This window comes from Drosophila nasuta, chromosome 3, assembly GCF_023558535.2.
Source record: "Drosophila nasuta strain 15112-1781.00 chromosome 3, ASM2355853v1, whole genome shotgun sequence".
Classification (NCBI taxonomy): Eukaryota; Metazoa; Arthropoda; class Insecta; order Diptera; family Drosophilidae; genus Drosophila; species Drosophila nasuta.
In genome coordinates, this window is record NC_083457.1 from 36,077,330 (window position 1) to 36,192,322 (window position 114,993).

General features: G+C 34.6%; 12 protein-coding genes and 9 non-coding genes across 26 annotated transcripts; 8 read left to right on the forward strand and 13 right to left on the reverse strand.

The window, feature by feature from the left end:
- The first annotated feature begins 6,488 nt into the window (after window positions 1-6,488).
- Window positions 6,489-6,571, forward strand: Trnal-cag (transfer RNA leucine (anticodon CAG)). Its single transcript has one exon. It is a non-coding gene; the product is annotated as a tRNA-Leu (tRNA).
- A 1,864-nt stretch (window positions 6,572-8,435) lies between these two features.
- Window positions 8,436-8,507, reverse strand: Trnae-cuc (transfer RNA glutamic acid (anticodon CUC)). Its single transcript has one exon. It is a non-coding gene; the product is annotated as a tRNA-Glu (tRNA).
- A 472-nt stretch (window positions 8,508-8,979) lies between these two features.
- On the reverse strand, window positions 8,980-9,051 carry Trnae-cuc (transfer RNA glutamic acid (anticodon CUC)). Its single transcript has one exon. It is a non-coding gene; the product is annotated as a tRNA-Glu (tRNA).
- Window positions 9,052-9,445: 394 nt separating this feature from the next.
- Trnae-cuc (transfer RNA glutamic acid (anticodon CUC)) lies at window positions 9,446-9,517 on the reverse strand. The gene has a single exon. It is a non-coding gene; the product is annotated as a tRNA-Glu (tRNA).
- A 2,958-nt stretch (window positions 9,518-12,475) lies between these two features.
- On the reverse strand, window positions 12,476-12,547 carry Trnae-cuc (transfer RNA glutamic acid (anticodon CUC)). The gene has a single exon. It is a non-coding gene; the product is annotated as a tRNA-Glu (tRNA).
- Window positions 12,548-12,992: 445 nt separating this feature from the next.
- Trnae-cuc (transfer RNA glutamic acid (anticodon CUC)) lies at window positions 12,993-13,064 on the reverse strand. Its single transcript has one exon. It is a non-coding gene; the product is annotated as a tRNA-Glu (tRNA).
- Window positions 13,065-13,291: 227 nt separating this feature from the next.
- On the reverse strand, window positions 13,292-13,363 carry Trnae-cuc (transfer RNA glutamic acid (anticodon CUC)). Its single transcript has one exon. It is a non-coding gene; the product is annotated as a tRNA-Glu (tRNA).
- Window positions 13,364-14,355: 992 nt separating this feature from the next.
- Window positions 14,356-14,427, reverse strand: Trnae-cuc (transfer RNA glutamic acid (anticodon CUC)). Its single transcript has one exon. It is a non-coding gene; the product is annotated as a tRNA-Glu (tRNA).
- Window positions 14,428-23,897: 9,470 nt separating this feature from the next.
- LOC132792885 (uncharacterized) lies at window positions 23,898-25,185 on the reverse strand. The gene has a single exon (XM_060802410.1). The coding sequence runs from the start codon at window positions 24,899-24,901 to the stop codon at window positions 23,981-23,983; it is 921 nt and encodes a 306-aa protein (XP_060658393.1). The 5' UTR covers window positions 24,902-25,185; the 3' UTR covers window positions 23,898-23,980.
- A 796-nt stretch (window positions 25,186-25,981) lies between these two features.
- Window positions 25,982-27,426, reverse strand: LOC132793032 (uncharacterized). Of its 2 annotated transcripts, none has more exons than XM_060802625.1 (3): window positions 27,186-27,422; window positions 26,960-27,136; window positions 25,982-26,905 (listed from the first exon to the last, which is right to left on the reverse strand). In XM_060802625.1, the coding sequence occupies exons 1-3, from the start codon at window positions 27,324-27,326 to the stop codon at window positions 26,261-26,263; spliced, it is 963 nt and encodes a 320-aa protein (XP_060658608.1). In that variant the 5' UTR covers window positions 27,327-27,422; the 3' UTR covers window positions 25,982-26,260. The 2 variants fall into 2 exon arrangements, with proteins under 2 accessions (XP_060658608.1, XP_060658609.1); XM_060802626.1 differs by having other exon boundaries at window positions 26,816-26,901; window positions 27,186-27,426.
- Window positions 27,427-30,251: 2,825 nt separating this feature from the next.
- Trnas-aga (transfer RNA serine (anticodon AGA)) lies at window positions 30,252-30,333 on the reverse strand. The gene has a single exon. It is a non-coding gene; the product is annotated as a tRNA-Ser (tRNA).
- Window positions 30,334-46,804: 16,471 nt separating this feature from the next.
- LOC132792594 (nematocyst expressed protein 3-like) lies at window positions 46,805-47,564 on the forward strand. Its single transcript, XM_060802022.1, has one exon. It carries the CDS (start codon window positions 46,836-46,838, stop codon window positions 47,358-47,360), a length of 525 nt encoding a protein of 174 aa, XP_060658005.1. The 5' UTR covers window positions 46,805-46,835; the 3' UTR covers window positions 47,361-47,564.
- A 3,845-nt stretch (window positions 47,565-51,409) lies between these two features.
- LOC132791135 (single-pass membrane and coiled-coil domain-containing protein 4 homolog) lies at window positions 51,410-52,112 on the forward strand. Its single transcript, XM_060799945.1, has 3 exons — window positions 51,410-51,656; window positions 51,726-51,857; window positions 51,917-52,112. Exons 2-3 carry the CDS (start codon window positions 51,729-51,731, stop codon window positions 51,962-51,964), a joined length of 177 nt encoding a protein of 58 aa, XP_060655928.1. The 5' UTR covers window positions 51,410-51,656; window positions 51,726-51,728; the 3' UTR covers window positions 51,965-52,112.
- Window positions 52,113-52,387: 275 nt separating this feature from the next.
- On the forward strand, window positions 52,388-54,286 carry LOC132791134 (uncharacterized). Of its 2 annotated transcripts, none has more exons than XM_060799944.1 (4): window positions 52,388-52,829; window positions 53,670-53,723; window positions 53,783-53,862; window positions 54,119-54,286. In XM_060799944.1, exons 1-4 carry the CDS (start codon window positions 52,815-52,817, stop codon window positions 54,180-54,182), a joined length of 213 nt encoding a protein of 70 aa, XP_060655927.1. In that variant the 5' UTR covers window positions 52,388-52,814; the 3' UTR covers window positions 54,183-54,286. The 2 variants fall into 2 exon arrangements, with proteins under 2 accessions (XP_060655927.1, XP_060655926.1); XM_060799943.1 differs by lacking the exon at window positions 52,388-52,829 and adding an exon at window positions 53,363-53,603.
- LOC132791133 (ER membrane protein complex subunit 4) lies at window positions 54,171-55,071 on the reverse strand. Its single transcript, XM_060799942.1, has 3 exons — window positions 54,899-55,071; window positions 54,695-54,824; window positions 54,171-54,614 (listed from the first exon to the last, which is right to left on the reverse strand). Exons 1-3 carry the CDS (start codon window positions 54,952-54,954, stop codon window positions 54,300-54,302), a joined length of 501 nt encoding a protein of 166 aa, XP_060655925.1. The 5' UTR covers window positions 54,955-55,071; the 3' UTR covers window positions 54,171-54,299.
- A 327-nt stretch (window positions 55,072-55,398) lies between these two features.
- On the reverse strand, window positions 55,399-59,750 carry LOC132793686 (ADP-ribosylation factor 1). Of its 2 annotated transcripts, none has more exons than XM_060803721.1 (5): window positions 59,621-59,750; window positions 57,138-57,468; window positions 56,964-57,073; window positions 56,636-56,761; window positions 55,399-56,363 (listed from the first exon to the last, which is right to left on the reverse strand). In XM_060803721.1, the coding sequence occupies exons 2-5, from the start codon at window positions 57,283-57,285 to the stop codon at window positions 56,199-56,201; spliced, it is 549 nt and encodes a 182-aa protein (XP_060659704.1). In that variant the 5' UTR covers window positions 57,286-57,468; window positions 59,621-59,750; the 3' UTR covers window positions 55,399-56,198. The 2 variants fall into 2 exon arrangements, with proteins under 2 accessions (XP_060659704.1, XP_060659703.1); XM_060803720.1 differs by lacking the exon at window positions 59,621-59,750 and adding an exon at window positions 59,115-59,223.
- LOC132793685 (tRNA (cytosine(72)-C(5))-methyltransferase NSUN6) lies at window positions 59,725-62,048 on the forward strand. The gene is made up of 2 exons (XM_060803719.1): window positions 59,725-60,426; window positions 60,566-62,048. The coding sequence occupies exons 1-2, from the start codon at window positions 60,358-60,360 to the stop codon at window positions 61,820-61,822; spliced, it is 1,326 nt and encodes a 441-aa protein (XP_060659702.1). The 5' UTR covers window positions 59,725-60,357; the 3' UTR covers window positions 61,823-62,048.
- A 165-nt stretch (window positions 62,049-62,213) lies between these two features.
- Window positions 62,214-67,498, reverse strand: LOC132793683 (alpha-protein kinase 1). The gene is made up of 6 exons (XM_060803717.1): window positions 67,359-67,498; window positions 66,541-66,621; window positions 66,039-66,479; window positions 64,991-65,979; window positions 63,317-64,613; window positions 62,214-63,247 (listed from the first exon to the last, which is right to left on the reverse strand). Exons 2-6 carry the CDS (start codon window positions 66,596-66,598, stop codon window positions 63,150-63,152), a joined length of 2,883 nt encoding a protein of 960 aa, XP_060659700.1. The 5' UTR covers window positions 66,599-66,621; window positions 67,359-67,498; the 3' UTR covers window positions 62,214-63,149.
- A 414-nt stretch (window positions 67,499-67,912) lies between these two features.
- On the forward strand, window positions 67,913-69,691 carry LOC132793684 (general transcription factor IIH subunit 2). Its single transcript, XM_060803718.1, has 3 exons — window positions 67,913-68,199; window positions 68,266-68,607; window positions 68,657-69,691. The coding sequence occupies exons 1-3, from the start codon at window positions 68,135-68,137 to the stop codon at window positions 69,573-69,575; spliced, it is 1,326 nt and encodes a 441-aa protein (XP_060659701.1). The 5' UTR covers window positions 67,913-68,134; the 3' UTR covers window positions 69,576-69,691.
- Window positions 69,692-76,955: 7,264 nt separating this feature from the next.
- LOC132790734 (cationic amino acid transporter 3) lies at window positions 76,956-93,618 on the forward strand. Of its 3 annotated transcripts, none has more exons than XM_060799382.1 (3): window positions 76,956-77,219; window positions 90,763-91,380; window positions 91,446-93,618. In XM_060799382.1, exons 2-3 carry the CDS (start codon window positions 90,765-90,767, stop codon window positions 92,720-92,722), a joined length of 1,893 nt encoding a protein of 630 aa, XP_060655365.1. In that variant the 5' UTR covers window positions 76,956-77,219; window positions 90,763-90,764; the 3' UTR covers window positions 92,723-93,618. The 3 variants fall into 3 exon arrangements, with proteins under 3 accessions (XP_060655365.1, XP_060655364.1, XP_060655366.1); XM_060799381.1 differs by lacking the exon at window positions 76,956-77,219 and adding an exon at window positions 86,060-86,224; XM_060799383.1 differs by lacking the exon at window positions 76,956-77,219 and adding an exon at window positions 90,570-90,646.
- Window positions 93,619-98,547: 4,929 nt separating this feature from the next.
- LOC132788208 (uncharacterized) lies at window positions 98,548-108,088 on the forward strand. Its single transcript, XM_060795540.1, is given in 4 exon segments — window positions 98,548-98,676; window positions 107,213-107,308; window positions 107,310-107,743; window positions 107,745-108,088. Coding segments are annotated over 4 exon segments (774 nt in total). The 3' UTR covers window positions 107,860-108,088.
- The last annotated feature ends 6,905 nt before the right edge of the window (window positions 108,089-114,993 follow it).

The following is a 114,993-nucleotide window of genomic DNA, read 5'->3' on the forward strand; positions in this document are numbered from 1 at the left end:
AAAATAAAAGATTACAGTTGAGTTTCGATTTTATATCATAGAACTATTTAATAAAAAGATATATGTTTGAAAAAAAATATATATAACATTTCTAATATAAAATATATAATATTAATTAGGGCTAGGGAGAAAAGATTAAAAAATCTGTAATTTAAAAGCAATTTTTATAAATTAAAAATTATAAATTGTATAAATAATAAATTTTCAAGCAAAATACAACGTTAAAAATCAATTTAATAGAGACATAATTATTGTGTCTAAATACTATAAATACTATAAATGTTATGCCAAAATAACATAAAAAAGTTTCCTGTACTTATATGAAATAAAAATAAAAAATATAATAATTGAATTACTATTCGAAGTTAAGAGAAAAGATTTTGAAACAATTGTATACAGTTAACAACATTCGAATACAACAACAGTCATCTTAAACTCTTTCTTTCTTGAGTTAAAAATAATCTATGTATATCTAGATTATTAAAACGAACATACATAATTATACTTTAATTCTTTTTTACTTTTGTTGCCCTTGCACAACATGATGTAGATTTCAAATATCATACATTTTGTATTTTATTTTGTTTAATAATTATAAAATTAAGCTTGATAAGCTATAGTTAAATTGAAATATCTCCGGAACTTCAAAATTTGTTGTTTCATTACTAAAATGCCATTTAAATTAACAGCATTTTTTTTAATTTAAAAATTAGAAATAATTATTTTTATTCAATACAAAGTAAAACTAAATTTCGACACATTAGTTTGATATAGAAATATAGTTAGATGAACTACGCTTAAGCACGACTCTAATGAAATTCTCAACGGTGATTTTATTTGATTTATTTTTTTTTGTGTTAGATTTGATGCGAAAAGAACCGAACAAATTTTTGTTTGTTTCGTACGCGAGTGCGGAGTTTTCTAAACTAATTTTGTTAATCAGTTGGCGCGTAGTTAAAGCCAACAAAAAAAGGGCTAAAAGCGCAAAAAAAAAAACCCAAACAAGCAAACCAAACCAAACCACAAAATAGCTGGCAACAGCGACGACGTCGACGTCAGCGTAATAGAGAAATAGAGTGAGAATTCAATAGAGAGTTCGGCTTCGGCTTTATATTTTTTTTTGGGGTAGGCTGGGAGCTATGCGCGATGGGTTTAGCTACAGTAATTAGGGGTGGCACACACACACACATAATATCACATACACACACTCTTACACATGCATATACTAACGCGAGTTAGGAGAACTGATAATGTATTAGATTGCGCATACGACGCGTATACGTAATTCAGTTTTTTTTTCTGCTTTATTCACCACTCACTTTATTTGCACATGGATGTTGTTCGTTTTAGTTGCTTTCGATTTGGAATTTTTTTTTTTTCTGAGGGGTTTGTCCGAAAAAACGTTGCCGTGTGTTTTGGGCCAAAGTTGCAATGCGATACTAAATTAGGTGAAAATAAAACTTATGCGACTAAACCGAAAATTTTGAATGTGTGTTGCTGTTGACAAAGCATTTTCGAAACTGATTTTTGCATAACGCGTCGCTGCAACAAATGCAAAAACGCCAAACAGCAGCAACAACAACATCATCAACAACAACACGCAATATATCCGGGTGAAAAAAACTCATTATGAATTGCGTTTGGTTGGACGTCGACGCTGCGGCAGCAAAAAACCGCACAAGTGGGTGGACAGCAGCCAAACATCCAGAAGGGTTGTCAAGAGGGTGACGGGGAAGGGGGAGCGGGAGGAGGACGACATCGGCTGTCAATAATTAGCAGCCCTATTAATGCAGCGCACCCAAAACAGCAAAAAAAAAAAATGGAAAAATTGTATTCTCATTGCTGTAATTTTCACGCACACGCAGCGCGTGTCGATTGAAAATTCATTTCGTTTTTTTTTTTATTTTTTTCTTCTGCTGCTGTTGTTCTTGTTGTTGTTGCATGTTAATTTATTCGATTATTTTGTTGTTGCAGCAGCATCATCAACATAATCAGTAGACGTCGCAGCAGCGTTTGGCGACTGCAACTGCAACTGCATCAGCGCATTAATGCTCCACTTGCCACTTGCCACTTGCCACCTTTCGGCCATGCTGCGCGCATGCCTCCCATGCGTTGCAACAACACGGCAACGGCAACAACTCTTTTTTAAATTCTTTTTTAGATGCGTTTCCACAGCAAATAACAACAAAAAATTGCATTCATTTTGTGTAGCATTTTTTTGTGTGCTCGCATTTCATTCACACCCGAGACGAGATGCTTGATGACGTTTTAAAATGATTCTAGGATATTTAACCGCATTTAAAATGGGGTCTGAATTATTATGATTTACTTAATAACATGGATTTTTAAAAACTATTGTCAACACAGAGAAATAAATATGAGAGGAGCAATAACATTAATTGAAAATCAAAGTAATTGTAAATATTATAAATGTATTTATAAGATTAGTTAATAATAAAATAAATAAATAAATAAATAAAAGAAAACATTTATTTCTAATAATAGCATTATTTTATATTTATTTCATCTAATAATTAATTAATTCTTATTTTTCAATACAAAATCATATTTATTGTCAGTATTTAATTGTATTTATAAGATTATTTAGCAATAAATTGTATCAGCATTTTCTAATGTAAATGAAAGTTTCTCTTGAAATAAATAATTATATTTTTTAGCACATCTCAAAAAATTTATTTTATTAGCATATCTAGCGATTTTCATTATAATAAAATCACAAAGAATATAAGTAATTTTTAAAAACAATAACACAAATTATTTCTCTTTTCTTAATTGGTTTAATATTTTACAGAATTTAATAAGAAACTTTCTAAAAAAGATATACTAAATTCTTAACAAATTCCAAACTCAATATGGAATATATTATAAATAAAACTTAAATTCAAATACTACAACAATACATTTTATACTATAAATAACTTTAGTATTTAATACTAGATTAAATATTATACTACAACAATGCTCTCTTTACTATAACAAAGTGCAGTATTTAAAACTAGATTTAATATTATATTATGTTTAGTATTTAATGTTGGATTGAATATTATATTACAACAATGCTCTCTTTACTATAACAAAGTGTAGTATTTAAAACTGGATTTAATATGAATTTAAAATTTATAATACAACAATACTCTTTATACCATAAATAGGTTGGTTTGAATATGATCAAATCGAAAAAAATGAATTAATTGAAAGATATAAACTTCCTTTCAATTTATCTTTTATCAAATATTAATATTCTTGGTATTCCGATTCTCTTTAGTATTAAACAGAGCTCGTGGTATTGTAAATGATTTCAAAGCATAGCTCGCTTAACATCGCATATTTCATCTGAGCCTTGCGTAAAAAAGAAATTATAATACAATTTATTATTATATTTTTTTCGCCTTTGCTACTGTTTATTGTTGTTGTTGCATGCCCCAAACGCCGTGGCAACCAACCAAATTGCAACCCACACTGAGCTGCCACCCCAACGTGCAACACACAGCAACACAGCTTCAGAATCCGCATCAGCATCAGCATCAGAACGCCTTTTTGTGGGCGGGCCAACCGCACGCACGCAATGACATTTTTGTTGTTATTGTGCTTTTATTGTAAATTATTTATTTATTTATTTTTTGTGTATCCTCCGTCATCATCATCGCCGTCCTCATCCTCATCCTTCGGCTCCTCTTTCACTTTGTGGCTGCGTTTTTTATTCGATTTTATTGTCATTTTGCGTATGCCATTCCACTGAATTTCCATATAAAGTAGTATATACAGTATACTAAATATACAGCATTTTTGAATGCCATTGCATTGGGCGTATTATTATGCAAAGTGCATTTTTTTCGCGATACGTACTTCAAAAATACCATGCATAAACAGGATCAAGTATTTTTTTCGTTTAAATCTCAAATTAAGAATAAATTATACGATTTAGAGCGGAAGATTTTTGGAGTGTGGATTTTAGACTCGTTTTTTCATTTCAACAATTCTTAAGAAAATCGTATTATATGGTTTAAGAATTCAATTTTGTTTCAGAAATATTCTAAAATTTAATAAAATGTTACTCTTTAGTAATATTTATTGAATTTAATATACAGACTTAGGTTTTTGGTATAAAGTAAATACTGAACTGTAGTATAATTTTAGAATTTCATTTTTTACTTTTTTTGTTTAAGAAATATTCTAAATTTAATAAAATGGTACTTTTTAGTAATATTTATTGACTTTAATATCCAGACTTAGGTTTTTGGTATAAAGTAAATACTGAATTTTAGTATAATTTTAGAATTTTATTTTCTTTACTTTTTTTTGTTCAAGAAATAGTTTAAGATTTATTTAAGTGGTTCTTTTTAGAAATATTCATCGAATTAAATATCCAAACTTAGGTTTTTTGGTATAAAGTATATACTGAAAATTAGTAATGTAGTTTTGTTGTACTTCTCAATTTTGAATTTATACTTATCCTTACTAAGATTCATTCAAAATATAAACTAAACATAAATATAAGTCTGTAATTTCATTGTTTTTTTTTTATAAAAAGTCATAGAATTTTAACAAGGATTAATAAAATTTTGTTTAAAAGTGAGTTTTACAACTTGTTTAATTGTCTCGTTTTTCATCGTTTTTTAAAGGGTATAAACTTTTGTATTATAAGCAATATGTCATGATAGTTATAAAGCCCCCTTCCTTGCGCATAATTGATAACTAAAAGGACTCTATATAATTTATATAAATTGCCTTCAATAGCAACAACATAAATTTGCACATACGTGTCTGAGTTTTAATTGCATAATGTATAATTAAATAGCCATGGAGACTGAGAGCAAAGTGTGAGTAATGCGCGTAAAATAATGTAAATTATTGTCAATTGTATTAAACCAAAAAACAAACGATATAAAAAACGTATCACATGTATATAATTCATTGTTTTTATCCAATCATTGTAAAAATTGTAATTATTTTTAATTAACGATGCATGGACGACAAACATGGCGACGTTACATGAATCGTGAATACTAATATTATCGTATTATAAAAGACGACTTTCATTGGCTAATTGCACATTGGAAAAATTGGAAAATGTCAAACGATTGGCTACCAACATTTGCCATTGTTTACAATCTCTAATATACATAGTTGTAGCCTGATCACGATAATTCTATGCAATTATTTATGTGTTTCATTACAACTTGGGTTCAATTGTTAATCCCCAATGCTCCCATCACGCTTAAAGCCAAATTAACCCCTAATAAGTACAGTTTTTTACAGTCTACGCTGAACACTTCGTTGGTTTGGGATACGCACAAATTTTCAGCTCCCAAATACCCCAAAAAAAACAAAACTGAAAGCCCAAAAGACCATGTACAATATATTGACGTAACATAACATCAGCTGCAATTATACATGGTATATAAGGCCCAGCATATAAGTCCTACATGAATATATATGTATATATATGGGTTGACATTAAAATACATTTTTGGTCATCGTTTTTATTTTGCCATTTTTCGCATTTTTGCTTAATTTTTAGCAAGCGCTGTTGCTCTACAAATTGAGGCATATTAGTGGCGATAGAGATTTGGTCTTTTAGTATTATTTATTTGTTATAGTATTTTGTATAGTATAAAAACTGCAAAATATCTATCTCATTTTGACTCTGTAAATTTCTTAAAATTAAGATAATGACACCTAATTTTATAAATATTTCCCTTCCATTTCATCATTTTATATCTTATTGACATTTCTTGAGTCTGTACATTTTAAATACTACTGCATTATTTTAGTATTTTTATACTTTTCTTAGAACGAAAGTTTAATGTTATTTCTTGGGACTATACATTTGTTAGTAGTTTTTTACTTTACTTATTACTAAGTTTGAGATTAATCTATTTTCAACATAACTTTCTCTGATTAATTTTAATCAAACCTCTCGTAGCGCATAAAAAATTCGTTGCTAGTCTCATTCTTTACATATTTGACGACCCCGTCGCTTCTCTGAACTCAAAGCCGCTGCTGATTAACCATGCCCCCGATTGATGCCACCGTTGTTGCAGCAAGCTACTGCTGCAACATGCAGCCACCCAACAAATTTGCGCATGTGAAACAATTTTTTTTTTACACTTTTGTGCATGTCGCATATGCTGGACTGTTGTTAAACAAGCACTGCATGTGCATACAGACACATGCAACATGCAACATGCATATACATATGTAAATATCGCTGGCAAAGGGTGTAGCATAAATTGCCTATCATGGGGATTCATGGCTGAGAAATGCGCGCAAAGTATAATAGAAAATTATTGTAAGAGTGTAAAGTAATTCAATGTAAATTAAACTGATCCTCAATTAGCATACGATCGACAATATGTAATTTAATTCAATTAATTTAGTTCTACCTAATCATTATATTTCTTACTTTTCTCTATTTTCTTTTATCTTGTTGCCTTGTACAGTCTTTATCTAACATGCGTTCACATGTCAGGATGGCCGAGTGGTCTAAGGCGCTGCGTTCAGGTCGCAGTCTACTCTGTAGGCGTGGGTTCGAATCCCACTTCTGACAAGAATTTTTTTTCAACTTTTTTAATTTTTCTGAAGATACAAATTTGAAAATAACATAGGTATAAAGCAATTTTATATAGAAAACAAATTATATAATACTTATAATGTATACATACGTATACTTTTAATACATATAATCACTTTTCTACATTTCTAAAAAATTGTTTCTAATGGAAAACTACAAAAGAAAAAGAAATGAAACTTATTAAACCGATATTTATAAATTTACGAATTTTCTATTTTAAGTAAATGTTGATCTATTTTATAATTCATCTTTTTGTTGTTAGAGATTATATCAGAACTATATATAAATAATTGATATGCAAAATTTTTCATATTATTGCCTTCAAAAACAAACAGAAAAGTTTTTAAAAAATACTATATTTCATCCAGAATTTATAAGCCTATGCTATTAAATGCCAATTATGAAATTACTATATTAACTCTACTTATAGATATTGTATATCTATAATATCCCTGTGCAGCGCTTAACGCCTATCTTTTTTTGGGGAATGTTAATAAATGCAACAACACAGCACACAACAACAGCACCATACAAGCTCTTATATACCTGTATATGTATTTGCATTGTTGCCATTTACACAGAGAAAAAATCATCAGTAAAATAAAGGCAAATGAAACCCAATTGATTTTCATACAAAAAGAATTTTGGAATGTTTTTATTTGGAGGTAAAAAATTGCAACCCTTAAAAACTTTTCGCGACTCGCGTTCACATATGCGAATTTTTTTGTCGGGCTTTTGCAATCTATTTTTGGTTTTTTGGTTCTTTGTTTTTGTTTTGTTTTCCATTTGGCTGTCGAGTGGGGTTTATTTTTAATGATGCGAATTCGATGTACGAAATTTTTCATTAATACAAGCCTAGGTTTATTTATTTATTCTATTTGTATTTTTTGCTGCGATGCTGCGTTGCTGCGGGGGTGTTTGACAGAGATGGAATACACAGATAGAGCGGGACAGACAAAGAAAGAGAGAGAGAGAGAGATTGTCGTCCAGTGCAATAAAACGCATCAAACGGGGAGGCAGGGGACAGAGGCAGACGCACATGGTTGGAGTGCGGTGTTCAATGGACATGAACATGGACATGGACCATGGGCTTTAAGTGCGTTATATACAGCATACAAGTAAATGAATGATGATGGAGAATCCCTCGGTCAGTTCAGAATATATGTATATATATGTGCTATAAATGTATATACATGGAGGAACTCTCTGATGGGGCGGCTGTTTATGCAATGCGGTTTATTTTCCCAACCCAAAACCTGAACAAATACACCGTAAAGGAGAAAGAGAAGAGGAAAAGTTATTTTTGCATTGCTTTCATTTAATTTGCCCAACGCTCGACAATTTTTGTGCGTGTTGTTTGCATTTCTTGTGCTCCTTTCAGCTATAATTGAATATTATATTCAATTATAGGTTCGTTAGGAACTGGCCACCAGTGCCTACCTAGAGAATGCAGCTACCTAGCTGACCTCCCGCTCTCCTTTCTCTTGAACTCAATCAGACTGTAGCAAAAACTGAAGCCAATCGAATTTACGACTACTTGCACATGGTGCATTCAATTCGGCTGCAGCTAGAGCTAATGGATAATATGAGGTCCCAGTAATTGGATTATTGGCAACTGAATAGCTCACAGATGCCACTGACAGGTTTCAATGGGTCTGCATTACAGTTAAATCAATTACTCAGCTAATTGACTACCTGCTGACTGAAGTTTAACTCAGAAATTGGCCATTGCCTCTCATTTAACTCGAACATAATGAACAGAAATAGTAAAAATAATGTTGACTAATGTGCACAGTATTTTAAAATGTTAGTACTAAAAATAAAAAAAATTCACTTGATGTTCCCATACCGGGAATTGAACCCGGGCCTCCCGGGTGAGAGCCGGGTATCCTAACCACTAGACAATATGGGAGGTGAAATATCGAAATATCGATATGAAATATCGAAAATGAAATATCTATAAATATAATGTCAAAATATTTAAAAAATCAGAAAATATTGAAAAACAAATTGTAAATTTTATCGAAAGATCTCTTTCAAATTTTAGAATCCTGAACAAAACTTTTAAAAAGTCTTTAACCATTAGATGGGTTAGATTGTAGATTGAATGCCAAAAAGGAATGAATTAAAAAAATCTAGATAAAAAAACTGAAAAAAATTAATATAATTGTATCTTTAATTATAATGAAACAACAATAATTGATAAACGATCGAAAGCTTTAAAAAAGTGAAGAATCTTAAAAATAACTTATAACAAAAAAATTTGGGGCTAGGTAAAAATAAATCTAGAAACGGGTTTTCCAAAAAAATTTAAAATCCTAAGAATAACTTTTAATATAACAGTGTGAGAAATACAATAGGCAAAAAATAAACCTAGTATCGGTTTCCCATACCGGGAATTGAACCCGGGCCTCCCGGGTGAGAGCCGGGTATCCTAACCACTAGACAATATGGGAGATGAAATATCTGAAGAAATTGATAAAAAAAAAAATTTGAAAAATAATAGTATCTATAAATATAATGTAAAAATATTTAAAAAATCAGAAAATATTGAAAAACAAATTGTAAATTTTATCGAAAGATCTCTTTCAAATTTTAGAATCCTGAACAAAACTTTTAAAAACTTTTTAACCACTAGACAATATGGGAGATTGAATGCCAAAAAGGAATGGATTACAAAATCTAAAAAATAAAACTGATAAAAATTAATACAATTGTATCTTTAAATATAATGAAACAACAATAATTGATAAACGATCGAAAGTTTCTCCAAAATAAAAGTGGAGAATCCTAAAAATAACTTACTATGAACAGTGCAAAAAATAGGAAAAAATAAACCCGGAAACGGTTTTCCCATACCGAGAATTGAACCCGGGCCTCCCGGGTGAGAGCCGGGTATCCTAACCACTAGACAATATGGGATAGATGTTGCCACGTTGTCATTCTGCGGTTCATAACCCAAACCCAAGATCCGTTAACACTTATCTATCGTCAAAAATATATATGAACATGGCCGTAAATTGTTTGTGTGGATGTGGATGGATGCGAACAAGGTCTGATTGAATTAAATCACTTAAAATGCAAGTGCATTCTCTTTCAATATTGTGAGCTAAGCCTGATGAGAGCGAAGGATGAAGGTGGATGCTACTGGGCCTGCACGATATGCGATAAGGTCTGCGCCTTATATACACATGCGTAAACAGGATATATACACACACACACACACAAGGAATCACTCAACTATGTGTAAGTATAGTATATAGTAATATATGTATATACAAGCTGAAAAAAACACGCATCAACAATGGCAACATGAAGTGCATTTCAAATTTGTTGTTGCTATCGATTTTTATGGTGCCAAACAGAGATGACAATAGCCAGCACATGCTGCACTCAGGTGGCAGGCAAGTGCGACAGAGAGAGGCACAACACATGCTTTACTATATATAAACTGTAAATATAAAAAATGCAAATGCGCCCGAGCCGAGTCGCAAGGGGACAATCAGGCGGTAAAGAACAGCGGGCAGAGGAAGGCAGGAAGGCGGCAGCAGAATGCAAGGATGCAGCCGCAGCCACAGCAGCACCAACAGCATCCACAGCTGCCCCCCTCCCCTTCCACGCCCACATACGGCCACAATGCCCGAAAAATGCAACAGACTGAAGGCGCAGCCGAAAAACCCGAATGCAGCCCAAAAAAAGGGTTGGACTACACTCAGAGAAATCTTCTAACAATATAGCTGCTTTCAAAAGGCACCAAAGTTTGATGAGGAACTTAAGTATTTACATTCATTGAAAATGAGAATATGAAATTTGTCAATAATATTCAAAATTAGAAACTATTAATAAACCATTATCCACATCGCTTAACGCTGAAAATCTTAGTAAAGAAACAAAAATTTTCAAAATTATTTTTTATTATATTTTCTTCAAGAAAAACCAAGATTTTACAAAGTATAAATATTTGTATTATATTATTCTTCATTTGAGAAACATTAATTTAACTCTGCATATGTACTTATAATGTAGTATTAGACCTATTATTATAAGGACAAATGAAACAAGCGTATAATAGTTATTTATTATATGAATAACAGAATAATGAATTATTTTTCAAATTTATTTTTATGTACATAGTCAGTTGATTTGTATACTTATATGATAAATATTACAATTATTCCCATTGAATTATAATCTAAACTGAAACTATTTAGAAAATAAGTAAAATGGATTAACTGACTATGTATATATATACACAGAAATAATTTTGAATCATTTTGAAATACTAATCTTAAATAAAATTATTTAAAAAATTATAAAAAAAAATGTAAATTAGTAAATGTGGTAGATAACTATTTTATAATTGTTAGATATTTTAATAAATTTCATACAATAAAGATTGAATCATAAAAAGTATTTTAAATTATACACTTAATATTATAGCCTTAATTTATGAATAAGCTAGTAATAAAATGTATTAAACTTATTTTGGAATTTGATGCGCTAAAATAATGTTCAACTTCATCCAGCTTTTTCTCAGTGTATTCCTTTTTTTATACTTAAAAACTTACCACAGCTTCCCGTTCAACCCTAGTGTAATGGCAGGCAGCGGCCTTCTGCTACAGCGTTCAAAGGGCAGGAAGGAGGTGCCTTTTGCATGTCCTTGTCCAGCAGCAGCAGCAGCAGCAACAGCAGAATCAGAAGCAGCAGCAGCAGGAGGGGCAGCTGGCTCACCTAATGAAGCTGGGAGCCGCCGCTTGTCAATTGCAGGTGGTGACGTTGCTGCAAATGGTGGCAAGGTGGCAAGCTGGAGCAATGTGGAGCAGGATGGGGATGCATCAGGTGTGGAACTGGCCATGTTCGATGTTGTCAGCAATTCAACCGCACAGGGACGATTGCCAATTTTAATGCATGTTATAGTCAGGAGTCAGAGGCAATATCCGCCATGCAGCGCCAAACGACAAAGCCTTTTGCATTTTTAAATAAAATTGCCTAGCAAATTTTTGAGTGGTTCGAGTTTTGGGTTGCCGTTGAGTTTCCGAAATGAATGCGCATTTCATAAATGAAGTTTGCGGTTTGTTTCGCCACAAATGCAACGACGCATTCAAAAAGGGAGGAAAACAAAAAATATCCTGACGGAAATGAAAAGATTTCAATGAGCATATGTTGGGTGCAGAAATCAAAGCGAACATAATTCATTCAGTATTCCGATTTAAGGGTGCACATTCAATCTTAAGTAACATTAGATTATCAAATGATAAATGATTGCATTTTGAGTGGCAACTGGGCTTCTCTCATTTAGCATATTTCCTGTTGCCATTCGAGACATTCCGCCGGTCAAAAGCCATCAAAAATCAAATGTATAGTTTGTCTGTCTGTCTGTCAACGGAACCAGTTGCCTGGTAGACGTCGCACTCCCCTCGTCTGTCACATTGCTTGCTGCTCATTCGCTGGAAATGGTATATCATTCATCAGCTAGAGCCAGAGTTGACAGCCCAATGCAGCAGCATTCATACAGTTCACAAATAAATACAGTAGACTCACACATAGACTCGAGTATGCAAGCACATTCGTATAACTGAATGAGGAAACAGTCTCCTCTCTCGTATAATATTCGAAATGGACATTGATGCATTGTTATGATACAAGTGGATAATGGCAATGCTTTATGGCGGGTGAAAATATTTTAAATATTGCTTAGGAGAAAGACAGACAACACGAATATAATTTAATTGTATTATTGTAAATTGAATAAAAATGTAATCAAGATGAATAATATTTTGTACAACATTACCAATTCGAAAATCAAACATCTATATAAGAAACCAGAAATCACATTCTTAAAAGATTGCAAAAAGGAAACTAGTCAAATGTCGACTCGTTTTCCCATACCGGGAATTGAACCCGGGCCTCCCGGGTGAGAGCCGGGTATCCTAACCACTAGACAATATGGGATAGTTATCTTCAAAGGAAACTTCTACGAAATTTTAGAAAAAATTTGACAAAATATGTATCTTTTATTAGAGGAAGAATTGGAAATATTTTAAAATTAGAGACGCAATTTTGTTTTTAATTTAAAGTAATATTTCTTATACTATTATCAGAAATATGTGATCAGTTAGTTCACATAGTAACTTAATTCATCTAGCAATAATTCAAATATTACTAAGCTACTTCGAAATATAAACTTGTTATTAAAGGAGTTACCACGAAAGCAAAAAATTAAGTAAATCAATTTTGTTCACAATTTTTCAACCTAGCGGAACAGAGATTTGATCTATATCAGGAATATGAATATATATACATATATATATTATAATCGCACAATACATATTTATCTTATCGCAGCAGACTCTTTAAGAACTATACGCAACTTGACAAAATAAAACCTCAAATCGGTTTCCCATACCGGGAATTGAACCCGGGCCTCCCGGGTGAGAGCCGGGTATCCTAACCACTAGACAATATGGGATAGATGTTAATCGCTAAAACTACAACAGAATTTAAAACTAATTAAATAAAGGATGTTTCTTAAAATAAAACTTAAAAGTAAGACTTTTCCGACAATTTCATTTGGTTTTAAGAATACTATGCGCTTGCATCATTGTCAGCAGTCTATTTTTATATCAGAAATATCTAAATCTGAAAATAAAACTTCAAATATATCTAAAAACTAAAAAAAATAAACCTCAGTTTGGTTTCCCATACCGGGAATTGAACCCGGGCCTCCCGGGTGAGAGCCGGGTATCCTAACCACTAGACAATATGGGATGGTTGAAAACATAGAGCGCAAAACTAAACTTACACTAAAGGCAAACACAAAATAAATATCTATAAATAGATATTCCGTGATTATGCGGGCTCTTTTGCTCGCACAGTCAATGCATTGAATAATTGAGAAACAAGCACACAAAAGAAAACAAACAAAAGTCGCCGTTGTCCACAGCGAGCAGCAAACAGAAGCAGCAACAACAACAGCATGACTTTGGGCTATGAATAAAAGAACGAGAGAGCAAGATTGACAAAGAGAGCTGCTGTTGTGAGGGCTTTAAGAGTAGAACGGGTATTTATTTTGTTGCATGCTTCGGCAAAGGATTCTTATTGTATTTTGTACAGTATTCACGTATGCACAATATATATAAAATATTGAAATTTAGCCTACGGAATTATACGAATGAATGTGAAACAATAAAAACCAAGGCACCCGCCATATGCAATGTAAATTTCAACTGCTCAACCACAACAGCATCAGCAACAACAACAGCAACAGTCAGCTTGTGTGGGCGATGTTTGGGGGGAATTGTGGTGGACTGCATGTGGAATCTGGACTGCGTTCTTTTAGGGGGGGATGATGGCTTGAATGTGGCTGCATAAAGTAAAGTGCGGCACTCGACATATTGAAGCATATTAATTAAAAACATTTTCATTTATTAAAAGAGCAAGAGCCAGCCTCCAGCAACAGCTACAACAAAGAGGTAGCAACAAACAAAAGGGAAGGGTTCGCAAAATAAATATGTTTGGCAAACTGGCAAAACTGGCTGTGGATGCAACTGGCAATAGGCTGGACTTTAAATGAAAATATGCAAAATTTAAAAAGTAGCTTGGGAGACACATATACTTATTTTATAACTGAACTAAGAACAGCTAAAAACTTATCTATACTTGCTAGAAATACTTTTTAATAATAAAGATTGTGCAGTGCAAAAACAGAAAATATGACTAAAATGTATAATCAAAATTTTAAAAAAGTAAATCCTAACGATTTCCCATACCGGGAATTGAACCCGGGCCTCCCGGGTGAGAGCCGGGTATCCTAACCACTAGACAATATGGGATGGATGAAATCATGCAATTTAAAACATGGTTTGAAACCAAATATAAGATTAAAGACTTTAATTGGAATTTCTATAACTAGAAAACAACGAAAATAATATAAAAATTTCAATTTTAAATGGATTCTCTTGAATTCTTAAAAAAAAATATACAAATCTTCAAAAGTATATTTTTCCTCTTTAAGAATGTTCCCTACATGAAGCACCTGCAATATATTGCGATCATTTTATACTGATAATAATGTGAAAACTGTGTTGGACAAGTGCCTTTTCAATATCCATAGTTAAAGTATTAAATGACTTTCTCACTATGCAATTAGAAGCGATACCCGTAAACCAAAAACGTTGGAGAATGTTATTCAAAATTATAGTAGACGTCGTAATATAGAACCTAGAGTTATCTAGGCTATTTGCAAACTACAACTATTGCTCAAAGCTAGCACAAATAATCCATGCGTAGACCTATCATTTGGAGTGTATGAGATAGAGCGTGAGACATAGAGAGGGAGAAACTTTTGGAGCCCAGAGCAGCAGCAGTAAAGCGTACAATGGCTTTCAGTCGATGGAGAATGGAGAGATGCTTCTCTTACATAGCACGATCAACAATTTGTCCCTAGTTAATTTTCATTGAATTTCAGCCGCAAGCTGAAGACGGGTTGCATTTTTATCTGGGAGACTGCATCGCTGCCTGCTAACAAATTACCCAACGTTGGCCATAATCGTAAGGCATACGAAGAGGCGACTGGAGACTGTAGACTATAGACTGTAGAGTGTAGACTGCTGACTGGAGACTGGAACACTGTAGACTACCGATTGGGAGACAGTGCAAAGTGGGACGTAACAAATATATGTAGTACCATAACATAAATTTAAATGATAATAGCGAAAACATACATTGCCAGATACTTTGTTGCTAATTGCAGCTGAGGACGACTTTTTGCTCTAATTGAAATACAACACAGCAAGCTCAAGAGAGGGCCAGGCCATGCAAGCAGCAGCTATCAGCGGGGAGTATTCGATACTTGAACTTGTTTCTCTTTTGGCGCTGCGCTAACTAGACGCCATTTATCATTCCGAACTGGGAAAACTCGATTTTCTACAGCCTCGTCGCGTTTGCAATGTGCGGTCCGCTCTTTAACTTTATTTCTTCACAGCGAAAATTAATTTTAATTATCAAAAGATTTCGCTGAAGCCCCCTTCAAACTTCTCTCACTCTCTCTCTATATCTGCTCTGCAATCAATATTAATATTTGTGACAGTTTCAGTTCCGTATCGAATTAATCTCAGTAGTTCTACATTATTTGTCAGGTCTTTTTTGTATCAAATTCGTATTTTAATTTCTTCGCTCAATGATGAGGCATCTAAGGTCGGAGCTCTACAGAGCTCATTTCAATCCGAGGAATGCAACCGTAACTCTTGATTCCACGGCTGCATTTATAGAGCAAATCGAAAGACGTTCCGCATTTCTGAAGCAACAGTTTTGCATTTTCAACGAAAAGATGTCCGCTCTGCAACAATCGATAAATCGCAATTACTGTGAAAATATGAACGAATTGAAATCGCGTTCAAATGCTGCAATCACGATGTCAACAAAGCAGGCTCGGCTCTGGAAGAAGCGATTGTCCTTGCTGCTCCTTAAGGATAGCGAAATGCGTCAAACATAGTGTGTATATCATAACAGAGTTTAGAGAAGACGCAGTGTACAGTTAGGTTTTATCTATACTCCATAGACAGTATAATTAGCTAGGTTTTTAAGCTTGGTCCTATTCTTGAAGTTTAAAGTGCATTAAACATTAAGATTGGGTCCAATTTTATAGATGTTCAGCTAGGCGTATTAACCACAACTATTCGAATAAATTTGCAGTTAATAAATCATTTTTTAATGCATAATTTTTTATTGAAATGGAATTAATATTTTTTAATTTAATTTTGGATTTATTTCTGATTACTTACCTTACAAGTTTTTGCTTGAATCATCTTATTACATAATGTATAATATTTTAATACTTCAAGAAAACTGATATCTCTATTAAGTTTGTAACGTCTTAGTATTTTATGTGTTATATTCAATACGTTAAGAAAACTGAGATCTCTATAAAATAAAGTCTTCCTATAAAAATTATTAAATGATACTTTTATAAAATGTTGCCTGTCATTTCTTTAAATTTTAATTATTAATAAGCAAACGGAAACCTTTATATACATTATGTATAATATTTTAATACGTTAAGAAAACTGATATTTCTATGAAATATGTATACTATCAGTAATTATTTTTTTAATTTTGCGTATCATTTCTTTAAATTTTAATGATTAACACCTAAATTTTTATTTTATTTCATATTTCTATATTTGTGTGGTAAGAAAACGCAAACCTTTATAAAAGTTATATATATGATTCATATTGAAAACGATTCTTCTCTTGTAAAATGAAATTATTTATTTTTATTTTGAGGCTATTAGAAAACGGAAACCTTTATAAAAGACATTAAGCCTCTGGTAAATTTCATAATTTATTTCGAGACTATTAAGCTTGGAAATCAGCGAAAAATGTGGGTTGATTTTGAGTTTGTATTAGGAGTAGATATCTTTATTAGAATTCCTAGAAAAAGTTAAGCTTTGAAGTTCTGGGGCACGTGTGTAACTCTTTAAAGTTGAACACTATATCTATACTGGAAGTTAGCTTCCCTTCCGCTTGTTTTCTCCACTTGTTCTCTCTCCATTTGCCTTGTTTATGTTTCCACGCGACAGCAATGTGACGTTGCCCTTGACCGTGGCATAAAGATGCGACTGCTGCGCTTTGACATTGAGGCAAGGCCAGGGTTGGGTGGAGTTCGACAGAGGGTTGTGGGGTGTGGTGAGGTTTGGTTTGCTTCGTTTAGAAAATGGCAACAGGAATGTGCGCAACAAAACAGAAATGCCAAGAAATAAGACAAACATAAAGGCAAGCACACACACACACACACACACACACTGATACACACACACACAAACGCAGCGAGATGTAAATGACGCTGACGCTGCCAACTCGTTGACTTTGTCGCCGCCAACAACAAATACAGCGACAACATCGACGACGACAACAACAACGACGACGATGATGATGATGACGACCCATATCCACACATATTAGAGACTGTTCCCTGGCAAGCAATAAAGTGGCGTCTCTGTCTGGCCAGAGTGTGAAAAGAGTGGAGCAGACGGGGGGCGAGGGGAAGCACCTTCGATGCCACTTAGCATGCAACAATGTGCAAAGACTTTTGGCTCACAATTATCAAGGCAGTAGTGCGACTCATAGAAGACTCTGACTCTGACTCTCCGCTATCCTTCACCCCCTTCCTTCCTCTGGGCCACCCCCTCTTCCTGGTCACGTCGTAGTCGCTTTTGTGGCCCACTTGGAAATCACTTGCGCTTTTTTATGCATTCATCAAAATGAAAACAATACGAGCGCAAACTCATAAAAAGAATCCCAAGTCTGAAAAGCATGACTAAAACTGCAAACTTGGGTATTTTTAATACGACTTATAGATACCCTGTTAGTAGGTGTTATTCAAAAGTATTCGCAAGATATTAATGAAGGGAAAATTTGCATTCTAGATTAACTAAAGTATTACATTTACATTTCTTAAGTGAAAATTAAATTGCAAAAACAATTTTAGTATTAAAACAAAAATTAAAATATAGAATTAAAAATACATGAAATAAATATAAATATAAACATTAATAATGAAAAAAAATCAAAATTAAAATCCTATTTATTTCTATCACTATTTTACATAGCAAAAGTATAATATAACAATGTGTACTTTTGATACGTAAGATTAAAGAATAGCTAAGCAATCAAGAAATTTTTGTTTTTACAGAAAATTAAAAAAATAACTGAAATTTTTTAAATAAAAATCATAATTCTTTTTTAAATGAAACCAATCCTAAGGAAAAGTTTCTTTAATAAATTGTTTTCTTAAATAATCTAATTATCTAAGATCTATTAAATTGTTATTACATTATATACTTTGAAATTATTAACATCAATCGTCAACAACAGATTCAAATTTGATAGATATTTTTCCTGCGCTAATCATCAACATTTTCCATTACTTCTACGATAGGGTATGCAAAAAATAAAAACAGAATACGCTGGAGTTTGTGCTTGGATTGTGGAAGGCGGGCTCGGCTTGGAAGGAAAGGGGCTTGGTTTATTTTTTTTTCTGTTGCCTGTGCTTTTGTCTGCAGTTGGAAGCAGCCGGGCAAAAGGCAAAACCACAAAACTAAACACGAACTGAATGCAAAATTCGCAACCATGCGTCATTAAACCTCAAGTGGCTGAGGGGCAATGGAGTGGAATGGGAAGGAAGGAGAGCCAGAGAGGAAGAGAGGAAGGCAGCTAAGAGGAATTGCTGCCGTTTCGGGGCACGCTTCGCCGAACGGTCATTAAGTGAGTCAGTCAGTTGGCAGTTCGAACTTCGAAGTTGCGACTGTGAATTGACCAGTTGCCAATGAAAACAAGAGAGAGAGAGAGAGAAAGAAGGAGACGGAGCCAGATAAAGAGAAGGAGACTAGCTTCAGCATTTACGCCTACGCAGACAACGTATTAAACTTTTTTTTTTCCTTTGGTACGGCACCTCGTGTAGAAGAAGAAGAGAAGTGGGAGAGCATGACTTGTAAGAGAGGATGGAGGCCGGCAAGGGGCAATTTAGGCAGGCCTAACGTCTGCGCTCGTTAAAAACAATCAACTTACAGAATGGGGTAGAGCGAGAGGGAGAACATGTGACCAGCCTCTGGTCGTTAAGCAGTAGCTGTGAAGGCGACGCTTAGTCATTAAAATCTATCTCTATATTGCACACTTAAAAACAGCTGTGTGTGTGTTTGTGTGTGTGGAAATGTTGAAGAGTCTGTAAACAGTCCTTGGGTCTGGGGCAACTCAGATACAAGCGGTAGATCCATGCAATGATGATAGTCAAGCCTTGTTACGGCTTAAATTAAGACTGTTTTTTTTTAATAGTTGAACTTTGTGGCACCTAACGAACAAGCTAGGAAATACCGAATTCCTAAGCTACAGGTAAATCTGTCTACACTTTTTGAAGATAGAAGAAGGTCTAAGACTAAAAACTAGTCTTTTCTTAAGCGTGAGATATGGAACACTATAAGAATAATATTGATAACGACATAGAATAGGAAAGCTCAACTATTCTTTGATTAATATTAAAATGTGTTCCTTTACTATGATTAGGATCCTAATTTTTAATTTTTATACTTTTAAGCTTAACTTATAATGATACAATACACATAGTTAATAAGTTGTTGTTTAATATTAAACAAGAAATACATTCTAAATTTGAGATTATTTCAAAATTGCATCTGAATCACAAGTGGCGTATACGAAATATACTTACTGTACTCAGCCGGATATTAATCTAATCAACTAATCGTAAGTCTCTTTGGCTTCAGCAGTTGCTCTTAGAGAGCTTTAAGAACTTAAGACGAGTAACTATGTTTTGCTGTTGCCATTTTTGATTTGCTTTGGCTGCTTTACTTTGCAGCGCATTAAACTTTCAATCAAGCTTTGCTCTCTTTGGCCTCTCAATGCACAAATCCCTAATAAAAGCTTTTAGCTGTCGCTTTGCTCATGATTTTTTTTTCCTCTTTTTTTGCTGTAGTTGTTGCTGCTGCTTATTTGTGTTTGTAAATGCAAAGCGCAAGAAGCAGAGTAAAACGAAATATCCTTGAGCGTGATCATCAATCTTCTTTTTGTGCTGTTGTCATTTTTTTTGCTGCTGCGCCTTTTAATACCCTGTAATTTAAAAAACAAAATGAGGGTAGCATAATTCAAAATACCTCTTCTTCTACATATTAATAATGCAAGAAATTAGACTACTTATATTACAAATTTAATATTGCCCTCTTCTAAATTGCAAAAAATAAAAATAACTAAATAATTTATTAAACTGATTAAAATATCTCCAAATTAGCGAACAGGGTATTGCAATTTCGCGTTGTTCTATTAGCTACATTCTTACTTGTTTTGTATGTCACTCACTCACCATACACACACACACATACTATAGTAGTTTTTTTCCAGGCATTTTTATTGCTTTTGTGCCAAACGGCAGACGCCGCATTGCCAACTCCCCCACAGGCGGCTGCCCAAGCATTGCAACAACAAAAGCTCTGCCAACTGCAGTTAGTCGTTGCCGTTGTCGTCGTTGTTGCTGTGTGGTGTTGTTATTGTTGTTGCTTTGCTCGTTTTTTGTGGATTTCACTTTTTTAGTCATTTCCATTTATTTTATTTGCAATTTTGACTTGAACTTTTTTAGCTTCCCACACTGCACACTTCCTTCCCCCTGGCAACCAATGCAGTCCACCGCTACCTTCAGCAAACGAGACATAAGAGCGAGCGAGGCGAAGAGCGCGTTTCATTTGTTGTTTTATTTATTTGTAGTGGAGTGTATGTGTTTGTGTGTTTGTTTGTGTATGTTGGCGATGCAATGACCTCGAACTTCGTTTGCTGTGCATCTTTGAATTGTTGTTTTTTTATTTTTGCATTTGGTTGCTGGGCTATTTATTGGCTTTTGGCTGCGGCTTCGTCCGTTTCGTTTAGTTGGTCAGTTAAAATGCCTCAGCGAGTAGGTGGAACGTGGTGGATGTTGTGTGGATTGTGGGGCAAAGGTGGCGCACAAAGTGTAACTAAGTTTTTATCTCTTACACTTTTCTGCCTCATTGGAAAGTTCAATTGACATGACTTAAGGTGCGAACTGTTGGCGTCGCTCTCTTTTTTTTCCCCTGCTCTTTAATAAAAGTTTGACACAAAACTTTGGCTGGACCCAGTTATATGTGTGTGTGTACAACTACTGCAATTGCACTGTGCGTGCGCCAGAGCGAGACGAAGATTGTGGGCAGCGGGTGTGCAAGTCAAAAGAATATTTGGATTGTACTTTTGGCAGCTGTCCGCCGCCACAGAGAGACTGTGAGAGAGAAGGAGAGAGTGGTCTGAGTACTGGCGATAAAAATAGACTAAACGAACGGTCAAATTATGCTAGCAAGTTTTGCATTTTGTAAAGTTTTCGCAGTGCAAATTTGCAAACTTCCAACTTATAACTTATTTTATGGTATTAAGTTCTTACAGTGCAATGCACTGCACCGCACTGTACACTCTTCATCTCGCTCTAGCCCACTTTTTATCATTGCCAAAAACTAAATCGCATGCGGCGTTTCATTTTTTGTTTTCTTCTTTTGGTTGCCCACACAAGAAATCAATAAAACGCTACTGCTCAACACACACGCATACAGTGACAAATACAAGCTGGCATTACAACTACTACAAATGCAACTAGATACACACAGACGCAGACAGATTTACTCAACCCTTTACACCGACAGCAATAAAAACTGCAATAATATTTGTCAGTATGCATGTGAGTGTGTGTGCAAAAAAGAAACTCCACTGACGCAGCAGCCGCTGCTCCAAACGAATTGACTCTCTTTTGCGCTCGCTCTCCCATTTACACACACACACACGAGCAAACGTCCCCCAGCTGCACTCGTAAAGCGCTCTCCAACTGGTTCGCTCGCGTGCAGTCGCTGCGCTTCTGCCGCCGCGTCGTAGACGTCGACGGCGACGTCGTCGTCAGCTGCGACGGCATTCTGCGGCTGCTCTCGAAATCTAAATTTCAAGTTCGTCTCCTGCAATTTATCAGAGAGTTTTGCTGCGTTTTGCACTTTTTGGCCCAACTTCGGATTTGGTTAGCCCTCTTCATAACAGCACTTCAAAACAACTCAGCCACCGCCACCACCGACGCCGCCGCCCTCGTTTTGGCCAGCTTCGCAGTCGGTTAATTTCTGCATCTATGCTGTGGGCTCGCTTTTATGGGCAAGCGCAGAGCAGAGAATTAAAAAACGAGCGCGCGTCGCACGTCGCAACCTTCCAAAAACTCACAACTCTCGTTCTGGTTGAAAATGAAACCGGATTTCTTTTTGATTTTGTTGTTTGTGCCCTCTCGGTATTTTTGTATTCCCACCAAACCCATCAGATAAAGGGGTATTATAGCTTAGTGCTAACTGGCAATTTAAAGCTCACATCTGTCTGACCGTCTGATTAAATACCTAGAACTCAGACACTTCGAAGCTTTGGCAAAGTATTCAATCTTTCAGGAATTCATAAGAGCTCTGTAACGGGTATCTTAAAGTCGAGCACTGCCTACTTTACCTTTTTCTCCATTTTTTAGAAGTTTGTCTTGAGCCTTTTTGCCTCTTTTTCATATTTGACTGAGTTTTTGGAATGCAGTTTTATTGTATTTCACCTTATTTCAGTTTATTTTGTTCTTTGTTGCGATTTGCTTTTAAGAGTAGTTCTTTTAATTTTATTTTTTTTGTTTGGTCTGCACTCGCAGGCTTGATTCACAGAGTTTTCGTGTAGTATTTTTGCATATCCACGTAGTAGACGGGTCTTGTTTCTTTTTGTTTTCTCATTCGAAAATAAAAGAAAAGCACTTTTTAGTATAACTTTGTTTTGGTTTTTGAAATGAAACTGGTTTTCCTCTCCGCTTCGCAAGAGATTTCTTGAATGGTTCAGACAAAACAGCTGAATGGCGGCTATTTCTGGATTACTATCTAAGGGCGTTACTTTGTTCTGTTCTGTTTCGTTTGTCCTTTTGCTACGATTATCTCGGTTTAGCGTAAACGCGCCTTAAGGAATCAGATATGAATGAAAAAGCTTTTTCTATCTTTTTGTTTCCTTGTTGCTTTCATCTTTGATGCGGCCAAGCGATTTAACTGCTTGCTAACTTTATCTCTGGTTGGCCCTTTCTTTATTGGCTTTGCTACTTACTCCTCAGGGGTCCTGGAGGGTTTGTCCCCTCCTTGCAGCCTAGGGATTTTCACTTTACTCAGCTGCATTTCCTCTTAAAATGCACTTGAAGAATAACAAAAGTACAAGATACAGTTAGGAGCTTTGTAAAAAAAAGAAATAACTAAATATTTGGCTTGCATAAAGAGGAATAATTTTGATTAACTTGGGAATTGAAAGCTTATTTACAACTCAAGTACAGCGGATCATATTTAACAATATTCTTGCGACTAAAAAATTTAGTCAAGCTCAATTTATTATTATTTTTTGTTTATATTTCTTTACTGTACATCTTGACTTAACCTTAACCTTAACCTTTATATTAACCTTTATAAATTTTCTTCATTATTCAATATGCCATATGAAACACGATAAATAAATCTTTTCTATATTTTCCTATTATGGAACATGACTTGTCTTCCAACACATCCCAATTGTCAATGCTCATCCCTAAGAATTTATTTCTATAAAATTCTTAAATCCTTATTCTAGCCTCAAGCCTAAAGATTCTTTATGTTTAAGTATTTAGTAATAGTTTACAATAATCTCGACTTTAATAAAGTCAATTAGCCAATATTTTTTTTGTAAATTTTTGTATTATACACCAAGACTTTTTTTTTTTGTATGATTTCAAACGCAATCAATATTTTTAATTTAATTCTAAAGGAAGATCTGTATTATCATTTAATATTATTTAGTTTGTTGTCCCGTAATTTATTTTTCGTTGAACACCAAAGACATTGAAGCATGTTGCTGTTTATCTTTTAGCTGATCCTGCCTTGACCGCGATCCTGAGATGCGGTTGATGTCGACGCTAAAGAGCTGGAAATTAACGTCCAACTTGCGCACATTCAGAGTGACAATGATGCAATAGAGAAGCAGGAAGAGATGCTTGGCACGCAGCACATAAGAGGCGCCCATGTTACTAGGAAAGAGAGGAGCATCCCAAGCACAGTCGTAGAGAAAGTATGCTCCATCATTAGCACTATAGCCAAAAGCGAGATAATGCTGCTGGCACTCGAGGATACCCAGCTGGAAACGTGTGAAGAAATAATTGAGGGACTCAAAGAGTCCCATATTCCGAGAACTGGGTGAATTGTAAAGCTGTCCAAAGCAGTCTAGCTGACCATGAACCATGAAACGAATGTCCAGGAACTCGCAGTCCAGCGAGAGATCAGACAACTTCAAATATGAGCCATTAAATCTGCGCTGCTTAAGACTCTCCCTGTAGTATTTATCCCCATTGAGTACAATGGCATCGAGTAACTTGGGCGTCCAATCCTTGAGGTCACGAAATGCGCTCGCTGCACAACAAGCGACCACACAACAAGCCAAAGTCTGACGACCCCTCGACTGTGCCTCAAAGCAGTTGGCACTCGGGTGAAGGCCACCCCAAAGGGACCAGAGATGCTCACTGATCTCCACATCATAATTATACCACTTGCTCTCCGTCCTCAACTGTCTGATGACTCCCTCCATGTTCCGGCTGAGTCTCCGACTCCAGATCGGCAACCCAGCTGGCGGATTCAGCCAGATTCGTGTCTCGCATCGCGCTGCCAAAGGTGAATTGCGATGCACTTCCCTTAAAATACCTGCGATAATGCTCGATGCTCCGCTGCTTTGTTTGTGAAGCATCCTTTTGCACCTTTGGATACTCCTGCAGCAGAATGAACTTGCGCCTCACGGGTTGCTGCAGCGGATTTCGCTCGGTACAGTAGGCACTCGGTAACAGTTCACGCACGAAGTTGGGCGTGTATCGCGAAGACATTGCAAAGGCGGTTTTGCATTACAGAATTTTGACAAATTTCACATGGGACAAAAAAAAGGGTACGGTAAAAATTCAAATAACTGCAGAGACTAAAAATGGACTACTAAATTTAAAAAAATAAATATATTTTTAACTATTGTGTACTTAAAAATAATTTCTGAGTTTAAACATATAGGCTACTAAGAAAATAATTGTCAACTAGAAAAATAAAAGATATCTATAACTATTATAAATTTGCAAATATTATATAAATCAGAGAAATCTTCCATGAGCACAAAATCTATTCCAATTTTTTGCTCAGACACTATTGTTTTTTTAGTCATATTTATTTTTGAAATCATAAAAATTATACGTAAAATAAAAATGTAATATTCACTTACCATCCAATCCCATCATGAATGCATTTTTACAAAATATTTAAAAATTACTCATCTGCTGAATAGTACATAAATTTTGCATTCATTTATTTATTGTAATAATATTTATGCTTCTCTTTTTGGTATTTTAAAGAAAAACATAATATTAATACATCTAATTAAATAATATCCTTTCTGATAAATACTTAGTATCCATTCCAAAAACCAACGAATACTATTTAAGGAATCCTTAATCCAAAAATGAATGAATTTTCAATAAATATTTAAAAATTACTGTTCTACTTTGTATTCCAATAATCTCGCATTTATTCATTTAAAGTACAAATTCATATTTTGATTTACATTTCATTACTTATAAAGAAAAGAATTATAAAGAATTATATGCATGTTTTCCAAAACTAAGAAATTACAGAAAATTCTCTTCTGCTACATAAACTTTCATTACGATCCAATTCCATACTATTCAAGGAATCATTAAAAAAATACTTTTCTTTTTCGTAGTGCTCCATTAATATCCCATTCAAAGCCTCAACTCCCATCTTCAGAAAAAATCGCAAAGCATTTACCACATAATTTGAAATACTTGAGAATTTATTAAATAACGTTTATCGGCCATCAGTTGACAGACGATGAGACAGACACACAAATTTTGACTTGGCCACACCTTTATGGCTTTCTCAATTTCCGAGTTTGCCGTATGCAAAAAGTATTCGATATCATAACGAGGTAGCAGGGCAACAATCACAGTAATTGTGGTCCTTCGACCAAGTAAAATTACCAACTTGAAGATTTCATTTTGGAACAGCGACGAGGTGAAGAGAGAAGAGCGAAGAAGCCTACAATTTTAGCTCATTTATTGTGCACACCTCGTTTCAAAAGTTGAGAGCGAGACGCGTGAATTTCCATCTCGATTTGAGAGAGTCTCTGTCCGATTTGTTTATGCATTGATTGAAGTGTCATCATCTCTTTAAATGTCTTCTCCCTATTGATTAGCGTTCGATTATATTTTATGTAGAATTCTTGCATTTTCAAATCTAAACTGTTGATCTTGCAGGTTTCATTTTTCTTCAGAGTTTTGGAGTCTTGTCCAAACTTATTCAATGGATTCTCTCCTACATCATCTACTGCATATTCTTCATCAGAACAGATAAAACTATGCTGCTTCATATAGTAACGATGTATTTTTAGCAAATTTTTGCGAAAGTCCGTCCAATTTATATTGCCGGAATTGTTGTCCAAAGACTTGTTAAATTGTTGAATATAGCTAAGAATCTTTGGCATATCAAACGAGCCATTTTCTAAAGTATTCTTTTTATTTTCCCAGCTTAATTTTAAGCCCTTTTCTATGCGCAAATTATTTATGTCAGGCGATCTATAAATGGGACTCGATTGGTTTGCGAAATTCTCTACTGAATGTTCTACCATTTTTTCTGGAGGCATATAATCTCTTTTTATGAACGCTCCTTGATTTTCAGTATACTTTCGTATGCCTTTCTGAAAGGTTAAAAATATATATCTTATAATAATAATATTGAATTTCAGACCTACCTCGATCAGCAAGCCTTTTGTCTGAGCGTAGTTTGGATCTAATCTTAACTGTTCAGCGAATTCATTGATCGTTTGCAGTACCAATTCTTCCCTTCTTCTGCAGATATTCTGCTGACTATCCCCGATAACCTCAGTCATTTTTGGCTTATGGTAAGAAGTACTTTTTCTAATACCCCGCTGTAAATACATTTTAGTTTGAATAACTTCACATATATTAATCTTTTACCTCTGAAAGTATGCCTTTTTGCTGAACTTTCTTTGAACTGGAGATCTGTTCCATCGGCTCTTCTTCCCTGCACTGTTCTATATATTCTATTATATCACCGATATTTCTTGCATCTATAAAGGTGTGCTTCTGTTTATCCATAGTATAATAAAATGTATTACTATTTAGGTTTCAAATTGATTTTTTACTTGAATTTTATCTATTTTTTGTTTGATTAGATTGACGTGACTGACAGAAAATTTAGGGAATACATGAAAGACTTAAAATTATATGAAAATATTATTTTGTGGGCATGAAAATTAGTAAAAGTATTAGGAATATTTTTAATATTAATCGAATAGGAATAATCAGGGATGAAAAATAATAAATGTGGTTAAATTAGGACTTTAAGTTTAGGTTCTTTTTCAGCTTGCTTTGTTAATATGGATACTCTGTATATTATAGTATTATAGTATTTTCAGAAATTCGTTCACATTTAAAAGAGAATCAATTTTAACGAAAATAATAAAACAATGGTAATTTCTTCTATTGTATTCAGTATTTTTATAAAACAAAACTTTAAAAAAAAAAAACCTTTTTTTTTAAATCTAATTACAATCCCTATAGTTACTCAAAAATACTTGTTTATTTCAAAACTCTCAATCTTAATCTGAATTATTGTGTAACGAAAAAATAAAACAATGTTCATTACTTTTATTGTATTCAGTATTTTCATAAAACAAAATTTACTTTGGTTTTTTTTTTAAATCTCAATTTTTTTTTAAATTTTTTTTCGAAACTCTGCTCAATCTTTATCTGATTGTTAGATGACTGCAAACTTTTTGTATCATTTATCGGGGATACGAGAAGGTTCCGCTACAACTGTGATGGGGAGTGGTAAAAAAAAAATCAAAAAGAGAAGAGTTCGCCTCATAAGAAAAAGTGCCGCAAGCGAGTATGAATATCAATACAAGAATGAGTGTGTGTGTATTTGAGTGTGAGTGTGCGAATGGTACTGACACCAGTAAATGAGTGAAGAGTAAATGAAGTTCGCGTTGCAGCAACGCATTAGCGAAACCGATAATTTAAGGCATCGTAAACACGTCGTAAATTTTGCACAGGCAAATTTAGGCTTTAATTTTCTATAAAAGACAACGTCTTGCTTTCGTCTCGGTTGGGGCATTCCACAAAGTGCCTACCGCCCCCTTTCCCCTCTTTCCACTCTTTCTCTTCTGTCTCTCTCTCTCTCTTTCCCTACTCTGCATGCAACTGCAGCACGTAATTACAGCCCATTAATTTTTGTGTGTTGCTGTTTTTGCTGCTGCTGCTGTTGCCGCTTCTTTTGCTGCTGCCTCTTTCACTTGGCGCATGCATGATAAGTGCCACTTGCCCGGCCCACAGACTCCGCAAAGAACTCGGTAGCAGGCCAGACCCGAGATCTGCCCCTTGCCTCCTCCTCCTCTCTTCTTTTATTTCCCATTTCTTGGCTGCAACTCCATCTCCAACTCCAACTTCAGCTGCAGTTCCAACTCTTGGCTCTTTGTCGAGGTGTAACCTATATTTTTCTGTTATTTTTAATTAGAGCCTTTGTCTGCGTTCTCTGTTGTCTACTGTCTGCTGCTGCCTACCACCGTTGATTATTGTGCAGCATGTGGCAACTGCGTGAATTACACACACGTTGCGGCCCCAAATTGAGGCAGCATTGGCATTCCAGCTAGTAATTACATAACTCGCAGCTGGAACTCTGCTTCAGCTCTCTAGCTCTGGAGATTCTCCTCTATCCGTGTCTCGTGATGGGTTAATCAATTTATTTAAATGCTTAATGCTAAATGCTAATGAGCCTAATTGCATAGTATCCTGCGATTGTTATCCTCACACAACTGATGGCAGCTTAAATGCCAGCGATTCTCAGTTCTCAGTTTCTCAATGGAATGTTACAGCTATAAACAAATTAACTGAACAATTTTAGTGAGACGTCGCCTATGTCTCTAGCTCTAAGTGTGCGATTGCGTAATTATACTCTTCTCGGCAGATATACTTAGCAGTAAAATTACTTTTAAGCACATTGTTAACCAAGTGAAAAATGCGTTTGAAATACGGATCTCTCTAACACATTACATTTTAATGCAAGATCTATTAGATATGCTTAAGACATTTGGGCTTGAATTTAGAATGCTTTCTTGATGGTACACTGAGAAAAAAGACCGAGTTCTAAATTCAATAACATTCGTCCTAAAAATTCTGTTCTTGAAATAAAACCACTTAAAGAACAAAAGTAAGAATATTAGTCTAAAAAATGAAATGCTGAGCGAATTAATGAAAAATATTTAGTAAGTAAAGTGATCAACATATAACTGACTAACTGAGAGCGCTAATTAAATCTGAAAATAACAAAATAATAAATAATAAGATTTTTGGTCTTAAAAGTATAAGATTTCTTCTTCTTATTAATAGAAATTGGGGTTTATATCGTATGAAATTTTCTTGACATCAAGATGTGTTTTCTAACATTAAAATTTTCATGTTCTTGACGCACTGCTGAGATAAATATTCTTAGTATTTAGACCTAAATCTTGATTTTGGAAATTTGCTTTGTGTGTAATAAACTCATCTAAATTAAAAGTCTATTTGACATTAATTGAAATATGTTTGAAATTTAAAAAATTAAAAAAAATTTTAAAATAACAATAATTCCATCTTTAATCTTAAATCTTGATTTGGAAATTTGCTTTGTGTGTAATAAACTCATCTAAATTAAAAGTCTATTTGACATTAATTGAAATATGTTTGAAATTTAAAAAATTAAAAAAATTTTAAAATAACAATAATTCCATCTTTAATCTTACTAACAAACGGAATCATACAAAGTTATTATCAAAGTAATCAATCGCGATTTATGGAGCTCTTTACATTAAACACGCATGTCATAATTACTCATAATTATAATCATAAATTTCTCATTATAGTTCTTTGAAATGTTAGTTCCATACATTCGCATAGTAAGCTTATAAATTTTATATAAATTTGAGAAAAATCATAACTCGTCATGTGTTATATACAAAATTTAAAAAAAAAGTGAACTCTTATCGCAGCCGGTAGGATTCGAACCTACGCTCCCAGAGGGAATCTGATTTCTAGTCAGACGCCTTAACCGCTCGGCCACGACTGCTTGTTGGATGACAGCGGCACTTTAACCCAGTTGAACTGTAGAAAGAGAAACAAGCAAAATGATCGCGACGAAGCGACGAAGTGAGTGCTATAAATAGCATACGAAATTTAAAGTGGGTCACAATTGGCATTGAAATAACAAACGATAAACATAATCAAAGAAATATTCGTGTGGTGAAATAACAAGAGAAAGAGAGAGAGAGAGAGAGAGTGTGTGAGTGGGGGAGAGAATGGTGTTATATATGAATAAAAAAAGAAAAAGAGTCTGGAAAATGTTGGTGCAGAGCCAATCGGCTGCAAATCAAGGCGTCAATTAAGAGGAGAAACGCTGCCGGCCGAAGACAGCAACAAAAAGGTGGAGCCAATGCAGCAGCCACAACAGCAACAACAACGATTCACTATCAGCCACGCTCCGACTGTGATCTCGCCGAGACCGAAAGATCGAAGACCCGCGGCACTCTCTCTCTCTCTTTCTCTCTCTCTCTCTGGCTGTCGTCTCTTCATTGGCACCTGCATTTTATTTTTATTTCTTTTTATTATTATCTGACGGCGGCAAATTCGCTTTTGAAGTCGTTCAGTCAACCAAACCGCCTCCTAAGTCGCCTGCTCCTGCTGCTGCTGTTGCTGTTGCTTCAACTGCTGCCTATCCCAAGATATTGATAAAGTGTTAACGGTCTGAATTGATGGCCAGACAGCAGCAACAACAACAACAACAGCAACAGCAGCAGCCACAAGAGTCTCTCTCAGCATTTGTCGCCAATTTGATGGAGCTGCATTTCAACAGTTGTCATCGGTCACTCGAGGACCAACACAGGCTTTGATAAATCGCTGCTCGACTTGTGATCAATTGCCCGATAACCCTCCAAGTGTTGTCCGCTTTAGACAGATGATTATAATAAGACAGCAGCAGACATAGACGCAATCTGAGGAGCTCTTCGTTAGCCTGAGATTACCATCAGCTGAGCTTATGTTATAACTACTTATCTCAATTCTGCAGGAAATTGTTTAGTCTCTTATCTAACTCTATTTAATGAATGCCTTTAAGTACTTTAGCAACTAAAGATACTGCAACTATTAATAATCTTTGAAGTAAATATATTTAATGAATAAAAACTGGCCTCAGTATGTCAAAGATTTATTTCTATTAAATATAGCATGCTAAGTTTTTAACAATAATTATAATAATTATATATTTGCATGCTTATTAAGTTCAATTTCTAATAATTTCTTTGAAATTAATAATAATAGTAATAATTTTCTTGAAGCTATGGAATATTTAAAGCTAAACTCTTTTATAATTTAATGAATTGGAGAAAGAAATTCAAATTCATAAGTCACATTATTCATTTCCCATAAAAATTGTATTTTATATTAACAAAATTACACTTAATATTTCGAGATTTTTCTCTTTATTCTTTTCATTCTATATAAATATTATTGATCTTAAGGTTTGCTTATTATTTACAAATAAGGAAAGAACTTTATCAAGTCGATTAAATTATGTGTTTTATAAAAACGAAATATATTACTATAAATATAAATTTAAACTAGACACCAAATAATATCTGCGACTCTATAAAATATGAACAATTTCTGACAGTTTTTTTTAATGTACTAATGGTTCTTCTTAATATTAGTTAGCTTTTATTATAGTTATAAATTAATACAATTGATACTTAGATAATGTATTTATTATGTAGACAATAAATCCTAATGAAATCTATTAAAAAACGTTAATGATTCAGCTTAATCTTGAAGCGAGCTATTGCTAATTGGTTTGTCTGCAGCTTCCTTGATGAAGAAAGCAAAGTTCAAATCGTTAACCGTTAGTGGCAAGTGGCAAGTGGCAAGTGGCCAAAGGCATGCGGCCTGTGGCATGTGGCAGCATGAGGCAGCAAACGAACAATGATGTGGCAGAGGACCTAACCCAAATACCAACGCATTGTCGAGGCTAATGAGCTGACCACTTAATCGCCAACGCCAGAGCAGTTGAAAAGTACTCGACTCCAACTCCAACTCCAACTCTGAATCCGACTCCGAGTGCAACTTGAAGATGCAGAGGCAGAGAGAGAAACTTGAGAGATGCATTCCTGCAATTCATTGTCCATAACAAAAGTGTGCGCAACTTTAATTTAGCAACGCTATAAATCAAATCCGCAAAGCTAAATGAAGTAGTTACATGAGACTGAAGAGGGAGAGAGGGGAGAGGAGAGATGATAAAGCTAAGTAAGGGGAGGAGGGAAGGAGGAGGAGTCGCTGTTGGTAGCCGCCATTCATCATCATCGGCAGCGGGAATTCAATTCACGCCTGGACCCCAGGAATTCCTTTGACACACGCTGATCAGCTGCAGCAGGAAATCAGACAGAGACAGAGACAGAGAAAGAGAGGGAGATAATGAGAGAGAGAGAGAGAGGGAAGCATAGCTGTCTATGAATTGCATGAGGCGATAATTAGCGCGCAATTGTCGTCGTCATGATCATCATCATCGTCTTCTCACCTAGACTCGACTCTGCTCCATTCTCCACTCCCCATTCTCAAGCCCTTCCCCTTCCCCTCCCATCTCTCATGCTCTTTGCGCGGCCTTTTTGCTCAGTCTGCTTTGTATCCAGTTGAACGTGACGAGCACTTCAATTGCAGTCAATCAATGACGCAGCTCAAAACGTGGCCTCTTGATCACCAGCGATCACCTGCCTCTGACGCCTCATCTTTCCTTCCTTCTTGCTCTATTCTCGCCTAGAACTTCGACTGACAGACTGTAGACAATTGTTGGCTGATTATAGGCGCGCCCAATTCTGATTACTCGCATATTTAATGCCTTGATTTTCGCTAACAAATCCGCTTCAAGCGCATTGCAATTGCAATCGCCGTCTTAAAGGAAGTTAGCCAGCAGACTTAAAGCTTCTGAGCGGAAGATTTGGTGTTGGAAAGTTGATTTTTTAAAGGGTCGAAGAACTTTTTGTACACACTATAGAGTAGAATTAAAGATTAGTATTTAATTTAAAAATGTTTGAAGTTTATTATTGTAGCTTATAAGTTAACTAATCTCGAATCACTCTGAACTTAACTATTAAGATTACAATAAAATATTATAAGCCCTTAATTCAAAATATGAAAAGGCTGGAAAACTAACAATTAATAAATTATTATAATAACAGCTTTAACAATCGAAGATCTAATTTTCAAGAAAATGTATGCTATGAGCTGCTAAGCTCCTTAAAGCTAAAGATTCTTTAAGTCATCAAACATATAACATAACATAGAACAGACACTTAAATAAATCTATATTGAAATTCTATTATACTAAAAAAAAACAGACTTATTCTATTAGCCCACTTAAGTCCTTACAATTAATTGACATAAACCCAACGCTAAAGCTTTTCAAAGCTCCTTAAAGCCATCAACACAAAGCTTCCAAATCATTTCCATTCATAGTCATAAAGCTCTTTAAAGATAACACAAAAAAACTTGACCGTCTAGGTATACAATTCAAATTTATTTAAGCATCTTAAAGCCAACAAACAGAAAGCTAAAAAACTTTTACATCTTTTATCAGATGTATCCCGCGTCAGTTGCATAAATCAATCACAAAAAAGTGCAGCGCGTTCTGTTGCAAGTTGACAAGTCTTTACGTAAGCGCAGACTTATCCAACTTTTACTGATTACTTATCGGTGTTTCTTCTTTAGACCGACTGAGTGTAATCTCGAATGTTGAATCTAGCGTCAATCAGGCTTTCAAGCAGACTTCAAGCAGACTTCAAGCAATCGTCAAGCAGCCAAGCAACTAATCCAAATCACTGACAAATCATGTCAAAGAGAATTTCGCACTGTGGCATCAGTCGAATGACACGAGTCGATAAGTCTAGCCTCGAGGATCGTTTGAGACTGAGTGTGAGTGTATTCATGAGTGTCTGTGGTGAGAGGCACAACATAAATGGCCTGGTGTTAGGTGTCTGTTATAGGCACTGACAACTGTCAATGATAAGACCACACACTGCAACTGAGCGGCGTTTGGGGCATGCCACGCAGTTTTTCAATTAGCCGCAGACAAACACAAAGGGAGAGGCGGAGAGTGGCAAGAATGGAGATCAGTTTGCGTGCTCACAAACAATTTCACTGGCCAAAGAACCGAGGGGAGATTTCATAACAAGTTGCTGGAATTTGCTAGGTACATGCGATAATTGTGAAATTGCCTTGTTGCAATTGCAACTGGAATTCTGTTTTACATAATTGTATTAATAGTTGGTTGCCATCACGATATCTTCGAACCTTCCCCCTGCTACCACCTCAGTCTCTCTTTCTATCAGCTGCAGCTTGAGTCTTGCTCTTCAGACTATGCTAAACAGCTCAGCTGTCAGTTTGATTAATGCCCAACTGATGTATCTATAACCGACTACAAGGGATTTATGCAGCGGAAACTTTGAAGAACACCAGCCAGAAAGCTGGCCAAGTGCTAATGCCAAGAAATTCATCATTCTACATAGATCAGAAGAGCTTTAACTAGTTTTAAACAAATTTGAGCAACTGAATGTATAAACAAACATGAAAAGATTTACTTTTAATTAGCTTTATGTAGATACTTCAGTTGAAAATGTAAAGCTTTTTAATATATGTGAATAAAATTAAACTAGATTTGATTTATTATTTTTCTCTATTTGATATGGAAGCAAATGTTAATGTAAGGAAATGTATACTTCTAATGATTCTCAAGAGAGAATCAAGAATTTTAAACAAGAGCATGAAGCTTCACTAAATGTATAAAATTACAAAAATGTATAATACAAATGTGGTATAAAGTTTCGTTAAATTTTTAAAACAAATAATTTTAATTTCCCAGAGAGAAAAATTAGAAAAATAAGCTAGAACAAAAAGTCTATCCTCACTCATAATTATTATGAGGACATAAATAAGCTCCTAAAAGAAAATTTCCCTATAGCAAAACTCAATCTACTTCCTGACACATCCTTAGGGCATCGACTTACTAACAATAAAACTTCAAACGCCAACTATTGTATTAGAAAAATGAATCATACCGAAATACCAAGAAGTTGTCAAACTGAATATATAAAAAATAGACTCGGTCATACTCTAACAACGCACGAACATTTACTAAAGGTTAAATTTAGACTAGGTTATAAATTAATTTATAATCTAAGCCTTATAAATAAATATTCTTATTCTTTTTGTTTAGAAACTTTATTCTTATAACAAATATAAACCTTCAATCTTTATTTAAGAATAACATAATTTTCAAAAACGGTTTCATTCTTTATTTGTTACCCTAAGATTATAACAATATAGATTATTAAAAAATATTTATTAGTTTTTTCAATAGCACTTGAAATTATTTAATTGAAGATCTTTTTGAAAGATTCAACAAATTTGTCTTAAACTTCCTATGACATTTTCTTCATTTATTTAATTTTTGTATTACTCAAATATATGAAAATGTACCAAACTAAATTTATTACGATAGAAGAAGAAGAAGACTTCAATTACCGGTCGAAACTTTTCGGTAAAGTCGCCAAGCCAAACACAGTTCTAAAGTTGTTACCTTTCTGTAGCAGCTTGAAGTTCGTGCCGTGTCAAAAGCTCATTGACACGCAGCCGTCTCTATATGAATGTGACCCCCCCACGTGTTTGTTAACCCTAATTAGCCACTTGGCTGTCGCTTGTCGCCGTCGTTGTCGTTGTTGCTGTCGCTGTTGCTGGCGTTGCCTTCGCCGTTGTTCCTGCCCATGGCCCTGGCGTGACACGTGTCTCTCGTGTTAACTCAAGTGTTGCCAGCGACTGCGGCTTTTTGGTTTGTCATTCGCTTGCTTCACTTGTAGCTTTGTTATTTGAGCCACCAAGGAACCACCCAACCACCTAAGCAACCCAATCCAACCCAGCCCAACCCAAGCCAACCCAATCCAAGCCCAACGCAACCAAGCATTCAGCTTAGCCCGTGTGTCAAGGGTCTCCTCTCTCTCCTCTCCCTCTCCTTTTCCTCTCCACTCCTCTCTCTCCTCTTCGCTGACATTTCTTGTTTCCGGTTTACTGCATTTCGTCATCGACTCAGCCTCATCGTCAACCTCTTTTTGCTGTTGCACTTTTCTTAATTAAAGAGCACATTCGAGTTGGATGTTGCTCTTGTTGTTGTTGCTGTTGTTGTTGCCCTGTTAGTTGCCTCCAGCCTACGATTCAGCACTTGGTCACTTTGTCGCCTAATCAACGAGCCCCACCACAGCCTATCAAGTGGCTCTTAGCTAGCTCAAAGCTCAGCGGAAGAGGAGGAGGAGGAGGGAGAAGGAGGCACACGTGCTCAGCTGGCATTGACATTGAAATCTAAGATCTTTATGTACTTCCGTGAGAGAAATGTCTAAGGTTCACAAAGTTTATTCCATTTAGCATCGTTTAATATTTCATTTCAATTTGATTTTACTTTGAAATGTGTTAAGTTAATTTTAAGATTAAAATAAAAACAACCAAGAAAGCTACAGTCGAATGTGCTCGACTATATTTATTATCTCGTCTGTTGATCAGGAATAAATTTCATAAAAGCACAAAGTAATAAACCCTTCTACCCTTTGAAGAATTGTACTTTACAACTCTTTTAGTAAGTCGTATTGAAAATAATTAAATAATTTCATAGTAGTTAAATCATTATCATTTGTATTTATAATGGAAAAATAATAAAATATATTTTAAAAATAATATATATGTTAGCTTTAATTTTATTAAGTTCTAGATTTAGATCTTTAAGATTCGAGAGATTTATGTAACGTATTTGAAAGATGCCGAATATCTAGAGTAAATTGAATAAATCTTTGCAAGCCAAATATTACTTAAAAAAAAACTTAATAGAATATTTTCATTTTTTTTAAATAAAACTTTCTTAGTTTTAAAGCTTATTTTGTAAATTTTAATTCAATCATTATTTTTAATCGAAATTTCTTACATTATTTGTATTCAATTTTCAAAATATTAGAATACTTTATATTTCTTTCAAATTTCACAACTTTTGCCACATGAAACCTAATTAATTTTATATAAATACTCAACTGAAATCGACATTTTTGCACGACAAACTAATTTCGGCAATACTAATTGTTGCAATTTCCAAATATTTACGTATACTTAATATAAGTGGAAGACCTCTTGTTTTATGTACATTTTTGCTTGCCTTGCAGTTAAGAGCATTTGGAGAGTTCAATCGTGAGAAAATCAGCCCACGACTTTCCACGACGATAGCGACGACGACTTCGACGAAGGCGAAAAGCCAAAAAGAAATTTCTCTCGAACTTTAAATGCCTTGTTTAGTTTTCACCCGAATTGGATTGGCGGGTTCATGACACCACGTGGGCAACAATAACAACAACATCAACGGCAACACACACAACATTTTGGCGACAAACGACAAGTTGTTGTTGTTGTTGTTTTTAGTTGCAATTGCAGTTGTTGCTGTTGCTGGCTGTTGATTGCCCGCAACAACATGCAACAAATCAGGCAACAGGTTGTCGCCATCCTCGTTGTTGTTCCGCCAGATATCAAATTTCAACTCCGGACAGGCGACTCCACATCGAATTGCTACTTTTGGACAGCTGGGCAACATTGTAGAAAAAGAAAAGGCGAAGAGGAGGAGGAGGAAGAAGGGGAGCTGCAACACCATTTGGTTGGCCAAAGCTGCAAAACTGCAAACAGCAAACAGAAATTGTTTCAAGGTTAGTTAAATGCAAACTCCAAACTCAAACTCGTAACTCACATGACGCGCCAGGAATTGGAAGTTTCTTTTTTATTTTTCCTCTTTCTTTTTCTTCACTGTTGACTCTTTTTTTTGCTTTTTTTTTTTTATCAGCTCTCAAAAGCGAAACTCATTTAAGCAAATAAAAGCTGAATGCGGTTTCGACTTCGAAGCACGCAAACACAACATTTTTTTCAACATTTTTTATTCCTTTTAACTCTGGTTGATACAGGGTATATTATTTTTAAGGTATGTTGACTTCGGCTATAAGGTTGTGATTTTTTAGGAGTAAAGCTATTTCATATAATACTTATTATCTTTCAATAGTATTAGTTAATTTTTAAAATGTTTTCTGAATTTGAATAAAAAATATCAAAAAAATTTCAGATTAATAGAGATGCTGATATGAGTGAATTCTTTAAATACAATGGTTAAAATACATAAGGATCACTAAATTATATATAAAAACTAAGTTCTTAAAATAATTTATTAAAAGACCCATCAAATCAATAAAAACAAAATTATAATAAAAATAATTTTATTTTATTTCACAATTTTACTTTGTTTCTTTCTCTTTCTTTATTTGTATTCGTTTTTAAGAATTATCCTTAACCCTGAAATTATATTCATCTGCAAAAATTCGTCATAAACTTTTTACTTTTTATAATTATTAAAAGTTGTAAAATAAATATTTTAATATATTTCAAGAAATATTATAAATAACGAAAATATATAATATATTAAAGGGTATTCCTTAGTTGACATTCCCTTTACTTTTCCTGCGGTTTTCAATGCAATGTTCAAGTGAATTTTCTGTCAGACAAAATGTGTGCCTGTTTAAACCAGATTCCGTGGCTTTCATTACAAATTTTGTTTGATTAGCTGGGCCAGTAAGCTGGCTCAACGAGAAGGAGAAGGAAAAGGAGAGCAGAGATTCCCTGACAGGTTAACCCACTCTGTGTACCACATCAAATGATATCGTACATGCTCTGGACAAGCAACAGCTTCTAAACATGCCAGAGACTGTCTCTCGATGGACTTTCGCAACACTCTCAAAGTGTTGGTCGAACAATGCTCCACAATTGTTCTTGGGTCACTTTCTTATCTCAGCCAAACACAAGTCAAGTCCCTGACCTTTCCCACTGATGTAGAATTGAGAAGAGACTTGATTCCAGACTGAATAATTGGAATTGAATATGGCCACAAAACAAAACTCTTCTATCGATTGCATTGCCCTTTCCTCTCTGTCATAGCTCTTTGTTTATGCGCATTAATTATTGATGCGGAAAAAAAGATATTACAGAACAAAGAAAAAAAAAAGTCATTTATTAACAATTTCATTATTAATTGTTTGTGTTTAACTGCCACACAGACAATATCATCATGCTGACAAGTGGAATGCGACGAAGACCTTACAAAAAAATTCTCATTATGAATGCAGTTTTTTGCTACTGCAAAGGAATCTATTGCAAATCATGCTATTTGCACTTTTTGTGACCCAAGCGTAGGGTATTATAATGATCTCATGGAATTTTATTGGAGATAGTATTTATACCACATTAAATACAGAAAACCTGGAGAAGAAAAAAATAAACTCTTATGATAAACATAAAATTTGCGATCAGGGTAAAAGAATTCACATTTAGTTATTAGAAAATTATATTTTAAAAATTAACAATCATTACATAAAATTACAGAATTTAAATCAATTATCATATATAAATAAATATCAGAAATCTAACTTAAGTATTTAGTACTATAATATATTCTAGCGTATAGGAAAGTTTGCTAACAATTTGCACATTATTGCTATAGGTAATTAATTATAAATATTTCTCTATTGCCATTTAATGAAATTATGCTTATTCTTTTTACACAATATGAAATCCAATTATGTTTGGTTTTTGATCGCAAATGATGCAAATAAATTATAATTATATTCTTTACGCAAATTTTTGCGTATTTGTGAACTTTTTGTGAACTCTACACTGAAATTTAATGAAATAATAATTAATGTTTAATGCCTTGTTGCTTCAAACCATTTTGTAGTCAACAACAAATTTGTTGCATTGGTTTTGGGGACTGCAACAAATTGGAATTTATTTTTATTTGATTTAATTGGCAATCGTAAATTAAATTTATGCTCAGCTCACGCGTCATTTGTATGCAGAAAAGCCCGAATAAAGAAATACAAATATTAATAAATAATTTATAAAATGTGCGTGTGCAAATATGAAATCCGTCAGACCGCAACCAACCGCAAAAAAAAATATGGAAAAAAAAACAAGCAAAGCTGCCAGACAATAATTAATAAAATTATCAAGCAACAGCACAAATGCAAAATGTTTAAGCAACAACAAAAACAAAACAAACAAGCGAAAACTTCATAATGATATGATGGTACTTATGAGCTCACAACACGAAATGTCAAAATTGAAATTCGCTGAAATATGGAAAGACTTGGCAAATAAAGCAAATAAAACTGAACGGAAAAGTAGACAACAAATAACCATAGAAAAACATTAGACAATAAATATTTATAGAATAGTAAATAAAAGAACTACAAGCATGCAATACTTATTAATTATATTATTATCATACGATCATAAAAAATACTTAATTTGGTGTGCATAAGACATTTAAGTAAAAAATTGAAATTCTAAACTTTGGATATAAGATTAGAATATTACTACATAATTCAAGATTCTTTATTGATATCTACAAAATAAAAACTAGATATTTATTCAACTCTACATTAAGCTTTCAACCTTTTTTCATAGTTTTATAAAAATATGTATATATCTTTTTTTACATTTTGCTGTAATTCTTAAGTTACCTCGACTATTTCAATATCGTACCAATACTTAATTATTTCTGAATTGATGATCGATTAAAATAATATAGGCGATATAACGGATAGAATCGGATCTATAGGAAGGATCTATGAAAAATCCATATAAATAAGTACCTAAAAAATACAATATATTTAATATTTTATAAGAAGTATCTCAAATTAACAAAATCGATCACTTAAGACAACAGTAATTATTCATTGCATTGAGCTTGATCATCGAGTGAAGTTCAAATGGAATGCATTTTGAATAAATTTGAATAGACCTCCCAATGGATGAGTGTAGTATTCGTGCTCTCACACTCAGTTGCAACTGAGTCAAAAAGTCGTTTATCTTTCAAACGAAATCTGTCACATGTCCAACATATTTATTGGCATAGCGCCCCCGGGGCATCTGATGTCTGAGGTCTTTGGGGTTTCCAGTTTGGCAGTTGCGTTTGCTCCAAATCATGTACAAATAAATGCGCCAATAAATTTCATCATTAAAATCACTTAATTTTGATCTACGATGAAAATAATGAAAAATCACCAATGCCAAAGCCAAAGTCGAGTCGAGCAAAAAACTCTGCAACCAGATCAGAGACTATGAATAACACCAGCAGAACGATAGACTGAGGCTAGTTGGCTCTCTTTTTGGTCTGCATAAATCATAAAATAAAAGACACTAAAAGCAAAAATAAATCACCACACGCAAAAAACAAAAATCGCATGCAAACCGGGCGAACATTAGAGAAACTTTGTATTCACCTCGATCCGGTCTCCAGTCGTCTGCTATACAGTCTACACTCTGCAGTCTCCACTCTCCACTCTCTATGCTCTCGCGCGTAGCTGCGACTACTAGGCGAAAATTAATTGTAAAGCCTGCTGCAAACACACCGCAACTGGGGTCTAGACCAGGCCATCTACATAATTCCCGCTGCGAGCCATTACCCATTGCCCCCGCGACCCCCGCTACACTCTATTCTAACTGTCTTTTGAAATATGACGCCCAGTTATGTGCATCTGCAATAGATACGAATGTCTCGCCTATTTCTAATGGACGTGCATGCACTCGTAGATGGCATATGCAATAATTCCAGGAAATCCCAATAGCCAAGCTCATATGCATACCCTTGCAGTGGGTATGATTATTTTGGTAAGGTGTGTGTTACGCATAAATAGAATATAGCTATGTACATATGTATGTATATTCACAACTATAGACGCCCACTGTCAACGAAGCGTTTAATTTACAGCATTACAACAATTGTAGTACTGCTAGCATTTCTCTTAATTGCATCAACTTACACATTTTTTAATTGTATTCCTGCTTGTTCTTCATTCCTTAAGGGCTGCTTCTCTTCATTATAAAAGAGCACATAAAACAACATTTTGCATTCCAGTGCATGCTGACTCAGACTGTCCAGCTACAGCTCTCTCAATTGCTCTCTCTCTCTCTCTCTTCCATTCTAATAAGCTTTGATTTGCTTACTTGCAGCCACACGACAGGGTGTGCCATCTTACTTGATCGTTGCTCACTCAAGCACAGTCATGCTTATTTAGACGACACACTTAAAACTTATTGCTCACTCTCTTCTAATTAACTGTCCTTATTGTGATACACAAGCATAACTTCTGCTCAAACGTTTGAGTGTTCTCAATAATTAGATCTCTATATTATTAAGTGTTCATAAGGGCTTTCTGAAAAAGTCAACAAAGCAACACACACTCTCTTACTAAAAGCTGCGTCTCACTCACACAACTTCCACTCAAGTTCCGCATCCACAGCGTGTCTGGCCTTCTTCCTCCTTTGACAGCTAATCACCCACTTAGATTCCACGCCTCTCTCCAAATAACTTCCACTTGCATTCTGCTACACTTACCGCAATAGGATCGTCTGCTTATTAAAACCCAATTTGATCTTCTCTTAGTTGAGTAAGTACATACAAACACAAAGACACATAAGCATCTTTTCTCGCTTATTTGTTGTTGTTTCCCTCTAGTTAAGTTCGTCTCGTCTATTTCTAATGGCATACATGTAAATGGCGTGTAAGCGCAGTTGTTTTCTTGGAACTCTGCAAGACAGACAAGTTTTCTTCTCTCATTTGCTTTTTTTTCAATTTTCCGCAAATGAACGTGTCATTTGTAATGCATATGCATAAGATTAGAATTTGCTACCAATTATTCATCTGCAGTCATTTGTTTGCCTAATTGCATGTCGAGAATAACAATTTCAAGATGCGAATAGTTTGAGAATTTAACAGTTAACTGAGGCAGCTAGTTAAGAAAATTGACTAGGGTTATTATTCCGAGATATTTTACGGCCTTAATTAATATCAGTATCAGGGGATATTTTATTGCGCTAATTAGAATTTATAGTTAATTTCCTAGCTATTTAGTTTAGGTATGAAATTAGGCGTTAAATTAGAAAAATTCTCAGGACCTGTAGAAATAAAATTTTGAAAACAGTAATCTTTATAGTTAAATTAAGATTAACGATTAATAATTGAATTGCGATAAATATTAAAGGCCTCAGTTCCTCTGGTTATGTTACTGTGTTATAGTATCTATATTATATCTATATATTCTATCTATATTACTGTATTATAATGTCTATATTCCATATTCTGAGCTATAATTATAATAAACCTTCAATCTTTTGATAAGTAAAATATAAAATAAAATAATAGACAATATCAAAAATTCGATAGAATTGACTATATTTTCAAATTTTTTTCCAAAAATAAAAGAAAATATATATGGTGTGGAACACTTTCTAAAACAATTTATTTAAAAGATTATTTCAATAATCTGAAGTCACTATTCTATAATTTAAATTGGTGTCCTCTATTAATAAAAGTAGATATTTAATGGGAGAAATTCTTTAACAGCATTTAAAGGATGCCTAGTTAAGAGGTAGTTAAGAGGTGTAGTACATAATCAAGTGCCAAACAGCAAGCCATGTCAAATGGTAATGACTCTATGGCATTGCGGCCTAAACACGCTAAAATTGCAGTTTCTCTTGTGGCCCATAAACTGGCCTGGCTACCAACTACCAACTACCATCTAGCCAACTACCAATAGTCAACTACCAACTTACATGGGTGTCCCTCTATCCACCTGCGTGCCTTGCCACCTGCCACCTGCAACCTGTGTGAATGCAACTTGCCAGCCGTTGAGCAATAAAAAAAAGAAACCGGCAATCGCTTCATCGGCGACTGCTGCTGCTTCGTGTTGGCCATACCATCATTTTGGCCTAAAGCAAATGTAATTTAATTAATTAATTACATCAATTAGTTGGTGCATTTTTATTGAAATCCCTGTAAATATTGCGCTAGTCGCAACAGCATCAGCATCTGCATACCACAATTTCAATTTCGACTTCAATCCCAATTCGAATTCACAATTTATAGATCATTTCTCAGAAAGCTGGCCAAGATTAAGCACACTCCCGAGGGGCGTTTCTCCATCACATGGCCATGGCCAATTTATGCACTTGCTCTAAGACTTTAATTCATTGATTTTCCACTTCTCGTTTGCCATTTTGTTACCATTTTTATTCGCTTTGATTAATTTTTGGGGTGTCAATGAAAAGTGTGAAGTTTTATTACCAACTCTTTGTATTGATTAGATTTAGTTGGATTAATCGATTGATTTTTAAGGTGTTGACCATAAATATGTTAATTTATTTGATGGTGCTAAAGGGAAGTATGGTATAGAAGCTAGTTTTTTAAGATTAAATGTCCATGAATAATAAAGTCCAATTCTCACTGTGGTATAAACTTTTAACCAAAATACACTTTTTTACCTTAAAATATCAATTAGACTCTTACAGTCTAATTTTTAGTCACTTTAGTCAATATTAAACAAAAGATTAAAATTAATTTATAAATTGAATAATATTCAAATAATATCTAACATTTTTATGTGGTAGAATTTAGTGTAAGATATGTTATATGAATTCCACAAAATAAATGTTTTTTTTTAGGTTATTTAGGATGATTTAATAATAAACTTAATGTGCACCTTAGAAATTAAAATGATTATTTTTTTAATTTTAATATTTAAGAAAAGCTTACATCACATTTAATAAATACACTTTAATATTGATTAACGTTAAGTAAAATAATTCAATGCGAACAAAATAAATAAAAAGGTTTGTAAGCACAAAAAAGAGAACACTTTATTATTTATAGGATAACAAATTTCACAAATGATCGTATTTTTTAAGTAATACATATCGATTAGGTTTTTCTATTATACTTAAACAGATTACTTTAAAAAAAAGTAATGTAACATGATAAAAGATAATAGGATTGTTATCCCAAATTGATTGGGAAAAAGTAGTTTAAAAAGCCCAAAAAATCAATAAATATTATTAACATATACATTTCAAAAGTATGAAAAAATAAAAAAATAAATATTATTAACAACATATGTACATTCGAAAAGTATGAAAGAAATAAAACAAGTGCATAAAAAGATTTCCACATCAAAGCGCTCGCAAAAAAAGATATAAATAGAGGTATTCCCAGCTAATTATGAGCAATATGTAGTCGATCAATTTGCGGGCTTGTTTTCATTCCACATTTGTGGCATTTTGTCACCTGGGCTGCATTCAGGGTCCCAACGTGGCGCAGAAGAGTCTGAGTTAGCTGAACGAGCTGTAAATGGACTTGGACTACACGAGTTCCCCCGCCTGCCTGCCCCCTTGTTCCCCTTTATGGCTAATTTATAGTGTTACAATGGACGTGACTAAACTACAAGTGACACCACAAATCGCAGCCATCTATTGATTGGCCAAAAACAAAAGCAATCGAAGTAAGAAAGCTACAGTCGAGTGTGCTCGACTGTGAAATGCCCGCTACCCATTTTGAATAAAAGAAAAAATATCTGGGTATTATTCTTCAAGTATACCAAAATATTATACAACAAAAATTCTTAAAAAATACTTAATATACTAAAAATATACCAAATGGTAAGATTGGTATAAAGATGTGGTACTGCACTCAATATATACTATAGAGTGCAAAATATTGTCAGCCAAAGCATAAAAGACCTCTAGAAAGTAGGCGTTTTTGGCCATAGTATTTCTTTAATAACTTCGACAATTTCTATCTGATCGCAACCAAATTTTCAGGAATCATAAAAAATTATACTTCGCAGCTCTAGCTCTAAAGTTACGCTTGTTATTCGATTTTTGTTGATTTGCGGAGGCGTAAGTGAGCGTGGCAAAAATTTTAAACAAACTGCAAACATAACAAATGCTATCGATACAATATTATAGCTCTATCTCTTATAGTCTCTGAGATCTAAATGGTCATAAGGACAGACGGACAGAGAGACGGACATGGACAGCGTCTATTGACGCTGATCAAAAATATTTATACTTTATGAGGACGGAGATGCCTCCTTTCACCTGTTACATGAATTTACTGTCGGCACAAAGTTATAATACCCTTTTACCCTATGCGTAGCGGGTATAAAAAACAAAACAAGACACACAACAAAAATATGCTGACTGAAAATAACAGCGAATGCTCCCAGACTGCGACACGTGGGCAATGGGCCAAAAAGAGTCGAAATAAAAAATTGTTAGAACATCGACTGCATATTGATGATGATGAGGGCAGCTGAGGGGGGAGACAATTGGAGCATTGTTGTGTGTGGCATTATTTGGGTTACAAGCAAATTGACAAAACGAAAACTGCGAATGCAAATGCAATGCGAGGGGATTGCTTTACGCTTCTCTATTTTTTTTGTTTTGGGGTCAATGTCAATTTTGTTTTGATTTCCCCACCTGCCCCCCTCACCACGCTTTTGACCAATAGACAACGCGTGCGGCATCTTAAGCAGCAAAGCTTTGACCACATATAAAACGCAGCTAAACGTGAATTCAATTCAGTCAGTTGGTCGGCGTTAGTAACTACACAAAATAGGAAACAGCATCGCAATGAACAGCAGCTCCTTGGTCCTTCTCCTGCTCGTCTGCGGCCTTTGCCTCTGCCAGGCGGAAGTGCAGCAGCGACGTCGCTACCCGCAACAACAACAGCAGCAACCGCAGCCTCAGGGCTACAACTACCAACCAGCTCGCCAGCAGCAACAGCAGCCCTCGCGCACTTATGGCGCCCCCTCTGCAGCCCCGCAACAACTGTACAGCGCTCCTCCCGCTGCTCCTGCTCCCGCCCCCGCTCGCCTCCAGGCCAAACCTGCACGTTTGGTGGCCAACAGCGAGGCCCAAGAGGACATCGACGATGCTGCCGAGGAGGTTGAAGTGCCCAAGGCCGCTGCCCCAGCACCCGCTGCCCCCGCACCCGCCATTCCCGTTGCCCCGCCCTCCGTTGTCTACTATCCAGCGGGCGCTGTGAGCTTTGTGCAGCCAACGGCATTCGCCAAGCTCATCACCGCAGCTCCAGCTGCCCCAGCTGCTGCTGCCTACGTCGCTGCTCCTCAGTACTATGCCGCCTACTATGGTTAGATATATACTCTTTATACCATAAATGCCAGCGATGTCTGCACTTCCCAAACTATGCCCCACTTCTTAACCTAATTGTAACGAATAAATACCTAACACTAATGCCAAACAAGCAGACTTTCTTATTTTACAACACTGTTTACTTTCAACTTGGATAAAGCTAGAATTAAGTGGTTCAGAATTGACACTTTATATACAGAATACAGAAATATGCAGAATACAGAAATATTACAATCCTTAACCAGTTTATAGATTATACTTTACAGTAGCATTATTATATCATTTCACTTCATTATCTTAGATCTTCGTTTCCCATTTGAATTGATTATTTTCAATTTTTATAGGATATAAAATTACCAAATAATATTTTCTGTTTTATACATATTCGTTTATAAATGTGTTTAATTTAAAAGTAGTAACATGGCAACTCAATTTTACTCATGCTTAAAGCTGTTAATACACACAAAATTATTAAAAACTACAAAATATAACTAAAAAGAATAAAAAAATTATAGATAATATTCAAATCAAATAAAGCTAAATTTTCTATTGGACACATTTGATAAGATGATTTTCATAATTTTCATCATATACACAGAGTGAGAAAAATCTAGATAAATAAAAACTTGATATAAGATTTTTTCGATCTTAAAAAGAAGAATCTTAAAATAACAGTTTTATGTTGAAACAATCTTAAATAAAAATTGATCTTTTTAATCTTCAAATAAGATTTTTAGCTTGAAACATCAAGATTTGTAAATTGCTAAATTTGCAAATTAAAATTAAAAACATCTTACTTTAAGATTAACATCTTGAACTAAGGTTTTTTATTATAGATTGGAAAGAAGATTGCAAATCTGGATTTAAAATTATAAATAATTTTGGGTTCTATCGCATAAGAACTCTTTGATGTCCAATCCTATACAATCTTATCAAGAATCTTCTATTTCTGCTACTTTTTTGTACAAGACTGTATTGTTTATAGTATAATAATATTGATTTACGTTTTTCACATATAAATAGTAGCTATCTACAAGATATTCGATCTACCATTGTAAAAGTCAGCTAAAATACAATCAACAGAAAGAGAACCTCATGTTCAACCTTTATAGAACCCCACATTCAAGTTTTACACTATTATCATTCCCTGCAAAATTAATAATCTATAGTTAAAACATAAACGCACGCAGTATAAATATTATTATATAGTATGAAGTGTTGTAGTCTGTTGCAGTTCATTAAATGATTCGGTTAGTTACAACAAGCTTAAAGTTATTGCATTTCTCATTATTTTTAATCGACTTAATCATATGCTTAACATAGTTACGACTTGATCCCTTTTCCTCTCCCTGCGCTCAAGCTGTGATTAAGCTGCAATATCATCAAGAATTCCTGCATCCCTGCCGTCTTCGTATCCCTGCATCCCTCGCATCCTCAGACGGGACAAATGGAAAACAGTAGGTAAGGCCTAACGAGCATTTGTCGAAAGCGGAAAGAAGGCTTGAAAACGTTCTGACAATGAGTGAGCAAAGATAATCTATTATGACCGTAACAAGAAATAAATCCCAACTCGGTAATCCATCATTTTACGACTTGGCAATCAAAATAAGGAGTTTAGCTAAGTCACTAAAAGGAGTCGAGAGAGATTCAACTCGAACTCCAGCTCCAACTTGGAGTCAGTCTAAAAATCTAGACAGTCGGACAATTGGACAATGTGTGGCCAATCAACGGCCAACCAACAAAGTTGGCTAGCTGGTTAACCTGGCTTACAGCACAAGCTGAGCTGTAGCTAGTGATGGCACAGAAGGGAATTTCTCTGTTGGCGATACTATCGGTTAAGTGCATTTTTATTTGAAAGAACTTGAAAAGTATTGAATTTAGTCATTGCATTCTGTTTTCGAATTATTGATTTTGTAGAATTGTTGAAAATATTTTAGTATCCTCTCAGCTTTCAGTATTATAATTTTTTAAAAATTAGAAATTGCAGCATTTTTATTGTTTAGAAGAATATTTTTTATCGAATTTCTACAATATTCTCTTTTGTGCATTCAGCAAAAAAGGTGGTCAAAACTTAAAATGTTAAACAAATATTTCTTAAGTATAGATAATTTTTAGAGTAGCAAATAATATTATATTATTATTCAATTTTGTTTTTAATTTAAGATAAAATATAGGTTTATTATTATTATTATGGCAAGCATATATAATTTTTGGAATACTTATAAAAAAAGTTATAATACCCTTCTATCGTGTATAAAGAATATTCTCTTTATTTACATGGTAATTTACTTTAGTTTATTTGTTTTATTTATTTTATATTTTACAAATTTAAAAATAATATGAAATATGTGAATAAAATTGTAACTTTAAGAATATTTATTTAAGAGAATATTATTATTTCCTCAATAAACTATTCATTAATAAATGTTTTCTAAGTTCTCGTTGCTTCGTTCGTGTCACGCGACCATCGCTAGTGTCGACTAACGAACAAGTCGGAAAGTCATGTTTTAGCGTTAAGCAGAACTAGAAGCCAGAGCGCGTTCAGACTTCAGATTGAGCCTGAGTTGCGATCAGGAAACATGCATTTTCGACATGCTCCATACACATTGAGGCCAAAATCAGCAGGCGGCGGGTGAAGCGAGTGAAGCGAACTGAGGAAAGGAGGGAGAGAGTGGACGAATTCAAAGCTCAATTTACGGCAGCCTGACGACTCGGACAAGTGGCAGCTTTGGGCCATTTTAGAGCCCAGCCGCCTGACGTCTGACTAGCCAGGCTTTCAGTCAGTTTGTCTGTCAGTCTGTATGTCTGTCTGTCTGGCCGACTAAATAGTTGCCAATAATCCGTGTCCAAATTGATCGGGTTGCCATTTATGGTAATGGACGAACTTAGAGATGCCAAAATGTTTGGCCGTTGGTCAACGGGGCGAATGCTTCATTACCGATGCACAAACTTGGGCGTGCGTCTCTCAAATGATTTGCAACGGTTTTCAAGCGGCATTTTGCATTATTATTGCTTCATTTTCCTTTGCAACACGGCTCGCGGCCAAGAACTGCAACTGCAACTGCAACAACAACAGCGACCATGAGGAATGCTGTCAATTAGCGTAAGCGAGGAGCAAGCACAATGCGCGCAGATTGAGCCATGAGCCATGGCTTTTAATGAGCTTCACTGCCGATTAGCAGCAGGGAGCAGAGAAGGAGGTAGGTAGGAGCTGTAGGTGAGGGCAACGCATAGGAAACCCAAGCAAAGCAGTGACAACTCTTCGTGCAGCGTAAGCCCATTTGGAACTGCTCATACATTTTCAAAATCGCATTTAAAGGTGAAGGTGCAACAGTTAGTGGGCATATCTGGTTCACTGCCTCTTGGAGCCATGCCAACAGAGCTTAGCAAAACGGCGAGCAAATTGTGAAAGAAATATGGGTTAGAAAGAAATGCACAAAACACATCACTGCGAACGAGCCGAAAGGCAATATGGCAACATGTGGGCAAAAGTACTTTAAGCTACGGGCAACTTTAATATTAGCCAGATTATGCTGTGGGCAGAATCAGTCGCAGCGTGTATAAAGAAAATTTCAAGTACATGAGAAGAAGTACAATAAGACTAAAGGATAAATTAAATTAAAGAGTTGAATAATCGCATTTTATATTATTAAGCTTCTCAATATTAAGCAATTAACTTAGGCCGTTCAAAAAGCGCGCCCAACGGCATTTACCAGCACTGCCAGCAACTTTTTTAAACGGTCTGGCAACACAGTTCAGGTGCACATGAGAGCTCTCACTTGCACTCGGTACGACAGTGCATTTATGACGTAATAAATGCTAGAGCACACAATGAATAAGCACAGTTGGATATTAAACTACAAAATAAATAAATAATTATATATCAGCAATGCGATTCATGTTTCAGCACATCATTGTATATCCACAATAATAAGTTGAATAATTTGCTCTCTTGTTTGTCCCCTCACGTAACCTTCTCTGATGTGTGCTCTCAAGGCACACAGCTGTGGCAACAAGCAAAATAACAACAACAACCACCTGCACACACGACTTTCTTCTTAAAGAGTGGCGTGTATGTGTGTTAGTGAGAGTGAGCGAGAACAAGCGAAGACGGAGTATTGAAAACAATTCAGAAACTACTTGTTGACAAAAGCAGACCGCGGTAACAGCAACAGCAACAGCGACTGAACTAAACATTCGCTACCAAAGCATCGCTCTTTGCATATACTAATTATACACACCACGCCACGCATCTAGAACTCTACACGTCAGCACTCCGCGACCTATAACCCAATAAACGTAAGTTGGCAGTTAAAGAAAAAGTATGCATATGGAGAAATTAATGAAAAGTTCACAAAATCATTGCAGAAAATGCGCCAATTGAAGGGAAAGGTTAAGGAAACGCGCAAACAAAAAAAGGAGCGCAAATTGGAAAACGCGGAAATTCAGGCGAAAATGGGCACAATTGTTTTGCCGGCGCTAGGCGTCATTGCCATAATAGTGAGCGGACTTACAATTTAACAAAAAATTCTAAATTTACTAATTTTCTTTACATTCAGATTGTGGCATTCGTTTACCTGAAGACGAGACCTGCAATTTTGGAGTAAATTACACTACTTCGATTTAGTTTAAGCTAGTTTAGATACAACGAAAATTTTACTTTGTATATGTGTGTGCAAGAATGTAAAATGTGCTATTTGTTTAAAATGTTATTAATAAACACAAAATGTAAAATTAAAATGAAACCAAACGAAATCAGAAATTCTACAGCAACATAGTGTTGCAAAACACACAAGGTGCGCGAGTGTTGACAGTGTGGCACAACAGGTGCATTGATTTGGGCGCCAATTCAAAAGCCAACAGATAAACAATGATAAAAAGAGAAAGTTTATTGGTAAAGCTTCTATCGAATTTATGTATTGGGCACACAACAACAACTAACATGTTTTTATTTTGGGCTACTTTACATATTATGCGTTGATCTTCGTAGAGACCACATTTTTACACGTTGTTCGTTCGTCGCGCTGTCTAAAACGTCTTGCCTTTTGCATTTTTAAGAAACTTAAAATTGTCTTTAATTCTTTTACGTGTCGAACAAGATAGTTTTTGTGAATTATACTGTTTAACAAATATAATTGTGTTGTTTTAACTAGTGAAGAGTGCAGTTAATTGGCTTTCGCTCGTGATTAGATAATACAGCAAAATAAAAACAACAACAAACCAAAAAAAGAGAGCAAACAAAGAGAGAGAACAGAGTGTGCCAGCTGTTTGAAGTCTGTTCTCAGTCGAACTCATTCGCACACCTATACACTCACATTTACACACAAAGACGCCAGCTACGCTCTCACGGCGGCGTCCGTTCGATTTTGGCAGACTTGTTCTTCATTTGACGCAGTTGTTGTTTTGGTTCTCACACTGGCGCGTGCGGGTGAAAACGGAAATTTTAATATTTGGACAATGTTTAAGTTTTTAGTAAGTACCGTAATGTGCAGAAACTTCATTATATGTTTGTGAAATACATTTGTAGAATGCTGCAATAACGCTTCAGCAGGTGCGCAATTTAAACGCGATTATCACAAACAGCAATGCTTTTTCTGGCGATGATTTAATGCTTTTTTGTTTGTTGTTATCTTGTGACAAAGAATTGCCATAAGCAATATTTAAAGCAAATTTTTTAATATTATATTATATAAATTGCTAAATTCGCTTTGTGAATAATATAATATGGATGAGAAAGGGGCATTGCTCCTCTCAGTGTCCTTGACCGCAAAGTCGAAAGTCCATAAAATAAATAACACCTACAAAATATGTATTTACATATGTATATATGTATTTCAAAGATATACAATTGTTTGTGGTATGCCGTTAGCATTCTTCAGAAATGTTATCGATATACCGATTATTGATAATGAAACGATCCCGCAGGATCATGTGACATAGTGAATTGCTGCAGGACTCGTAGGCAATGTTCGATCCAAGTGACTAACTAATCAAAAATGTCAGCCTTTATATAGCATTAGCTTGTGTTGTTTTGTCATTTCGATTTGTTAAGTTTTTATTCGGCAAAGAAAATATTCGTTATCAAATTATATTTAGTTAAAAATGAAGCTGCTTGGACTGGGAATGCAGCACTTAATGAGGCGCAGCCAATCTTCATCCTGTGGCTGCCAACAGTCTTATGAATCCTTGCCACCCTGTCCGCCAAAACCTTTTTGGACCGGCGGTCGCGTTTTATTTTTTTCAACGGTCTTTAATCTAAGGCGTGAACATAATTAATGGTTTTTCTTAACTACAATTATTTGTATTTTACAGTTGACTTTTGGGGCCGGTGTTTATACCGGCATTTACGTGTCGCAGAACTATGAGGTAACTATTCAAATAATACTTTAAAATTTAATTAATATTTTTTGTTTTCGATATTATAGGTCCCTCGTGTCGACAATCCCCAAAAAGTGGTGGAACGTATGAATGAAAAATTTCGCGAGCTAGTCGATGGCAAGAAAAAGTAAATGAGAAAAAATACTCTTCTCTGAATCGTTGCTATTTCCATACTCATCATCAACAAATCCACCAAGCAGCTTATTTTAGTCTCTTCCAAATGTAATTGAAAGCACAATAGCGCTAAAATAAATTTTATGCCATTACATTTAACAATACCAGGTTTTCTTAAACTAAACTCATTTAATTATAGGACTAACCATCATTATATTATTACAACGGTTGACAAACCCACTAAAATAAATGTGTAACGTATCTTACAGCACGCCAGTCGATCAAATTGTTAAGGATATCAAGAAGGAAGCCAAGAAGATATTGGATGATTAATTGCCAGATCGGGCTCGAAAGACAATATTATATTTTATACTTTAGTTGATGCTGTGTTTAAACAAATTTTATCTAATGAACAAATAAAGCAAAATTAAATGCAATTTACAAATAACTCTAAATAAATGAAACACCTCCACCATAATATTCTAAACGTGTTTGCGGCTGCACAAACGCCAACCAATCAGAGGCATGCGTTGGTAACAGTCCCATGCTATGACACTTGTACAGGGCCAAGGCGACATTAGCCAGGTTACCCAAAATATAAACGATACGCTGTCCAGTGCCTTGGGCACCTTCGGCCATTTTTGAAGTGACTTGTGTGGTGAAGATGGCCTTAATGGGACGTATTAACATCATGCCCACCATCATAATCGGAAAGATTGAAATCGAGTTGCCAGACATGTACATGATGAACAGATTCATCGGTATCTGGAAATCAGATAGATATATGTTTGTATATATGTAGGTTAACGTGGCCCAATAGCAATATGTATTTGCACAGCACTCACCTGTTTTAGCGGTCCCAAGGCAAGATCCCAAGATTTCTTGATAACCAAACGCTGATCACGCACCACTTCAGTTTGATTCACCAGCGCTGTGGGATTATAGCCAGGTGGTGAAGGCATATCTGCATTTTTGCTGCATCACACGAAGGAAAGAAAACTTTGAGCCCCAAATGCCGTAAACAAAAGTTGTTGGATTTTTGCGCTTACCTCACATTAAAGTCGAGTGCCCATTTAGATTTCTTAGAGTTCTGCTTAGCTGACATTTTGAATGAGTTTTTTTAAGCTATTTCTGTGTTAGTTTAATTGAAAAATTACTTATAAATTGGCACCAGCAGATGTACAAGTTTCTTGTTATCGTTATCGGTTACAGCAACCCTTCTCCCGGCGTTGTGTGACCGTTTTCTAATTTTTAAAATACAATATGAAAAAATATACCAATTTAATGAATACTCATTTATTTATGGAATACCTTCATCTCATTCATATATATTTTATCATTTCTCTTTCCCTCGATTTTAAGTAAATTATATTTAATGCAATTCCGAAATACTCTGCAAAATTCCCCCACTACGGTTAAAATATGTGACGAGAGTTGCACTTTCAAATGTTATCGCTCCCGTTCCCATTTGTTCGATAACACCGGCAGTTTGAAATGTAAAATAGATATTCGCTTATTGCTTGTCGTGTATCAAAAGTTGATCAGCAAGTTTTGTTTATTTAAATTTTATTTAGAATTACTTTTATAAATAGTACGTTCCGTTTTCATATAGTTTTGTTTTTATGTATGTGTTGTGTTTCATGTTTGTTACTTGCTTTGCTGCCAAGCGACGGACACAAACGAAAATTTTAATTGGTTTTTTCTTGTATTTTTGTTTTTTAAAGAGCAATTACAATTACAGTTTTGTTTTTCTCATTATTATTACCTTTATATTTATAAAATTAAAAAGAAATATATATTGATGAGGGGGTAGGGCAAAAATAACTTAAAAAGACAATTTTATACCATATATACTTGTTGTTTTTTATCTTTTCTCTTTTGTTGTTGTGGTGGTTGTTGGGTTCTCTTTATAATCTTTTTTTGTTGCATTTTAAACATCCAATAATTATATATATATTAATTTAAATTAAATCATAGCGTTCTCTTTTATATGCTGCTTTGAAAAATTGTGTTTTGCTTTTATCTTTTGTTTTTCTTATGTTTTTGCTTGCGGTGTATGCACGATTCTTAAACAAATTTCAATTATGCGCGGCGGCCTTTGCGTGTTTTTTAATATAGCTGGAAAATGGAAAATGCACAGAACCCTCAGTTCGCTCAAAGTAGTTGATTGATCTTGTTGTTGTTGATGTTATTTCCCACATACATATATGAAGATGGTTTTATATTATGTCTGCTGTTGAAGGTTTTCTTTTTGCTGCTTTGCTTTTGAAATCAAAGTTAGTGTATAATTATTTTGTTGTTGTTGTGGTTGCTTTTTTGCTGTTATTGTTGTGGTGTGGTTTAGTTTATTTAGCGATTAGCATTCTTCAGCTGATTGGACAACCAGTCAAGTCCCTCGTAGAGTCCATCGCCGCTAGTTGCACACGTCGCCTGAATATACCAGTTGCGGTTTCTGAGTGAGTGCAAGCCAAGCTTATCGGTGATTTCGGCCGCATTCATTGCATTTGGCAGATCCTAGAAAGCGAACGAATATAAATGAAATAAAAGAATTAGTAAGTTGTATACAATCGCAATTAATTAGTGAGAGTGCATTGCGAAGGCTCTCCTTATCGCTACAACTTTTACGTTTTGTTTTCTTATCAGTATTGTATATGTTGTGCAATCAGTTTTTGGAATGCTGACATCAACATTAAAAGCGTTCGCAATGATTAAATATTGAATCAAGTTCACATAAAACCGGATTTAATATCAAATATTAACATGAATGGTTAATGAAGTCAATTTACCTGTTTGTTGGCGAATATTAGTAAGACTGCATCTCTAAGCTCATCCTCGGCCAGCATGCGCATCAATTCTTCTCTCGCCTCACCGATACGCTCTCTGTCATTGCTATCAACGACGAAGATAAGACCCTGTTTGTGTGTGGGTAGACAAGAGATAAGCAAATGTTAATCGCGGCTAAATTACAGATTATACAAGATGGGGGCACAAATTATGTGATATCAGTCCCGTCTTGAAACAAAATAAACTTTGACTAATCATAGTAGTAATCATTACAAGTTGTTAACATCATCTAGGAATAGGAATCAACTATTCAATTATTCTTCAACGTACTTGTGTATTCTGGAAGTAATGCCTCCACAATGGACGAATTTTGTCTTGGCCGCCCACATCCCACACTGTAAAGCTAATATTCTTGTATTCTACAGTCTCCACATTGAAACCTATAAATGGTATAATTGATAATTAATCGAAATCAAAAGACATATATACAAGTTAGACACTTACCAATGGTAGGTATCGTTGTAACAATTTCGCCTAATTTGAGTTTGTACAGAATTGTGGTTTTACCAGCGGCATCCAAACCGACCATCAATATTCTCATTTCCTTTTTACCGAAGAGGCCTTTGAATAGATTCGCGAATACATTTCCCATGTTGTTGCTGTTGTTGTTGTCCTGCTTGTCTTACAATGTGTGGAGGGGATTTCTAAATAAGTTTAAACTACTGCTTCAGTTTGCCTTGCTGGAATTATTCAAAAAACAAGTTCAAATCCGAGTTGCAACTGCTGTTAATATGCAACTCCTGTTGGATTTGTTTGCTTGCACAACGTGATGAAACTGCAAATAGATAAAAAGAAAAGTAATTAAAATGTTATTCTTATTTCGGCTTAATTAATTCAATTTGATCAACTGCTGTTGGCATATGGAGAAAACAACCCTCCCATCGACTTACGACTTGAGTTACAAATATATATGTCTATCTGAAGTTTCAGTCGAATGTTGTTTAGGTTTCGATGGTTAATTGCACACTGTGCTAATCAAATTGCAGCGCAACATCAACAACATCGATTGTTAAGCTGACGTGTTGAATGTGTGTCTTCAACAATGGGAACGATGAGTAAACACAACACAACAACTAAACCGGAAATCCAGCAGCGAAATCATGAAATTATGGCCAAAATGGGGTTTTGGCAATTAAAATGCTTAAAAATACAAGTATGTTTGGGATGTTATATGTATGTTGTCTGCCACACACAAGTTATATTTCAGCGAGAAAGTGAAGAAAGCTTTTTATGCGAAAGTTCAATGACAAGAGCGTCACAAGTTCAAGAAGGCTCAAAAAGAAAAATATAGAAACAAAGCATAGTGAAGAACTCTTTGGTTGCTGTCAAAAATAGCTTTAATTTGGGGAATTTTAATTCGCTGCCAACGCAGACGCTGACGTCGACGACGAAGCTGACACAACTGATAAGATATTGATTTATTTTGTTGTTGTTGTTGGACAAAAACGTGCATGTGAAAAATATTTTTGCGATTTATCTGTTCAAATAATGCAAAAGCCAAATACATAAATGACTCGCTCACAAAAATCTTTGGTGACTCAGCAGCGAACAGCGGCGGCAAAGTCTAAGGCGGCTTTAACTAGTGTGCGTATGTGTGTGCGTGTCTGTGTGAGAGAGTAGAAAACACACACAGCCATGCTTACATGTATCCGCTATAGTGTGCAATTCAATTGAATGTTTAATTGAGCAGCGCTTTAGGGAAGCGAAGTAATTTCTCCAAAGCCAATAACAAACAGACCAGACGATTATAGACTTTAATTAAAGTGCTGCAGACCAAAACCAAATATATAAACTAAAATACAACACACGCTATTTACAATTTGCAACGCGAAAAACGTGCAGAAAACGCAGTCACATTTCATTTAAAATTCAATGTGCAAAGAAAATGAAAACTACACGTAGCAACTTTTTTTTTATGCCGCCGCAGCAACACCCTACACACACACGTCTACAATTACAAACACACCACACTCACAATATACACACACACACAAGTAAAGCGAGTTTAGGGTTGCCTAAGGTACTTGTGTTAAATACTCGTCACTTGCGGCGATTTAAATGCACAAATACAACGCAAAGATAGAAATTGTTGTTGCTGTAGAAAATTGTAAAATTTTCGGAATTTTCTTTGTTTGCACGAGTAATTATTGATGCACACACACACAAATTGTCCACGCACACATTAGGCAGCCCTATGCAATTTAATCAAGTATGTGTGCCTGTATATGTGACTGCCTTTGTATGAGTACCAAGAAATGATGACGGCGACGTATGCTTTTTTTCCGTTTCTTCTTTTTGCGTTCGTCAAACAGCGGCTGCCGTGTTTTCTTCATTAAACATTGAAATAATGATATTTTTACACTTTCGAAGATTAGCTGAAGATTATGTTTTGACCTATTGCACTTTGTACCGATTATTTACCGTTTTCTCTGCAGCTTTTTTGTAAATTTTCCTTTGATAAAATTTTTTGCTGCCAAACCGACGGCGAAAGAATGTACAATGTTGGCGATGACAGAGTTGTCTACGATAGCATGAATCGATATGCACGTGAGTGCGACCTATCGATTGCGCGTATTTGCGAGATATGAGACGCAAAACATTTCTTATATAATTCAAAATTTTCATAGCAATTTCCGCTCATTATTAATATGTTTATGCTTTGTTTGATTTTTTTTTTAAATTGGGTTTATTTGCGTTTTATTGCAGACGATTGTTACGATTTTCGTGCACTCATCGGCAGTTTGCCTCTCGATAGTTGTATGAGTGCGTGTGAGTCAAAATTTCTACACCAATACACCAACATCACCCACATTGCTGCGGCAGCATTTTCACATACCCAAATGATAAAAAACGCTAACAGCTTTTAGTGAAAATACTGTGGATTTGCAAAGCGGACACCTAAAACATGATTGAAAACTCATACGCACCAAATTATTGAATCAAATGCGCACCAATTTGAGCAGAAATTTTAGAAATTTCTGCTTGGAAATGTCAAAAAATCACAGAGCGAAATAAAACTTGACCGAGAATACACTTGCCGTTGAAAAAACTGCAAACTCACCAACGCTGAACGTACTCTCAACGTAAAGCGTACCCGTGTGGTAGAGCAGATCGACTATAGCGTCTTGTGGTGATTTCTCATGCGGCACTCTCATATGCTGCCACGTCTTGTCCACAAGCGAGGCCGGTGTGGTGAGTTCGCAAGATTGACAACAGCGTGACCACAACATTTATTTCAAAGTATACCAAAATCTTAAATAATGTTCTAATAGCAAACTTTAACAATACATGAAGAGTTTTTGAAAAATAATAATAATAATAATCCAACATGTACAGTGATCTTATGTAATTTGGTCTATGGCGAATGAAGCACAACAAATAAATTTATGGTATTTTTACAGATGCAAATTAGTATAAAAAAATGTTGTTTCTCATTTTCTGTTTTACTTTTTATCCGAAATTGACTACATATTGACAAAAATCTGATTAGTGGCAGAAAGTAAAGATTTGCCCGAAATAATAAGCTATTTAAAATCTCGGGCCTTTTCATTGGTTTTTTAAAATTAACAAAATACCACATGAGGAGTAACCAGCTCTTCAAAATGTATTACTAAGTAAACACACTGACCGACAGGTACTTCCATCGAATTGGTGGACACAATAAATGTTTTATCCGAAATCGCCGTTTTTGGGCAAGGGATTGCAGCTGGAAAATGAAATCCTAAAAGTGCACGTGAGTAAACAAACCGATTTACAAAAAGAATACTCCAAATAAGCTACATACACAATTCGATAACTCTGGGTGGCAGTTGACTTCGATCGATAACTCACGTGGCGCAACAATTGTTTTAAAACTTGCAATTAATTTCTAGACTGCCGCTTTGCCGCAATTGCTATCGTGGCTTTGCCAAACTCCAAGGATCACAACCTATCGTGTTAATACTCTGCGCACCAGTGTCATCGATTACAAAGCCAAACTCCAGGAGCAATTGAAGCAACGCTATGGACATCAAGAACCGCGCGTTTATGGACTCCATGAGTTGCCGGAAATGCTTTGCATTGCACCACTTGACGCCCCAGCGGACGCACAATATGACGATGCCCTCCGGCAGCTGATTGTGGATACCAGCTGCGGAGCAGCCTTGTTGCGCGGCGCTCATATCTTTGCACCCGGCGTCCTGGCCATGGAGACAGGCACCCAGCTGCAAGAGCTGGTCAACGTGTTTGCGGACTTAGCTGGCAAGTGTAAGCGGGGCACTGCGACGCGCTATGTCAGCGACGAGAAAATATTTCTTGGCGTGGGTCGTGTGCTCATGCAACGTCATCAACTGTACAACAACAACAAGGAGTCGGCCTCTGGGATTGCCGTGCACATGGAGACGAATGTAAGTGGCGTACCCACACTTGGAGATCTCAGTGATGCGGATGCCCTACTCCAGAACTTGCCGTCCATTGTGTGCGTGCGTGTGCTTGGACCACAGCCTGGGGAATCCGTGTTGGACATGTGTGCAGCACCGGGCAACAAAACCACGCACATTGCCGAGCTGATGGGCGATGTAGGTCGCGTTGTGGCGTTGGATAACTCGGCGAGTCGTGTGCGTGGCATGCAATCCAAGCTAGCCAACTATCGCTGTATTGAAGCATATCATTTCGATGCCACCAAGGCATTGAATGAGCTTGGCGAGGAGTGCTCAACGGGACCGCCATTTGCTGCTGAAAGTTTCGATCGTATTCTGTTGGATGCGCCATGCAGCGGATTGGGCAATCGGCCACAGCTCAGCTGCAGCATCAAGCAGGCCAAAGTGCTCCAATCCTATCCGCATGTGCAGCGCAATCTGCTGGCGCAGGCAGTGTCACTATTGCGTCCTGGCGGCGTGCTCGTCTACAGCACTTGCACCGTCACCGAGGCGGAGTGCGAGCAACTGGTGGCGTGGGCGTTACGCAAATTTCCACAGATACGTTTGGTGGATGCGCAGCCCAAGTTGGGTGCAGCGGGTTTGCAACTGGCGGAACTGGATGAAGACCAATGTCAGATGTTGCAGCGCTTTGGTCCAAGCGCAGAGAATCGTTCGGACGACTTGGACACGGTGGGATTCTTTATAGCCAAGTTTGAAAAACCAAAAAACTGACACAAATATTCAATAAATATTGTAAACACCAAATTGTTATGGAATTCTTTGAGCTGAATGAAGTTCATTGAAAAGCATATGGGTTGTGTCTCAGCTTAATACATGATCAATAATTTTATTAAGCTGAGACACAACCCATAACATGTTTTTCAACCACTACTTATCGAAGACTCGAACCCTATACTAAAAATAAAAGACATACTGCCAAAAATAAAGTATAACAAGTTGTAGATTTTTATCCAAAGTCCACGGAAATCGCATGTATTTCTTGTTGTTTTTATTTTAGTTTAAATTGCAGTTTATATATTGTTTAATATTTTACAACTATGCTTCTTAAGTTTGTGTGGCATGTTTTGTTCTGCTTTTATTATTTTTTGCTCAAATTTAAAAATATTAAACAGCATGTAGTTTATTATTGATGTTGTTGCTGCTGCTAAATAGATTTTAAAAATACTTAAATAATGTACAGTTCATAATAATAATTATAATATTACAATTACATGTTCTATATGCTATATTTATGCAATATATATGTTTACGTGTGTGTGTGTGTTTGTCTGTCTGTCTAGGTATGTGTGTATTTGTGTCTATTTTTTACTTTTTGTTATTGAAATTTTTTTGTGTTTTTGTTGAATAACACAACGTTGTTTATTTTAATTAATTAAATTAGAATAGTTTGCATTTTGTTTTTATTTAGTACAAGTACAAGATATATTTGTAGTTAAGTTTGCTTTACTCTCATCGTTTGCTACTTTATTGGGGGTCAAGATATAGATTTTATGAATCGCTAGAGGATTTGTGGATTGTGCTCATAATGTCCAGCAAATTGATATAAAAAATTAAAAAATAAACTATACAATCTAAAAATGTTGCATAGTTTTTATTATTATATTGATAACAGAACTACAATCGAACATGATTTTCTTTTGCTACTTTCACTTATTGCATTATGTGTTTTCTATAGTTTATTTGGATTTATTTTTATTTTTTCTTTATTTTTTGGAATAACATTTAATTGCGTTGAAGAAACAGCAATTGCATCGAGTGGAGAAATAAATATTGATTTGATATATATTTAAAAAAGAATGAATCTTTACGAGCATTTTGAAGTGCGATATGATATTGGCATAATGGGAGCTGCTGCTACGGGATGAGGAAGATGATGGTGATGATGAAGGAGGTTGGTTAATGCCTAATGCGCTTCAAGTCTAAGAGGCTTCCATAATTTTTGGCGGCCCGTGCTTTCATTCTAGTTATTATAATGCCTTACAAGTTACATATACATATGCCTAGGAGTTGTTACCATATATTTATAATGTTTCTTTATTTACGTCGGGATATTTAGCGTCTTGAACTGATCCTCCTGCATTTCAGTCATCATAAATGTGCCATCCTGCAGCAACAAAACAACGCGACGCGTGCCACCTGCATAACGAAGATGTTTGTTAAATAAATGTTTCAATATTGAATTGAAGATTTTCTATTTAAACTTACCCGGTGATGGTAAATCCGCTTGGACCACTTCGGCGGGTATTTGGGCCTCAGTCCCGTCGCTGTCTGACGTTGTGATGTGAATTTGCGCCGTATGCGGAGTGCTGCCCGCTGTTGTCGCCTCCTGTTGCTGTTGTTGCAGCACAGCCGCTTGATGTTGCGCCAACTCTTCTTCAGTCATGCTGACCAATATGTGCTCACCGTCGGCAGTGGCTTCGCCTTGCTGACCCACTGCTGCCACTGCCTCGGCCACAGCATTGTCCAGCGTGAGCACATCCTGATCCTCACCCTCCGCAGCGGCCACATAGGCGAATTGCTGCTCACCATCGGGACCCTGGGTCACCAGGATTGTCTGACCTTCGGCATTCTTGCCGGCCACCTGGTAGACGGTGCCATCTTCGCCTCGCACCAACAACGCTGAGCCATCCTCATTGGTGAGCACCTGCTGATCGCCGCCACCCAGCAGCGCTTGTGCGGCAGCCTCGAATTGTTCGCGCTGCTGTTCCTGCTGTTGCTCTTGCTCCATCTGCAGCTGCGTCTCCTCTTGGCCAATCAGTTTTCCCGTTATGGGACACAGCTGTGCCTGATGCTGTTGCAGATCTTCCTGTTCGATTTCCATCTCGATTTGCTTGGTGGCTGGTGGCGCATTCGCAGTGCGTTGTCGCAGCGGTGTCAGCTGCTGCACCTTCTGGATTTGCACCTGCTGCTGTTGTTGTTGCTGCTGCTGTTGCTGCAAGGCCTGAGCTTGTTGCTGTCGCTGTTGTCGAACTTGAGCTGCACGCTGTGCCAATTGATCCTCTCGGGTCATCACCTTCCGCGTCACTTTGAGATCTCCCGACTTCGATAGCTGCAGTATCTTTTGTTCGGGCGTCACAACTTTGCCACCGGCGCCTGCCACTTGCCGCTGCTGTTGTTGCTGTGGCGTATTGGCTCGTGCTACAACCATCCGTCCACCGCCTCGTGCTGGCGTTCCAACCTGTTGTCGCAGTGGATTCGGTGTGCTGCTGGTTCCCGCCGGCCGGCGTTGAAGCTGATTGCCGCCGCCCTGGCCAAAGGTGCGCAACACATGCGGGCGCTGGCCAACAGTCAGAGGAGAACTCGTTCCAGATGCTCGTGCCACAGCCATGCGCTTGGCAGCTGGCGCAACAGTTGAGGCGGAGGCTGCAGCAGGAACGCTCTTAACTGCAGAAGATACTGGGCTGCCACCTTCTGCATTCTCTACCCGAAAGATTCCTCTGGTGCTGGCGTTGATCTCTGTGCGCGTTAAATATCTCACAGGACACTCGGTTTTTTGACGCTTCTGCAATAAAATTAAGAAGCAAATCAATTTTAGATATACATTTATAAAGGGTTTACATAAGATCTGGATATAGACAATACTATCTATAATCAGTTGAAGGATTGCTTGCTTCTGATAGCTAGTAATCTAAGTCTTCCTTATATAAAATTGTCAATACGAATTTACTAATTATGATTAATCGATGAACCAATTTATTTTCGATTGGTTTAATACAATTACCCATTCAAAAACATATATTGCGATTATTGCGAACTTTGACTAGGTGGTAATAGTTATCAAGATGAAAACTCTTTCGATATAATCAATAACACATTCATTCATTTTGACATTATGTTCTACATAAGACACTAAGAGCTAAGCTCTTTAAAAACACTCACTGCTTGAATGGTATTGGGCATTTCGGGTTTACGAAACATCCCGGTGCTGGTGCTGTCGTCCGTGTAGATGATTTCGCCCATCTTGGATTCATGCTCGCTAGCCAGACCACTGGACGAGGACGAGGTGTTGCCATTGACGCGTGGCGACGCTGTTGCTGACACCGCCGATTGGATTTTGGGCTTATTCAACTGCACGGAACTGCCGCCGTTTTTTAAACGCTTCACCGTATGCGATGGTATTAGATCCTCTTCGAGATCTTCCATTTCCATGGAATCATTGGATGCATTCAAGCCAGTACCCTCGGCACTGGAATCCGTATGATTCAATTTACGCTTCATGGTCGTTGTGGCAGCTGTTGACCATTCCTGCTCCGTGGCCGACTCGTCCTCGTTGGCCGACGAGGGCGAAGTGGATCCCTCGCCGCCAGCACTCTCATTTACCCACTGCTTGAATTGATCCATCGCTTTGGTTTTCGAAGTGCGCGAAGGACGCGAACCAGCAACTGCCGAAGAATTTGGTGATATCGCCGATGAGGATTGGGGACTTAGCGGTGCTGTATCCGTTTTTATCGTAGTCTGTTTATCCTGTTGCTGTTTCTCTTGCTGCATGCGTTTCAAAGCGTCCAAGCTCTTCTCACGCTTTAGCTTTTGGCGTGCCAACTGCTTCTCGAACATTTGCAAAAAGTAGGGAACACGCTCCAGATTCGCCATTACCTCCCAGGTGTTCTCATTGTGCGATCGATCGATCCATTTCACCAGATATTCGTGTGTGCGACGCCGTGGGTTATAACGTTTCGCCACAATGCTCTCCACTGCTTCCTCAGTGCGTTGTTCGGTCTTGGGATCGACACGAATGGCAATCCGATTGTTATTCTTCACGGGCGAAGAGCCACCGGTAGGCGTGGGCGTGCCTGGCTTGGATTTGGGACGCTCGTTCTCTGTGTCCTTAATCTGGGATGCAATTGTGCCCAGCTTGCTGCCAGGAGATTCTAAAAACAAGCGAATTTAGTAATAGGTAACAAAATTAAAATATACACATTGCACTTACTTCTTGTGGGTGACACACTGGATGTGTTGCTGTTGGCTGTGCTGTTGTTATTGTTATTGTTGGTGGGATTCACCACCGTCTTGGTGATGCGCACCGGCATATCCTGCAACTGGCCATGACCGATCTTTCCAAAGGACTGTATTGTCCTGCCGGCCACAATCCACGGTTCACGCACACTCTCCTCTAGCTTGACCCAGTGTTGATAAAGTGCCCAGGAATTGGAGGACGAGTTGCTGCCCTTGCGTGTGTGCAACTGTGTGGCCTTCCATAGTGTGAATGCCCAAATGATGGGCTTCGTATCGAGTGAATCCTTCAAATTCGAATTCTCTTTTTCGCAGGCATCGTCTTCCTTGTGCGCTCGGAACTCTTCCACAAAGTTAAAAGCCCGCAAGCATCGGCCACAAACGAGCACATCCATGTTGGCCAACTCCTCCTGGGCAGCTGCGTGAGAAGAGGGAAGAAAATCTGTTAAATTTCATTTCGCTTTTTTTTGCTGACTTACCTCGAATAATATTTGCGTGTTTGCCAATTTCTGTCGGTGCAATCTCCTGTGCCAACATTATACACGTTATTAACGCTGCAGCTACAAAATATACACAATTTAAATTACTTTCTGTACTATTCAATTTAAAACCAAAAAAAAACTGTAAGAAATACGCGCACAAACACACACACGCACATCATGAGCAAAATATAAAAAAAAAGTACAGTGCCGTGGTGTGTTTATGCAACGATGTGGCAACTTTAACAACACACACAACTCTGGCTGGCAACCATCAACCATATGTGGTGGATTTTGTTCGTATGTAATGTTCAGATTACAGAGCGCCTAGGACGAAAGACGAGCACAAAGAGTAATGCGCGACTGGAAAATGCAGCGAAGAACCGCACAAAGCGTAGACGCACAAAACATAGCAAACCGGGCGCGAAATATGCAATAGCAATAAATACAGAATATACAACTTTTATTTGGAAGAGAAATTATGTATGCCTTTTAAACATAGCAACAGCGAAAATAAATTTTTTCCTATTTTTTTGTTGCTTATCTTCTTGGTAGCCGCCATTTCAGTAGAAAAGGCCGCGCACGGCACTTGCAACTGTGAATATTGTGTGAATGAAATAAATAATTTGCACAGATGTTGGTATGCTTATATTAATTTCCTTTAATATGCTTTATAATTCATTCATAACAATTTACTATTTATTGGATAGACAATTTGAACTTCAATTGCAAATTTTGCTTTTTTTCTCAGCAGTTTTCTGTATGCTTTTTCACCCGCATTAGTTTGACATTATTCTTTTCGCTTGATTTTCACACACCTTCATATAAAAATGAATTAATTTATTAAATTGAATAGTTGCTAGTTCTTTGAACAAGTTATTTTAATTTAACTGTTTTTATTCTCCTACTCGCGCAACGCTGTTCACAATTGCACGCGCGCCAACTCTGAATGCCAAAAAAGTTTGTACAACTGAACGAAGTGGCCAGTTCTCTTTTCGGTGCACGGCACTGGTGACTTTTGCCTGCCCTACTTTGTTTATATGCACTTAGAAAACGCACTAAATATGGTTGCAATTTAATTACAATAATACTTAATTTTAAATTTGCAAATATTTAAATATACTTAATTAAACTTTTTTAAGGAATTACATACAAAATTGAGAATTTTAATGTATCGAACGTGCCGTCTATGCTCGATTGACTGTGTAGTGCCGTTTTTCGTTCGTCCGAGTTTTGTAGCCCTCTCAACGCCAATCACGTGGCGTGGTGTGTTTCTGCTGTCTATATGGCAACACTGTGCCTTTGTCAATAAACGAACTTATTATTTTACCCGTTTATTTGCAATCACAGTAAAGTCTAATAATTTTTGTAAGTCATTAAATTTTATTGCTTAATTTTTGGAAAAATTTCAGAATACATTTGAGTCATTAATATAATGAGTATGTTTGATAGGCAACTCTATTGTTTTGACCTATACATTTTTTGGGTGTGTACACACTTGTTTGCTTGCCGGTCTAAATAAATGTTGTGTTAAGAGTGCATACGGCTTTTGTTTAATTTTTAAATTTATTGCAAACGAAACAAAGCACTCAGCATGGCGGATGACGATAAAGACGATCAAAAGGAGTATCGCTGGGAGACGGGCTACGAGAAGACATGGTAAGCAAAACAAAGTGCTGTTTCTCGTTGTACTTCTAAATTTGTGAAATTTGATGTGCATCACAGGGAAGCCATCAAGGAGGATGACGATGGCATGCTGGACAGCGCCATTGCCGATCTCATACAGAAGGCGAAGCGCAAGCGGCAGGCGGAGAAGACCAAACAGAATCGCTTGGGCATGATGCGACATCTCTTTATCGTCCTCGACTGTTCGGAGTCCATGAGCGTGCCCGATTTGAAGCCTACGCGTTTGTTGTGCACACTGAAGCTGCTGGAGATCTTCATAGAGGAGTTCTTTGATCAGAATCCCATCAGTCAGCTGGGCATTATAGCGTTGAAGGCGAAACGTGCCGAGAAGATCACAGAACTCACGGGCACATCACGTGTGCATCTTAAGGCGCTGGAAGGGTGAGTAGAATCGCTGGAGTCAATCGTCTTTTAATACAAAGTCTTGCAGCTTGGCCAATGTGTCGCTGACCAGTGAACCATCGCTGCAAAACGGTTTGGATTTGGCGCTCAAGACATTAAAGGTGGTGCCATCGCATGCCTCGCGAGAGATTGTCATCATTATGGGCTCTTTAACCACTTGTGATCCGGTGGACATTAATTCAACAATCGAGGAGTTGCAAAAGGAACGCATTCGTTGTTCGGTCATCTCGCTGTCGGCGGAAATTCACATTTGTCGGCATCTCACACAACAAACGATGGGAACTTTCGGCGCTGTGCTCGACGATTCGCATTTTCGTGATCAGCTGTTGTCGCAAATTGATCCTCCGCCCGCTGCCAAGACGCAGGATAATTCATTGATTCGCATGGGCTTTCCGCATAGTAAAAACGAGTCCGATGGAAAAGATGCCGCACTCTCCATGTGCATGTGTCACATAGAAAACAGCGATGAGCCCAGTGAATTGTCCACTACAGGCCATCATTGTCCACAATGCAACAGCAAGTACTGTGAACTGCCCGTGGAGTGTTTATGTTGCGGCCTCACATTGGTGTCGGCACCACATTTAGCACGCTCTTATCATCATCTGTTTCCTGTGCCCAATTTCGAGGAGTTGCCATTTGAATCGGTGCCACCGGAAGCACCCGACTTTGGCAGTCTACGCAAATGCTACAGCTGTATTAAGGTGCTCAATGCGGTGGCGGATAAAAGCGTCTTCAAGTGTGGCTACTGCCAGCAGTTCTTCTGCATCGACTGTGATATCTTCATACATGAGACGTTGCATGCTTGCGTCGGCTGCAACACAATTCCTGGTGTGGCGGGATTGGTCTATCAAAAGCAGGGTGGCAAAGCCGCCCCAGATGCCCACCAGCAGCAGCCATCCATGATGCCCTCTTCGTCCAAGCAGCGCAGTCAGCAGTACTCTATGTAAAATGGGCCAATCTTAACCATAAACAATACACAATAAGTAAGCTTGAGTTGCATATCAAAATGCATATGAATTGTTGTTGATAAGTCCAAATAAAATATAAGCAATCTTTACGTTGTAAGATCATTTGTATTACATTTATGTCTAATTACAGGGTATTTGCCATTGACTTAGTGCCTTCAACTCTGCGTCCAATTACAGTGTTTTGCAATTGTTCAAGATCTAAGTCAATCTATAATAGATTGTCAAGGGTTTTACATCGAATCTGCTAACGTTTTTCAATTATTTGCAGCGCATTGCAGCTACGACCAGTTCGAATATCTAAAAGTTACTACTACAAATTAATTATTAAATGATTTTCGCATTGTTTTTGTTTGTTTTTTTCTATTGTAGTAGTTAGATGTTTTCTGTCTATTGTTATTGCGTTTGCTGTAGTCATTCACAGTTAATTCTTGCCATTTATTTTTGCTGTATTCGGTATTTCGTATCTGAATCTGAACTTGGCGTATCTTGTTTTGTCTGTGTCTCGCCAACGTTCGTCGCACTCGGGTCGAATTTTCCACTTGGCAGGTGTTGTTCTTATTCCGCTTATAATTATAATAATAAAAGAACATTTTTAACGCTGTTGCTTCAAATAATATACATGTTTAATTCACCAGGCGACAAGTTGTTTTTATGTATAACAGTTTAAAATTGTGTATATCGAACGGAATTTTAAGTGAAAATAAGTGGATTTAAATAATATTAAAGTATTATTGAAAAATTGCGAAAGTATAACAGTTGTATAACAGTTAAGTGTGAATCGTCAATTGAATTAAAGTTTTCTTACAAATCAGTGAGAGTATAACAGTTTTGCAAAATAAATATAACAATTTTTTTTATTTTATTTCAAGGTAAATAATTTAAATTTACTATATTATAATAAGGGTGAGAGGATAAGAGTTTTACAATAAATGTGTACAAGAAAAAATTAACTTTGATATTTTCCTAATTCTTCAACATGTATGTATATGAAAAGTTATTAAGATAATGGATTAGAAAAGTGTTGATTCAAAGTTTTAAGATAAATGTGAGAATTAAGATAATATGCTAGATCGGTTGAGCAAAAGTTTTAAAAAAATTGAAATTAATAATAAATACAAAATGTAACTATGTTACCTTAGTGCTTAATAATTTATAAGAATTTTTATTTTGATATATGAGTTTATTATAATAAGTAATGCATTTTATGGCCAAGTAGAAATCGGAAATATTTTAGAAATTTATATGTACGTATTAATTTTACACTTCTCCAAAAAAAGTTTCCGTGCTGCCGAAATTTCCATAACCTAGCCCAAGAACGGATCTATTTATTATTATAACACAATGGCGAACTTTAAATTCTATTTTGCGCAACGTCATTTAATAATATTAATGTTGAATTGTTTTTGTTATTTTTCGAAGCCATAAAATTCGTATATGGCTTAAACTGAACGTCAATGACACTGCCTTAAACGAGTTGTGAACTGGTTTCAACCAAGCTGAACCGCAAACATCATTCATACTTCAGTTCTACCAAATACTCACACTCACACTCGTATAACAACACAAAAAAAAAACAACACCAACAAAAGATGTTTGAGTATTTTAGAATTACAAAATGTTTACAGTTTGCGATAAAATTCTTAAAGTCAGCTTTGTGGTCAAATATCGACAAACACCTGAAAATACTTTAAAAGTTCGAGAGACCCATAAATAATGCATACATAGTATTCAGCTAAACAAGTGAAATATTTGTGAATATCAGCATGATTAGCTGCGCATTAACTGTCACATATATCAACTTTTGAATGAAAGTCAAAGCTGATGAATATAATCCAATTATTGTACTATATAGTGGGCGTTAAATGTTTACTATTTAAAATACATACGAGAATAACAGAGTAGTAATTCTTTATAGATATATTATATATCCATCGGAAGGGTAGTGATTAATAGTCTCAACTAAATACTTACGAATTTAATTTCGAAAACTTTTCCTAACAAAAAGATTACAGCCACTTTAAATATTACGTATACGTTGACTTCCATTGGAAGTTTTGGACGTTTTTAGATAAATCAAATAATAGTTCAGTTTCTAATACATTTTAATAAAAATGTTAATAAATGTAGAATTGCTTCCAGTTATTAATAGTCTTTTTAAGTTAAGTAATTTTAAATAATACGTATACGAGTAATTGTCCGTTAAAATAGCATTGACACTCGACTAGCTTATATGGCAATATGTGTAACTAAAATGTAAATATAAGAATAATATGAAGCTTTACTGCTTCTAGGTATTAATGGTCTAGTAAACTCTTCTATCATTAACCTTTAGGGCTAGGTTGTAATGACACATTTCTTAGAACCTTTGTACTATCAACTTCACAAGTCTTGGTGCCTCTATGAACAATGTGAATCACAGTTGATATTAACTTATAAATATTTATTGCAATAAAAATAAATGAATTTCTTTAAGCATTGCATTTAAATACTATTAATTTTTATAAAATTATCTAATGCTGTTTAATTTGCAAACTTGAACTTCGATTGCTATCTCAGAATAGCAGTATAATAAATGTGAACTAGTTCTACGTGTATTACCCCTCTAATAATCTGTCAATAACCTCTCCAACCGGTTGCCCACCCTCTTTATTTGCAGTTATGATTAGAACTATAGCTATAACTAACCCATAGACCGACACTTTCCATTGGCAACCTTGGATTCGTAGAGATGGCACACAAGAGGAAGGAGGAAGGGGAAGGTTCATTGTCTCGACTCGTTTTAAATCAGAGTGATCTACATTTAGTCACTGAATAAATGGACGCAATTCGCATTTAACAGACACATAGTCAGACAGACAGTCAGACAGCTCTATTGCAACTAATTACTGGACTTACCGAGTACTCGCATTCATCTCGGGACTTCCGCATTTCGAGCTGAGGCACCTGTTTCTCTCACTGAAACAAGCTGTGAATTGGATAATAAATATTGCTTTGGACACTTGCTTGGTCAAATAATAGCCAACGAGATGCAATATACTAAGTATCTTGATGCTATACTATATGTGTAGAACGTTTTCAGCTTGGACACAATTGACACAATTAGCATTCGTCTAATTGCACACAATTTTCATGGGCTTTAAGCTTTCGCCTCGTCATTAGGAAAATTGCATAGGCAAATGAATGCAGACAGAATTTTCATTAGCACAAGGCTAGCACCCTGTTCTTCCCCCAAAACTTCAACTTCCCCGCAAAAATACCGTACTCCCTTTTATAATAATTTATGCTCGAAATACGCCTAAAAGTGTGCTGTATAATTTGCCAGACAGCAACGCGAGGCAAAGTAACCGAAAGCAACTTTGATGCTGCCGTAAAGTTTTCTGCGGCTAATCACTTGTTAAGTTATTTGTTAAGGCATGTACGAGTTGGCTAACAGGCACCAAGATGGCTCAAACGAGTGCTGGAGTGAGAGGTCAGAGGTTGCTCGAGGGCAACGCCAAATATTTGTGGCATGTTTGTCTCCCCTCTCTCTCCCACACTCAGTTCCACTCTCTGTTATTCAAGCCTATCCATTGATTCTATGCTCAACTTATTTGCATTTTCCGCAAGTTTCCTCGTAAATTGGCTATGCATAATAAAATGGCAACAATTTGTAATTTATAATAACTAATTAGCAAGGCACAGACAAAGAGTCAACTTTTGTTTAATAATGAGTATGTTATTTAAGCTAAAAAGCATACAATTTTTATCAACAAAACTCTTTATGTGCAAATCCATATTTTATTTATTGTTTATTTTTAGCGATCAGATATACTTAAATATCTATCATACATTACACTTTCCAATTAATTATGGATGTCTCTGGTGATTTTATTGTTTATTATTTTGTTAAAAGCATTTGAAACATTAAATTTATTGATTAGGAATTAAAATTATTATTTCTATTTATAAAAATTAGCATTTCTGTAAAAAAACTAGTACATAATAAAAGTAAAAATTGGATTCTTTGTTTAATAAATTTACTAGAAAGGATAAATACAATACAAATATTGTGCAGTAGTTGCCAAATTACTGTAAAGCAAAATTTATAAAACTTTCTTCTGTTATTTTCTGTTTGTTGGAAAAAACATGATATCTACACAACTTGTTTTATTTTAAGCTTTACATAACACATTCTTTAAGTATTAAATGTGTTTCAATAGGTTGTAAATTCAAACAAATATGTATTTGAACAATAACTAAATAGCGTATATCAATGATTGACAGCGAACAATGAAAAATAATATTATAATACCAATTATAAGAAGAATGTATATATAAATATACAATTACAACCAACTTGAAGGCACGCGTGTTTCAAAATTTCGTATAATTATAAATACAAATGAATATTAATTATTAAATTAAATAGTTTATTTTTGAGAGGCTTATAAAAAGCAGTCTACTGCATGTAAAATCCATTAGCACCTGGAGATTCTCAGGTTGGGCCTCCATAATCAATTTCAACTGCTTTTAAATATATAATTTTGCTAAATAATTCAATTAGTGAGCTCAGAAAAAAGGCGTTGCTACCAATAAAATTTTAATTAGCAACCCAAAAGTTTTATTAACAAAATTTGTGTTTCCAAAAACAATCACTTCAGTCAGTCAAAGAGAAATAAGCAGACGCTGAGGTGTCCAAGATTTTATTTATGAATGGAATTGTTTTCATAACTCAAATTAAAAAATATTTTTGTATCTCCATTCATTATAAAATTAGATATTAGAAAAAAACCAAGCTATCCATCTATTTACTGTTATCTTTCTGGTGAATAATAAATGAATATATATAATAATGTAAATACTATATTTTACAATCAATTAGAACACTCTATCCAACACTGTTTGCATGCATCGTAATGTCTGACATTAAACTGATTTAATTATATGTAAAGTCTCTAACAATTGTTACTAGTTTTTTTTTAACATTTTATTTTTCATGTTTATTTAATCAAGAGTGTTGTTGTTGTTGTCGCTGTTTTTGTCATGCATCATGACATATTATTAATAAACATTATTTGCATTTGACAAAAGAAATACCACAAAATGCGAGCCAAAGAATGGTTTTTCATTTATCAAAGCAAACAGCAAAACATACGGCAAATAATTTCCGGCAAAATATTGAAATTCGTAATCCGAACGGATAGACCAGACCAAACAGATATGTAGACAGATGGGACAATACAGACAAACCGACAGATCGGACAGATTGGACAGACAGACAGACAGACAGATTGCTGATGGCTCGTGGCCTCCCCAAAGCAAATTGACAATTAATGCCATAAATTCAACTTTTTCATTTTGGTTAGCAAAAATACAATGCAATTATTTAATAAATCTGCGCACAAGCTCAATTGTTTGCAATTGTTTGCTGGTTAATTGCTAATTTTAATATGTGTGGGAATAAAGATTCTTAATTGGTTATAATCGACTTGTATTTTATACGCAGTCTTTATTTGATACCTGGCTCGGTTCCAGAGTAGATAAAGCACATAAGTAGAATAATAATTTCAATAGATCTGTGATATTTATTTATTTCAAATGCATCTTGCTTCTGGAAATACTTTAGAGTATCTAACTGAAGTCTCTTTTTATTTATATGAGTAAAATTAGTGTCAATTTTTGTTGAAAGTTTACCAAATTGATAATCATTTAAGTTCTTAATAAACTTTTCATTACTTAATGCAAAATATTTGGATCCTTGCAATCTATTGAAGGATATGTATTTTTAGTAAGCCACAATTTTCTCGAAATTGTATAATAATGTTTAATCTACAATTTTGTTTTTATACATTTGTATAAAAGTGTTTATTCTACAACTCTATAATATTAAAGGGTATTAAATAATCGTAAGCTTCAACTCACACTCTCTTGTTAATGCATCTCTTTAGTTTACAGACAACAATTTGTCTGGGTAAATTAAGCTTGGTTTTCCGTACACGTGATAACCTTAACCCGTTTACCTTAAAGCGTGGCTATCATAAGTATTGTGCATGAAAATGGAACCCCCTATTGAATTGCATTTCAAATTACTTCAAATGCAACTGCAATTGCTGCAGTCTCATTTATGCCGGAGATACAAGTCGTATTAATAGTGAGATGATCTCAAAACTGAATTCATAAATATATAAATTTTAATATAAAACAAAGTGGTCTGCCATTAGGCACGTTCTGTTCATAGAACATTTATTTATGATGTATTCTGGGAATTCCTCTTATCTAATCCACATATTCGTTGTTGCAATTCTGTGAGTCAACGATTAAAGTATGAAATGTTTAGGGCTTAGAGGGACGTTGTTACACCTTTGTCACATTTAATCACGTTGTTTAACTAGTGTTTTCCATTGGTTTGCAAAATACAAATACGAATATGAACATTGCACAAATCACGTTAGTTTAATGTGCTTTGTAGACGATGACTAGTTACAGAGAACATAGAGGAGCTTAAGAAGTGATAAGTTAGATGAATCATGCATTCGATTTGTCGGGTATCTTGGTTATTTCTTTCAGTTCTTTAATTTAATATTCAAACTACGTATAGATAGTCTTATAACAATAGTAACTGACAATTGCTTTTACTATCGATAGTTTTATTATCACAATAATTATCTATGTAGTATTTCGGACATTTTAATAAAATAATTTTAATTTTAAATAAACATTTTTTATTTTTGTCAACATTATTTGCATATATCACACAGATAATTCTTACAGGGCCCTGCACGATAGTAATTGTTAAATTATTTATAGTACTATCGATAGTTTTGCAGCGATAGTAATTCTCTATAAATTAATTGTTTTGAACACACAGTTTTCATTTCAATATAAAGATTAGTTGCACATACCCCTTCATACATCTTACAGGGTAATCGTATTACAAATGTAACTGTTAACGCATCTGCTTTGGGTTTGTTTCTTATTTCATCGTTAACTCTGCTTTGCATGCTTATCTGCATTTTAAATATACCCTGCACCCATAAAACGTATTTCAAGAGAGTAATTAAGATGCGATCATTCTTAAAAAAAGGCATATTTGTTTTTAGTCATCGTTCTAATCATAATATAAATAATTTCTGCGTAAAGAAAAGATTAAAGCAGGGAATTTCAATGAATAACTAGAAAAAATAAAGTTGTGCGATAGCTGCGCTTATAAGTGCAGGGTATCTGCTAGTCGGGTATATAATTTCCACTTTTTTCCACCGACTTTTCATTTGTTTTCTTACGCATCTTTACAACTGCTCTGCCACTTCACATATTTAACTTTGTACACAATATCATTTGTCTTTTGCTTTTGTTTCAAGTTTTAACAAGACGCAACGTGAAATGAAACCGCGCAAATTGAGTAAAAATGTTTAAAAACGTGAATGTTAAATAAATTAAGCTAATAAGCCGCGCCAACTGTTTCCTTTTTGTCACCAGTTGCGGATCTTATGCGATTTTTCAGGTATAAAATCAAAATGCCGAATAATTTGTGAAAATATTTCAAGCAAAGTTGTCGTCGAGTGCGTAACGTGCAACGTGAGAAAATTAATAAAAAACAATACAACGTTTACAAATAGTGCAAAAGAAGAGACAGAAAGAATACAAGTGAGTAAACATAAAATAAAAATAAAATTGAATTTTAATCGAAACAGTTTTGTTTGTCGATTCGAACGCATTTTTACGACCTTTTTGCCTCACCTGTTTTACATGTTTTGCTTTTGTACCACTTTCTTTTTCCTTTTTGTGTTTTTGGTTTTTATTATTATAATTTTTTGACTGCTCTTTTTTTTGTCTGTTTACGCTTTTTGGCAATGTTAATGAGCCGCTGTTTTTTTTAATAACATTAATGACATCATTTTTGGATTGTTTATGCGCAAAATGTTTGTTCGTTCTCCATTCTCTATTCACTATTCTCCATTCTCCAATCTGGGGACATAGCGTGTTATATCTATTGTTGACGGAAACATAGTTTTTGTATAGCTTTTATTGTTAATTGAGTAAGTGTTTGGCATTGAAGGTCTGCGCAGCTTAGAAAACATTATTATGTACCCTGTAATCAATGAAGAGAGTGAAAAACACGATAAGCCAGTTAAGAGAACACAAGAATATCATTAAAAATACTTCAACTTAATATTAGGCATTGACAGATAACATTTTAATTAGTTGATCGGTTCACAATTTATTTAAGATATTTGTTTGCATTTTATAAATTAATGTATTAATATAATATTTTTTCTTAATTTTGGGAATCGAAAAAGCCGTATACTTAATATATTAAATTTATATATATATAATATTTTATAAAAATGACTTATTTTTCCGAAAATATTTCATTGTCAAAACTATATTCAAATGCTTAAAACATTTGTATTTTATATATATTTTTTCTATAGGGTATATTTAAGTTGAGCTCTCTCCCTCTTGTCTATTTTTCTAATGCGCGGTACTTAATGTTCTTGTCTAATGATTGTGGCATTAAAAATTGAAGAGCATTCGAGATGAAGTACACGCACACCTGTTTACCTTTTAATATTCTCTATTTATGGCTCCACACGCTGGTTAATCAATTTTGTGATTTATGTTAGTAGCACTTCGAACTTGCTGTATCAGTTTAAATATTTGGACTGATTAAGTGACATTGGAAACGTCAGTTGGCAACAACTTCTTGAACAGCTCCAAAATGCTTTGAAAGAATGATTCTAATAATCAAATAAATTATCTGCACGCGATTAAATATGATTTTTATTTGATACTTAAGGGTATTTCATCAGTAATTAATGTTTTAGATTCTTATCTGCGGCACTTTTTCACGTAATTGAAGAACAACTCATTCAATAATATATTATAACCTCTAATAGTAAAATGCTTGATGAGCTTCGTCTGCTGATAGTGTGATAATGGGTCTTTAAAAAGTGAAGCCGTGGGAAACATTTTATATTAGACACTTTTTATTAAGCTACAAAATCACTCGTGACGATTTCACAACAGTTTATAGCCGATATCAAAAGCCTTACAAAGTTGTGTGAACAATGTAAATGCTGATAAAAATGCCTGAGACTTAAGTACTTAGAATGACGATTTCCAGTTAAAAATACTTACATTAATTATAGGGTTTCGACAGATTAAATTGCTTTGAGATTTATATATTGTGTACCATTAGTTTCTTCAAACAATATAAAACAATTCATTAAAATTTACCAAGAAAAAAAGTAGAATCGAGAGTGCTCGACTGCGAGATACCCGTTATAAAACAGAATGGTATTAATTTTAAAATTTACCAACCTAATATACCACAATATAATAAAATGGTTATATTTGACTATATTCGGTATATTGCTACAATTTTATATGTAAAATATACCGTAAATATTCTAGATCATTAGCCAAAGCAATCAAGATAGAACTCGTTTTTACCCATACAAAACTATTTCTTATATAACTTCAACAATTTCCGATCGCAACCAAATTTTCAGGATTAGAGACAATAGCTTTAAAATTACGCTAGCCTAGAGTATATTATTATACTTAACTATTATATTCGTCAAACGATTAATCTGTTTGAAAACAAAAGAACTTTAGCAATATGCATATATGTACCTTAAAATAAATTCATTTTTTTGGTTTTTAATTCATTATTTTGCATAATAAATCACATTGGGGCAATGCTCCGATTCGTTGGCTTTTAAATATGCCAAGCTCAAAAAAAGCGTTTTTTCCATAATTAACTCGCTTGAGTAAACCGTTGTAAGCTGCCTTTGACTCTTTCGCAGTTGGCAGGCAAATGTCAAGAAGTCATTCCCTGCGTCTCCTTCCTTCCTCGTGTCAGCGTCAGTAGAGTTCGCCTGGCAGTTCACCTCTCTCTCTCTCTCTCTCGCTCTCCCTCTCACTCTGCTGTAGGCTTCTTCTCCCCTTGTAGTGTTTAAATAAATGCAACCGCATGCGGTGCTTCAAAGTCACAAACAATTTGCAAGCCACACTGAGCACTCAACAAGCCGCATTAAAATACAACCCATTGTTATACGAGTATGATTCCAATAGTCCCCCTCTCTCACCCCTCTCTCCACCCACTCCACATAGCTGCTGACAGACGACGGCAGTTCATTACAATTTTGTTATTTTTAATGGAACATTGTTAATAACGAAAATGTCGCCAAAGTAGCAACCAAAAAAAAAAAACGACGACATTTTGTTATGAGACTCTTCAACACAAATTGAAACTTTCGCATAAAAAATGAGAAAAAACGAAGCCGAAAAATGAAAAAAGAAAATATTGAATTGAAAGTTCAGTGACTTCTATTATTTAAAGTAAGGGTGATAGAGGGGAATTTATCACAAAAACGAGAGAATTGATTGTGATCTTTGAAAAGAATCAAACAACAACGGAAGAAGAAACTACACACACACATACATAAGTTAGCATTTCTATAATTTCTAATAACATAATTTATCAATCGGATGTTATGAGTGAAATTTATATACACTTAAATATTATCAAGTTTTCTAATATGAAATTGTGTATGACAATATCAATTACAAATTGAATATATGTATATGTATCTACATATTTGTGGTTCCTCTATACAATTCTGATAATTCAAATTTAAAAAGTGTATTATTTAATGAAGATCAAGGCTTCCACGATATTCTTTTTGAGCACTTCAATGTTATCTGAAATATAGAATTTAATTATAATACATTCCATTAATATTACAAGTTTCTTTTGGTTATAGTTCAAACACTTTTAGTCCATAATTTATAAAGTATACGACTGGAAGGCGAAGTAAAGGATTCTGCAGGAAGAGCAACCAAACTGCAGCTCAGTGCAAGCAGCTGGTCAAGAATAATCTAGTTCAACGATTTCACAAGTTTAGATGTTTAACCCCAATATACTAAGCATCAAAATACAGAAAAGAGATTATTATAGATCTAGTGCATACATTTTACCTAACACCTCTTAGTATGCTTATCATATTTCAACGTTTAATGCCGCCATTTAAAACCCCCCACAATAACTGTAAACACACACATTTTAATCATCTGAACTATATGCTATGCAAGTTATACGATCTTGAATTCTCGTCACGAGTCGCTCGTGCCTAAAGTCAGCAAATATTTGCTGGAAAACAAAATATCATAAATTATATATGCCTACAGAGTAGTGCCTGAAAGGGGGATTTACCCAAAGATCCAGACATCTGTAAATTCCTTGCATTATTTATGTGCTTCATTATGGTTAAAAATATAACACAGATAATCGCTGATCGATCCCCTCTTTGGTAGACAAAGACACGCCACTGTGATTGTGTGTGTAGAAGTCAAGGGAAAGAAAGTACTTCAGTCTTTATCTAAAAGAGTGCAAATGTCTTTGCAATCCGATTATCAACTTAGACATATGCCCAGATAATGCCACACCGTCGGCCTAGGCACAGTTCAAGATAATAAAAGTAAAAAAAGAAGGGTGAATTGTTTTTATATTTATATAAAAATAAAATGTAAACGAATCTGTTATCAAGATTCGTCGTCAACATGGAAATTATGTTCGCCTTCGCTCGTCAAAATCGTCATAATGTGCAATAATCTCTTATCTCTCAGAAAAAAGTCTGGGCAAAATGTTTCATAGATGAATTGGCCTGGCTTGCCTCTTTACTCACTTTACCCACTTTAATTGCAATGGTTATAAAGGGAATCAACTTTTATGACTCGCGCACAGGCCGACTTTGCACTTGCCAAATGCGTGTTTCACCAGACTTTGGGGTTCTCAGCTCTGTCGATTATACTGACTGATACTACGAGTATACGTATGTTATATACGTCTAGCCAGATGAAGCACCATTTTGCGCATTCAGGAAGCCATATAACCGTCTCTACTACTCGTATATAAAGAACACTTGCGCGTTCAAAACCATTTCACTTGTCTGAGGCAATACTATAGAATTTTAATGGCACAGCGAGTCGAAAATAGTACTCGTAAAGTCACCCCACATATTATAGGAACATTTATTAGGGGGGATCATAAAATAAAGGTAAAGATCTCAAAAAACGAAAGAAAATATTTATGGATTTATTAGGCTCAAATTAATCAACCTTTATACTATATACTAATTTAGCATTTGATATAAGAGGGAAATTTGTGCTCAACTTTAGAAAAGTGTATGGATTGAGTTTGGGTTTTATGGTGTCTGGATCTTAAGGATGTATTTGCGAATTTCTACAGCATAAATTTGTATAATAAATAACGTCTTAGAACTGTAACTTTAATGAAGGAAATAATGTTCATTTTTTATTGTTAAAACCGTTTAGTTTCGGCTTTATGGTTTTTGTATGTTAAGGAAAGATTTCAGAAGTTCTTCCAAATACAAATTTGCACATTACACTTTAAAATTGAAATCTTTAGCAATAACTTTTAAAGCATTTGTGTTAATAACACGTAATAATGCATTAATAGGCAGCTGTCAAAATTAATATATAATTACATAAATGCTTAAGTACAAAAAGACGGGCAATAAAAAATTATAATTATAAATATTGCGACATTCATTCATCATAGCAGGAAAGAACTGTTTTATAACTCTCTCTCTGTCTGTCATGAGCTTATTTTTGGGATGAAGCATAAATCAAACTGCAAACCATAAACGAAATGGAAATGAAGTTTGTATTGACGTTAGATATGATATCGAGGGAAAGATAGATTTGTGACACATATACCAAACAGCATTGTGAGTGGTACGTCAACTATATTTATCGTAATATAAAACGACAATAGACCAACTGTAAAAGGTGTCAAAATATTTGCGGAAAGCGTCAACCAACGACCAAATTATTGGTTCAAATAAACAGTTGACAATAAATTGTCTAAATATTTGCAAATAATTGGAAAAAAAGTTAATTGGGCCTGAATTCAATTAGCAGTTGATTTTGATTTGCCTTTTAGGGTGAAGTTGACTCTCTGGGTGACGTCCCTGGCTTACTTAATGACGCTCTATGACGTCAAAATATCGCGTCGCATCGCGTCGCATCGCCGAAACTGTGAATTGAAACTGCAATCAGTATTTCAAGCATGGATTGCGCTATAAAAGCGATCAAAATAGATTGCATTGAATGGGAGTGGGTGGCTTAGGATTGGATTCGTTTTAGGGTTATCAATTTCAACTAGGTTGAGATTTACTTTGAATCTTGCTTTGCCAATCTTTTACACGTTTGTCTAGTGTTTCCATTTGTTGTTTTACTTTTCCACACTCTATATTTAGTGCTCTGCATTCGAGAAGTTTTCAAAACATACCACGCGACAAGTCATTGATCTTGCTCGAGGTCTGAACTTTGGAGTCAGTTTTTTAATATGTTTTTTTTTTTAAAGCATCTAGTGGTCAAGTTGATGTTGATGCCGTTAGGCCGCTTATGTTGTATGTTGACTTGCAGCTAAATTTAAATTTCGGGCTTTGGCTGTTTCGCCATAGAGTCTACAGTCTAGAGTCTTGAGACTTGAGCCTAGAGTTGTTTATATGGTGCTGCTGTTGGCACTGCCTCAATGCGAGTAATGGAAAATTACTGGGCTCGCCTCGAAATCTCGTTATTCCACGACGGCCTATGCGCAGCTTGGCTTTGCGCAGACGGCACTTGTGAGGCGTCTTAATGGATTGTGTCATGTGAAATTTACAGTAGCTACTCGTAAACATAGAAGCGACAGTCTCGTCTTCCAAGCCGAGTTTGAAAAACACTCTGTCTAGATTTTGCTAGAAATAATTCTGATTAATATAACTTTTCCTTTTTTATTTATCTTGTGTGTAGTCTTCAAAATTAATTGATATCAAATTTTATTTTTATTTTTTATTTTAAACAAGTAAGAAATTTTTATTTCATTTTTAATGAAAGTAAAGCAGTGTGGTAATAACTGAAGAACATACCAAATTAATATACCACAAAATACTAAAAATATAATAAACGCTAAATTTAGTATATTGATATAGTACTACACTCAAAATATACCACAGAGTGCAAAATTTAAACACATATCAAATTAATATACCACAAAACTATTGAAACTCTATAGTACTACGTTAAACATATACCATTAAGTGCAAAATATACCAGATTGTCTTTTGAAAATAATTATGCGATATCAAATTAAAACTCAAATTTAATAAAAATCAAATTAACTTACAATTTGTTTTGTTACAAAACTTTATAATATTTAAATGTTGTTTTATTGATATATTGACATTAATATCAAAATATAGTTTTCATATTTCAAACATCAAATTTATAAACCAAGAAATGCAAAATTGATTTATTGTTTATACATGTAAGCTAATTTAATTTTAATTCATATTTTTAATCCAAGAAACTGGGTTATGTTGTTCAAGTAATAATTGTTACAAACTTATTAAACTCGCATTAGGTAAATTGATTTTTAAAATCTTTTAAAATGTAGTTATTTATTGTTTTTCAAAGTTTCCCAAGTCTGTCTCCAACTTAAGTTCAGCAAGATCAACTGCACAGATACATTTGTATCTTACGCAATACGCATAGCTACTATTCAGGTTTATTTTCCAAGTTTTCTCTTGCGATCTTCGCTGTGACTCCCACGCATTCCGACTATCCAGAGCGCAACTGTGTCAAGGTCAAGCCCTGGGGCTCTGACTTGTACCTAAGTCGAGTTCATTACACGTTACACGTTGTAGCTATGTAATAGCTGGAATTCTATAACTATAAGTTAACATGCATTTGGATGACATTTTAACGACATTTTTACAACTATAAAGTTGTCAAGGGGCTGGGATCAGTAAACCTCGACGAACGTGTCTGAATGTTTTTGGCGCTTATCACACTAACCACTGAAAGAGAGAGAGAGAGAGACCCACACGCCACCGCACCGCACTGCACCACACTATGGAGTGGGTTACAAGTGGGCAAGCGGGCTGTAAATGTGTTTAACAAGCTGTCAGCGTTATTGCTGATATGCGGCCCCAAAAGCCGCAATACTAATCAATGGCACGAGCGACAAACGGCAGTGAAGACCCGCAATAAATAACCAGCATAGCCATAGCGAACGATAGCGCGACTGTGAAATACCCGGTGACTATCTGACGTGTTACAATTTCTGTGGCTGGACTGTGAGACACCCTGTACTTATTGAAATATTACGAATAAGTTAAGACATAGTAAAATGTCGGTTAAACTATTTTGCAATTTGAATTGCATTATGATTTATAGGATTTATTTGGATTATAAAAATCTTTCAAATCATTATAAACACAATTATAACTCTGTAGGTAATCGCAATTTTGAAATTCCATTATACAGTTGTACTCATAACATAAATTTCTGAATAAGAATTCTAAAAGTATAATTCATATAAAGCCTATTCGTAATTCGCATTACTAAGTTGAAAAAGGCTTATAAATATTTTCTTATTATAGAAATCTGTCAATAAGTTATACGAATTTGTATTAATCAGATAATGCAACTGTATTATTATCATTGTGTAAATTAACACTAAGGTAAAAAATAATAACAAATTTACAAACTTATTATAAAACTCTTCGAATAAATAAAATTATAGATAGAAGTTTGCAATAAGCGTTGTTTTATGGTTTACAAGATATCTTTGGGATAATAAACAGTGAGTTGATAAAGAAATTACAAGCTAGTACTTATTATGTTTGTTTATGAGTCCCACACATATATATGTATATTAATAAAACTAGTAATATACAATATTTCAAGCCCCCATTTTGGCTGACCCATATTTGATTATTTGCTTTGGTGATTAATTAGCATAATTGCTCTCCAAACAATTTAATCTTCATAACCTGCATTTTTAGGATGTGGTTAGATTGTAAGTCACAAGTTGCAGCCACCAGTTATCACAAAAAGCTATATATATATTGCATACATACATATACAAATTTAAATTTGAAGAAACTGATTTGAAGAAAAGAAGAAATGAAAAAAAGAAAAGAAAACAAAATTTCAATGTTAGCAGCCAGCTATAGTAAATTTACGCTAAAATTTCAATGTAATTTTGAGATGTCTTTAAGAATTAGTCTGCCGATCAGCATACCCACTGCGTGTTACACCTACGAGGTATTTGCCGAAATAAAAGCTAATCGCTGTGACGTCAGAGGTCGTTCGTATAGCCGCCTTTAATCTGTTTAACTTATCTCGGACTAGCTGGGTTCAACAAATTCGTTACAAGTCCAGCGACATAACGAAATCTTGGCCAAATTCCCCCCGTTCAGAGACACAACAAAAATCAGTTTGAACCGGAAATCGAGCAGTGGAAAATGCTACAACACGGTGTTTCTGCCGTCTGCCGGTTGTCGTTTGTTCGCTTTCGTTAAGAAAAAGTTGTTAACAATTTGATGTGGTTATTGTTGTTATTATTATTATTACTGGCCGAGTGCCAGGCAAAAGCTTTAAGCGTTTCAACGCCAACGCCGCACGATCAGAACGACTTTGGAGCGCGTCGCGCGCGGTTGTTGAATATTTTTGTGTGTGTTAACTCTGAAGTTTCGAATTCGTTTGCGGTACAAACTTTTACTGGATCAGCAAACTTCGTTTTTATACCGTGAAGTGAAACACTTGTGAATCGAACAAACTACATAAAAAAAGTATGTGTGAATATCCTTTTTCTAATCAAGTTAAAAACAGACTGTAAAATAAAGGACTCAGTGAATGAAATATGAGAAACAATTCTGTATTATAAATAATATTTCAAACAAATAAATTATAAAAGCACTGCTTATGAAACTTTTTACTGCCATTAATCATCGTAAAATTGTGCAATTTACAAACCGCAAATGCGACTGGAGTTCAACGTGAGGCTTTTATCACAAGAACTACTCTGAAAATAACAATAATAATAAAAGATATAATGTAGAAAACCAGTGAGAAACCGCGATACCATCTACCTGAGGCAATTGCAGCTCTGCTTCGACTTTGTTTGAGCTACTTGAAAATGAAATAACTTCTGTTTGTCCATGGCAAAATGTTTAGTTTTTTATGTGGAATACAAGTGGCAGTGATAAAGAGATAATGAGTTTTGCTCTGGCAAACTGAAGAGTTATGAGTTTTGTTAGAGCTTTGTGTACAACTTTTTTAAGCGTTTTGCAAAATCGTTTAAAATTTAAACACGTTTTATTGCTTATTACGTACAAAAATGTTAATTATGTTATTGCATCTTAATTTTTAAATATTTTTAACAAATTTCAACAATGTCAAAAGCTAATAAACTTTATTTATACAGGCGATAAAATGCAGAAATTTTATTAACTTTAATAAAATACTTTTATTTTGATTTTGGTAGCAAAGCTGCCTTCAAAGAATTTCTATTGATTTATTTCTGAAGCAGCTAAAATATTTCAATATCACCATGACACACAAAAAATCAACTTCTAACCATATGGAGTTTTTTGTTTTATACCACAAACTTCTTTGTTTGATATGTGTTTGCAATTAAGTTCAGCTCAGTTCAGTTCATTTCAGTTGCCAACTGTGTTAATAATTAGATTTACGAAAACAAATGTTATTATCTGAATAGTTTTGTCATTAATATCGAGATAGTCAGTCATAAGCCATTTACAGCAAAATTATAATGGCCAGATTTTACAGGGTATTAACTACCAGAAAGCACGCAAGAATCGCATGGCCACAAAATTAAAATAAATTATGTGCTTAAAACTAGTTTCTCTTTTGTTCTTGACCTATTACGAAAACGATCTGGAATAGATTTATGAGCCTACTACATAGGCAATGTTAATAGATGAGATCATATAATAATTTTGATTTCCGAATACCATATTTGAACTTGTTTTGAGTTATCAGCGCACTTGAAATAATGTACAAACATTATCGTGAAGTGATTCGATTAGAGGTAATGTGAAAGTACTTTGAGATTTCAAGATTTCCTTGACGGCTTTCAAGGTAAATCATAAGATTTCTATATGAATATGATAAAAGTCATATAATTCCTTTGCAAGCTGACTGATTTACTTCCTCAAGCAGTTGTTCAAATAATATGAAACACCTGAAACAGAAACCTTGTATGGCACGTGTTTAGCATATATAATAAAACAAAATAAGTTGGTGAAATATTTGAATTTACAATCCAATTTATATGCCTCTTATAACTAAGGTAGTTTGACCTATAAAATTACTATAAATAAATAATTAGCTGACCTCGGCAATGAGTTGCGTGGGAAAAGTTAAATAGATGCGCTCATTAATCACACTTCCAAATCGAGATAACGGAAGAGGTCTGCCCATTAAAAAAAAAAGGTCTACAAATTTCTGTCTCTCTCTCAGTCTCAGTCTATAATATGTGTAGAGTATATGACAAATAACATTGTATTTGGTTTATCGCTTGCTTATCGGACTGCCCATGAAAGATTAGCGCATGTTTTAACGATATTTATTCAACATTTCAACACATTTCGACACATTTATATTCGCATAAATCCAAAATCCACGTAATTACATCAAGCTAAGACCAAATGTTAAGGGTTAATTCAACCGACAACAACAATAGAAATGCGAAAATTGATTAGATTGCTGTCTGAATGGGGCGCGTGTCCCCAGAATCGGAGGCTTATCTCGATATTTTTGCTCGTCGCTTATCACAAATGTCTGCAACATGACGAAGTGCCGTTAACGTCGGCAACATTTTAACTATTTTGTTTTTGGTTTGGTTTGAATTTATCAATTTATTAGCCCTCGACAAGTGGTCGACAATGTCGATTGTAAATTCTATCACCTACTTAGTTGTAGGCTTGCGTCTAATTGGCAGTTTATTCTTTCCATTCTTTCCGATGATTAATTGGCGATCATGTTATATGGCGCTTGGACAATGGAAAGGCCAATACCGCAAATTAAACCGATAAGTGGCGAATAGTGGGGCAATAAAAGGTCCCAAGCAGAGGAATGGTGGAAAAACAAGAAAAAAGATTCAAAGAGGGAACTATAATAGTGAGATTGTTATGAATAACGGAAATGTTAAATTCATAGTTTAGTTAAAGAAAAATATATTTTAAAAATTTAAAATGTTTGAGGATATTATAAGCCAAATTAATGAAAGAAATATTTTAAAAATTTCAAATGTTTATTTAACAAATTCCGAAGTAATATATAGCTAATGAAATAATATGTTTAAAGATATTGAATATACATATTTTGCAAAACGATTTTGTTTATGAAATGAATTTAAATTTTAATTAAATTAAATTTATAGCTTAAAAAAAGTATTTGATATATAATGCATTAAGATTTAGTTAAAGAAATAAATATTAAAAAAAAAAACAAAAGAGGTTGAGAATATTAAATACTTCTTTTGGTAAATATTCTCCTTTCCGATAAATAAATTTTATTTCTTATTGTTTGTTTAATATTGTGAATATGTATGTACGTCACTTTAATATTGTTTTATTAAAGTGACGCACTTCTCAAAATTAAATTTTTGATTCTTATTGATTTCCATTAAAATTTCTACTTTTCCTGGTATTAAGTCCGAATGCATTCTCGGAAATTGAATACAACTAACTTAATTAAACATATGCATTACGCTACAATTAACTTTATTCAAACCGGTTTTGTGTTCTATGCAAATTCAAATATAATTTAATTCAAACAACAAGCGTTAAATACAAATTTTAATACTACGTACGAGTAAATATATCTCATTGCAAATATGTTCCGATGTCAGCAGCATTTTAGTTGTTTTTTGCTTAGTATAATGTATAGTATAGTTATAGTAAGTTAATGACTTACTTTACATACTTGTAAAAGCAAAACTTTTAAGCGTATGAATGACAGTGCAAAATAAATCAGGCGTGAAAAAATTACAAGTCAGTAAGAAACTCAGAATATTCAAGAAAAATCCTGTTAGTGATCTCGGAAATGCCAGAAAAACAGTTATACAAATTGTTTATTAACTAGAACATTAACCGTTTCAAATCGAATGTATCTAGTTTTTTAATTTACCTACTCGTAACTCTCGCAATTTGTTTTGTGTATTTGTATTATTGTTTTTTCAGCCGTGTTCGGCATACCAAACAAATTCGAGTTGAGCCATTAAAAAGCAACTTGTTGCGCTACGCGATTGTTGAAAAATCTTGAAGCTCGATTGTCGTCACAGTTCAAAAGCAGTTGCTTACTTTGTTTGTTACCTTGAGCTTATCGACAGATACTCAGACTTGTGCTTGTGCTTTTATTGCGAGTACTAACATACATAATACATTGGAGGGCTTTGAGGGAATGCGATAAGATATGCAGCAGCTTGCAATGGAACATCATGACCTGGACAATATATGTCGCATGAAATAAGATAGTCACTTTGTATTTTTAGTAATTACTAGTTTTATCAGAACTACTAAAGGTATTGATAGCTTACAGTGAAGTTGATAAATTCTGTAAACAAGAATTAGAAGTTGTCTTTTCTTTGCATTAAAAATAGGTGAAAATGTGCTAAGAAATTATTGGAAGAGTTCAATTGAAATTATTCTGGAAAAGCAAACGGAAAAGTTCGAAAAATAGTAAATTAAAATTTTATCAATAAAAACAAAATAACTTGAAGATGTGTTTTAAATCTATATTAATAGAATATCTGCAATTACGTTGCTTCAGAAAATAAATAAAAAAATTAGAAAAATAATAAATTACAATTTTGTTTAATAAAAGTAAATATCTGTAATCATGTTGCAAAAGAACAGTTTTTAATCAATTGCTCAAAGGGCTTCATTCAATTCTTTATAACTATATTCATCAGCATCTTAATAAGCAAATTAATGTTTAAATAGTGTAAATAATCTAATTTAATGTAAGATAACATATTGGCGCAATTTCCGCCAAAAGAATCGTAAGAAAACCTCAATAATATGTGTTTCATTATAGTGACATTGCTTTTAAATTTCAAATGAAATATAAAATTGAAGCACCATACTATGTATAAGTGTCATTGTGTTAAAAATTGAGTAACTTTAAAACAAGCTTACATAAAAAGCTAAACTTGCGAACTGCGCGAAAATGTGTCGCTATAAAAAGTAAATAATTTTAATATAAATATATATATAAACTACAACTATATGAACAACATTAACTATTTCTTAATGTGAATTTAAATTATTAAATTTAGTATTTTCGTTTCTTTCGTTTTTAGACATGTCGAATTTCTGGAAATCGCTCACACGTCGTAAAACAGACGATGTCAACGAAGGAGAATCGAAGCTGGCTAGAGTGCTGAATCTCTTCGATTTGACGGCACTCGGAGTGGGCAGCACCTTGGGTCTGGGTGTCTATGTGTTGGCTGGTCAAGTGGCCTACAATATTGCGGGTCCTGCGGTGACGATTTCGTTTCTGATCGCAGCCATCGCATCGGCATTTGCGGGCATTTGCTATGCGGAATTTGCGGCTCGAGTGCCAAAAGCGGGCAGCGCTTATGTTTACAGTTATGTGACCATTGGCGAGTTTGTGGCCTTTACCATTGGCTGGAATCTGATATTGGAGTATGTCATTGGTACAGCCTCGGTGGCGAGGGGATTAAGCGGTTACTTTGACTCGCTGATTGACAACAACATGTCGAAGGCGCTGAATGAATCGATGCACATCGATGTCAGTTTCCTTGGCGATTATCCTGATTTCCTGTCCTTTGGCATGGTTTTGCTGCTGGCTGCGCTTCTGGCTTTTGGTGCCAAGGAGTCAAGTTTTCTGAACAACATCTTCACGTGCGTCAATCTGGTGACCATTGGCATTGTCTTGGTGGCCGGTGGCATGAATGGTGAGTTGGGAAAATTACTTTTATTTAGAGAAAATTTAACTTATTTTGTTATTTACCTCGCTTAGCTAATGTGGACAACTGGCGTCTGCCCGTTTCTGGCGGAGAGCCGATACCCGACGGCTTTGGCACTGGCGGCTTTATGCCCTTCGGCATTGCTGGTGTCATGGCTGGTGCTGCCAAGTGTTTCTACGGCTTTGTGGGCTTTGATTGCATTGCCACCACAGGCGAGGAAGCAATTAATCCCAAGCGCAACATTCCTCTGGCCATTGTTGTGTCGCTGATCATCATCTTCTTGGCGTACTTTGGCGTGTCCACGGTGCTCACGATGATGTTGCCCTACTATCTGCAGGATCCCGATGCACCATTCCCCAAGGCCTTTGATGCTGTGGAATGGTATACCATCAAATGGATTGTCACCATCGGAGCTGTGTTTGCGCTGTGCACCAGCTTGTTGGGCGCCATGTTCCCACTGCCACGTATCCTCTATGCCATGGGCAACGATGGCATTCTCTTCAAGCGTCTGGCCAATGTGCATCCTTATACAAAGACACCGCTCTTGGCCACCATTGTCTCTGGCATTTTCGCTGCCATCATGGCCATGCTGTTCAATCTGGATCAATTGGTTGACATGATGTCCATTGGTACACTCTTGGCTTACACCATTGTGGCCATTTGTGTGCTCGTCTTGCGTTACCAGGATGAGCAGATGACGCGACTCGTTTCGGTGCGTGCTCCGAATGTGTTCCGCCAGCTGTTTTGCAACTCGTATCGGGAGCCAAACACAATGACATCGGCCATCACGAAGATTGGTATTGTGGTGTTTGCTGTCTTCGCCATAATTTGGTGTATCTTCATGAAGGTCTTCGAAATAGAGGCCACCAGTGGCATCGTCTCGCTCAGCATTGTTGGACTGCTGCTCATCATCATCTGTGTTGTGATTGGACTGCAGCCAGTGTCCACCATTGAGCTGACGTTCAAGGTTCCTCTGGTGCCATTTGTGCCCTGTCTGAGTGTCTTTGTCAACCTGTACCTGATGTTCCAGCTGGATTTGTTCACGTGGATACGTTTCCTCATCTGGATTGCCATCGGTTATATCATCTACTTTGCCTATGGCATTCGTCATTCCACGCAAATCACAAGGAATCGCAATCATGCCGAGGTCGCTGCCAATACCATGCAGCGATCGGGATCCTCAGCGGATTATCCTCAGCAACATGAGAATCGCGCCTTCGAACCTGACTGGAAGGTGGAGAATGGCAATGCCCATGGCAATGGCAATGGCAATAGCAATGGTAATGGCAAGGCTTTGTACCCCTCCCATGAGTACTCTGAGAAGCTCTAAAAAGAGCGCAGAGAATGGTGCTCGAAACGAACGTGGAGAAAAAAGTATTATAAGTTGCCTTGTTAGAGTTGAGCTCGGTTTAGAGGTGAAGAAGATCTAACATTATTTCTAGGGGTTTCAGTTTACACTTTTGTTAATTGCTGAGCAAAGTAGGAATTAATCTAATAACATTCCATTTATATATTTAGGATTTTTTGTAGATTGGAACCGTGTTCGATTTTTGAATTTTATCAAATGTTTCATCCTTTGATTACGTAAACTGAAAACCCTAGAAACCCTATCAGTTCTTCTACTCCCCTGAGCTGAGTTTAAGTAATATTTACACACACCCCCCACACACTTATCTTGCTAGTTACTTCGTCTAGTACTTGTATCTTACTCGTTGACATTTTTATTTTGAGTTTAGCTGGCATGTGTTTGTGAGAGAGATGAATAGATTGCGCATAAAAATTAAATGACATCCTCCCTTCGGATTTCATTATTTTTATGCGCCAGAAATTTAGACACACAGAGACTTTCTAAGATCGCTCAATGCAGACTTAATTTTATGATTTTTTATATTCACTTTGATTTTTGTCAACTTTTGATTTTATTCAATTTAATTGCTGCCTTCAATTTTCAATGTACATAATGCCCCCAAATTTTGTTGTGATATTTGTAAATATATGTGTATGTATATAGGGCTTTAATTATTATATATTATACTATATATGTATATATGTATCTTTGTCACAATTCTTGTTGTCGTTATGTGAATGCAATTTGTATCATATTAATATGTGTATTATGTAATGTCAATTGTACAATCCTAAGTTAGCTCTACAATTTAAGTTATTTAGCTCGTAAGTCCACAAAACAAATCCATTCCAGAAACAAAAAAAAAAAAAACGAATTTGCCACCCCAATAAAATAATTATATAATTTGTATAAATAAATTAAATGTTGTACATCAAAAACAATTTCGAAGTGTTTTATTTATGAACTTCTTGATTGCTTCAAGCATCTTATCGATTCTGCCGACAATTGATTCGAATCTTATCTTTTGCTTTTTACTTTTGTTTGAACACGCTACTTTTCATTATTAGTCTAATTATTTTTGCACTCCTTTCTATAAATAAATCAAACGTTTTTTGGCAACTATCTCTAAGCCAGCCCCCAAATCCGAGGGTCAATGTTTGAAGAATCCGCACGAATTTTAATCTTGAAAAGTTCCCAGTTGATTAGATGAAGGTTAAATCATATCAGCCACCCCACATGATGTTGGGCATGCGGTTGACTTAGTTTATCTTATCGGGAATACGATCAAAATACAATCAAAATGTGACTAAAGAATCAATAAGATTGTTAAATCTGATTGTAAAGTGCTTCCAGCGAATTCGGTAAAAAAATAGCCGATCAGCAACAATTAAATTATAAACGTACTTCTTCAAAAAATATGAGAAATAACTCTAAAATAAGAATACTTTTTGAATTAACAGAATTTATGAAAATTTAAATTTAGTTTGAGATAAAAGTTTCATTTCTATATCACGCATTTTAAATATTTTAATTTAGATGAAGAAAATAAAGGCACTAGACATAGAAAGTATGTCCAGCAAAGATGCATCGAATTGAGAGTGTAGAAAAATGACAACTCACATGCTTCGCATCCTATATATATTTTATCAGTCATAAGCTGAAGCCTCGACCCGCATTAACCAAAATAACCAGGCAATAACGAATTCTCTCAGTGCTCTCTGGCACTCATAACAGTCAGTCTAGGCTTGGCTAGAAATGGAGCTGGAGTTGCTTCAGTTTCACTGCTGCAACTAGTTGGCTAACCAGCTTAGTTAAATGGCAAATAAGTTGCCTTTGCATCTCTCACTCCAACTCTGGAAATAAAACGCAGTAGAGTAAATAACAGAGGCAAGTCAAAAACTCAAACTGGGAGCTAAAAAGCCAGACGAAAGTTCCAGGGATAATGCAAACAAACATACATTCAACACACACATATATGAATGCATATATGTACATATATTCCTTGTGAATTGAAGGAAAATGGTCACTGAGAAAATAAAACTGTTTTGTGACTCGTTTTGTACTTTTCTCTTTCTGTCTCTCTCTCTCTCTCTCTCTGTCGTTGTCTGTTTTATTTTTTCCAGCATTAATTTATGCATTTTAAAAGGATATCAAACGCTTAGGCATCAAAGGAGCACCACACCCACACATACATATGTGTAAATGTTCTAGTGCATTTCGTGCAGTGTATTGTAATAGTAGTCGTACATTTTGTTCTCTTTGTCTTTGTGTGTGCACATCTGCGGAAGGATTCTATTTTTCACACGCTGTCAATTAGCAATAAAAAGAGAATACTCCGTATGCAATTGTTTTTTTTTTCCCAAAGATTTTTGCTCTTTCTATTTGAGCAGCTTTATTTTATCACAAGTCTGTAGTCAAGATTTAGAAAAAAAATGCATTTCTTTTCAATTAAATTACAAATTTATTTTCAATTCTTAAATCAGAACTTTTTATTCTATTTAAATTATTTCTTATTGAAGTTTAGTTTTTCACATTTAATGAAATTCATTTGACTCGAATACATTTGGCTTAATTTGAACTGAAATATTCAATAAACTCCAAAAAGTTGAAGCTTTCCAAAAACCGCAAATTTCGAATGTTCGCCTGTTCGCCTGTTGTGCGCTGTTTGACCAATGTGACGTATGAGTAACGCAATTGCTGTTGCATCAAATAACAATGAGCACTCAAAAGTATGCAATGCAATTTGCTTTACATGCATCGTCAAATAAAAAATACACAGCCTAAAAGTATGCAATAGAAATTGGGCAATGTTCAACAAAGCAGTTCAGCAATGCTATCGCTTTTGGGCACGGTAAAGTGAATTAATACCGATCTGTATAACATTTTTAGTATATTTGAAGTAGTGATCATTATTGCAATTAACTGATTTAGTAAATAAAAGAATAATTGAGAAGTCGTGTTTATATTCATATATGAACAATTTTGCTTTTCAAATTGCAATTTTTTGTGTATGCTTTAGAATTGAACAAATTTAAATAATCAATGAAAAATAAATAATAAAAAACAAAACAATAATTTTCAAAATTCTTAAAGATTTTCAATGTAAATAGTTGATTTTTATTGTGTTCGTTTTATGTGCGTGTTTTAGAATTCACTGAAATTAAATAGTTATTAAAATATAAATAGTGTGAAATTCTTAAAGACTTCAAAAGTAAATTGTTGATATTTATTATTTGGCTTGAAAGTATTTTCTTTTTAAGCTGACACCTTGTAATACTTTAGAGTATTTACATGCTTTTATGAGTCGTAAAACCAAATATCGCCAAAATACGAAACCAAAACGCTTTAGAAGACCACACACACACACAGCGTGAGTGAGAGAGCGCAATATAAATACAAACAGACAGACACAAACACACACACACACACATACACAGTGACTGTTGCTGTAAATAAATAAACAATAATTTGAGCCGCGTTTATGCTTGTGTTTGTATGTGTGTTAGCATAAAATGTGTAATGCAAACGCACTGTGTGCGTTGTAAATGTGTCTGTGTGTGTGTGTGTGTGTGTGTGTGTGTGTGTGTGTGTGAGGAAGAGCAAGAGTGCAACAGGAGCAATAACAGAGGCAGCAACTGGATTCGTATTTGGGGCAGGGAAAAACTCGGCTCTCATTGCGCGTTGCGGTTTCATTTGTGAGTTTTAATTAAATACGTTTAAATATTTGTTATTTCCGACAGGCAGACAAACCAAACGACCAGCAACGGCAACGGCAGCAACATCACAAAATCCCAACAACACCGTGGAGAGTTGCAGCAAAGGCAACAACAGCAACAACAGCCACCTGGCAAATATTAGCGAAAAATTAGCAAAGTATTTTAAGCGCAACATGTTCGTCCTGTGGTTTTCAACATCAAATCCTCTGGCAGCGCCCTCATGTGGCTTCCCTCTGCCCAATTCCACAGAGGTTGCCAACAGGTAAAGTGCGGGGAGGAGTGGAGACTCAACATCATTTTGTGCCAGCTCGCGTTGCGTGTGCATTTCATTTATTTATAAATAACGCATAATTAATTTAAAATGCGTGCGTGAAATTGTTGTTAAGTGCTTAATCCTGTAATATGCAACTGGACACGCACGTTACCATCAACGAGACAACAACAATAACAATAACAACAACAAACAGTAGCAGCAGCAATAAAGAGAGAAAAACGCACGCTCGGATAGACGTGTCTTCATGCACAATAGATTTAGTATGCAATTTGATGGAATTAGTGGGGAATATCGAATGGGAATGGCAATGAAAAGGATAAGGGCGCCAAATAGCCACTGAGATTGTTAATACTTAACATTTCATTTATTCAACAAAAGGTTGAAGCTGTTGTTTATAATGATTGAAAAATAAAGACTTAAAAGCAAGCAGCTAATAACAATAATAACTTTATAATAACTGGTGATTTTTCTTTATGTTTTTGAAATGAATTAAAGTTTAACAAACTGTATATTATGTTCTTAAGATTGCTTAAGTGCAAATGGCTTAATTGATCCATGCTCATCAGATTTTCTAGTAAAGTGTTCAACTGACAGATAATCATTTTGAATAAAAGCAAAACAGTGCGATATTATTCCTAAGATATACTAAATTAATATACCATTAAAATACTAAAACATACTATACTATACCTGTACGGTATTATTCACAAAACATACCTAATTAATATACCGAAAAAAATACTAAAACATACCAAACTATACTATGTTCGACTGTGAGATACACGTGTGGTATTATTAACAAAATATATCAAATTAATATACCAAAAAAATAATGAAACATACTATATACTATATACTATTCTACTATACACAGGCTATGCTTTGTTATAGTGATATAGTTCATTTCAAAATACTATACTATAGAGTGCAATATATACCAAATCATCTAAAACCCGTAAGTAAGCGTTTTGGCTATTCTTTTTTGCTTTCTAAGAAATATAAATTTATATACCGAACTGTTTTATTACCTTTTATATTTAAATTCTTGATCTAACTATGTTGTATCTAATTTTAATATATTTTTATAAAGTTAGAAATTACACTATTCTTAAATTTTATGTGATTATCAACACATTTTAAAAATCAAAACCGGTTGAAAATGGCATAAGAACCATTTGATAATTGCTAGTCAAAAGCGCAAAAATTGCTAATGATTGTGGATGGCACACGCCGCTTGCCACTTGCCGCACGCTTGCAACTCGTTTGTGGCAGTTAGCGGAATTCTGACCCAGACTCCGACCCAGACACCGAGAGCTGAACCCAGAGAACTCGACCCCGTTAACTCGTTTGCAAAAATTTGTCAAAGTCAAAAAGTTCGAAAATTTTACATGCGGTCAACAAAATCAAATTAACTTTTAGTGCGAATAAATTTTGCAACCACAATACTCGAAATAAGTTTGAAAAATTTAATTTTAAATGCCGAACAGAGTTCGAATGAACAAGAGAATGGAAACAAGAGGGGAGGAGGGAGCGTACTCGTATAATAGGCCGATCAGCATCAATTAAGAAAATAATCCGCGCATTATGCGAATAGTATATAAATATTATTTGACAACAGGCAAGCGGCAAAAACTGTCGTCGAGTGGTCACAATGTTAAACACGAAACATAGAGAGACAGAGAGAGACGGAGAGAGAGAGATAGAACGATGGAGAGAGAGAAGGAAGTATTACGGTTTGGGGATTAAGGGACCATTATGCGAACATTTTCAACATATGCTAAACGAGCGAAAAAAAAAACCGACTCCTGAACCGTGTCATGTGGTTCGTTGTACTTAATGATGATGCTGCTGATGACTCCAATGCGGATGCGGACGTGAATGTGGATGTGGATACAGATCTGTGGATGCCTTTTGGGGGTCAGTGGCGACGACGGATGCTGCTGCCTGTTGATAATAATGATGATGTTGCCGCTGACAGGTGTTACACGGCGTATACATGACATTTATGAACTGCAAGGACACAAATGCAGCAGCAAGATTTTGTGCATTTGCAAAGATATTTTATTTTTGTAGAAAAATGTATTTTAAAACAATTCAAATTGTATTATTAGATTTTTTTATAAACATCACAAAATAAAATATATATAATATAAATTAAGTTATATTATATGGAAGGATGTTTATCATAAACAGTAAACCAATATTAATATATATTTTGAATGAAATAATATTGTTTTAAAAGCAGAAATATATAGCTTAAATCTATTCGTATAATATTCAAACAGTCAAACTAAAAGAAAATATATATTTTAAATGAAATCATGTTTTAGTAAAACATTTGTATTATAAGCAGCAAAACAATATGAAATTTGTTTAAAAATTAGTTCATGCTTTAAAAAGCTTTTATAAATATATAAATAGCAAAACAATATTCAAATATATTTGAAATTATTATTAGCAAAATAGTAATAAAATATATTGAAAATCAAATAAAATTATAGTAAAATATAATTAATATAAGTATTAATACAATATTAAAATATATTTAAAATCAGTACTTATTGTATAACAAGATTTTATAAATAGAAAAATAATATAAAAATATGTTTCAATATAATTTGTATTGGCAAAACAATATCAAAATATAATTTAAGTTAAAACAAATAATATTAAAAGATATTTAAAATAAATATCTAAACAATATCAAAATTATTAAATGCTTTTAATTACAAACAGCTAAAATCCATTGCGTCATTTACGCTCTCTGAATGTTTAAGAAATATTAATTTAATGTTTTTAATACGACCTGCAGCTGTTGGTCATGCATATTTTGTATTTCGTAGCTGATTATTAATGTTGTCTTCGTGTCAATAAAAACATCTTTTGGCACTATTAATTATAGTTTAACACAATTAATCAATATATCGAAAATCTATAATTGAAATTGAAATTTCATTTGCTAATTGTTTTCTCATTAAATTCAATTCAATATTAACATAATTGAATGTTGTTTTCATTCGCAAAGCAATTAATTGTGTTATAGTTTGTGGGAAAAGAATGAATTGTTTAAGTCATAATATTATTTGAGTTATTGACAGCTAAAGAATAAAGAGCGTTTAAATTCAACAAGAATTTAAAGCAATAAATAATATAAGTAATATACATAGTATGTAACATGAAGTATAGTATTTATTTATAGCGTATATATACTATTTATTATTAAGTACAATATTTATTTATGAATAGATTTCGAAGCGACTGAAACGAGTTTCAAATTGAAATAGTTTTAATACTTTGATGATTAAAGCAGCAATATTTTTACCAACTACATTCAAAAGGGGTTTTTTTAAGGGGGCTGCATTTGACCCTCATTTTGGATGTGAGATTGCAATTAAGCCACAAACGTGTTGCACTTGCGCTCTAATTGCATTTTGTGTGACTAAATGCAAAAATGTTGCAATTTATATTTATTTATACGCACAGCAGGCGGCCGACAAAATAAACAAGTTCAAAAACTTGGCAAAAATACCAAATGCACACACACACACGCACACACTTGAACATGTTGAAATGCATTTCAGTTTTCAGTTTTTGGCAAAGTGGCGCATTGAGGCATTTAACCAAATTCATCATACGCACCGTTGCACAGCTTGCACCTAAACTAAAATAACAACAACTTTACCATAAATTCGCATTTTGCATTTATTGTAAATCAAACCAACAGACCATGATACAGGTGAAAGGGAGATATACATACATATAATAATAATAGTTGGAGGAGTTGGGGCGATTGTTAGCTGGTTATGTATTTTGATGACCATAATGAAAAGATCAAAAGGCCATCAAATGCTCTCGTGAAACGTTTTATGAGTGTGTGTGTGCGAGTAACAAAAGCAAAATAAAAAAATATTCACAACAATTGCAGGCTAGTCAACACTTAAAACACATAAATATAGCAGGCAAATGACATAACAATTCAAAATTCAATGGGATTATCTGAATAACAATGCCAGTTTTCATGCTGTTCTCTGTTTTCCCTGAAAAAGTCAAGCTAAGAATGGCAATTTTAGAAGAAAGTTAAAATTTGAAAACCATAAAAATGTGAATAAAAGTTATCGATTGAAAGTTTGGCATTTATATTTATCTATATATTTTAATTGCCAGTTGTAAATGATATAAAAAAAATATTGCAATTTTACAAATAATTTTAAAAATGGGAGGAGAAGAAATGCTTGGCATTAATGATGGTATTATTTTAAAATATTCAAATTTATAAAAACAGTTTAAATTTTAACATAAAAGAATCAAATTGTGTGTCAAACGTATCGATTAAATCTTTGGCATTTATGCTTGCCATTATATTTTTATTGTTTTTAAAAAAAGTAAAATTTAAATATATAAATATAAATAAAATATATTTGAATAAAAAGAATATTAATTTTCCAAACGCATCATGGTCGATGCAAAACTTATTAATGTTGCTATATTATATATTTAGTATATTTTATTAAAAGTCAAAAGAGAATGTTTTATTTAAAAATATTTAATTGTTATAGAACATTCATCAATATTTTTCGCATGACATTTATACAAAAAAATTATTATAATTAACTTTAAATACTGTCCAAATCAGCTACAATTCATTATTAAATACTAAGAAAATACCATAATTCACTTAAAATACTGTAAGTAAGATTCAATTCATTATAAAATACTTAAAAAAAACCGTAATTCACTTTAATTCAGTATTAAAATACTCAGAAAATACTACATTGCACTTAAAATACTGTAAACTATGTATAATTAATTATCAATTAGCTTTCAATTAAAGTAAACTTTTTACCTAAAATGCAAAATAAACTCATTATTCGACTTACAAGCGATCTTTATGCAGCTGATAAGCTTTACAAGGATAAGCCACGGCACTCGACTAAGCAATTAATTGCGCTTGTTGAGCGCGCGAAAACTCAATTTGCTTGAAGTCCGCTCAACGAGTTTTCGGGCTGGTCGGGAACGTCAAATGCCATCAATTTGGCCAACAATATTCACGACAATTAACAAATTAATTGCCTACTTTGAGGCACGCTCGAAGCTAACACACACACACGCAAGCATACACACACCCATACACACTCTTACACAAATACACTCTTACTCATACTCTGCGATGCACAAGGCACAAGGCTGTGTTTACTGTGATGCTCGTAAGCAAATTCCCAATGGCGTCTTAGTTTTATGGCCAGCAAACAGAAGCAACAGCAACAACAACAACAACGAGCAACAACAACAACAACAGCGACAAGGACAAAGCGGACCACAAAAGCTGAACGCTAATGAAATTTCCAAGCTGAGCTGCCACAGCTCAGTTGCCCTGGGAGTTCAGCTGCTGCCCGGTAGGTGGCGTATTTGCAAAGCTTTTAATATAATGACACATTATCATGGGTAGCAAGTCAAAGGCGAGCGACAACAACACACACACACACACAAACAAGCAAGCAAACACACTCATGCAGTTGCGGAGTTACAAATGAGCAGATAACGCTGAGTAGCATCAGACTAGGCTAAGAAGATGAGCGGATGACAGACTGAGAGACAAGCAAAGGGAACTGAAAGCAGCAGAAACTCTGATAGCAACTGCGGCCAAGTTGCATTGACTGGTAATCCTTTGGTATTTGATATGATTATTAATTAATTAATTGATTTACCTTTATAGTTATTAGTTTGTAATAAGCATATAATATAATCCTTATGAAAATAGTAATAACTTATTTTCATTCACAATCAATGTAACAGCTTCTTTAGCTGCTAATAAATTATAAATATTGATAATATAAGTAAGAAATAAGCCAAAGGCCCCTACAGATATTGCTTTAGAAATAAGATAGTGTATAAATAAAAAAAGAAAAAAGTTCAAGCTAAGTTTGTACAATGAAAACCCCTTCGCATTTTATTGCTTAATACAAGACATATAAGCTTCTAACATTGTTTTCTAAGAATATATTTGAAAGTATTATCTTGAAATGTTTTTCTTAGAAAACTTACATGCCTATGCATTCATTATATGATTTAAGATATCTTCATTGACTTCAACAAACTTAATAGGTCTAAAAAAACAAAAACTTTAACACTCTTCAACTATAGGCAATATTGTAATATTTTTATTAATAATAATATGCGTTAATCTATGAAGTTTTTAATATTATTTTTCTTTTAACTTACATTATTATTCACTTAATTTAATCAGTAGAAGTAGAAAAGACTAAACTTATTTTCTTTTTTCACATATGTTCATTTTTTAAATTCATATTATTCATTCATATTTTCTAATAAAGTATTAAAATTATCAATAAAATGCATTTATAATGTAAGTATTTTAAAATATTTTAATATTTATTTTAGGTAATTAGAAATTACACGAAAAAATTCACCAATAATTAATTAAATTGCCTTAATCCTTACCTATTCGATTCAGAAGTCAGTATCGAACTTCTCTTTTCTCTTACTGATTGTGCAATAAAGTGTGCAATATGTTAAAGAATTATGCAGCAGACACTCGATATGTAAATAAATGTGGTGTTATAGCATTTTTGCCAGTAATACTTATTACGTTTCTTGTGCTGCACTCGACTCTCGGCTTTGTTGTTGTCTATTTTATATGTATTTACAGTCGATTTATTGCTATCGCATTTATTTATTTCCATTTGCTGCTGCTGTTGCTGTTGTTGTTGTTGCTGGCATTACGCATACGCCCCGTAAGTGGGCATTTTGGGTTCGAAGCGTTCACGTTGTGAAATGCGATTTAAATTGTCCAAAAAATGCAAACAAACTGCAAACGATGCGCTGCCCACTTCAGTGGCTGCTCTTCTCTGTCTATTGCACTTCCCTCTTCCCCTCTCTTCGGGTCTCTGCTGCATTTCATTCGCATTATAAAATATGCAACAGCAGCAACTCTTGTTACAACAATGACAGTATCAACAACGGTTGCAGCAACAACAGCAACAACAACAATAACTGAAATTGCCATCGCATCCATTTAATTTCATTTTAATGCACAGCATATCCTGGCAAGGTGTCCTTTACCCCTCTCTCCATCCCCCGCTCTTGCCTCTTGATCATCCGTCTGCCTTTGTCCTTATGCAGTGAGTAAACAATTTTGCCTTATCAAACAATCGAAATATTTGGGGCGTACTTACTGCTCTCTGCTCTGCCTACGGGGCGTGGCCAATTAAATGCCTCCGATTCAGTTAAATGCATAATTTTTCAAGAGCTGCACATTATTGTCATTATTGCTGTTGTTGTTGTTGTTGCTGGTATTATTATTATTGTTATTATGGCTGTCATTTGTATTTGCCCGTTGTCTGTGTTTGTCAAGTGTTGATCGTGTTTTTATGACTGCTTCACATGAATTAATGATGGCCAGTTAAACCAAGTGCTGAGTGTAGTTTCAATCGGCAGAGATAAGTTCAATGAATCTGTATTTTATGATTGAAGAAAGCCAGGGGAAATTTGGGAGCAAACAAATTAAGCGAAGATAGAAGTATGAAATTTTGTTGCAAAGTCGAATTGAATATTAAATAAGCAAATACATAGAAGATAAATATAGATAGAAGATAGATATATATATAGATAGGCCACAATGAAATGAAAGCCTAAAGGAAAAAAGTTTCTTTTCTACTTGAATAGAATACAACAAAGATATCAGTTAGAACATTTATATTATTTTAATAAATTTTGGAGAAGATTATGTGGGAGAAGGCAATTTAAATAAAGGAGGGTAAAAGTTGGTTGAGCAATCAAATGAAATATTTTAAAAATAAACAAATGTAACATGAAGAAAAGAGAATTAAATATAAAATAGTTTTCTTTTTAAACTAAAATACAAATCACTAATCTTAATAGTTGTTATGTTAGTTTTACATGAGGTATAAAATAGCAAAATAATAATGTTATACAATAAATTTATTCACAGTTTATTAGTTCTCGAAAATAAGTGCTTTATTGTAACAATGATTAAATTGTTTATTTAATAGAGTAACCAACTAATCGGAATTTATTTTTTGGAAAAAACACAAACAATTAATAAAAATAATAAATAAATACATAATTAACAAATAATTTAATACTATATCTAAATAATATACTGGTTAATAAGTTATGAAGTTTGGTTATTAGATTACTATTTCATTTAGTATGAAATATTGATTGAATGTGTTGAATTAGAATAATATTCGCCGTTAATTAGTTGCCGCCATGAAGTGCATTAGCTTGAGTAAATCTAAAGAAAAATAAAATAAAAAATATAAATTTATTTATTATATTAATACTAAATTTAATTATACAGTAAATAGAGTACTGGCTGTCGGGGCAAATACAGCTTAATAATGTGTAATTAACTACCATGTGAAATTAATTTAAATATTAAATATATTTTTGGGGTCCAATTATCTTGGAAGTGCAATTAAGTGTGGGTGCAATTTACTTGAGATTATACTGCAATTATTTTAAGTTGCATTTATGTTTTAAAAGCCTTCATTTAAAACGTGTTAAATAATTATTAAAATTAGCAATGCATTAATGATAGAATCTAAAGTATGACGTTTGTGTTGCCCTTAAACAAATTTAATTCACTTATGTATGTTAACCTCTTGTTTGTTTAAAATGTACTTGGACACTTGAAGCCATGTCTTTCGCTTGTGGCATTGTTCACTCATGACCAAAAATAAATGTGGATAATTGCTTTATAAATATAGCGCTCAAGTTTGCCAAAAATAGCAAGTGCAAAAACACTCAAAAGTTGCCAAAAAACTAAAAACTGAAGAAGAAAAAATGTATGCAAAAAGAATGTGTTGAAGCAATTGCGGATCTTCAAGAATTCCATTGGGGTTATGTAAAACATTTGCTTAAAACGTATTTCAATTACAAGTGAGCGCATTAAAAGTAATAATAAAGCATTACATAACAATGGGCAACAAAGTGATATGCTCGTTAATAAAAAAACTGAAGTGGCTCGAACAAAGCAGGAAACAAAACCAATTGTTTTTTTTTTTTGGCTATTGATGTGTTGCTGAAATGTGGCAATATTCAAGGCCAGAGAACGTTTTGAGTGTTCTATCGAGGTGCTTGAACTAAGTGGCTAACAAAATGCGTAGAAAATTGAACTCAACTTAGGAGAAGTTGCAGATATTATGGTAATATACTTAAAACTTTTATGATCCATTGTCTTGTAAGAATTAACCAAATACGGTAGCAAATTAAAAGCGAACTGTAACAGAAATATAACATCGCACCTTCACCTCTAAGATACACAAAAAAAACAAATGTATCTGAAGCCACTTGAGATGCAAAAACCTGATCCAAAAATAATAATTATAATCATAATCATAATTGTAGTCAAGTGCGTGGCCAGCTGAGAGTTAAGAGCTGAGAGCTGAAGGCGGACATCGTGCGGCCAAAAACGTCGATTGGTAGGTTCGTTATAGCCATCATCAAGTGGTTAATAGAGCTGAAGCTGACGCTGACCAAGCTCGCTTTGATGCGCACTTCACTTCTCAACGCTCGGCTCGAACTCATCTCAGTTCGCTTTGATTTCATTTCCATTCGTTTTGTTACTTCGGCTCAAAACCAGATTTGATATAGTATGAGTGTGCGTGTGTCTATGTGTGTGTGTGTGTGTTTAGACCACCGGCAAGAAAACAGCTGTGGGATGATCCCCATAATGTTTCGCTATAAATACGCTAAGCGATTTAGACCAAGACATCATTGGGTTCAATACCTACGACACAGTAACATCTTCAGTCAGTTCGCATAGTTCGATTCTACGAAGGACTAAAGCTACAGCATGGTGAGTGTCCTGCGCTGCTCAAAGAGTTGTCATTGAAGCACAGCTAATAAACTACAAAATACATACTTCAATTCTACAGTTTCCAGTTACAAAAAATCTTAAAATATATAAGTTGAATAAAAGTAAAATAAAGTTCTCATCAAAGAGTTGCTTAACTTAAAAGTACATTTAAATTGGTGTAATACAAATAATACATAAATTTAAAATAATATAATAATAATACATCATAGATTTGTGAGAGTGCAGCTTAAGAAAATCAAAGCTCTAAATAAAAATATAGAATGAGAAACACATCAGTTGAAAGTTTTATAGATTTTCAATAATTCTTCAAAAGAAACAATCAATTGATTGATTAGAACTTTCTTAAACTGATACTACTTTGCACATCAATCAAAAGACTCATAAATTTCCGCTACAATATTGAAAGATATTGAAGATATTTTCCAGATAATTTATGGTACAATTTCAAATCCTCTTAAAGTGATATTGTAAATTTAAATCTTACATAAAACTAAACTACGCCTTATCTCCAAAATAGTTTAGCAAAAGTAATGCTATTAATCTTAAAATCTCATAAATGTTATCAACACATTATTTCCACATTATAATCAAAAATTTCCCCTCTTCTTTTCCCCTCACAGAAACTCTTCATTGGCGCCCTCACCCTCTGCCTGGTGGCCTTTGCTGCCTCCCAGTCCGCTGATCCCGCCGTCGCTGATCCCTCGGTGGAGTATCTGCCCCCCCGTTGGCGATGAGGCTGCCCCTCTGTCCGAGGATGGTTACCGCTACAAGACGGTGCGTCGTTTGAAGCTGCGTCATCGCCGTGAGGTGCCCAGCCAGGAGTATCTGCCACCCAACCAGGAATATCTGCCCCCTGTTGATGCCGCTGAGATCGGTGACACTAAGGTCGCTGATGATGGTTACCGTTACAAGACTGTGCGCAAGCTGAAGCTGCGTCGCCACCGTCGTGATGTCTCCGAGATCGCTGAGCCCAACGCTGAGTATCTGCCCCCCGTTGAGGTTGAGCTTGCTCCCGAGCTGAAGACCGTTCTCGGTGCCGATGGATACCGTTACAAGACCGTCCGCAAGCTCAAGCTGCGTCGCCACCGTCGTGAAGCCGAGGCTGAGGAAGCCGCTGCCGCTGAGGCCACCAACGGCGAGTACTTGCCCCCCAGCTGAGGAACCTGCTGTTGCTGAGGTCAAGGCTGCCGAGGAGGGCACCGAGGTTGGCAAGGATGGTTACCGCTACAAGACCGTGCGTCGCATCCGTTACCGTTACCGCCATTAAGCTCACTAAGCTAGCTGACAACCCGAACTTAGGCACATTGAACCAAATTGATCCTGATAGTACATAGAGTTAATCAGGCGCAGCATCGAGTGAATTTCATTTCTCTTTCGCTCGCGTCTGATGCTCGACACAATCCCATGTACAACTCTCTTTTTTACAACGTTTTTAAATTAGTATTTCAACTGTCCCCTCCGAAGCATAAAGAATAATAAAGTTTATTCGCAGAAAATTTACATAAATCTTTGTTATTGAATGGGAAAAGATTTCTGAGCAAAACCTAAAATATTTTGTATTGCAAACAAAGCAAAGTAAGTAAAGTAATGGGTACAAAAATGTTTAAAATCCAATCCGAAAATATATCAGTACTTAACTTGAAAATCATTTCTTTACTTAAAGAAATTGTGCTGAAATGTTAATAATAAATTGAGAATATATTTTAGCACTTAATGAAAGTAAAGAAATTAAATACTTGATGAAAGTAAATTTAATAATTAGATATACATCTGGCAACCCTACTAGTGTTCATCTGGGCACACTGTCAATAAGTATCGATAGTTCGATACAATCCTTTTTGAAGTTAGAGTCTCTCCTAAGTTCTATGTTCAGCGCTAAATTCAACTGAATGCAAGTACGTAATGTACTTTTAATACATCAATAAAAATTTGTTAAAATCAAATTACATCAATATTTATAATGAAATAGAAAAATTTTTAAGTTCTTAACAATTTACAATAAAGTAAATTTTGTTTTTTGAAGTGGAAGATTTAAAAGTGTTAATTAATTTATATTATATTTATTATTATATTATAGGACTTAACTCGAAATATTTTTATTAGTAATTTCAGCACATTTCTTTATTTGGAGAATGGAAGTTTTTTTTCAGCTTGTAGTATAGAGTCAATTTAAAAACTTTTACATTTAGTTTTAGTCATGTTAAAAAGAAATCTTAATGAAAGCCAACTTTTTACACTTTTTTTTTTAATTGGTTTCTTACACTAATTTGGCATTTCCATCTACTCTTTATTACTACTCTTTAGTGCCAAATTACTTAATAGACTAATTTATAATTCATTTTTATTTTTTCGTAAAATTATATTATGATTGCCAGCCAATGCAAACTCCGCTGGATGAATACTTTTGAGACTTCTTTTCCTATATAGCAAACACCTGACAAATGGGAATAAGGCAGTACAACTCAGTATTTAATTTTGAATAAATTTCGCTGAGCATTCAAAAGCAAACAACTTAATCGCTTGTGTACTTGTTTTTAAGTCCATGGTCAAAAGTATTGAAATAAATTCGATTATTGGTCAAGTTGTATTGCCTGCCAGCTGTTTGATAAGCAAAAGCTTCGATTTTTTTATGTTAAGCTCATCAACATCATCATCATTATCTTTACGAGTAGCACTCTGTCATTTTGAGGCACTCAAAAATCAAATCAAAATGAAATTTTTGCTAAATTGCACATTAAAATACAGAGCGACCGAACGAAGCAAATGGAGAAAAACTGCACACAAAAAAAGCCAATGAGGGAAATGGGTACCAAAAAAACACAAAAAAAAAAGAAATCAGAGAAAACATAAGAAAAAAAGGGAATTGAAATCAATGGAGAAGTAGTATATATTGTTGTAGTAATGGCCAGTGGGCAAAAAAGGAGGGTAAGGAGGAGGAGAAGAGGGGCGAATGGCGAAAAGAACTTTCGGCAAATTGCAAAATTCTATTTAGAAATGAAGTGTGTGCTTTTAGGCGCACCAGCTGAGCGCGCCGGCAAGTGCAACGACTTCGACCCTCAAGTTCCCCTCTCTCTCTCTCCCCTCTCTTTTCCTCTTCTGCTTCTCCTTCATCGTTCCGCTATTTTTCGGTCAACTTTTCGTAATATTATTTTGCATTTATTTGCCCAGCGTTTCGGACTTCTTTGTTTTCTTTCGTTGCTTTTTGCCTTTTTATATGGCAGGAAAAAAAATACGAAGAAATATGGCAAATTACAATATTGTAGCTGCTTCATCGTTTTCGCTCTCTCTCTCTCTCTCTCTCTCTCTCTCTCTCTCTCTAGCTCTTTCTCTCTCTGGGCTTGCAAAGGTAAATAAAACATTCTGTGAACCAAAACATAAAGTTACGTAATTGAGCGCTTGACTTTGTGATGCTGCGGCCTGCAAAAGGTTGCCGAACCCAACCAAAAATCTTAAGAGCTCCGCGAATTTTAATTTTGTAAAAGCTTCGCGAAACTCGCAATTGAAATTAGTGCTCATAAAGCTGCTTAAAGAAGTGATTTTTTTTTAGAATTGGCTGAAATTGTGATACTTAAGACACTTAGACTTAGACAACTTTTGGAGACATTTAGCAAACATTTATTTGTGGTTGATTTAGGTTTTTAAAGGATAGCTTAGATATTAGCTACTTATGTGTTTAATACAAATTATTTCTAACTTCCAATTCTTCTAATTTCCAAAGCGATGATAAGCTTTCAGTAATAATTTTACTTATTTTTAAAAGCTTTATAACAAAAAGCTTTCAAGAACTTTGGAAATTAATAATTTCAATCAGTTGCTTAACATCTTATTTGGTTTTTATATATTTTGTACTTATTTAGGAAGCAATAATCAGTTGTGTGCTGTTAAATTAATATTTATTTTAATTTTCGTTTATTTTACGAGATAAAAATTTAAAAAAATTTTTTTTTGAGATACAATTTTTTTAAGCATTACAAATTTAAAAAAGTTTTGGGCTTTGTCAATTTTCTATATTTTTATTTTTAAATAGATAGAATTTAATTCTTATTAATATTATTGTTTAAATTAATAATTAATAAATTAATTAAAATTAAATGTAATAGAATTAATACAAATATTATTATTCTAACTTATATTTTGTAATAAAATTATTGGAGCGTAAGTAGAATTATATAAATAAATAAATAAAATTATACCATATATCATTTGTTTCAAGTTCAATTTGCTAGTAAATTGATTTCCTTTTTTCTTTATTTTAGCATTCAATTCAGACGAAGATAATGCGAAGAATGTTATCAATATTTTTCTTATTGAATTTGTGGTTTTGCTAATTGAATAATTTATGTGTGGTATTTGATTTAATTTTTGAAAACACCACAATTAATTGACAAATCTCTCTCGAAGAGCGTAATCTTAAGTGTTAGATGCATAGATAAGGAAAGTGGGCGTAACTCTTGCCAATTAAAATCAAAATACCACACACACTTTATGCAAATATTATTTACGTCTCAGCATGCGACTTAGCAATTTATACACATCACTTGACTGACAGAAAGAAAGCAAGACACAACAGATGTGGAGATAAGTAAGAGAGAGAGAACGAGCTAACATAAATTATTGAGGCTGAATTGTCTGTGAATTTGATAGAAACAATTTGTAGCTAATTTCATTGAGGATTTTGCTAATTGCGTTTGCGGCAAATGCATTACAATTGAGTAAAAATATTTGAGATTCCATAAAATCAAAGTCAATTATGACATGCTCTCTGCGTCTCGAATTGGGAATTGAGTGTGAAGACACTAAATAATTATGAATTTGCAGCTCATTAAATGGCAAATGATATCGCAGTTGATAAAGTACTCCGTATATCTGTGTGGAATGTCTAAAGTCGCTTTCGTCACTTGGCTAAATGTCAAACGGAAGCCGGGAGGCGACACATGGCTGAAAAAATCGTACAAGATAATATTTAAATGGATTTTTAATGGAGAGCGACGGCGACCAGCTGCCAGTGTGTGATAGAAGAGGGAGGGAAGGGGATTGAAATATCTCTGACAGAAAGATAACAACATTTTGTGAGTGAGTGAGTGAGTGAGAAACGAGAGTCTGTTTATGAGTCAAGCAAGCCTCAAGCCGATTTGCCTTTAAATGCTTCACCTCAATTTGCCAGCAAATGGCAGACACATAATTGAAAATTTCGCCATGTACTTGGTACTCAGTATTCGGTACACGGTACTCGTTACTCACTACTCCATTCCACTCTATTTCAGTTAGCAACAACTGAAAAAAAAAATAGACCCCCAAAAAATGGGAGAGAGAAAAAAAAGAAAAGCAGTTGCCTATTGCACAAGCATGATTTTAAATAATTCACAAGTTTTCTGCTCAAAAACTTTCGGTTCTCCCTCTGGAAAAGTTTTTTGTGTTTAACTTTGACTATGATGATGTTGATGTTGATGTTGTTCTTGCTCGTTCTCGTCGTAGCCAATCGCTGCTAATTGGACCAGGCCAGTCCAGGCAAACACAGCCGTCTGCAGATGTTGAGGCCACTCTGGGTCAGACCGAAACCGATTCAAATAAATGGCAAGTGAATTCCCAAAAAAATCTGAAACGAGCTTTTCAAATTGCTCACTTCAAAGGCAAAAAAATGAATTATCAATTTTTTTGCTGATCGAAACTCAACATCTTCTAAATAACTTACCAAAGCCAACTGACAGTTCTGCATCATTCAAAACAGGCTTTAAAAAACAATTTCTGTTTAAACCTAAATAGTTTTTGTTTTTATAAATAAAAACTTTAACAATTGTTATTAGTGCTGAACAATCTATTTTATGTATTTAGCATAAAAACACATTTTAAGAATTTGTAATTTAAAATTAAATAATATTTTATTTTAATTTAATATATTTTTAAAGAACACTAAATTAATAATAAATAAAAATAATATTTTTAATATTTTATATTTTTTAATTAAGATATTTAAAACAATTATAAATATAAAAATAAATAAATAATATATGTTTTAAATGTAGATTTTCTAAAGTCTCATTACAATATTTAAATAAATAAAATTTAAAAATAAATTGTCAATTCAGAAAAAAAATCTTAATATTTAATTCTTCATAACAAACTATAAAATTGTATTCGGAACAGAGCTAAAAAAATATACATAAAATAAACTTGAAAATTTTAAATATAATGAAATATATGTAGTTTTAATTAAATGTTAAATTAAATTAACCCTTTTGTTATACGTATACATTTTACGTGACAAAATGCAAAGAATTTCACTTAAATATTAGGTTGGCCAAAAAGTCTTGCGGTATTTTTATTGAATTTTCAATTGTTCATAAAATTGGTTAGAATAATGCCATATCATCATCATCATCATCGTCAATACAATGCCATAATTATGTAGAGAAAATAACTTTAATGATTTGCATTGGCTTTGAATCGAAATGCAGTGAGCTGGAAGATGTGGACGGGAATGAGCTCAGCAAAATGAGAAATACACGGTTACTGCATTACGTATCAATTGTATCCTTTAAGCCATGATATATTCATATCGCCGCTGATGTATTGCAATTGTTTTACAAATGCAATTTCTTGATTGAATTTCTTCCTCTTTTTATGTGGCTGGAATTATGACCTACTTGTTGCCAGTGGTTGGGGATTAAATGTTTTGCAAATTTGTATATTGTTTTTTAATATATTCTACATAGTTTTATACTTATTTTGTTACTTTAGTTTATGAGTAACTTTTAAAGAAAGAAATTTAATAAAGTGCTACTTGAAGTCTACTTTTTATAGCCGCTACCCATTGGACCATTTGTCTGTCTGTTTGTTTGTCGGTATAAAACATTTGATCTCTGAGAAAATAGAGATATAATATTTTATTATTATTTCTAGCACGAAACGAAAAAAAATAGAATAGCAAGCGATTTTCGGTACATACAATCATAAGTACTGTGTTTATGATATTAGTATTTTTCGATATATTAAATTGATATTTCTTAAATATTATATTTCTTAATTTAAGAATTTTTTCGTATATTTATTTGATATAAGTTTTTAATTTTTTATAATTTTGCTATACCAATTTAATTTTATCATCGTTATTTTTAGTATTTTGGTGAGATATTTAATATTTTTATTTATTATTAATTTTTTTCCGAACTTTACTATTTTATCGGTATAATCATATTATATTTTCACTGAAAGAAAATCTACTTAAGATATTACTACAATATATACATATGTATGTATATTTTTTGTAACTTTTTAGTAAGATTGACGCTGATTATTATGCATTTATTTTTATTGTATAACATTTTCTTTGAAAAAGTTAAGTATGTAATTAAATTATTATACTAGTCAAATTTTTTTGACATTACAAAATAAGAGTTCGTGATAAATTGATCAGATTTATTAAATCGATATAAAAACAAGTAAGAAAGCTCGAGTGTACTCGACTGTGAGATACCCGCTACCCATTTTGAATAAAAGAAATATATTTTGCGGTATTTTTCTGCAAAAATACTAAAAATATACCAAATGGTATATTTGGTATATCGATATAGCACCGCATTCAAAATATACCATAGACGGCACAATATACCAGATTGTCAGACAAAGTAACTAAGACCCCTTGTAAGTAGGCGTTTTTGCCCATACAAAAGTATTTCTTAAATAAGATCGACAATTTTTATCTGATCCTAACCAAATTTTCAGGAATCATAACTACTATAGTAATTATTGTATATACCAAAATTCGAAATAAGCTTTAAAATTACGCTTGTTATTCGATTTTTTTGATTTGCGGGTGCGGAAGGGGGCGTGGCAAAAATTTGAAACAAACTTGATCTGCGTGCAAACATAACAAATGCTGTCGATAAAAAATTATAGCTCTATCTCTTATAGTCTCTGAGATCCAGTGTTTCATACAGACGGACGGACAGACGGACATGGCTAGATCGTAGCGGGTAGCGGGTATAAATACAATGTAAGGAACAAAATATAATAGATTTTGATGTGAAAATTAAAAACCTATTTCTAATTATTATTACAAATTTTGTTAGCAGATCAAAAGTCTTGCCAACAAAAAGACTTCGTTTAAAGCGACTTGAATAATGTGAATAAATCTTGCGATTTGATAAGCTTTCAAAGTGGATCAACAAACTGTCGTAAATCCGTTGCAAACTAGTTCAGAAGTGGTTCCCAAGATGATAGATAGACAAGGCGAATGAACGTATCTGAAAAGTAGCAACAAATTGAAGGTACTCAAATGTAAATACTTGTACACGCATGTAACGTTTGCATTGTTGTTAATTAATCTCATTCAAAATATTGGACCGTGTGTCGAGCACTGGCCGCTTCATCAGCATCAGCAAGCATACTTACACACACACAC

Bases quoted from the DNA above. Each gene is read 5' to 3' on its own strand.
- LOC132792885 (XM_060802410.1), bottom strand. From the start codon at position 24,901: ATGCTTCACAAACAAAGCAGCGGAGCATCGAGCATTATCGCAGGTATT.
- LOC132793032 (XM_060802625.1), bottom strand. From the start codon at position 27,326: ATGGATAAACAGAAGCACACCTTTATAGATGCAAGAAATATCGGTGAT. The intron at 27,137-27,185 runs GTAAAAGATTAA...ATGTATTTACAG, and splicing joins AAAAAGGCATACTTTCAGAG to CGGGGTATTAGAAAAAGTAC. The intron at 26,906-26,959 runs GTAGGTCTGAAA...TTAACCTTTCAG, and splicing joins CAAAAGGCTTGCTGATCGAG to AAAGGCATACGAAAGTATAC.
- LOC132792594 (XM_060802022.1), top strand. From the start codon at position 46,836: ATGAACAGCAGCTCCTTGGTCCTTCTCCTGCTCGTCTGCGGCCTTTGC.
- LOC132791135 (XM_060799945.1), top strand. From the start codon at position 51,729: ATGCGCCAATTGAAGGGAAAGGTTAAGGAAACGCGCAAACAAAAAAAG. The intron at 51,858-51,916 runs GTGAGCGGACTT...CTTTACATTCAG, and splicing joins TAGGCGTCATTGCCATAATA to ATTGTGGCATTCGTTTACCT.
- LOC132791134 (XM_060799943.1), top strand. From the start codon at position 53,460: ATGAAGCTGCTTGGACTGGGAATGCAGCACTTAATGAGGCGCAGCCAA. The intron at 53,724-53,782 runs GTAACTATTCAA...TCGATATTATAG, and splicing joins ACGTGTCGCAGAACTATGAG to GTCCCTCGTGTCGACAATCC. The intron at 53,863-54,118 runs GTAAATGAGAAA...CGTATCTTACAG, and splicing joins CTAGTCGATGGCAAGAAAAA to CACGCCAGTCGATCAAATTG.
- LOC132791133 (XM_060799942.1), bottom strand. From the start codon at position 54,954: ATGTCAGCTAAGCAGAACTCTAAGAAATCTAAATGGGCACTCGACTTT. The intron at 54,825-54,898 runs GTAAGCGCAAAA...CGTGTGATGCAG, and splicing joins GCACTCGACTTTAATGTGAG to CAAAAATGCAGATATGCCTT. The intron at 54,615-54,694 runs GTGAGTGCTGTG...TCTGATTTCCAG, and splicing joins CCTTGGGACCGCTAAAACAG to ATACCGATGAATCTGTTCAT.
- LOC132793686 (XM_060803721.1), bottom strand. From the start codon at position 57,285: ATGGGAAATGTATTCGCGAATCTATTCAAAGGCCTCTTCGGTAAAAAG. The intron at 56,762-56,963 runs GTACGTTGAAGA...ACACACAAACAG, and splicing joins ATTACTTCCAGAATACACAA to GGTCTTATCTTCGTCGTTGA. The intron at 56,364-56,635 runs GTAAATTGACTT...TTCGCTTTCTAG, and splicing joins TAATATTCGCCAACAAACAG to GATCTGCCAAATGCAATGAA.
- LOC132793685 (XM_060803719.1), top strand. From the start codon at position 60,358: ATGTTTTATCCGAAATCGCCGTTTTTGGGCAAGGGATTGCAGCTGGAA. The intron at 60,427-60,565 runs GTGAGTAAACAA...ATTAATTTCTAG, and splicing joins ATGAAATCCTAAAAGTGCAC to ACTGCCGCTTTGCCGCAATT.
- LOC132793683 (XM_060803717.1), bottom strand. From the start codon at position 66,598: ATGTTGGCACAGGAGATTGCACCGACAGAAATTGGCAAACACGCAAAT. The intron at 65,980-66,038 runs GTAAGTGCAATG...GCTTGTTTTTAG, and splicing joins CAGTGTGTCACCCACAAGAA to AATCTCCTGGCAGCAAGCTG. The intron at 64,614-64,990 runs GTGAGTGTTTTT...ATTTTATTGCAG, and splicing joins TGCCCAATACCATTCAAGCA to AAGCGTCAAAAAACCGAGTG.
- LOC132793684 (XM_060803718.1), top strand. From the start codon at position 68,135: ATGGCGGATGACGATAAAGACGATCAAAAGGAGTATCGCTGGGAGACG. The intron at 68,200-68,265 runs GTAAGCAAAACA...TGTGCATCACAG, and splicing joins ACGGGCTACGAGAAGACATG to GGAAGCCATCAAGGAGGATG. The intron at 68,608-68,656 runs GTGAGTAGAATC...AAAGTCTTGCAG, and splicing joins CATCTTAAGGCGCTGGAAGG to CTTGGCCAATGTGTCGCTGA.
- LOC132790734 (XM_060799382.1), top strand. From the start codon at position 90,765: ATGTCGAATTTCTGGAAATCGCTCACACGTCGTAAAACAGACGATGTC. The intron at 91,381-91,445 runs GTGAGTTGGGAA...TACCTCGCTTAG, and splicing joins GGTGGCCGGTGGCATGAATG to CTAATGTGGACAACTGGCGT.